At 50.0% G+C, this 129,142-nt stretch overlaps 3 protein-coding genes across 3 annotated transcripts in view; 1 reads left to right on the forward strand and 2 right to left on the reverse strand.

Moving 5' to 3' along the window:
• Window positions 1-28,591: 28,591 nt before the first annotated feature.
• Window positions 28,592-62,132, forward strand: NEURL1B (neuralized E3 ubiquitin protein ligase 1B). Its single transcript, XM_079319997.1, has 5 exons — window positions 28,592-28,717; window positions 53,292-53,852; window positions 56,455-57,162; window positions 58,046-58,171; window positions 58,828-62,132. Exons 1-5 carry the CDS (start codon window positions 28,687-28,689, stop codon window positions 59,070-59,072), a joined length of 1,671 nt encoding a protein of 556 aa, XP_079176123.1. The 5' UTR covers window positions 28,592-28,686; the 3' UTR covers window positions 59,073-62,132.
• A 905-nt stretch (window positions 62,133-63,037) lies between these two features.
• Window positions 63,038-119,892, reverse strand: SH3PXD2B (SH3 and PX domains 2B). The gene is given in 14 exon segments (XM_079319991.1): window positions 63,038-67,247; window positions 67,961-68,086; window positions 68,248-68,297; window positions 69,802-70,028; window positions 71,784-71,901; window positions 73,603-73,707; window positions 74,952-75,086; window positions 81,872-81,897; window positions 89,200-89,291; window positions 92,848-92,924; window positions 99,629-99,704; window positions 111,058-111,081; window positions 111,083-111,139; window positions 119,723-119,892. Coding segments are annotated over 14 exon segments (2,619 nt in total). The 5' UTR covers window positions 119,795-119,892; the 3' UTR covers window positions 63,038-65,813.
• A 6,128-nt stretch (window positions 119,893-126,020) lies between these two features.
• The window catches only part of STK10 (serine/threonine kinase 10), a 71,575-nt gene continuing 68,453 nt past the window's right edge, over window positions 126,021-129,142 (reverse strand). The window contains 8 exon segments of the mRNA XM_079319899.1: window positions 126,021-126,780; window positions 126,888-126,984; window positions 126,986-126,999; window positions 127,230-127,236; window positions 127,238-127,353; window positions 128,866-128,969; window positions 128,972-129,017; window positions 129,019-129,083. Coding sequence (XP_079176025.1) covers window positions 126,640-126,780; window positions 126,888-126,984; window positions 126,986-126,999; window positions 127,230-127,236; window positions 127,238-127,353; window positions 128,866-128,969; window positions 128,972-129,017; window positions 129,019-129,083 — 590 coding nt within the window. The 3' untranslated portion in view covers window positions 126,021-126,639.

The following is a 129,142-nucleotide window of genomic DNA, read 5'->3' on the forward strand; positions in this document are numbered from 1 at the left end:
CAAATGTGACTAATGCTAAAAATAATTCTGGGGTTGCTATAGAAACTTGCAGGGTTGCTGCGTGTGAACCTGGAGAGAATTGTACCCTCCTCAGAACATTGTTTTTTCCCTTCCAGGACCAGCACAGCCTTGCTGGGTTGCCACAGATTTTTTTATTTTTGTTGTGCCAGAGGATGGGAGGTTATTATTTTACCCCATCCATCCACTTCTATTCCTTCCAGCTCATTCCAATGTGGATTTTTGAGTCCATGTGTGCATCCCATCTCCTGCTCCTCCACCTCCTCAACCCTCTGCCAGGTTTTCCCTGCTTTCCATCTGTGGTGGAGGAAAAGGATCTGTTGGGAGCTTCCTTCAGGTCTGGAGATGAAATTGCTTTTGTATTCATTAATTTCCTAACTGTGCCATCCCCACCTTCCCATCCCTCCCAGCTTTGGTAGCTCCTGTGGAGAAATCTGAATTTTCCAAGGATTTTAGAAAAAAAACCCAACCAAACAAACAAGCAGGGGATCAGTTCATGTTTTTTCAGGCTGGAATGACAAATGCTGGAAACTTGGAGTCAGTTTGGAAAAGGAGCTGGGATGAGCCCAGTGGCTGAATGACCACAGCCCCTGAAGGACAGTCTGGCTCCTACCCAAATTATCCTCCAAGGCAGAAAAGAGTTTTCCCCCAGTGCTGCCATGGCTTTTTCTCAGCTTCATTGAATGGCTGGGAATTTGGGAAAGAGCAATGATCTTCTGTCTCTGCTCCAGATTTACAGCTTGGCTCAAATATTTCAGTCCTTGGGGTCAAATTCAGTGTCTCATTGCAGTGACCTGGGGATGATGCAGAGGAAAGCAGACAAAGAAATTTTATTTCCCAGAAGAAAAAAAATAATCTTCTTTTAAAATCCTCTTCAAGTTTGTTGCTTTGAAAGCCTCCTTCTTACTTTAGGAATTTTAGAAGGATTTTAGGATTTTTTTACCTCACACCTGAGGGTTTGCATCCCTCTAATATTGATGCAAGTCTAGTCCTGGAGGTGATTTACAGCAGCAGAGGGTCTGGAGACCTCTCAGTGCTACCTCTGCTCAAAAGCAGCTGTTCCCTGGCTACATCCACACCATTTCTCCATAAACCAAGCTTTTAGAACTGGTTCATACTGGAGAAATCATTTCAGCCCTTGCCTCTCTGATGCTGGAGAGGCAAAAAGGCCCTGCTCTCTGCCAGCCTAGCAAGGGCTGCTTTTTCTGCATTATTTTTCAGCTCTTCCACCATCACCCAGACTTGAGAGGGTGCCAGAGAAGGGTTAAGAATAGAAAGACAGATGAGGCAAGCTTCTGGGAACTTCCCCTTCCACTGAGGCACAGGAACATGTGTTATTCCCTGCCCCTTTGGCAAGCAGGGCCAGCATGACTCTCCCCACCTACACTCATTTGCCAGCTGGTCTTTCTTTCTTTCTGTCTGGCTCTCAGCATCTCAGAGCTGGTTGAACCTGCCCTGCAGCCTCTCCACAAAGAAATTCTCCTCCTGGCTGGCTGCCACCCCCTTCCCCACCTTCCTGAGGGGACAGGGTCCTTCCCATCCCAAGGACAAATCCCACAGGGACAGGTTGTGTCCTGTCCCATCTCCTGTCAGGTCATCCAAAGCTCCCTTTTTGTTTAAAATTTGGCAGCCCAGAGTTTTTGCAGTCAGTTTGAACCATCAAATGGTTTGGTTAAATGTCAAGCTGTGATTTGGCTTGTCCAAACATTGTTGAGGCTGGATGGTCTCTTGTTTGGGATGTGGCTGATGAACCAGAATCCAAAGATCTGGCATGTCTTGTGGTTTTTAATGTGACTGTTGGACTTGAGCTTCCTTCTTCTGAAGTGATTGGAAATAGGATCCATGCTTAGGTCAAGCAGGTTTGGATAAAGAAGGAATCAGCACAGACATATGAATTGACCTTTAACTGAATTTCTTGAGAAATCTGAATTAAAAAAGCCCAACAAACAACATTGGCATTTCTTGAAGTTGTTTCCATTTTCATAACCATGTGCAATTTCTGATGTCAGGCTCCTGACAGACACTGTCCTTTGGGAACTCCAGTCTGGCTCAGAGTAGGAGCTAAATCAGAAGGAATTTATTCACAAGATTTATGGCCAGTGGTACTGATGCCAAGGGTTTCATTGCAGGAGTATCCAACATTTCTTTTGGAGGATGCACAGTAATTAACCCACCAAGAGAAGTTGATTAGGGGCTGAAGAGGCAAAGATGTCTCTGAACTCCTTGCCTTGGCTGAAGTTATGATCCCCAGGTCCTGACTTAGTTTTTTAACCTGGACTTTTTCATCTGGGTGTAATATTGGGAACTGGAGTTGTAACTCCAGCTCTGCTTGCTCCTCCTGTGGATTTTTGGAGGAAACCCAAGAGCTGCAGTTCCTTCAAAGCATCTGGGGCAGAGTGTCCTAAAAGTGGGATGGAAAACTCCATGAGAACCAGCTCTCCTGTGGTATCCCAATGTTTGGGATTGTCATCCCATGTAAATATAAATAAGCCCTTCCAGAAATCTTGATTCAAATTCAATTCCAAAAGTGGCTCCAGGCTGATGTTCCTTTGGGACAAATCCTAAAACCCTTCCAGCTTTAGCACTCAGCAGCTCCCAGAGCACCAGCCTTGGGCTCTCCAGTGCAGGTAATGAGTTTGGCAAGGGGGGAATTGCTGCTGTGCCACCCCAGCAGAGTTTCAGAGGGTTTAAAATGAGGAAGGAGAGTTTGGAGCTGCATTTCCAACAGAACTTGGTGCTCTGTCCCTGTTTCACGTGGGTAATTTGTGTGCTCTCCCTGCCTCCCTTTTCCATTGGTGGTTTGGATGTACTCACACTCTATCATGCCTCATCAGCCTCCTTTAATTAGGTGCTAAGATCATCAGGGGAAGAACATTTAGCACATAAGGCAGCTCCAGTACATTTAATGAATAATAACAAATGCGCTTTCTCAATTATTTTTTTTTTTAATTATTATTCTCTTACAAAATAACGTGTTGGTGGCTTAATCAGCACCTGCCTCGTGCTCTGCCCCAGAGCTGGGGGTCCTGAAGGGGCTGAGATCCTACAGGTTGTGGTGCAGGTTTGGGGTAGATTCTCCATGTGCTCCTCTGGGGTTACACCTCTTCTCTGTGGGCATGAAGAGAACCAGGATGGGTTGGAAGGAACCTTTAAAAAATTCTCATTCCAGCCAGGGACACCTTCCACTTGCTCAAAGCCCTCTTCAACCTGGTCTTGGGCACTTCCAGGGGTGGGAACAACTTTGGGCATTCTGTGGCAGGACCTCACCTCCCTCACAGAATTTCTCCCTAATTCTAATCTAACCCTGCTCTGTGTCTTCCCCCTTGTCCTGCCACTCCAGGCTCTGTGAAAAGTCTCTCTCTGTCTTTCATGTGGGTTCCCTTCAGTTCCCATCCCTTGCTGATCACAATTGGGTCCCCCCATATCTTCTCTTCTCCAGATTAAACATTATAAATTCCTTTAGCTTTTCCTTACAGAAGAAATATTCCCTCCCTGTAATTATCTTGGTGGAATCCATCAGATTCATGTCCCTCCTGTGTTGGGGAAAAGGGAATTTCTTTTTACAGAAGAGATTTCTTCTCACAGAGAGGTGTTCCTGTGAGCTGTAGGCAGCTGGATGTGACAGTCCCAAGCCCAGGCTGGGATATCCCAGCTGGATTTTTTGTTTCTCCTGGCATTGGGTTGTTCATTTTGGGCTGCCCTATTTCCACTTGTCTCAATTATCATCCAGAAGAAAAAAAAGGAGCTCAGGAATACTCATCTTCTCCTGCAGAACTCTTTGAGATCTGTGGAAGAAAGCTGTCATATCTTAGGAAGCAGTCACATTAAAGTGGTAATTCTTGGTGTTTAAACAGGATCTGATGACAGATGGGATTAAATGCAAAGCAGCTTGTTATGAGGTTTTAATAACTGTGACAGACCTGGGGAAAGTGGTGTGGGGGGTGTGAGTGATCCAGGGAAGGCAGAAGCACATGATGCAGGATGACAGCTGATGGCATTGCCCAGGAGGGAGGGAGGATTATGCTGCAGAAATGTGTGTGAGTGTTTTGGGGAGAAGGGAAGAGAAAGGGGAAAAAAAAAAAATAACCCAAACAGAGGAAAGCTGCACGTTCCCAGTGCTCTGCTGCTGGTGACAGCACAGCAGTGAGTGCCAGGTGATGGGGCCACTAAATATAGGGGGAGAATATGTCAGTGCTGGGAATTAAGGGAAAAACAGACTCTGCTTTAGTCAGAGCTGGGCATTTGCAGGCTGCAAACCAAGAGGACTGTCTCCTCTGTGTGTGTTAGTCGTGCCCACTCTGTCTTGCAGTGTCTCCCTGAGGGTGAGGCTGTCCCTGGGGCTGGGAATCCTGGTGTGCTGCTCTGGGGAGCAGTGCTGGGGCTGTGCAGTGGGGAGGGCTGTGGAGGGAGCAGTGCCTGGTTTTGCTGAGGAAGGGTCTCCTGGGGGTGCAGGTGCTTTGCTGGTTTGGGAGGATCCTGCCTGTGATATCTGATCAGAGAGAGAGAGATCACAGCACACTTCACAGAATCCCAGAATCCCAGAGGAATTTAGGCTGGAAAAGCCCTCCCAGACCATTGTTCCCATCCCAGAGCATTGAGTGTCCCTCCAGCCCTTCCTTGGACACTCCAGGGATGGGGGTCAAACCTCCCTGGGCAGCTCCATCCCTGAGCTCCCTTTCCATGGGCAAATTCCTGCTGCTGTCCAGCCTGATCTCCCCTGCACAGCCTGAGATAATTTCCTCTTTTCCTGTCAAACTAAATCTCGTGGTGGGGAGCTCAGTGTCATCAGTAACCCTGGTTTGGACCCAGTGCCATTAATAACCACAGAAAAACTCCATGCAGTTTTTTACAGGGCTTGTGCAATTCACAATTTTGCCTCAAATCACAACAGTTTGTGCTTCAAGGAGCTGGGATTGGCCATGGCCCAGCACTGAGATTGAGTCTGTGACTGGGTGTGATTTGATCCCATTAATTTTTTGGCTTTTTGCAGCTGCCTCAAGGTGCAGCCTGCTGCTTGTGCCACCCCAATCTTGAAGCTGGTCTGAGCTAGGGACACCCCAAACCCACCTGAGACTCTTTGCAGGGACTCAGAGTGATGCAGAGCTGCCTCTGCTTTTCATTCTGAGTTCCACCCAAGCATCATCTCCCATTTTTGAGTTTGCATCCTTTCTGTGGGAACATCCCAGGAGCTGCTCCTGGGTGCCAGGAGAAGAGGTGGCTCCTCAGCTGGGTCCCACTTGTGCTCTGCTGCTTCAGGAAAGTTAAAATGGAGATCTGGAGCGGCCCAATTTTAGCAATTCTGGAGTCCTGAGAGCTAGGGAGCTTCAATGACTGAGCACAGCAGGAAGTGAGTTGGCTCCAAGCCTTGAAGGCTGCAGGGATCTGTCCTTACATCTCTGGATTTATCTCTGGGTGTATATATATATATATTTTTATTTTTTTTTTATATGCATAGATCCCTATATCTCTTTTTAGGTCATTTAAGATACTTCCTAGTCTATGGCAATTCCTAAAAAGAAGTTTCACAGCCTTCAGCCTGCTGTTAAGGAGCAGATGATGTTCTGATGATCATTCCCTTTCCCAGCCAGCTTCCTTTCATCTCCTAGATTTCTTTCATGGGGAATTTTTCCCTCTCTCATGCTGTATTCTACTGAAGGCAGCTACATGGAACTGGAGGCTCAGTTGATCTTTTTGCTCATTTCCACCCACAGAAGTCTGTCTTTTTTAACATCCTAAATACCTTGGTAACAAGATCATGGGTCTTGACTTGAAATCAGTCTTTAAAAGATCTTTTTTTTTTTTTTTTTTCTCCCCTTTCCTTTCCCAGATCTGAACACCATCACAGGGGTAAAGGCATCCCACAAAAAATCTGAGAGGGTTTCAGGACCTAGGTTTCCTTTGGTTCCTTTCCTAACATGGAATTTAATTTAAGGTTTCTGAGGAAAACTCTGGTAATTCAAAGCACTGGAGTGGAGGAGAGGACTTTGCTTTTGCTGTCACTGAAAGCACAGTGTAAATCCTGGCATCACCTTCCTTGGATGCTGAAATCACAGAACCATGGAATGGTTTGTGTTGGATGGGCATTAAAAATCATCCAGTCCCACCCCCTGCCAGGGGGGTTTGCACAGATCCATGTCTGGGCAGGTTTTATCCCACTCTGGGCTCTGCTGGAGCCACCTAAGAGCACCTGGTGTGTCCCAAAATTCCAGCTGTGAGCTGGCAGAGCTTTGCCATGCAGTTCAGTGGGGCCAGCACAAGCTCAGTCCTTTGTGCCACTGCAGTCTCCACAGCAACACTCCTGCAGGGAATTAGGGACAAATATGTGTAGAAAAGGGAATTCTTTTGATGGATGAAGGTCTCTCTTATTAGAAAGCAAGTAAAAATAACACACAGAACAATCTGCAAGCTGCTCTCTGGAGCAAGGAATGGATTTTTGGACTCAGCAGAGGGTCTGAAATTGTGTCAGCTTTGCTTGGCTGGGGTGGGAAGGGATGAGCTTTAACCTCCCTCCAACCTAAACTGTTATTTAGGTTGTTAATTCTGTGATTCTGTGAATGTCCAGGGGTTTGTAGGGCTGAAATCTGAGCATCACTCCTCCAGGTGACATTGATATTGATACTGATATTGATACTGACATTGATATTGAAATTTCTAGGGACAAAGCAAAGCAGATTTTTCCCAGTCAGGAGGATGCAAATGCCCTAGTGAAAACTTTGAAGAGGACATCAAAGATCATTTCTACCCCCCAGCCAAGACAGAAACTCCCAAATCCTTAGATATTATTGCAAAGGAAGAGGATGTTGTTGAGATTTAATTGGGGGCCAGCCCAAAGGGATGGCCAGGAGAGTGGCAGGGAGCAGCAAATGTCACAGCAGAGTTTTCCAGCATCACTGATCCCTTTGCCTTTTGTGGGTAATGATGAAGAGAACATTTTTATTTTCATGCTACAGCAGCCACGTGGCTTTGTGCCCACAGACAAAAATTAAATGCCATGTCCTTGCCCAAAGTGCTCTTGTGCTGAGCTGAGCCCTTTTTATTTTATAGACACACATCTGGAGAAAAACAAATTGCACTTAGTTTTTCTTCCTTCTCACAGCAGCAATTGAACTTGAGATGAAATTGGGCCAGTTGCTTGCATTGCCAGGTCTCAGATTCTTCTGTCTCTGCAAATGCTGCCCATGGGGATGTTCCAGCTGGGCAAAACCTGGGAAATATGAGCAGCAGGTTTTGGGAGGGGAGGAGGTCTCCCCATCCTGCCCTTGTGGTGGGTTTGGACCTTGTCAGCTCTGGAACCACAGCAGGTGAGCTCTGGCTGCTGCTGAGAGGATTTTAATTTAACATTCAGATTATAGCCACAGGGAAAATTGAGCAAAATCTGTGTACCCAGGAGTGGGCTCATCCTAAAAACTCCAATATCCTGATGTGAGGGAGGTCTGCAGGGTGTGAAAATAAAGGAGACACCAGGTTCAAAAGCACCTGCAGGGATGCAAACTCACATGCTTGCTTTCAGTGTAGAACATATTTTTATTCAAAATTCCTCATGACATGATGGCTTCAATGTCTGCTTCAGGCAATCCTTTTTTTTCCCCCAGCCTCTGAAGCAATCATGAAAAATTTGCTGCTTTGATTTGAGAGCTGTGCTGTGACAAGGTGGCTGCACACCTGGTGTGGGAGAGTCCCTGCTCCCCATTGCCATTTGTTTGTTTTTTTCCTCCCAAGCACAAAGTTTTGTGCCCATTTAAGGCTGAGGGATTTTGTTTCCTGGTCATTATTTCTCCCAGCATTTATTTTGCCATGCCTGGCATTTCTGTTGGTTTCCTGCTCGTTAAGTTTTACATTTCCTATATCCAAACAGATAAAAGAGTAGGTTTGGATTAGGGATTAGGAAGAAATTGTTCCCTGTGAGGGAGGGGAGGCCCTGGCACTGAGAAATTGTGGCTCCCCCATCCCTGGAAATGTCCAAGGCCAGGTTGGGATAACCTGGGACAATGAAAGGTGTCCCTTCATGGCAGGGGGTGGAACTAAATGATATTTAAGATCCCTTCCAACACAAACCATTCCATGATATTTCCCAACCAGGCACATTTTTCAATACTGGGTGTTTGGGAATTTCCTAACTGTGTGTTTCTTTATTCCTGTGTGTTGGGAACAGCCCCTGCAGTGTGTGTGGGGAGCAGGATCCCAAGCTCTGAGCTCCTCCTGGAGCTTTGGGGCACAGGTGGGTTTTGGGCAGCTGCACATCAATGTTTGCACAAGGACAGCAATTAATTTCATGTCATTAATTGTGCAGCTTGGCCTGGGATTATGGCCCAACCTCAACAACTGTTTGTTAATAGTTAAAAAAGGTTTGACAGATTCTTAACTGGTTAATGAATAACTCAGGGAAGAGAAGGGTTCTTTTCTCAATCACAGATTAGTTTGTTTTATTTTTAATGATGTCCCTTGCATGTGCCTTGTAAAATTTCTCAAGAGCATAGGTGAGTGACAGGCCAGTGGCACTGAAATCTTTTTTCTGTGTTCAGCCAAGGCAACTTCATTTTAGTCTCCTCCATCCTATGAAATATGGATTGAATATGCTGCCATAAATAAAGCTTGAAGAGGCCTGTGCAATTTGGCCTCTTGCAAAATCCAGGATTACAATCCCAGGTGATGTCATCCCAGGTATGAAATCCTTCCAGCCAGCAGAGATCAGGTTATTTTCCTCACAGCATTCCTGAGAACTACTGCCTGTGAATCTGGGATCCTGGTTTTGTTTCTCCATCTGTTGGAGCAGCCCTGGCAGGGTGTGCTCAGTCTCCCATCCCCCTGGATTATTTGGTGAATGTTTCTTTCATCTTAGATCACAGACAGACAAGCATCAGCTCACGAGGTGTCATGTACCAGCTACTGAATTTAGAGCTGCAAGGAGCAGAAAACACAGGCTCTGCTTCTTTAATTAGTTCCTGCATCTGCTTTGTTAGCTGATCAGAAGCCCAAGAGCAGAAGGAGTATTTGGCCCAGGACACTGATAGCCATGCAGTGAGATCATCAACAATCCTTTCCAAAAGGGAAGGTTAAGGAGTCCTCCTTGGAGGTCCCAAAATAGATTTCCTGTTGAAAACCCAGAGAGTTTCACTATTTCAGTATCACAGGACCACTTCTGGCCATTATGTGGAGTTCCTACCCTCTAGCACATGATTTCAGCAGTGCCCAGGCTGAGCCTGAGGCTTCTCTTGCTGTCTCCAGCAGCTCCTGGGCTGCTGATCCTGTCCTGACACATCTCCCAAAGGACAAACCTGATCCAGGCATCCTGAGGTTTTGTTTGTGTTTGTTTGTTGGTCAATGCAAAGCTTTGAGTAACAGGGGAAGGTGAGATCAAAGATTCTTGGGTTAGATTTTAGTTTGGGGTTTGTCAGCAGTGACACATAAAAAATTCTCCTCCTGTGAGCAGGAAAAGCAATGTGAAGCAAAGATTGTGTGGATGGGATTTTTTGTTCTCTACAGGACTAAAACTCAGCAGGAGCTTTTTGCAAGAATCACAGGGAAAAGAGATCTGTCTCAAGCAGGTGAGGGTAGTGCTGTTTTCTGGGAAATACCTGATTCTCTAGAACCAACTGGTGCTGCCCATGTTAATCTGTCTGTAGGACAGGGCTCCATCCACATTTACTGCTCAGAATGAGAGCAGCCAGCCTGCTCAGCTTAGTGTTGGGTTAGGAATAGAATAATTACATGTGTTTAGTTCTCAGTGTGATAAATCAAGACCTGGCATGGTTGCTGGCCTTGTTTTAACCCTAACATCCTGCACAGGCTCCAGTTCAATACTAAGCACCAGTTCCAAGCTGCAGGAGTGTCTCAGGTTAAGAACAGCACTGATGATTTTGGCTGTGTCTCCATCCTGCCCACCACAGGATGTGTTTAGGGCTCTCTTTTCCAAGCACATCCTTTCTGTCTTGAGGCTTTGGGCTGAGCTCTCTTTCCTGGGCTGCAGTGCAGGTGCTGTGGTTTTATCTCAGGGGGTTTTATTTCAAGGGCTGCTGCTGATTTCTGGGAGCACTCAGTTGAGACCCCAATCCAAGCAGGTTCCATGAGCTGTCCTGCACAGATTTGTGTCATAAACTCCCTGCTGGAAGCCCCACATTATTCCTGGCTGGTCTGTGAGCTGGAGCAGAGGTTTTCTCTGCAGCTGGACCAGTTCCTTTCTCTGGTTCCCAGGACTCCCAGGGTCATTTCATTGATTCAGGTAAGAAAAGGAGGAATATAAGCACATTTTGGCAGGGGACAGAGGCTGTGTGATACCACACACCAGCACTGCCCTGAAGGGACAAACTGGAGCAAAGTTAAGCCAGGCCTGGAATGCAGACACTGTGACTGTCAGGCACAGGGATGTGGAGAAATCCTTGGCACATACAAGGAATCCTTGGCTCACTCACACAAGGAAAACTGTCCCAGGTGAGCTCTTTTAACACTCTCCAACTTTTCCTGAACCTGGGAGGAGCAAGTGGAGCTCAGAGCCCCACCTTGTAATTAAAGGCACCAGAGATGAGGAGCATGGAAGACAAAAGCTCCTCATTAGCTGCTGCCTGGGTTAAATTGAGTTTTCCTCCTGGGTGATGGGGATGAGGGGAAGGGACAGAGGGACAGCAGCCACTCTCAGCCCATTAATTCCAGGTGCTTTCCAGTCTGAAGGGCAGGGCAGGCACAAAGCAAATAACCAGATGTCAAACCCTGTGCCCTTTCCTGGGGCTCATCTTCTGCTTTGCACTGCACACAGATATTCTGGCTGGGCTGCTGCTTCTCCCCTTGCCCTTCCCCTGCTGTTCACTTCATTTTTGGACAAGGGGACTATTCTTGGAGACCATCCTAGAAATCCCAAAGCTGGCAGCTGGCCTGGCCCTATCTGCAGTGCTGGTGGCACATCAAAGGAGCCAACATGTGCTCCTGAAGGGTCTGATCCCTGTCCTCACTTTCCAGGCTGCAGCCCCGTGGTCAAAAGTGACTTTAAAAGGAAATATTTGAAAAAAAATAACATCAAGCCTCGATAAATCACATCAGCACATGAATAATATGGATAGAACTAGGGAATTCTAAGGGTGGGATTGGAAACTCTCACAGGCCAGAGTTCTGTCTGTATAAAAATGACAGCTGTGTGTGGTATTTTTTTGGGTTGTTTAGTTTATAATTTTAAGAGTCTTTTTGCTTCACCCACCCCAATTAACATTCCTTTAATAGGGATTTTTTCTTGCCACCAGCCCTTTTAAAGATGAAGAATGAGAGAGATCCAGGGTGGGCTGGGGGAGCTGCAGGCTGTGTCCTGCTCCAGTGTTTGTCACTTTGCACCTGGGGACAGGGGACAGCCTGGCACTCAGAGGACAAATAAATAGGTTAATTTTAAATATTATTATTATTATTACTATTATTATTATTTCTCCCCATCCCAAGCTGTGCAAGGAGTGAAGCAGCAGTGAGTTTTGAGAGCAGTGACTTTTCACTCTCACACTGTCCAGCAGCAGGGCAAGCACACAGTGCAAAACCTCAAAAAAATCAGATTTCCAGCATGGAGCCAGTGAAAATTCAGCTTGGTGTTGAATGGTTCTCATTAACATAATTAACTCTGAGTCAACAAGCTGATTATTTTTGAAGCAGAAATGATTTTACAAAAGTGAAACACTGAGGAAAATCTTTTACACAACATTTCAGACTTTTTCTCCAAAATCTTTGTTATTTTTGAGAAATTAATTTTTTTTCCTTGGAGTTGAGTGTTTGGACAGAAAAATCCACCTCATTCTCATGAATTTTTTTGCAGCACTGTCTCAGTGAGGAGCAGAGGGAACATGACCAACTCCAGCAGCACCACTGAGAAAAAGCAAAGTGCAGGGAGCAACTCTTTGCTTTAGCAAATTCTCTTAAGCCTGGGCTATTGCTGAGGTTTTATTCCACTGCAGGCACTTTAATTCCACACTGACCCCAGGCACAAAATCCACTTGAGTGGAAGAATTCAGTGTGGGCCAGATTTGCTGTTGTTCAGCTTTAATTTCATCCCAGTAGGACTCTGAAGGGGATCCAGAGGCTCTGAGCAGCAGATAATGGGAGTGTGGTGAATTTTTGGGGTGGTGGAACTTGGAGGATGAGCAGTTGGAGTTTGGGACTGGGAAAATCTGCAAAGCAAAGGGTGGGAGCTTTTTGCACATTCTCTTCCTGCAGCTTTTTTGGGGAATGAGGATTTGAGAGTTTTGTCAGGTTCCAGAGAGAGGGGAGCTGTGTTTGGGTCAATCAGGCAGGGAATTCCAGGATCTTTTCCTGTTTTTTCCTGCCCTCCTGCAGCCTCTCTATCACTGGGAACAACTTTTGGGCCAAACCTGGCACTGATGAAGGGGATCACTGCCCCCCACCCATGGCTCCAATGAGCACAGCACAGCTGCAAAACCATAATATTTTCCTCTCCAAAGCAAAAAAAAAAGAAAAAAAAAAGTCCTGAAAACATCTGCAGGTGTGGTGGAAGGGCTGTGCCAGAGCAGAGGGAAGGATTTCTGGATTTTTCCTGGGGGTGTTTGGCAGTGCAGGATGCACTGAGGTGATAATGAGCCCTGAGTCACTTCTCAAACACAGAACTGGCCAAACCAGAGCTCAGGGATGCCTGGGAGAGGCTGACCTGGAGCAGGGGCTGGACAGATTAAAGGAATAAAGCATGGATTTATTAAAAACTCTCCAAATTATTCACCTTGGGCAGTGCAAGAGCCTGGCTGAGGTTACACCCAAGATAAACCCAAGGCAGGAGTTTCACACTTTTATCAGTTTTGGTCCATTCCCATTTTGGGTTCATTGTCCAATCCCAGCTCCAGGCTCTGCAGTCCCACCCTCCCAGATTCTCCCCTCAATTCTCTCTGTTTGCACTTTTTGGGGCTGGACAAGGATTGTTCTGTGTGCCTGAGCTGGGAGGAGAACTTGTGACACTTTCCATGGAGTTCAGAGTTATATCCTAACGCAGTGCAGAGTCTGGAAATATAAAAACTAAAACTTCAGGCATCAAGGGTATCTCAATTACATGTCCTGGCTCACTGGAGGAGGGGAAATGAATGACTTTTTTTCAAGGGAACATCAGTGCCCTCAGATTCTCCCAGGGACACTCCTGGCTGCTGTCAGGGCACAGCCAGAGCCTCTCAGGGCAGCTCTTGGTGTCCTGGCACCAATCCAGCTCAGCAGCAGCATTTCTGGCTGAGCTGTTCTGCTGATGACTTTTCTTGCAGCTTTTCTCAGTTTTCCCTGCAGCAAACCAGTTCTTCCCTCTGCTGAATGAGGTTTTATGGGAATGGGGAGATCCCAGGAGATGCAGTTTGCTGCAATCAGAGGGGTTGGAAGGGTTCTGGGGGGGGAGATGCCCAGTCCCAGGCAGGGTCCCCAGAGCTCAGGGGGCTCTGAGTGACCCAGAACAGCCCAAAGAGCTGCCAGCAGTGTCTGTGCTGTCCCTGCTGCCCCAGTTCTGGCTCCAGCACAGCTCTGAGCAGAGCCCTGTGCACACCCCATTGCTGTTCAGGTCGGGGCACATTCCTGGGAGCAGCTCTTGCCCTTTCTCAGCTCTGCTTGGCTGTGGAGCTTTCCCCAGTGGCTCCCCAGAACAAACCTGTGCTGTGATTAACTGCCCAGGGGGGTTAAAAGGATAAAACAGCAGGGTCTGAGTTTGGACAAGAGGAAAACAGAGGTAAAGGACATGGGGTGGCACCCAGAGCCCTGGCTGGGGACAGTGCACTGGCCAGGGGAGAGACAGGCTGGATATTAGGAGGAAGATTTTTACAGGCAGAATAATGAAATATTGAAATGCTTTGCCTGGGTAGATGATTGTTTTTGAAAAAATACTGGATGTGGCACTTGGTGCCCTGGTTTAGTTGAGGTGTTAGGGTGTGGGTTGAACTTTATGGTCTTGGAGGTTTCTTCCAACCTGATCAGGATCAGGGATCAGGCACAGTTTGGTCTTGCAGGGCTTTTCCAATTAATCCTGTGGCTCCCTGGTGATTCCTCACTCCCCACCAAGAAGGTTTGAGACACCTCTGCTCTTCCTAGGTGAGGGAAAAAAATGTGTGGTTAAAACAGGAAGGATTTGACTTGTGAGGGTTTAAAAAGTTTCCTCCATGAAAAGAGACTCTGGAGTTGAGATTTGCAGCAAGCTGAGAGTTACCCAGCTGTATTTAACACCTGCAGCTCCCAAGGGATCTCCTCTGTTGTCTTTTCTGCCAGTGCCAGGTGGGTTTGGGTGCTTCATTTCCTCCTCTCGATTTAGGTGAGACTGGTTTTTAAACCAGCACATCCCAGCTTGGGCAGAATTCCCAGAGACTTCTGGACAAGCAGCATGTTCATGTCCATTTTAAGCCCATTTGTAAAAGGAGGGTTCTTTTCAATTTCCCCCTCCCTTTCTTTTGATGCCAGTCTCTATTGTTTGAGGAATCTCATGCTAGGAAACTGGGGCTGGGGAAAAGGAAGCTCAAAGACAGAGCAGCCAAACCCTTTGCAGGAATCTGCTCTCTCCTGAAGGTTAAAGCTTGTCATTTTTCTGATTTACTGGAAATGATTGGTGTTTCCTTTGTTCTGCTTTGTGGTGGCTGCTCTGATAAGCCCTGAGGGATACTTGCCTTGGCCAGATCTGGAACGTTTACAGCAAAAAAAAAAAAAAAAAAAGAAAGAAAGTAAACCCATGTCCTGTTTTCCCCTTTTTCTTGTAAATGTTGCTTGTTTCAGTGAAGGACTCAGCACTCTGTATCTGTAATTTTGGGGACTTTAAAAGGCTGCAGACCCTGAAGCACCACCCCAGGCTGCTGTGATGGGAATGTTCTGGATGCACTGTGTGGTCTGACCTTTGGTTTGTGGAGTGTGGCTGCTGACCCAGCTCAGAAATGGAGAGGTTTTGGAGGCTGATGTGAAGTTTGCTGGGAGCCCAGAGCCCTTTCCAGACAGAGTTCAACCCTGAGACCTTCCCAGGACCAGGAGAGAGCTGCAGCTCCAGGCTGAGCAGGACTGTGTGTGGCCCAGAAACACAGAGATGCTGCAGGGCAAACCCCACTGATAAGGGAATAAATATAAGGGAATAAATCCCACTGATAAAGGAATAAATATAAGGGAATAAATCCCACTGATTTTAGGAACAAACATCTCCCAGGCTGGGTGAGGATGGTGAGTGTGAGGGGATTTGTGCCATGTCAAGTGGTGCTGCTGTCACTCAGTGCTCTTCTTTCCTAAGGTGGGGTCCCCTCACACCCTGGGAGCTGCTCTGGGGTAAAACAGCAAACCTGATTATCTGTGCCAGGGTCCCACCTGTGCCAGGGGCTCACCTGTGCCAGGGTCCCACCTGTGCCAGGGTCTCACCTGTGCCAGGGGCTCACCTGTGCCAGTCTCACCTGTGCCAGGGGCTCCTCTGCCTGGGGAAGGCTGATGGTTTTAACCTAAATTTCTTCTGGAGCAGCAGGAGATTTTCCCAGTGCCTTCAGTGGGCTGCAGCCACCTCTGTGCCCCTTCTGTGCCACTTTGTGCCATTCTGTGCCACTCTGCACCACTCTGTGCCACTTTGTGCCATTCTGTGCCACTCTGCGCCACTCTGCACCACTCTGTGCCACTCTGTGCCATTCTGTGCCACCTCTGTGCCACTTCTGTGCCATTCTGTGCCCCTTCTGTGCCACCTCTCTGCCCCTTCTGTGCCACTCTGTGCCATTCTGTGCCACTCTGCACCACTCTGTGCCACTCTGTGCCATTCTGTGCCACTCTGTGCCCCTTCTGTGCCACCTCTGTGCCACTTCTGTGCCATTCTGTGCCCCTTCTGTGCCACCTCTGTGCCCCTTCTGTGCCACCTCTGTGCCCATTCTGTGCCATTCTGTGCCATCTCTGTGCCACTATGTGCCCCTTCTGTGCCACCTCTGTGCCACTCTGTGCCACTCTGTGCCACCTCTGTGCCACTCTGTGCCCCTTCTGTGCCACCTCTGTGCCACTCTGTGCCATTCTGTGCCACTCTGTGCCACCTCTGTGCCACCTCTGTGCCACTCTGCACCACTCTGTGCCCCTTCTGTGCCACTCTGTGCCCCTTCTGAGCCACTCTGTGCCACTCTGCACCACTCTGTGCCACTCTGTGCCACCTCTGTGCCACTCTGTGCCCCTTCTGTGCCACTCTGCAACACTCTGTGCCACTCTGTGCCACTCTGCACCACTCTGTGCCACTCTGTGCCACTCTGTGCCCCTTCTGTGCCACTCTGTGCCACCTCTGTGCCACTTCTGAGCCACTCTGCACCATTCTGTGCCACTCTGTGCCACTCTGTGCCATTCTGTGCCACTCTGTGCCACTCTGTGCCACTCTGTGCCACCTCTGTGCCACTCTGCACCACTTAGAGGCTTTTTCCTTGAGGTTTCTTTTTGTGCTGTGCTCTGAGGACTTTTTGACTGAGCAGCTGGGCTTGGTGCCACCCTCCTGCCATCTCCTGTGCCACCAAACCCCTGCAGGTGCCCCAGAAAGCTGCTCTAGGTGGGTTAGTTTGGGGTTTTTTCAGCTGACACACGTGGTGGGAGCAGCTGGAAGGAGACACCCAGCAGCACTGTTCATAAAAATCCAGATGAAGGATTGAAACACCTGCTGGCAGCAGGAAAAATGTTTGCTGTGGGATGCTAGAAATGACACCCCGTGGTGCCCATGGCTGCTCTGATGCAGAATTTCCTGCTGATTGCCGGATAAAAAGGCAGGTGATGGATGGGCTGGTGGAAGCCAAGAGCAGAGGGAAGGCAGCAGGCTCAGCCCTTGCCAGGCAGTGGAGGTGATGTCTTGCAAATTGTCCTTAATGCCAAGAGGTATCACAAGAATTGTGAGGTGTCTCCTCCTTTGCAATGAGCTATAAAAGATGCTGCTTCCTCTTTTTTATTGGAATAAAACACTTCAGTGATAAGGTGCTCTGCAAGGATGGGGGCTTTCCTTCAGGGTAGAAAGGGGTGGGATGATTTTCAAAAAGAAAATTTCAGTTTCAGAAGGAAGGATTTAAGTTTTGTAACATCCTCATCATCTGAGAGGTCTTTGAGCCCAAACCCAGCCTGGGGGTGTAAGGAATTCAGCATTTCCCCTCTACTGAACAGCTCAGATTTCTGTGGCTCTGTAACCATCCCCAAACCCACTGAGCTGCTGGAGTTGCTGGTTCTCAGCTGCCTCTCCAAAGGAGGAGACAAATCCTCTACCCCCCTCCAAATCACAGAGAAAAAGCATCGAGATTCAGACCTCAACCTTGTATTAGGGAAAAAAACAAAAAAAAAACAAAACAAAAAAAAAAACAAAAAAAAAAAAGAAAAATAACCAATTCAGGTGTAGGAAGATTTTATAACTGCAGAGATTTCCCTGCCCTTGACAGCAGGGTTGGAACAAAAATGATCTTTAAGGTTCCTTCCAGCCCAAGCCATTCCATGATTTATTGGAGTCTCCTTAAAACCACGTTGTGTGACTCAAGGGTTGTTATCTCCAGTCTGAACTGTTGAGTCTCAAGGGGGTGCTTTGAGTTTTTTTTAATAAAAATATCCTGTCTTTATTTAATAGCTGAGATAGAAGGTTCAAGCCAGCATCTCTTGGGAAGATTCTAAAATTGGCAGCTAAAGAAGAAATCCCAGCAGAGTTGAAGAATTACTGATGCTTTATAGAATTACTGATATTTATAGAAGGTGGATGTATGTTTAATTTGGAGACAATTGTGCAGATGTGGCACATGTAGCAATTGTTTTATTTTGCTGATGAGGGTGCACAGGGACAGCAGTGTCATTCCTTGGGACTTTTGTCCCTTCTGCCTCATCCCTGGGGTGGCCTTGCTCAGATCCCACCAGCCTGGGGTCACTCAGGGCTCCACTCCAGCCCTGCAGTGCTTCAGGATCCTGTTACACTGGCTTAGGGTCACTGGTTACACTGGTTTAGGGTCCTGGTTACACTGGCTTAGGGTCACTGGTTACACTGGTTTAGGATCCTGGTTACACTGGTTTAATGTCACTGGTTACACTGGTTTAGGATCCTGGTTACACTGGTTTAATGTCACTGGTTACACTGGTTTAATGTCACTGGTTACACTGGTTTAGGGTCCTGGTTACACTGGTTTAGGGTCACTGGTTACACTGGTTTAGGATCCTGGTTACACTGGCTTAATGTCACTGGTTACACTGGTTTAGGGTCACTGGTTACAGTGGTTTAACGTCACTGGTTACACTGGTTTAGGGTCACTAGTTACAGTGGTTTAAGATCACTGGTTACACTGGTTTAGGGTCACTGGTTACACTGATTTAGGGTCCCTGGTTACACTAATTTATGGTCACTGGGTACACTGGTTTAGGGTCACTGGTTACACTGGTTTAACATCACTGGTTACAGTGATATCAGATCCCTGGTTACACTGATTTAAGGTCCCTGGTAACTCTGGTTTGGGATCCCTGGTTACACTGGTTTGGGATCCCTGGTAACTCTGGTTTGGGATCCCTGGTTACACTGGTTTAGGATCCCTGGTTACTCTGGTTTGGGATCCCTGGTTACAATGATTTCAGATCCCTGGTTACTCTGGTTTGGGATCCCTGGTTACACTGGTTTAGGGTCACTGGTAACTCTGGTTTGGGATCCCTGGTTACACTGGTTTAGGGTCACTGGTTACTCTGGTTTGGGATCCCTGGTTACACGGGTTTAGGGTCACTGGTTACTCTGGTTTAGGATCCCTGGCTACTCTGGTTTGGGATCCCTGGTTACACTGGTTTAGGGTCACTGGTTACTCTGGTTTGGGATCCCTGGTTACAATGATTTCAGATCCCTGGTTACTCTGGTTTGGGATCCCTGGTTACACTGGTTTAGGGTCACTGGTAACTCTGGTTTGGGATCCCTGGTTACACTGGTTTAGGGTCACTGGTTACTCTGGTTTGGGATCCCTGGTTACACGGGTTTAGGGTCACTGGTTACTCTGGTTTAGGATCCCTGGCTACTCTGGTTTGGGATCCCTGGTTACACTGGTTTAGGGTCACTGGTTACTCTGGTTTGGGATCCCTGGTTACACTGCTGCCATCCCAGGGAGCTCCTCCTTACAGCCCCTCTGACAGCTGAACCCTGCTCCCTCCAAAGGATTTTGATTTTTTCCATGATTATAGGTGAGCCCTGGAGTGGGAAAATCCCTGATTTTGGTGCTGGGCTGCAGAGAACCCCAGAGACCAGACCCTGCCCTCGGGTGCCTGTTAAGGGATAATTTGCTTTTTATTACACACAAGCACTTCTCCAAATTCCTGAACCCAACCTTTGGGTCAAAAAATCTAACCTAAACCTCAGACTGCATGGTAGTTTGTTTGTTTTGTTGTTTATATTTTTTAAATTTATTTTTGGGGTGTTTTTTTTTTTTTTGTTTTTGTTTTTGGGTTTTTTGTTTTTTTTTTTTTTGTTTTGTTTTGTTTTTTTGGTTTTGGTTGTTTTCTTTTTTTAATTAAAGCAACTATTCTGATTTTTTTTTTTTAATGGCAAAAAAATCCAACGAATCTCTAGGCTACCTGCTAGAGAAGAAAAACCAGGCACCATATGTAATGTAGCTCTTGCTCTAACTCAAAAATGCCAAACTCTGGGAGAGAATTCGTCCCACCAAACGCCCACTGAGCACATTTTTTAAATCTGGTTTCTCAGCCTTTCAGGAAAAGAGAAGCAAAATCTTCTTGCCTGCTGGAACTGGGCCCCGTTTCATGAAATTAAATGGCTAAGAAGAGGAAAAAAAAAAAATATATCCAAGGCAAAGATACTATTCTCAACAAAGGAAACAGTATATGCAGCATTCCTGCAACATGATGTCTTTCCCTGCAGAGTCTCAGTCAGGAATTGATTGTCTGAGCAGAGAATTGCTGGATTCAGAAAGGCTTAAGGCACATTTCATGAAGTGTTTGTGAAAGGATGAATAGATGGGCATGTGTGTGTATGAATCTGGAAATCAGCAGAGCTGAGGATGGGCTCTGTGTCACTCCCTCAGGGTGGGATGGAGGCAGCAGAGTCTCTCACTGGGTCAGGGTTTGGTCCTCAGCCCTGGAGGGACAATCTGTGCAGAGGGGAGGTGGCACTGAAGTGACACTGCAGCCACAGAGGGGTGGCAGCTCTCCTGCTGCTCCCATGGGCTCTCAGCTGAGGGGAGTCTGGTGAGTCTCTCATTTGGGTTCTCTTTTATCCCAGTTTTTTGTTCCAGGTGATGTGTGGGTTGTGGTTTGAGCTCTGGGGGTGTTTGGTGGCATCACTGCTGTGAGGTGTCACTGTGTCACTCTCCACACTTGCTGCCCTTCTGCTCAGGGATGCTCTGCTGTCTGGGCTGGTTTGGTTGAGATTTGGGTGAATTTTGCCCAAATTTTGGGTGAATTTGAATTTGGGGGGGTTCTGGAGGAGGGACAAACCCCAACCCCTCAGCCAAAACCTGCTTTGTGTCAGCTGGGGCTGTGCCAGGAGGGAATCTCTTCTAGGAAAACCCCCAGAGAAAAGCTGTGAGACCCCCAGGAATCTCTCCAGTGCCCGTGGGAGCAAATGTGAACCCCCAGCCAAGGCTGAGGGACACCCTGAGCATCCCATCCTGAGCACCCTGTGCTTGTTTGGGCTCTCTCCATAAATCCCATGGGTGTCCCACACAAATATCTCAGTGGCTCTGTGTCCCTGGCACACCCCATGTGCACTTTCCCCAGAGGTGACACTCTGGGGACAATCCCTGTGTGGCTCTGGCATGGCAGGTCCAGCTGAGCAGAGCTTTGCTGGGCTGTGCTCTGCCCCTGACCCATGAAAATCTGGGTTTTTTTTGTTTTTCCCATCAGGTTTTCCATGGTTTTGCCCCTCAGGCAGTGGCTTTGTGCCTGGGTAGCTGCCACAGGAGCATGGGCATCCCCTGGGCACGGAGCTTCTCGCTTATAAATTAACTCCAGGTCACCAAGGGTCAGCTCCTTTTTACTCTATTGTGCATGAAAAGCTCAGGAAGGTCAAGCAAGGAGTCAAAGATGTTTTTTTCCTTGATGGTTTTCTGCCTATCCAACAGCCCTGTGCCCTCTCTTAATGCTTCATTCCAAGAGAATAACACCTAAGTGGAGATTGAAGAAGTTGGTCCCATTTTTAGCAGGTGACAGAGGCAGTAAATGCAGGATTTGTCTTGATTTGCTTTTCCCATGAGCTGCTAAAATGTAAAATATTATCAACTGCTGCATTTAAAAGTGGCCTTTCAGTCATTGCCCTGCCTGGGGAAATCAGTAACAGGTGGCAGGGCTGGAGCAGGGGGCACAGGAGCTCCTGTGTTTGTGTTTGTCACTTGTCACCTGCGCCCCCAAAGAGGTCAAACCACTCTGTCTGCCCTTGTGAGAGCTGTCCTGCTGTCCTGGGAAAAGCTGGGCTTTAGGCAGCCCCAGGAAAGGCCTTTTCTCCCAATTCTGACAGATTTGCCTTGGCTGCTTTTCACAGAGCTCAGGAGAAACCCCCTTGCCAGAAAATGTAGGGTTTGGTTTGGTTGGTTTTGATTTTTTTTTTTTATTTCTTCAGCAGAATTTTCTTCTTCCTTCTGGGGAGGATTTCTCAGTCTCCCCAGATTTGTCATGTGCTGTTTGTGTCTCATGAAATGCACATTCCTTGCTTGTGGGAATGCTGCTCCCTGCTAATCCCAGGCTGTGGGAATAGATGTCAGGGATTCAGGGATGGATTTGGGAATGGTGCAAAGGAAGGTGTGTGAGAGGAGTTTCCCCAAGGGTTTTGTTTATTTATTTTATCAATATTTGTCAGAAATTTTGCTTGTTTTCCTGTCCCAATTTGCAAACTTCGAGGTTTCCTGTTAGGAATTCCTGTTCACCATCTGAAAATCCTGATCCCACTTAACTTGGGATTCACATCCAGCACCCAGAATTGGATCCAGTCCTTGCCAAGTTGCACTGGAAAGTCCTTCTGCTTTCCTGCCCTTACTGAAATAATAATTTGCCTTTACACAATGTTCTTAAAAGCTCCTGGGTGAGCATTAGCTGACCCTGCTGCAGACACAGGAGTGTTCCTGCTCTGCAGATGAAGGAAGGAGGGCAGGAGGAGGGCACCAAATTTGTGAAGGTCACACAGCAGAGCAGGAGCAGAGCTCAGATTGCAATTCCCTCCTGCTCCAGGCACTGGCACACAGCACTGAGAGTCCAAATTAAGAGATTATAATGCATAATCCACACTGGTGTGCCAAGAATTCTCTAAATCATATTACACTGCCACATAAAATGATGACTCATTTGGTAACACAGCCCACAGCCAGTTCCTTTATGTTAAAATTACGTGGACAAGACTGGATTTAAAAAGAAAAAGGAGAGCTTGTTGTTGTGTGTAGTGAATGCTGAGTTATAGATGCTTTCATGGATGTTATTTTGGCTGATGCTGAAGGAGCATTTGTGAGCCTGTTTGTTGACAGTGCTGCTGGGGACCAGAGCTGACATTCCACTAACAATAATAGGAACTGCCTCTGTTTGTTTCTAAATTGGAAATTCTTCCTTCCATGGGCCCAGCCCACCCTCTCCACCCCCACAGGAGGAAAGGGCACTTGTCTGGGGCTGGCAAGGGAGCATCTCCCAGCAGGGCTGGAGCTTCTGGGCTGCAGGGATGGAGCTGCCCTGGTCCAGCCTGGCCAGGAGCCCCTCTCCTCCCCACAGCCCTGGCAAGGTGGAGAGAAAGCACTTTGGTTTATCCAGAGTGTGAATAAATGGAATTAGACTGGTTACACGAATAAATGGAGCTAGACTGGTTACAGGAATAAATGGAATTAGCCTGGTTACATTCTTCCCAGGAAAAGATGCTGTCACCAAGTGTCCCCCTTGCTGCCCCTGCTCTCCTTGCTCCTCCCTGCATCATCATCCTCACTGCCACCCTGGCAGCCTCTGCTGCTCTTTGGGGACTGTCATTATCCTTCCCAAAGCCATTTGGGACGTGGCTGCTGTGAGTGACACTGAGCTGTGTTTTGCTGCTCTGTGGTTTCACCATTTCCTCTCTCTGCCTGGGCTTTAATTCCTGCAGCTGAGGAATCTGTGGCAAAATCCCTTTCTGCCAGGAATTGCCCACATGTTCCTCAGCTCAGAGATGGTTTCTTCATCCCCTGCATGTCTGGCACACCAGGGCAGGCTCTCCTTTGGAAGTTTGGCCACAAAATCCATCCATCCCTGCAGGCTTCCCTTCCCTGTCTGCATCACATCCTGTGGGCCAGCTCTGGCCCAGCAACACCCTGCCCTATATCCCAGAAAACATGGTTTAATCTCCCAGTTTGGGGTAAATAAGCCAAATCTGCAGCAGGCACTGAGGGCAAGGATCAGGAAACAGCTTCGTAGTCAAGGCCAGTTCAAGAAACTCTTTGCAAGATTTTCCTACTGTTGTGCTGGAAGCTCCTGCTTCCCTTCATTTCTTAGAGGGGAAAAAAAAAGTCAGAACCAGTTTGTGAGTGTGACCTGTGGAGACCCTGAGCATCCTGTGCTGGGAGCAGGAGAGGGAAGGAATTGCTTTCAGCAGTGGGTGAGGAGGGCTCTGTGTGGAGCTGGAGGATGCTCTGTGCATGCATCCCTCCTAAACAAATACTCTTTAAATGTGTGTGATGGGAATTCAGGGAACAGCTTTTTTTTTAATTTTTTTTTTCTGTTTTTTCCACTCATCTCCAAGTAGGAGAGAGGCTTATTAGTACTCTCCTTCCATAGGCAAGATGCGGAGGCTGGGGAGTTGTGAGACGAGTTACATTTGCTTTTATCAGGCAAATCTGCTCTCTCCTGGACACTCCCTTCAGCCAGGAGGAGGAGGAGGAAAGAAAGCACAAAGTGCTGGCAGGAGCTTTTAGGGGGAATCTCATCAAACCACCCAGCACAGCCACGGAAATGAACTCGTGTCAGGAGGAAGGAATTATTTCATGCTGGATAAGACCTGTTGAAGAAAATATGTTGAATGTCACTGAGGTGCATCAAGAGGAACTGCACTCTCTGGACATGTCCTGGAAGGGCATTTTAGGCTGGGACAGTCACCTCATATCTTTTTTCCAGGGTATTTTCCATCTGCAGCCTCTGAGAATTCCCAGGGAGCTCCTGCTAAGCAGGGAGGGAAAGGGAGATTTCAGAGTGAGCTGTGATGGTTTGGGCAGCCTCAGAGCTCCAGACAGATGGAGCTGGAAGAGAAATGGATGTTCTGAGCATCTCCTCAGATTTAGTCACAGAGAAAGGATAAAAAAAAAAAAGCAGAGCTGTGGGTGCAGGGTGTGAAACAGGAGTGAGAGCTGGCAGTGCCCAGGCTGTGGAGCAGCACTCTGGTTTTTGGGAAAGACAGATCACTCTGGGATCACTCTGGGATCACTCTGGGATCACCCAGGTTTCAGTGGAGCTGTGAACAAAACCAGTTTGAGTGGAGGAGCAGAACTGGTGTTTGCTGGGAGGCAGCTGAGAGAAAGGCTCTGCTGGCCAGGGAAGGTGATCCCAGACTGGGCTGGGATCTGGGATATGGGATCTGGGATCTGGGATATGGGATATGGGATATGGGGTATGGGATCTGGGATTTGGGATATGGGATCTGGGATCTGGGATCTGAGATATGGGATATGGGATCTGGGGTCTGGGATCTGGGATCTGGGATATGGGATATGGGATATGGGGTATGGGATCTGGGATTTGGGATATGGGATCTGGGATCTGGGATATGGAATCTGGGATCTGGGATATGGGATCTGGGATCTGGGATATGGGATATGGGGTATGGGATCTGGGATTTGGGATCTGGGATCTGGGATATGGAATCTGGGATATGGGATCTGGGATATGGGATATGGAATCTGGGATATGGGATATGGGATATGGGATATGGGATATGGGATATGGGATATGGGATATGGGATATGGGATATGGGATATGGGATATGGGATATGGGATATGGGATATGGGATATGGGATATGGGGTATGGGATATGGAATCTGGGATCTGGGATCTGGGATCTGGGATCTGGGATATGGGATATGGGATCTGGGATATGGGATATGGGATATGGAATCTGGGATCTGGGATCTGGGATCTGGGATCTGGGGTCTGGGATCTGGGATCTGGGATATGGGATATGGGATATGGGATATGGGATATGGGATATGGGATATGGGATATGGGATCTGGGATGGGAGGAGGCTCCCCTGGAGGGCAGGAGGGCTCCCTGCCCCACACACACACGGGTTTCTCAGGGTTTTATCTCGCTGTCATTGTTTGCTGCCATCTGTTAGAGGCACGGATGGCAGCTGCTCCCAGTGACACCTCCCAGCTCCCAGCAGCTTTCAGCCCCCAAAACTGGAGCCCCCAGGGATTTACAAAGACAATTCAGCCCATTTTGATACTCTTGGAGCTGGTAACAATCAATGGAAATTTAGCTGTTCCTTGTAAGCTTTTTGCATCTCTGGGAACATCACATTTATACAAATGTGTTTATATCACTGCTAATATTTCCCTCTGTTAAAGGCCTGGCCTGTGTGGGTGCTTACAGGACGGTTTGTGTCAGATCTCTGGCTGAGACAAACTTCAAGTGGAATTCATCATATTTTTGTATTTTTGATTCAGAAAGAAATTTGTCTCTCTTTTCCTTTTTTTTTTTTTTGGTCCATATTTGAAAGGCCTGGGTACACACCCCTGCACAGTGAGATTTAGAGCTGATCACAGTGAGCTGGGAAGCAGCTGTCTGACATCAGTGGGATACAGAAATCCTCCCAAAGATTTTTTTCCTTTGCATAATATTATCATGATCATACTCCACTGCTCCCTCTAAGATGAAGTTATGGGGAACAATAAAAAATGCAGAGGGAGAAGCAATTAAAATATGGGCAGCTAAAAGTGCCCAGTCCTGCAGGATGGAGTCAATTTTGTGGCTCTGCTCCTGAGTTTGCCAATGGCCAGCCTGTGACCTTGTACAAATCTGGGGTTTTGTGGCTTGGTTTCATCCTTTATGAAATAAGGATAATGTCACTCACCTTGTCTGCAAAACTGTTTGAGGTCTAGTGGTAAAAATTGCTAGGAAGGAGCTTAGGTGAGATTACAATTTTATATTTATGGGAGTGCAGGTAGCAGAGCAAATGACAGCAGGTCAGGCTGTCCCCTGCCCAGAGAGGGAAGGGGATTTCTTCAGAGGAGCAGTCGTGTGCCAGGCACACAGAAAAAATTACTGAAGTGTGTTTTGATCAGGAGTTATCAAAACTTGCTGGAGCAGAAAGAATCTTAAAATGCTAATGAGCTTTCATCTGTGGAGCCTTGATTGGGCCAGTTTGTGCTTTTCTCCAGGCTGAGTTTGCAGCGCTGTTCAGTCTCTGCTCAGAGTCCAGTCCTGGCTCTTTTACTCTCTCTTCTACTCTCTCTTTTACTCTCTCTTTCTGGGTAGGGTGAAAATCCTCCTCGCTGCACCATTTCCCAGGAGTGTTGTTTTGCACTGTGAGAAGGTTATTTTACCAAACTCTCGATTTCACCAATGCCAGGAGCGTTGATTGCAGGCAGCCTCCGTGTCCCGAGGATGTGCATTTCCATTTTATTGTCTTCTATTTTTACCTCGTTTTGGGGAGGAGGAAGGGCTGGGACTCCCTTGGGACGGGCAGTCTGTGGGCTGGTGTGGCCGGAGTGTGGCAGGAGGGACAGGGACAGGGACAGGGACAGGGACAGGGAGGTGACACCAGCCCGCACATGGCACACACATGAGCAGCCCCCGGCTGTGCAGAACCGGCTGCTGCTGATGCCGCCGCCGCCTTTTGAAGGCGAATTTAAGCCCTAAAATAACAACTGCCACTCCCTGCCGAGGGAAAGCAGCCGCGATTAGCCAAGCCTCCCTTTCTCCGCTGTCTGGTGACACAAGGACTTTCCCCTCGGTGACATTGCTGCCCTCCCCTTGTCCCCAGGGAGGAGCACTGGGCTCCCGCTGCCCTCCTGCACCGAAGGGAGTGGGAGACATGTGCTAACCTAAGGAGACAGCAGATGGGTGCAGGCGCTTTTAAGAACAGCTGCTGGTGTCTCACTCAATAATCCCATTTTTAACAAATCCGTATGATAGCGAAAAAAATGCTGGAAATTAGGTTTTTCTGTCCTCTCTCATCTCCCGAGCCACACTTGACCTGTTCAACATGATCTAGGGATTAAAGGCTTGTTATTTTAGCTCCTCTGTAATAGATCAGAGGCTGATCTCTCTCAGGCTATTGAGCTACTATTCTTTGGCTCTCCTCCTCTTCCCACTTTTTCTTTTGTGTCCCAGGATACGTGACAGTCCAAGAGACGTGGCTCCTGCTAAGGCACACGGTGGCTTTTCCCCCAAACACCGTGTCATGCCCAAGGTGTTGATTGCAGAACATTTTGTAGCTCTGGGGTTCGCAAATCTCAAGTCTTAGACGCTAATTCTAAACTCTGGGAGCTGCCTCAGGGGAGGAAGGCTCGGCAGCCTCCCTGCTCAGCATCGTCACCCCTGGGGCAGCAGAAGTGTGGCCAGGAGGAGGGAGGGAGCCTTGCTCTTCCCCACCGGGACTCTAAACGTGTTTTTTCTGTCTGAGATCCGAAGGAGGGAAATTGTGGAGCCGATATTGCCGATGCTGAGCAGTCGACTGCGGGCTGAGGTGTCCTTGTCACCGTGCCACCGCCGTGCTCGCAGCGAATCGCGCCTTTGCCGACACAACACTGCTGCTAATCCCCTCGGTTCCCAGGTGGGGAAGCCGTGTCACCGAGATGCAAAGTGGCTTATCCAAGGTCACCCGCAAGGAAACGGCACGGAGAGGCAGAGAGCGCAGGTTTATCGGCTCCGGCGCTCCCAGTGCAGCTGGTGCCCTTCGGGAAGGTGTTGTTCATGGACAGGTGTGGCTGTGCTACGGGACAAAGAGGATTTTTTTTTTTTTTTTTTTTTTTTTTCACCTAAGAGGGAGAGGCAAAAGGTCTGTCGGGGTTTTCTGGGGGATTCAGGCCCGTGTTTGCCGGCTGGCAGCTCCTCCGACAAATGCCAGGGGATGCTCCTTGGAGCTGCACATCCCGGAGAGGAACAGGGACAGGGATGGGGGCAGAGCGGCACATCCCGGACAGGGACAGGGACAGAGAGCAGAACAGCAAATCTCGGAGAAGAACAGGGACAGAGACAGGGATGAGGGCAGCAAATCCCGGACAGGAACAGGGACAGGGATGAGGATGAGAGGAGCAGAGCGGCACATCCCGGACAGGAACAGGGACAGGGATGAGGATGAGAGCGGCACATCATGGAGAGGGGCAGGGAGCAGAACAGCAAATCTCGGAGAGGAAGAGGGACAGGGATGGGAGCAGAGCAGCAAATCCCGAAGAGGAACAGAGATAGGGACAGGTACAGGGATCAGGGATCAGGGATGAGGGCAGCACATCCCGGACAGGAACAGGGACAGGGATGGGAGCAGAGCAGCACATCCTGGAGAGGAACAGGGACAGGGACAGGGACAGGGATCAGGGATCAGGGATCAGGGACAGGGATCAGGGATGAGGGCAGCACATCCCGGAGAGGCACCGGGACAGGGATGAGGGCAGCACATCCCGGACAGGGACCCGAAGAGGAGCAGTGCCAGGGATGGGGGCAGCGCGGCGCAGGCCGGGCGGGGCTCGGCGGGGCGGGGCGGGGGCGGGCGCGGAGCGGCAGCGGGAGGCGGGCGCTGTCCATGGCCCTGCCGAGCTCCGGGCGGCCCCGGGCTCCGCCGCGCCGCCGAGCGAGCGAGCGATGGGCAACACGGTGCACAAGACGCTGGCAGGTACCGGCGGGGCCGCGGGGCTGCGGGCGGGGGGCGCGTCCTGCCCGGGGGATGCTGCGGGCGAGGCTGCCCGGGAGCAGGGTGCCAGCAATCCCGGGAGAAGCGTGCCAGCAATCCCGGGAGAAGCCGAGCGTGCCAGCAATCCCGGGAGAAGCCGAGCGTGTCAGGAATCCCCGCAGGAGCCGGGCGTTTCAGGAATTTTGTCCATGTCGGGGATGCTGAGCGCGGGGCGCGGGTGAAGCGGGGCTGATCCCAGCCCTCGCACCGGCTCCTTGGAAGGGCTCTCTGGTTCGTTTCCCCCTCTCGTTATGTTTATTTTTTTTTTAATGCAACTTTTTTAACGGGGAGGGACCTCGGTTGTTCGGAGTCGCCGGGAGAAAATGCAGTGAGGTCTGAAATGTTCGGCGGGCTGCCCTGGCTTTTAATCTGCCTTTTTAGCCAATTCTGCACTTACAGAGAGATGCACAGATTCTTTTCCTTTGCAAGTTCGTAACTGTGGGGTTTTCTCCCCCCTCGGAGGCTCTGTGCATAATAAAAGCAGTTGGTCTCTATAGAATCAACAGTGTTGAATTACTGAGCCCTTGCCAGGCTGTATCTTCAGCTACTTCGCTTTTCTTCTCTTTTCTGCTCTTGCAGAGTTCCTGCATTGCATCCTTTGTACTTCAGGCTCCCATAAATAAAAAGGGTATTATTAAACTTATTTAAAGAAGCAGGAGGACCTATTGAACACATACACGTCTGCCTGTAATCAGCCAGGGAGCTGAATATAGAAATAAAAAGAGGAATAGATTTGCATTTGGATGTGCCATATATTGTCTTTGCGAAGAGAGGGTGCCTGGGACCTTCAGGGCACAAAAGAAAGCTGCTAAGCTTGTGGTTTAGCTATGAAGCAGTGATTAGATTTCTAGTTGCATCTCCTCTCGTTCTCTGTTACATTTAATTGGGACATTAGCTCTCTCACAGTGAGGAAGTTTTCATTTTTTTCAATACTTCACCAACCGGCAAATAAAGGCATCGTGAGGAGTGCATGACCTTGGAGAAAATTTATTTAGTGGGTTGGCTTTTCAGCAGAAAAACTGCAGGGAGGAAAAAAAAAAAAAACCAAACAAAAAAACCCAGGGAAAAATATCTTTGGGTCAGCAGAGGTTACCTGGGTCAGGCTGGAACTTCCTGAAGAAAAAATATCTGTACCTGCTGGGCTGTGGGATCTTGCTGAGAGCTCTGTTCCAGAAGGCTGGGAGTTGTATCAGCCCTTCTGCCTGGTGCTAGAACAGTCTCTCCTGAGCAGCCTCCACATGCTCAGCCTTCCACACGTGAATTTAAAAAAAGGGATGACATCAGCTGCACCGCAGCTCCGTGATTCAGGCCCTCCTCGCGGTGCTTTCAAAAGGAGTTGCTAAAGAGGAAAAAGTTTGATGGGGGGGAAGAAGGAAAAAAAAAAAAAAATAAAATGAAGGCTTGATTTATGGAGACCTCCCAGCTCTAATATTTGTTCTGGTGGCCTAGAAAATCTCAGCGTGTCCCTCCAGGTGGAGGCTGTCTGGGAGGGTTGCCGGGGATGGTCCATTTGCAAACATTTGTCAAATTGCGCAAGGCTGAGCTATGCAGGACACTTTGCTGAGGGCTGGATGATGCTGCAAACGCGTCTTCTGCCCAAATTCAGCTCGCTTTTTACAAGAGTAATGACGGTCCCAAGGAGCTGTTAACCTGTGGCTGCAGAGGAGCTTTTGGATGTTTGCAATTTGGAAGTTTATAAACGTCTTTTGTCGGGTTGGAGCCCGTTCAGCAATTTTTCATATGAAATTGAATTTGGGATGGATTGTTTGTCTTTCATTATCCAAATGGCACTGCGGAGGGAAGCAGGTTTAGAGCTGTTCTTGGAACAGTCCTTTTGAAAATTAGAAAGTTTTTCCGGAAGACTGAATGGTTGGATGAAGTCCGATTTATAAATGTGAGGGCTGTTTAGAATTACTCCAAGATAACCAGTCAGAATTAAGACTTTCCTTTTCTTGGTCCAAAATGCACCTTTTTCTGCACTAAGGCACTTTCACTGTCATTTTGACAATCAGAGGAATTGCTCTTTATCCCATGGACCGAAGAAACTTCTCAATAAAACCCAAACAACTGAACAGAACATCTCCAAACTGAAATTTGCTTACTTGTGTTAAATTGATTCACTGCAGAATCACTGTGGTCGTTTAGTTCACCATAAATAGCTTAAGGCAGAAAAAGCCTTTTCAATGAAATCAAACGTAGAGGGAAATGTGGAGGGACCTGGCTGCTGGAAAAGCCAAACAAGCAACAATTCAGGTTTTATATAGAAACCTCAATGCTCTTCTCAAACAGCAGAATTCAATTTGAAATCCTATTGAAGACAACTCATTTTCAGACCTGACTTTGCCCAAAATGTGCTTGAACAAACCGTTCTTGTCGCATCTTTAAATCCTTGCCCGGCCTCGCCCGCTCCTCTCCACATTTCCTGGGGTGATACAAGAGCTCTCGGTGCCGGAGGAATCCGTGCCGGGAGCTCGGGAAACTCGTGTTTGCCAAGATGGTTACACACAATGGGCCGGGGCTTTGTCAAATTAACAGCGAGGTTCCGAGCGAAATGAGTAACGAGGCTGCGGCTAACGAGAGGCATTGGAAGGGAGAATTGGAAGGGATGTGTCAGATACGCTTAACAACAGGCCCGAGGTGCTGCTGGATGCGCTTTTATCTGGGTGACAGCCAAGTGACACCCGACACACGCGGATGTGGCTCCGGGATGCTCCGGGCTGCATCTCCAGCTGGCGATTGTCGCTTGGGTGTCGCTGCTTTCCCGGGGTGACCATTGTTGGTTTTCTTGGTGTTTTCCTGGCTCTGCAGGCTGCTGGCTCCGTGGGATTTACGGCTCTGTGCCTGCCGGGCTCCTTGCTTTCCTTTCCTGGGCTTTGCCTTGTTGACACTCCTATGGCCAATAGCAGATTTGCTGTGCTTGATTAGGCAACAGGTCTTTTCTACTTACCTGAGAGGACCAGCACACTCCAGGCAAAACTATTATTTATTTATAGGACGAAAGGGGAGGTGCTTAGAGAGTATCAAGTATGCAGAATGAAATTCTGCAGGGAATCGTTCTGGAATTAGGGTGAGACAGGCACAAACCATCCTGGTGTCATGGATGAACCCCTTTCTCCATGGGGCTCCTTTCTCCAGGCTGGTTGACACACACAAGGCTCAGAAAATGGTTAAAAAACAGCAGCAGGAAGATGCCAGGACCTCAGCAGGGCAGGATTGGGAGTGGAGAGAATTCCTCTGATGCAGGGAAACCCTTCTGAGGAGTTGGGACAGCAGCAGTGTCCCCGTGGTGACAGGGTGAGGCTGGACAGCTGCTGGGACACAGCAGGCACTCACCACCCAAAAACTTTCCAGTTGGGATCCAGTTGTTGGTCCTGACCCAAATAGGGGCATTGGTATTTAACAAAGGAGCCAAATTCCCTTTTTAGAATCTGGCTGGGATCTGATTGCTCTGCTTCTCCCACAGCCTTCCTCACAACTGTGAGGAATACCAAGTATGAGTGGCATTTGTGTCTGGTAAACACGAGGGAGAATGGGGCTTGTTCTGGCAGAAGTGACTTGGTTGCAAGAAATTATTTTGTATTCTCAAGGAAAAGGTTTCTAATCATTAACCCGCTTTCACCAAGGCAGAAATCCCGAGTTTAGACCTTCACCAGGCCTGTGCTCCCATCTGCCAGGAAAAACAGGGATGGTTGGAGGGTCCTGGCAGGAATTCACAGCTTGTGGTTAAAAAAACAACATTTTTTTGTCTTCCTTTTCAAAATACCGATTCAGTTCTGCTCTAAGAAATGAGGGGCAAAGTCCAGGCAGTGGGAAAAGATCTCCCTGCCTTTTTCAGGGGCTAAAATCTCACTTCAAGGAGCACTTCTGTTTAGATTTGTTTTCTGGCCCCTCCTCCTTCAGCTGCTGGTGATGCACTGTGGGAGGAGTTCTTGTTATTGTCAGGAGTTCAGTAAATTGTTTGATTTGGCTCCAGTTTGACTTCAAGAAAACTGCAAGATACCACTTCAGGTTGTTCTGGTTTGAGTAAAAAAGGCACCTGTTCAGACCAGTTTTTGGTTTGGGTTTGGTTCAATGCTGATCACACTGACTGCAGGTGTTAATCCAACCCTATTTCTCCTGTTTTTCTGCGTCTTTTGGGCTGTGAGTTGAGGTTCTGAGAGTCTGATACTGATTTTGACTCCCTGTGTGACTTTTGAGCAAGTGGTTTTATCACAGGATTACTTTGAATGTAAGGAAGGTAGGAAAAACCTGGCTCACATGGGGGTACAAGAGTTAATTAATTATGAAGCATCTCCTGGAGGAAGGTCATAGAACTGAAAAAAAAAAAAAAAAAGATGAATTCACTGCTTTATTCGCAGCCTTCTGCTTTTCCACTCTTCAAAAGGAAACCTGTGAAGCTGCTCAGCCTTCTCTGGGATTTAGATTGTGTACCCAGGACTCTCTTTAGCCACTCTACATGCCCCAAACTGTGCTGCAGCCAACTGGCACGATTCATTCAGCCTTTGGCACCTCAGCTCTCCAGGCTGGAGGCAAAACTGTGCTCCAATCCAGGCAGGCATCACCTCCCAGTGATGCCAGTGTTCAATGGAGCTGTGTCATGCCCCGTGGCCCACGGGCTGTCACACACTCAGCACAGTGCCAAGTGTGTCATTGAAGCCAGAGCTTTCTTTTGCTCTGCACTGCCTAGTGCTGGGCAGGTGCCCTCTCTTTATTTTTTTTTTTTTTAATTTTATTGTTTATACTCCAGGGGGGAATTGCTTTGCTCAGAGATCTAGGCAAACAGCACTTTCCCACCTTTTATTTCTTTGTATTTCTTTGTATTTCTTTGTATTTCTTTGTATTTCTTTGTATTTCTTTGTATTTCTTTGTATCTCTTTGTAATTCTTTGTATTTCTTTGTATCTCTTTCCATTTCTTCCTAGTTCTTCCTGTTTCTTCCTATTTCTTCCTATTTCTTCCTATTTCTTTCTATATCTTCCTATTTCTTTCTATTTCTTCCTAGTTCTTCCTATTTCTTCCTATTTCTTTCTATTTCTTCCTGTTTCTTCCTATTTCTCTCCATTCCTTTCCATTTCCTTTCCGTTTCTTTCCATTTCTTTCCATTTTTTTCTTTCCATTTCTTCGGATAATTGCTGCAGCCAGGAGGACCCGTGTGCCACCACCTCACCCTGCTGCAAACCCCTCTGTCTGTGGAAGAAAAGCCCTCCCTGCAGGCAGAGGAAATCGCTGCTTCCCAGCACGTTGTCATCTGACAACCTATGGAAGCGCTTAAGGATGTTCGAGGCGTTTAATTCCAGGTAGCCGGGTTTGGATGTGTTTATTTGACAGCAGAAGGATGAGTCAGTGCCAGGCTCATGCCGGGTTTCTCTGCCCGTCCTAGTGAGGATCCTCCTCGCACATCACATCCTAATTTCAATTAGGAATGCAAATCAGCACCTCTGTCCTGCCGCGGTTGTGGAGCTGCTTTTTGGGGCAGTCGGTGTCCTGCACACAGGGTTTGCCTTGAAAGGAAACGTTTTCCTCCTCCTCAGCATCCCACTGTTTACAGAGCCTAATCTTGGCAGCTAAATTAGGAGCAGGCTCTCCTAAGGTGGAGCGTGCACGTCACCGTGATGGATGTGGGGGTCGTGAGGGAGAAAGAAGCGAGAAAATGGGCAGAACCAGGCAGGGAGAGAGTCCAGGGCTGCTGAGATTCCCTGGAACAGATCCCACCTGGATGTCTCTGCGGGGAAGGGGTTGTGGTGAATTCCTGGTCATTCTCCTCTTCTCTTCTCTTTCTCTTCTCTTCTTCTTCTCCTTCTTCTCTTCGCTTGCTCTTCTCTTCACTACTTTCCTCTTCTCTTCCTCTTTCTCTTCTCTTCTCTTCTCTTCTCGTCTGTTCTCGTCTCTTCTCTTCTCTTCTCTTCTCTTCTCTTCTCTTCTCTTCTCTTCTCTTCTCTTCTCTTCTCTTCTCTTCTCTTCTCTTCTCTTCTCTTCTCTTCTCTTCTCTTCTCTTCTCTTCTCTTCTCTTCTCTTCATCTTCTCTTCTCTTCTCTTCTTTCTTTTCTTTCTCTTCTCTAGCATTTTCAGTCCCGTGCCCTCCACAGGGCTGACTCACGACCTGCACCTTCCTCAGGAGCTCCTGGGCCACATTTGGGGTTCCCTGGCACCCAAATTCTCCGGAGCATCCAGAGGGCAGAGGGGTGCTCGGCTGCCAAGGGGTGAGGAAGGAGCTGGAGCTGTGGGGAAGTGACTCCGTGTCACATCTGGGGGAGTTTCTCTGCAGCAGCTGGAGGAAGTTTTGCTGCAGGAGGATTTCCATACTTTGTTCTGTCCTCTCATTCAGGCAGCTTCTCCACCCTTGTCCTCAGTGTCACTGATCTGCTGTGTCCTGGAGGCGACAAACACTGGTTTTTTGGTGGTTTTTTTGGTGTTTTTTTGGTGTTTTTTTGGTTTGTTTTGGTGTTTTTTTGGTGCCCTTAGTGAGGTTCTGCCACTTCTCCACATCCTCCCCATCCCACCTTTTTCCCCAGAGGCATCGGCAGGGCCAGGCCCTTCCCAAGGCTCCCTTAGATAAGATCTGTGCCTAGGGGAAGACTTTTTTGGGACTTTTTTTTTGATGGGTAGGAGACACTGTTTACTCTGTGTTGCTCCCTATCTTGATGGTGGCTGTGTTTGTTTTCCCTGTGTATGATAAAAAGAATGAATCACTGGCAATGAAAGCTTTATTTCAGTTACCTGTGCCAGCTTTTCCCTTCAGACCTGGATGCCCTGTTGTCTCAATTACTGAGTGTGGAACAGGAATTCCTGGTGTCTGAGCAGTCAAAGTGGGGTTTGGGGAGGAGGGAGGGAGGGAGGAGAAAGTGATTTCTTGCTTGTTAATTTGTTTTCCCCTCTGTGTCCAGGGAGATCTCTTTTGCTTTGTGTAAGCAGGGCTTGCTTTCCACCCAGGAGTTTTTTGGTTTTTTTTTCTCCCTGGGTTCTTTCAGACCTCTGGCAATGGAGCAGCTCAGAAATCTCTTGCTAAAAGGATCTGACCCCAATCCTTCCCCTTTTCCAGCAAAACCACGTCTTTTTATCCTTTCTGCACCCTTCTGCTGCAAGGAAACCAAATCAGAAGATAAAAAATGATTTCTGGCTTCAATTGCACAGGAAGATTCCTTACAGACAAAACCAACCAACTGCACTTCAAAGCTTTCCAAGTGCAGCTGGGAAATCACATTTAGGATTTTTTAAGAGCTGCTGATGCTTTGAGGGGAGAAAGATGGATGGAGTTGTGTTTGTAGGGTTGTTGGCTGGATGGTTGCATGTAACAGGTTTCATTTTTGAAGTTTGCTGGTTTTACTGTGGATTTTTACATAACAATGATAATTCTGTACTTTAGAAATTCTCCTATTTTAACCATTTTCCTGTGATTGCACTCCTGATAGGATAATGAGTAATGGTTATGTGGGAGAAATAAATAGACTCATAAAAGTAAAGCTCTGATTTTTGTTGTGTGTGTTTGATAACACAGGGAAAACACTCAGTCAAGAAAAAAATTTCCTTGAGCAAAAAAGTTTTCCATCAGGTTTCCAAATGCCAGGGAAATAAAGAATTTTGATTTTTGCCCTTCTCCATAACTCAAACATTAAATCCTCCAGGTCCTGCCTGGAGAAGGCAAAGATAAAAGATAGAATATCCCATTTGGCAGCACGAATGAAATAATTTCATTCAGGTTTATCTTGCTGTGCTCAGAGATAACTGGCTCTGTGGCTGCAGCTTTCCTGAGCCCCTTATCTCCTGTGGTCTCATCAGGACACTGGCTCTGCTCAGCTCCATGTCTTCTGGAATTTATGGAGTGCAGTTCAAAAGTTATCTCCTCAGCTTGAAAGCATAATTCCTAATGAGGGAAAAATTGCTTTTCTTGGGGTCTTAAACTTGACATGGTTGGATGGAGCTTTTTTTTTTTTTTTTTTTTTTTTTTTTTTTTTTTTTTTTTTTTTTTTTTTGTGGGAACACAAAATTCTGCTCAAGATTTTCCTGGTGTAGTTAAATTCTGTTAGGAGGAGCAGCTGCAGTGAATTTTGGGGAGAAGAGAGGAGCAGGAATTTTGAGCATGTGCTCTCCAGAATGCAGCCAGGCAGGTTAACACTGATGCAAGTGGTGGAATACAATAAATAAGAACAGTTTTATCAGTGGAGATATTCAAGAACAAGTTGTTTTTATTTGTTATCCATCAGCTAGCAATGGAAATGAGGAATAAATTTATGAGGAATGATTAGAACTGGGCTAAAAAGAACTGGCAAAAAGCTTGTGACCTCTTTAGGGGCTGTTCTGTGGGAGTCCTTTCCTCAGGACACCAGCAAAAACTTGATTAATTTGTCCTGTGAACCCAAAGAGTTTCCAAGAATGAAAACAGAAATAATTTTCCAGGTTGCTTGTAGAGATAAAGATCATCCTCCCCTCGCAGGTGTTTGAGAATTCCAGGTATTTTGGTGGCTCTCTCCTGGAAGGAAGGTGTTCAAACAGCAATTCCCGGGTGATTTGGCAGCTCAGGCTCAAGCCGCCGTCCAAGGCAGAGGGTGGGGAGGGCAGGAGCGTCTCAAGGCTCGATTTCAAGGAAATCCGAATCGGGTGAAGTTTGTATAAAGCGCCCGGAGCAGCGGTTTGTGCCGGGGATCGGTGCTACCCAGGGATTTTGGGAGGGATGGGAACAGACACTCACAGCACCACCAACAACCCAAACGCTGTTCAGCCTCCAAAATCAACCTCCCGAGCGCAGGTGTGGCTCAGAGTGCCTCGGGCATCATTCCAGGGTGCTCTGCCCATCCTTGTGCGGGGCTGGGAGCCTCCGATGGACTCGGGAAAACTCCCAAATTTCTCCCTGCTTGGACTCAATCACGTTAGGAGATCTTCTCCAGCCTAAACTCTGCCTCGTGCCTTCAGGCTTTATGTAAAACCCATCAGATCCATGGAATTGTGCAGGAAGACGGATTTTTAAATTTTTTTTTAATTTTTTTTTTTCCCCCATGGAATAAAGAATTGCCTTCTTCCAAATGAGCTTAGCAAGCTGTTGACGTCACCAGGGTCTGCTCCCAAAAATGTGACAACCATGGATGTGCTGGCCCTGGATCCCCAAAAGGATGCAGCTCACCTGCAGGGCTCAGCCATTCCCTCTGTTTGTTTTGCCAGAGCACAGTCATTAAGAGATGAATTTATATTAAAGGCTTCCAAGAAATGCCTCTGCAACCCCAATGTTTATGTAAGAGAGACCGAGAAATTCATAATTTATTGAATTTGTGTGTGTTCTGCTTGGGATTATTCATTGGAGGAACATACTAAGTGATTTTTTTTGTATCCTAGTAACCAACTGCAGTTGCTTTTCCATGAATAATCTTTATAGTTTAACTTGACCAGTCAAATCTAGAAAGGAAAATTCAAATTAAATGTATCAAGGCTCACACAGCTTTTGCAGGTGAGAGAACACATCTTTTTCTCCCTCATTTAACCACATAATGATCAGACTGACAGATGCTGTCTGGAGATTTTCCCAAGCACAACAATAGTGGAAGTTTGATTCCTTAGGAACTAAGCTTCAAAGCTTGATTTGTTTAATATTCATAATTAATCAATTGGTTGAAATAGTCCTTTTCTCCCTCAATCTGATGGTTCCCAGGGCAGATTTTTAATGGCAATTGAAGATTATTTCCCTTTTGTAGGGATCCCAGCATGGGGGGTCTCCCATCAGCTCGTGAGGACACTCTGATGGTTAATTGATCAAACTATTTGTAAATATTTTGTACTTATTATTTATTTCTCCCAGCTGGAGTTTATCACTTAATAAGAACGTGCTCATATTTTTCTTCTTCAAAATTTATTTTGATTCAAAAGGAGCCTCTTTTCAAAGTCCTATTTCGAGGGGTTGTGTTGCTTCCAAAAAATGCCTCTTCCTCTTAGAAATAATAATAAAAAGCTACTTTGAGAAGCAAAACAAAATTAAGAATTTCCTTCCCAGCTCCCTGGGCGAGCTCCTTGTCTCTCCCACCCTCGTGGAGAACTCAGCTGACCATCTCCAAAGCAGAGGGACATTCCTCCCTGAGAGGTCAACACCACTTCTCATTTCAAACCAAACCCTTCTCAAAGCACCTTTTTGGATTCATTCCTATTCAGCCAATGTTTACAGCCCTGGAAATTCACTGCACTCCTGTAAATACCAAAGGCTGGAGGAGGAATCCTCTCCAAACCAGCCTTGGAGCACTTGCTCAGATTTTCCTTTGAGGGTTTTCCCCCTGTTCCTCTGGGGTTTGGCCATATTTTCCCCTCCCTGCTTTGCTCCTCCTTGCCTTGGACACCTGGAGCACTCCTGCTTTCCTGCTCTGCAGAGGAGAATGGTGGCTAGGGCAGTGCTGAGGAGCTTTCTGTGCTCATATTCCTGAATTTCCCCTTCTTCCTATTCTCATATTCCTGATTTTCTCCTTTCTGTGCTCATATTCCTGATTTTCTCCTTCATATTCTCATATTCCTGCATTTCCCCTTCCTGCGCCCATTCCTGTATTTCTCTATTCTCATATTCCTGAATTTCTCCTTTCTGTGCTCATATTCCTGCATTTCCCCTTCTTCCTATTCTCATATTCCTGATTTTCTCCTTTCTGTGCTCATATTCCTGATTTTCTCCTTCATATTCTCATATTCCTGCATTTCCCCTTCCTGCGCCCATTCCTGTATTTCTCTATTCTCATATTCCTGAATTTCTCCTTTCTGTGCTCATATTCCTGAATTTCCCCTTCTTCCTATTCTCATATTCCTGATTTTCTCCTTTCTGTGCTCATATTCCTGATTTTCTCCTTCATATTCTCATATTCCTGCATTTCCCCTTCCTGCGCCCATTCCTGTATTTCTCTATTCTCATATTCCTGAATTTCTCCTTTCTGTGCTCATATTCCTGCATTTCCCCTTCTTCCAATTCTCATATTCCTGCATTTCTCCTTTCTGTGCTCATATTCCTGATTTTCTCCTTCCTATTCTCATATTCCTGAATTTCCCCTTCCTATTCTCATATTCCTGTATTTCTCTATTCTCATATTCCTGCATTTCTTCTTTCTGTGCTCGTATTTCAGCATTTCCCCTTTCTCATATTCCTGCATTTCTCCTTTCTGTGCTCATATTCTTGTATTTTCCCTTTTCTTTCCTCATATTCCTGCATTTCCCCTTGCTTTTCCACCGTCAGTGATTCTGGGATTCTTTGCTGGTTTTCCTGCAGCTCTGACAATTCTGATTTGGCATTTCAAGATGCTCCATGAGCAGTGAAACCCAGAATATTCAGTGTCTGATGGATTTGGGACCAGGGAAATCCCTGGTGTGGCTGTGCTGTGGTAACTCCAGGATTCCTGTGCATTTGGAATTCCTTTTCCAGCTCAGAATCCCCCAAAAAATTCAAATGGGAGCCTGTGGGTGCCCTGAATTTTGAAGAACTGGAGGGACAGTGTGGAGTTGTGTTTTATTGTGGCCAGAACCACAGAGGCTCTGAGCTGTCAACACATAATTGTGTGTTTTGTGTTTGGCAATAAAATTTTTTTTCTATCAAAAAAGAGAACAAGAAGAACAGCCTGAAGAGGAACAAATTCTTTCTCTCCTCACAGCTTTTCAGATGTGATTTATAGGTGTGTTTTTCCAAGTCAGTCCAAACAAGGCCAGTGAAGGGCTCTGAATTAGTTTGATTCTGTTAATTGAGACAAGAACCATCTGGGTGGAAATGGGAGGGTTTGGGCAGCTGCTTTTGTTGTTTCATGTGGGATTTCTAATATTCCCAATTGCACAGTTACCAAGGAGTGCTGTTGGACTGTGCACTGGTGTTTAGAGGTGGAAATGATCAATTAAAAAACAACAACAAAAAAAAATTCCAAAATACAGCTATAAAAATAACAACCACCTGCAGCTCTGCAGTGAATTTTTGGAAGGTATTGACCAAAGGAGTTCTGCTGAATAACAATTCAAGCTCCATGTTAAAAAGATGAGAAATCAGGGTGGAAATTTGGGTTTGGTACTGCCTGGACCAACAGCCATTACAATGCTATTTGCTCTATAATTCACACCTTTACCTCAATGATTCTTTCCTCTGGGGCAGGGAACAAAAAAAAAAAAAAATATTTTGGTCATTTTCTGGCTCTTCACCAATGCAAGGAATTGTGTCTCATCTCCAGAATGTTTTTGGTTCACCTGCCTCTATCATATTTTGGCTGTGATAGCACAAAGAAAGAGTAAAGGGAGGAAAATGTTGATGTTGATTTAGGTGTGCTGGGTTCAAACCCCCCTGGAATTAAGGTTGAGACAGAGGCTTAAAAATAAACTTCTGTTGCTCAAATCCTTCTTGTGTTGAAATAATTGGAGACAGTTGAGATGAAGGAAGGGGCTGAGGTCATGGTGTGTCCAGTAATGGTATGACTGTAATTGTTTTTTGATTTTTTTTTTGTTTGGACAGTTTAATGTCTTGAAGTGGGTCTTGTTTCCTCTTATTAATTCCTGCAAATATCACGGAAAAGGATCTCAGGGCTGAGCCATGCAGCAGCCAAGTGTTGCACAACCACCTGCCTCTAGATTGCCTTCACAGCTTAGCAGAGAAATCTGCATTTTTAAAGATCTCAGCTAAGGAAAAGAAGGATGCATCTTTTTTTAGTGGGATGTTTTCCTGTGTTTCTGGACCAGAATGGTACTCTTTTTTTTTTTTTTTCTTTGCTTATTTCTTTTCCCCTTTAATTTTTTTTTTTTTTCCCCTGAAGTATTTAGAAAAAAAGCCACAGCTTGTTTGTCCAAGTATTTACTAAAAGAGCCAACAAAATATGTGATGTTGTTGTACAGGTTGGACTGTACATGAGTTGAGTGAGGTCATCAGCTCTTTGGATCATTTGGAAAGAGACTTTGGCCAGCATTTAATTTATTTGAAATCTCCCTGCTGGGACAGTGCTGGCTTGAGACACCAGCCCACCAGTATAACCCCATGAGAGCTCCCAGTGCCACCAGTGCCACCAGTGCCACTGTTCCTCCAGGGAAACCAGCCTGGCACAGGAGCAGAGCTGTGCTGTGCCCCTGATTTAATTATAACCAGTTATTACCATTGCTTTGCCCTGTTTTGGATTCTTTACATATTGTTTTGGAAAAGCTTAGTGCAATGGCAGCCTTTGTATATATAAAATATAGGATGATTGAAGAGCTGGCCACTGCTTTATTTAGCTTCCTCAGCCATGTGTTCCTCCCCAAGCATTTTCCCCTCCTGCTGCCAGATCTCTGTTTAAATTGTGTGTAAATAGAAAAGGAGCTGTGGACACAGTTAAAAAATGCTGGGAGTGGGGTTTACTGGGAGGAACACCTTCCTAGGGACCTTTCCCCCTTTTTTTTTCCTGGGGTTTTTGGCTCTCTTAGGGCAGATCTAAAGCCCTGTTAAATCTGATGGCTCTCTGGTTATCCATCTCTGTTTGGACTGGAGTAGCTCCACTTGTTTTTTTCTTTTTGACTGAATTGGAGTGTAGAGAAGTTGCGATTAGGAGGAGAAAAAAAAAAAAGAACCTTTAGACCTTGTGAAGAGAGATAAAGACAAAAGAGGCTCTTGTAAAAGTGAGGAAGCAAAGGAAAATAGCAGGTTTGTTCCTTTTATCTTGAGGATTTTTTGGGAAAAGTTGGAGGTGGAATTGATGGCCAGAATCCCCTTCCTGCACCTGCAGCATCACTCCAAGTGCTGATCTCACCCTTTACAGAATCCCAGAATGGTTGGAAGAGACAAAGATCATCTCATTCCACCCCCTGCCATGGCAGGAACACCTTCACTAGCCCAGGGCAGCTTTTCCTCCCCCCTGGCCCTGGAGCTGGTGGATCCCTGTGCTCAGGGGAAGTTTTCTGCTGTTTGCAGTGAGTGTGGAAATCACTCCTGGCTCACCTGCCCCACCTGAGTGACCCTGACAGCCCAGCTCATGTCCTGCCTTGCTCCAAACGTGCTCTGGGGAGGTGGGAAAGGCTGGCATTGTGTACAGCCCAAATCCAGAGGGGTGGGGATAAGGCAAACACAACTTTTTGGGGCTTTTCAGAGAACAATGCATGGAAAAGTGAAGCTCAATTGCCACTATCACTTGTCAAATCTTCTTTTTTTTTTAATTTTCCCTGTGTCACAAGCTGCTCTCGTGGTGTAGTGCCTGTCTGTAGGGGATGGGTGGGTTTCCTGCATCGGGGAGATGACAAAATGATTTTCCTCTTTGTGTTCCTGGATGGGCTGTGGGGAGGATGTGCCAGCTCCCAGCTCTTTCCATGAGTGCTGCATTGAAACCAAGGCAGGGAATGGAGCTGCAGCCCCAGGACACTAAAAGGGAATTCATGCCATCTTTCAATCCCATTAAAAGCCATTACCATTGGAATGACATGGTCACTATTTATAAATCCCCCGTGCAGATGACTTGGTGCAGCTGGCCTGGAGAAAAGCTCAATGGAAACAGGGAGTTTATTTGCATTAATGGTCCTGCTCTGGCAGCAGGAGGAGGCTGAGGGCATGGATCCTTTCAGTGCCAGTGATTAGGGCAGGAACAAGTTCTTGGAACTCCTCAACAAATCCTGATTGGAAAACACCAGAGTGATGCTTGTGAACCAATGTGCTGCTCTGAAAACCTGAGCTGTTTGTCCTCTCTGTGGGGCAGAAGTTGTCTTGGAAGTGAGAAATGAATGGGGAGGAATTGGGGGCAAGGAGAGCAAGCCAAATTTTTTAATCTTTGAGGAAAACTCTGTAATCTTTGCTGTGCAGAGGAATCTGGCACAGGTTTGTGGGATTGCTCTTAGGCTGGGTTTGTAGCCTCACCTTGGACCCTATTTCTGTAGGAATTTAGTAAATCCAAGCAGAGAACCACGAGGGTTTTGTTCACATCTCTGCTCTTCTCTTCCCATCTTGGGTGTCCAGCTGTGTTCATTCCTCCCAGACCAATCTTCCCAGTTGCATATTTTAATGCTCTCTCTGCTTTCTGGTGCACGTTGCCTGTCTCTAGAAAATCAACCAAAACAATAAATCACAGAAATAAGTATTTTAATCCCCAACTGACAATCACTTGAGGATTTAGATTCGGAAAATATTCAGCCTTCCAAGCTAGTGATGATCATTTCCAACCTAGCATTCCTCAGAAACCATTTGTGGAATTGCTTTCAAAGCCTTCTCGCTGCTTTTGGTCACCTCCCAAAAACTCTGTGATGGACTCTGAGAAATGAAGTGAGCTGAGCAGACCTCTGCTCTCCTCCAGCCAAGCTTCACTTTCTAAAGAAGGCAACAATTTTGCAGGACCATAATAGATCAAGTCAGGGGCAGGGGTTTGCTTTGCTGCTGTAGGAACTGGAGTGTTGCACATGCAGCTGATTAGTGAGAGCACAGCCCCAAAACCCCTCAGAGCTGCAGTGGCCAGGCTGGCTGATCATTTCTGACAAGATGGTTTTATCTTTAGCCAGTAGCCAAAGGTTCTGATGAGTTTTGCTTGCTGATTTTCGGATCCCTGGGTGCTCCCTGGCTTTGGGAGCCACAGGAGCCAGGAGCTGGTGTTGCAGCTCAGAGGAGCTGTGCCATTCCCAGGGCTCCTCATCCATCATGCAGCTGCTTTCATCACTTGTACTGAAGGACTTGAGCAGGATTATGGCATGAACCCTGCCTTTCCTCCATCCCTGTCTCTCATTAACCAGCTCCAAGAATTTGTTACTCGACTTGCAGACTCATTGACCCAGATTCCCTAATAATACATGGAAGAGGAGATTTTTTTTTTTTTTTTTTTTTCAGTGCTTAATCGCTGGCTTCTGTGTATACTTAGTGCTATTTATATGCAGGAGGACTAAAAGCCTGTAATAAAGATGGGGCCAACTTTGCAGCAAAATTCCTGTGTGCCCAGAGTGAGAGGCACAACAGCAGAGAGGCAGAGGTGAGTGTGGGTGGATGTTCCCATCCTTGCAGACCCAACAGGAGATTTTATTTTTTTTTGGGAGCAATCCCTGCTTTTACAGCCTGATCCACCAATATTGGTTTAGCTCAGGACTCCCCACTTTGCTCTGAGCATCTCCATCCAAGTCATACACTGGCTTTCTTTGTAATTGATTATTTGAAATATTTGATTGCTTCTATCACCAACAGCAAAGCCAAGCAGAAGGTCTGGGAGAATATTCCTGCCTGGCTCTCCTCAGCCTCTGGGGCTCTTCTAGGTCATGGAGGATTTGCCATCAGCATTTCCCATCCTCAGAGCAGAGTTTGTGTCGTGGCTTATTTTCTGTCCTGAGCCAGCTGGTGGTTCCTGGGAGAGACACAGCAGAGTTTCAGCTGCACTCCCCATCTTTTGGTTGCTGCCATGGGCACATGTTGGGATAACCAGGAGAGTTAAGGCTTGGCCTTGGCTTTCCTTTCAGGCCACTGTTCTTTTATGGGATGTGGCTGAGCTTTGGTGTGAGCTCCTCACTGCAAGGAAAGGGTTGGAGTAGAAAGGAGCAGCAACTGAAAGTTGAAAGGAGCAGGAGCTCTTGTCCTGAGGATATGGTGGGAGACTGGAGGTGGAGCAGTGGGAGATGGGATGTGGAACAACCTTGAAGTTACTGCAGGGTCCTGCTGGAGTTTCCTTTGCTGATTCGAGAAAAAGGGTCAGAACTAAAGGATTTTGCCTAATGCTGTTGGCAAATACCTCTCTGTTTTCATGGAGGAACACCTAGAAGTCCAGAATAAATATGTCATTAGCCCCTGCCTGTAAAAAAAAATGGATTTTAGCATTTTTTTTAATAACCCATCAAATATTTGATTTCAAGTATTAGAGTGTTTTCTTGTGGAGAGAGGCACAACTTGATTGTGTGAGCTAAAGTCAATCCCTGCTCTCTGCCAGGGATTTTTCTGAACTGTTCTGCAATGAGAAATGATCTATGTCCATGAGATATTTGCATTGAGAGTTACCTCAGTGCCACAACACAGCTTCTTTTAATGAAAAAGTGACTTTTGTCTGTGTTTTCTCCTTCCCTCCTTCACGAGCGCTTCTTCAAAAATTTCACATTTCCTGCAATTCATCACAGGCTCTTCAGTGTCCCCTCAACACCTCAATTTCTGTGTCACTCTCTTGCAAATGAACCTTTTCTGAATTCCCTGGAAGTTTGTCTCAGGTTAGAAGACCAGGCAAGGAGATGTTACCTCAGAACAGACTGGTGGAAACCATAGGAATTTACACAGGGGCGTTTATTAATTGAATTTTCCAGTGTTTGAGCCAGCAGGACATTCAGAAATGATACAGATTTTTTTATTTTTGTTAGATTTGGTAGCCCAACTTTCCAAATTCTCACCATTGAGCGTGGAATTGGCCACCCCAATGCTTCCCACAGAGCTCCCTGACACATTTTCTGTATTAAAAAAAAAAGAAATGTCTAGACAGCACACTAAATTTATATGTGAGCAGATCTATATCTCTTGTCCTCAGAAGATAAGATGGTGTTGGTGCAGAATCCTGTTTTGTGTTCTGGGGATATTTGGTGTCTCAGGAACAGCCTCCCCTGCTCTTCCAGCCTCCCAGTGGCTCCAGCAGTGGTGCCCTGGTTTGGAGGACAGGTGTCTGCCAATAAAGGCAGAAACTTCTCTTTGAAATGGAGAACGTAAACCCCCTCCCTCCTAATTATTATACTTTTGAAATTAAAGGGCTCTCAGGCAAAGATATGGGAATTAGGAATAACAATTCTTTACTAGGTAAATTAAAATAGAAATTCAGGATTACAAAGAGCTATCCCAAACCCTGCCAGAGTCAGAATCCAAGCTGACACCCGTCAGTCAGTCAGGGTGGTGGCACAGTCCCATTCCATGGTGCTGCATCCTCCTGCAGGGGCAGATGTGGCTCAGCTGGAGCAGTGCTCCTGGAGAAGGTGCAGTTTCCTCTGAAGCTCCAGGGATGATGTGGAAGGGTGTGGTTTTCCTCTGGAATCCAGTGGAAAGAAGATGCCTTGGTGTCCAAAATGTCAGTTTTTATGTGGGTAGGAAAGGCTTGGCTCCTCCCCTGGCTGGAGCATCTCCCAGTGGGATGATGGAATTTTATCAGTCATGCACTGGGACTCAGTGGCCATGAACAGGAGATATGTCCTGGAGGGAGGATGGAAAGATAAAGATGATTGCCCCAGCTGATTTAAAGATTGCCCATTAGCAGATAATGTGTGCCAGGAGATCAGGGTCAGTGCCACACCCAGTTTTAAACAATGGCCCATTAACAGCAGATACCTCTCTCAGTGATGAGAGTCACTGCCACACCCAGTTTTTAACAATGGCCCATTAACAGGTGATACCTCCTTGATGAAGGATGGGTCATGGGAAAGATAAAGATGATTGCCCAGCTGGTTTAAAGATAATGTGTGCCAGGAGATCAGGGTCACTGCCCCACCCAGCTGCAGCAGATGGGGACAAAATTCACATTGCTGGCCACATCCTGTATTGAAACCCAGCACAAGTGGTGACGTTGTGGGATAAGGAATTTGAGGATGTGCTTTGACTGGAGCACACTGGGATTCACTGGGGTTGGGATTTTTCACCAGCTCCTGAACTCATCCTTCTCATCATCACCTGCTGGGGTTTCCCTGCCACAAAGCAAAATGCACCTGTCCCATGTGCAGACACTTTGTTCAGCGCCCAGCAGCAGCCAGGGGAGTGTCTGCTGGGATAGGGAGAGGCTCAAGGGCTGCAGATAAAGATAACCTGGGTGTGCTTGGTGGAGTCCCTTTCACTGGGCACGAGGCTGCAGAGATGGATTTCAGGATGAATTTCAGGATGGATTTCAGGCTGCACGCTGCTGCCTCTCCCCTGAGCTTTTCAGACTCTCCTCTGAACCTTCCAGTCTCCCTTCTGAACCTTTTAGCTTTTTTCCTGAATTTTTCATCCCCTTTCTGAACCTTTCAGCCTTTCTCTGAATCTTTCAGCCTCTCCTCTGAATTTTTCAGCCCTTTTCTGAATCTTTCAGTCTTTCTCTGAACCTTTGCACCTTCCTCTGAACCTTTGCACCTTTCAGCTTCTCTCTGAACCTTTCAGCCTATTTCTGAATCTTTCATCCTTTTTCTGAACCTTTCAGCCTTTCTCTGACCAAGGGCAGATGCTTTCCCCCAGCATGGGCTGTGTCAGCTACGAGCTGAGGATTATTTTCCCTCTCTGTCTCCACTGCACAGCCCTGTTTGTCACCAAACTGCCCCTTTTTGATCCTCTGGGGCTTTTGTCACGGATTTACTGGGGGAAAAGCCCTCAGGAAAAGGCTGTGGGGGCCCAGGGGATGTGTTTGGTGCAGACCATGGTGACGCATGAGGATGGCAGCGCTCTCCTCCTCCTCCTCCTGTCAGGCTGCTCTCGCTGTAGCTCTGCTCTCCTTCAACATTATTCCATTCTCCCCCATTTTAGGGGTTTTATTCCTGCCTGGCTTGTCAGGGCAAGTGAAGACAGGATCCATCTGGCTGGAGGTCACTCCCCAGCTGAGCAGCCTCCTCCATCCCACGCCCCTGGGGGAGCAGCAGCCTCAGACAGGGCTCTGGAGCTGAATTTTGTCTGCTGCTGTCAGTGGGATTACAGTGCCACAGCAAAGCCAAGGCTGGGAACAAATGGGTGAAAAAAAAAATGTTTATTTTTAGAACTGGAACCATGATAAATATGTGGAATTTGGCCAGGGTCTGCCTGCTGTACCTTTTTGAAATGCAAAGTGCATGTCTGTTAAAATACCTCTCCAAAGGTCAGCATAACCTCTGGAATGAGTGTGCTGCCCTTTTGGAAAGCAGGTGAAGCTTCAGATGAGAGCACGAGCCCCCATAACCCAAATCTGCCTCGGTGTCATCTGACATCACAAGGATGAGGATGGAAATGCTGCCTTGCCAAAAGGGTTCATCCTTCCTTCACCAGCCTCAGAGCATCCCTCACCCTTCAGTTCAGCTTTTCCTTCCATTTTCCTGCCTTTTATCTTTCTTGTGTGTTTGAGGGATGTGCTGTGAGTGTCACATTTGAAACAGGTGAGAGTGGGGATGAAAAATGGAAAACTGTAGAATAAAATGAGGGATGGAACCTCAGTGGGTTTGTGCTCCCCTGTGATGATGCAGCCAAGTTGTCAGGGCTGAGGGGCTGAAGGGTTTGAGAACCTGCATTTTCCAATCCTGTGAGGTGGAGGAATGGTGTTACTCTCATTTAGACAGAGAAGAGAGGCAGGAAGAGAAGAAATGTCTTCCTAAATGTTGTAGGAATCTCACAGCCCTTCACTGCCTGCCAGGCATCCTGGGCAGGCACTTGTGCCACGAGCTTGGCTGTGTCATCCACTTTTGAGGTGGGAATTAGGAAAGCACAGCCTTCATCCCATTTTTTGGGAGGGATTTGTGAATAATGCACAGCCTGCATCCCATTTTTTGGGAGGGAATTTGGAATAATGCACAGCCTTCATCCCATTTTTTTGGGTGGGAATTTGGAATGCACAGCCTTCATCTCACCTTTGGGGTAGAAATTGGGAATGCACAGCCAGGAGAGGAAAGGTTTTGGAGCAATCACAGAGGGACCAAATCGAGACCCAAACTGTGGAAGCTGAGCTGCAAATTAGGGCAATTCAAAGGCACAATTGAAAGGCACAAACATCCTGTTGAGTTTTCTGTCCCTGTCAGCACCTAATGAGTAAAGCACATGCCCCAGCTCAGCCCCGGGTGTGTTTCAGTGGGAAAACTCTGCCTGGGGTTATGGCAGGTTTTATTCCACAGGCAGGTGTTCACACGGAGGGGAGGAACAGCATTATAAATAAATTATCCATTCATTTCCATCGGGAGCTTTTCCTATTGTTTAGTCACAATATGTTTTCCTGTTTTTTGTTGGTTTTCTTTTAAAAGAAAACAAAACAAAAAGCGCCAGACTCCGAGTCCCCTTCTGGCAGGGTGGACCCAAAGCTGTGTTTGGAGTGGATGCCAGTGTCTTTGTTGTCCTGTCACTGTGCTGGTGGCACTGGCACTGCCACCTCTGTGCTTTCTGAGACAAGAACCTGCCCTGGGTTCAGTGCCAGGGGCATCTCATTCCTCACAGGAGCCTTTTCTCCATCAGGGGGCTGTGGGAGGAAGGCTGGTTCTTGGTAAGGAGGGGATTTTGGGGATAGGAGAGAGGAGAACAGAATGTGTCTTCCCTCTGCCAGTGTGGGGACATTGAGGCCATGGCACTGGGGATAACAGGGGTGTGTTTTTAACCATTTTAGAATCAAAAAGCAGCTCAGTGGGTTATAAAATGGGGATTTCTCTGCTTGGGGAGGCTTGCTGAGCCAGGCAGGGTGTGAGGTGTCAATGAGCCCAGCCAGTCCTGCAGGAGCCCCTTGGGATCCATCCCAGCTCTGCTGGACCCAGGTCCCACCTGGACAGCACAAAGGCTGTGAGAATCCCCATGGAAAAAGGGGTGCAGTGTGGGGAGGCAGGGCCAGGAGGGGCTTCACCCTGTGCTGGCTCCTGGCTCAGAGCCCTCAGTGCTGGCTCCTTCTGCAGCTGCAGCATTTCCAGCAGCTCTGACAGGCTCACACACAGAGCAGCACCCACATGAGCCACGGGTGGGCTGTGCTGGAGCAGCCATTTCTGCATTCCAGCTCTTCAGCAGGCAAGAAGGAGATTTCTCCTGGAAACCCACCAAGAAATGCCCCTTCCTGAGGAGTCCCTGTGCTGGGTGGGAGGTTGAACACCTGGGGAGGATTTTCCCTTGCAGCCCTGGTGTGGAACTGGCACTCTCCCCTCGCTGGCTGACAACAAGGATGTATTAATTTCCACTGGTGTTTGACAGGATTAACCACTGCACAGCGACTGTCACGTGCAGGACAAACCAAGACACACAACACCTTTGATTGGTATTTATATCTGGCTACAAACAGGAGCTTTTTGCCTTCAGAGCCCTTTGACTCCTGTCACAGATGCCTGATTTGAAGGGCTAATCCTGTGCTGTAACTCTCTTCTCTTTGCTTAGTTCAGGTTCCAGCCTCTCCCTGCCCTGTCTGCTCTGGTTTTACTTCCAAAAAAACTCTGCCACACACTGCAGCCCTCCTGCCAACTCACCCAGCTGAGCTCCCAGCATCTTCTGGTGGGTTTTTTCCAACAGGAAAAGGACAGAAAATCCTTCCCTTAAGCCTGGGGTTACACACAGGGAGGAAGCAGCTTGAAGGAAGGGCCTGGCAGGCGGCTGCTAAAGCTTCAAACGTGGCAAGAGAGTTCAGAGTGAATGTGAGCATGTGATGGGGTTTTATATTTAACAGGATGGCTTTGGGCATCCAGGATGCATTCTGGTTTTGCTTTAAAAATCTACAAAGCCAGGTGCAGAGACAGGAGGAGAGGTGGAGTGGGTGGGGAATGGGGAGACTAAATTCCCTGGAGCACCACAGTGTGGTGGGAGCCCAGGACCTGGAGCAAGTCCCCATGTGCTCAGGGATGTGCAAAAGACATTGTCTGCACCTCAAGGAGCTTCTAACTGAGGTTTGAGATCCAAAGTTGAGCTTTTTTTCATTTCTGCTTCATACCTGTGTGATTGTTTCACTTTAGGCCCCAAATCTGTTTTTCTTGAAGTCGGTCTCAGAATTGCTATTGCCTTTAAATGCTGCAAGATCTCACCCATCAATTCTCCTTCTCCCATCTGTAAAATGAGGATGGCAGGATTTCTGTGCCATCTGCAGTGCTGTGAAGCTGAAAACAATCATCATTTATAAAGTGCTTTGAGCTCAAATGGGAGGTTCTGGGTAAAGGCAAGGCTGTGCAGGATGAAATGTTCCTGAATGTGCCAGTTACATCTGATATCTGAGCCAGGGGCTGGGTTGAAAGTTTAGGAAGAACAGCCTGGTGTTGCAGAGGTGCTCCAGCTGCTGAATGTCTTGGATTATTTGTGTTGGCCAAAAGTTCCTGTTCCTCATTACAAAATGAGGGCACAGAGGAGCTGGTGGCTGCACGTCCCACAAAAACCTCCTAAAACCCCTGCTCACCTCGAGCACCTGTGGTTTTTAACAGCCACAATCCCCAGAGCTCCTGTCTCTGGCCACCATGGGAGCCAACAGCACGTGCACTGGAGGAGGAAACTCAGCTGTGGAGCTTTTCTGAGGGCAATAGGAAACATCTGATGGGAACAAAGGATGTTCCTTCCTATCCAGCTTTGCAGGGAAGCTGCCCAACCTTTACTTGATGTGTTTTTGCAGAAAGCTGGGACAGCAAAGATCAGGTTGTGGCTAAGCACGCTGGTTTAAGGTGAAACATTTCAGGTCTTTGCACAGTGGTGTAAATCACACCCAGCTGAGCCAAGACCTGTATCAGGCCAAGCTCTCCTTGTGACCACTTTGTAAAGGGTTAGCTGCACCACCTAATTAGTGGCTTGTCTTCATTTAGTTCTGCCTTCACTCAGAGTCAGGATAAAGCACGAGTGAGATGAATCTCTTGTTTGGACTCAGTTGTTTATTAAATCTTATCTAAAGTACAGAGAGTTCTGCAACACTTCCAGCTACCAGCTAAAAGCAAGCAAAATTTAGGTGAATCTAGCTAGTTACAAAGTCTTTTAAAGCTAAACAGTCCAATAAAGAACTAACAACTGTATTATTTATACTTTTCACCCAATAACCAAAGACCTGTGACCCGCAGTGTAACACTAACTACCCAAACAAAAATTACTACCTGAAAATCATGAAAAAGAAGGAACAAAAAAGGGAGACAGCACCCAAACCCCTCCATCTTGTCCCATTTATTTTACTATATTCTAAAAACCCCAAATTCCAAACCCTTCACCATGTGCCACCACACAGTTCTATTCAACTACACACCCATGATTTTAACTCCATCACTCAAATTGGGAATCCTTCTCCAAGGCCTCAAGTCCAAAGCAGTGTTTTCCTGGGGTCAGTGTCAGACAGCACAGAAAGCTCTAAACTCCCAGGTTTCAGGGTTCCAACACTGCTGGCAGATGCTGTGGTTGAGATGAGGAGTTAGGGCATGGGCTTGATGATTGTCCTGATATAAAGATGTGTCCAAAAGTCTGTATTCTATCACCATATGTTAAATCAAGGTGGGCAGTGATTCTTATCTCTGTGGGAGATATCTCCTGTTAATGGGCCATCTGTTAAAAAACCAGATGGGGCAATGTTCTTTATCTTTTCCACAACCCATCTCCCACCAGGAGATATCTCCTGTTAATGGGCCATTAAGTCCCAGTGCATGACTGATAAAATTACATCATCCCACTGGGAGGTGCTCCAACCAGGGGGAGGAGCCAAATTTTTTCTACTTAGATAAAAAACTGAGGTTTGGAGCACCAAGGCAGCCCTTACTCACTGGTTTCCAGAGAAGAGCTACCAGAGCTTTCTACATGATCACTACTTCAACAAGACCACTTCATCTGGATTGCTGCCACCACCCTGACTAGCGGGGTGTCAGGTTGCATTCTCCATCAGTGGTTTTCTTTTTTACCATTGCATGTAATTTTTTTTTTTTTCTGCTATCAAATTGCGTTTCTGACTTGGAGTCTCTCGCTGTCTTTGCTTCCAAACCACTCCAACGATTCTGACCATCTCCCAACCTTTCCCTTCCTCCCGCAGACACGAGCCACCAGACCCGCTCGGTGCCCAGCCGCCCCTACTACAGCTTGCCCCACCACAGCCATGAGAGACGCTCGGTGCTGGCGCTGGCGGAGCCGCCGCGCTTCCACTCGCAGGCCAAGGGCAAGAACGTGCGGCTGGACGCGCACTCGCGCCGCGCCACGCGCAGGAACAGCTTCTGCAACGGCGTCACCTTCACCAACCGGCCCATCCACCTGTACGAGAAGGTGCGCCTCAAGCTGGTGGCCGTGCACCACGGCTGGAGCGGCGCCCTGCGCTTCGGCTTCACCATCCACGACCCCTCGCAGATGAGCTCCGAGGAGATACCAAAGTACGCCTGCCCCGACCTCGTCACCCGCCCCGGCTACTGGGCCAAGGCTCTGCCCGAGAGGTTTGCGGTCAGGGACAATATTTTGGCCTTCTGGGTGGACCGGCACGGCAGAGTTTTCTACAGTATTAATGATGAGGAGCCCATCTTGTTTCACTGTGGTATTAAAGTTTCCGGGCCGCTTTGGGCCCTCATAGATGTCTATGGAATTACCCACGAAGTGCAAATCCTAGGTAAGTGTGGTTTTGGGCATGTGGGCTGCTCTTCTGATCCTCTAGGAAAAGATAATCTGTGTGATTATTGCTATGGGACACTTTAGAAAATTAATTTGCTGTTGGTTTGGTACCTTTAGTTAATAATTATTCTTCTGCCAGCAGTAGGGATGCAGAAAGCAATATATTCCAGAGGTGGCAGTGATGGAAATTCCTAAGGCTGCACATTATGGGAAGGAATAAATGGAAATCTTTACTTGTTACTCAGCTTTCTCTGAGCTGGATGTGCTGCTTTGGCATAGAAGGACACGGAGCAAGAGTACTGAGGAGACAAAAAGGGCCAGTTGTGACCATCTATTCTTTCCCAGCTACCAGTTACTGCCAGTCCATTGGAAAACCACCAATAATTTTCCAAAAGCTTCCTGGAGCCCTTCCCCAGCCGCTCTCTCTGCTCTTGGCTGTGGTCCCACCCAGGCTGGCAGTTTGAGAGGTTGTGTTGGCATTGTGACCCTTCCCTGGCACAGGGGCATCACTCACACCCCTGGAATCCAGGCTGATTCACAGCCTCATCCTTAGGGAGGGCTGCAAGAGGGGATGAATCTGCTCCCATTAGCAAGCCCAGCTGATGGCCATGAAATGATTTTCCTTTCATGGCTTTTACAGCATTAAAATTTCTAATGAATTCAGCGTTAGACGGAGCGTTTGAACAGGGCTACACCACAGGGAACACTTTTAAAATCCAAGAGAGCTGCCCTTTGCTGGAGGCTCCTTGGAGCTGATGGAGTTTTAACAGCCACAAACAGCTGTACCTGCCCGAGGGGATGGTGCTGCCAGCCTGGCATGGAGCTGGCACCAGGGATAAGCTGTGGAATGGCGAGTCCAGAGGGCAGCAGCTCCATCACACATCCTGCTGAACAGAGCCAATTATTTTACAGGCGAGAATGCCACACATAAACAACGCTTTTCCCTGTCTGCTGTGCCTCAGATGTGTAATTAAACCTCAGCAGCAGCTTGTCCTGTAATTGCAGTTGCGACACACTCCAGCCTCTGGTGCTCGTCACAGAGGAGAAGGAATGTTTGCTGGATTGGCCAAGGCAGCTGCTTCACCAGAGCTCTCCTTTCTCCTCATTAAATTGGAGTTTGAAAAATAAAATGCAGCTTCTTTCTGCTCCAGTCCTGCAGCATCCAAGAGTTCCCAGGCTGAGAGCACCTGTACTCCGATGGGAGATTTTTTTATTGCAATACCAAACCCCACAAACTGTCCCAGGAGTCAGGGCCATGCTCAGCCATCTGGGGCACCAGGGGACACAAACTTCTTGCTTGTCTTTGCCTCGTCCTCCCAAAATGTTGTGAGTTGAGAAAATTGTGAAACACAGCTCCAGTTCTCAGGCATCAAATGCTTCTTTCAGCATCATGAATCACAGAATGGTTTGGGCTGGAAGGGATCTTAGAGATCATCTCATTCCACCCCCGTGCCATGGGCAGGGACACCTTCCACTATCCCAGGCTGTCCCAAGCTCTGTCCAAACTGGCCTTGGACACTTCCAGGATGGGACATCCATCATAAATTTTGGATGTGTCTGACTCCTCTGTGGGAGCTTTTCTTGCCACACAAGCCGTGCTGGCTGAGGAGGAGCTGCTCCAGCCATCAGCCCACCCCAGTGACCTCTCCTGCCTGGGCCTCTGAGTGAGGCAGGTTCTGCTTTGTTGGTGGGTGCATTTGGGTGTTTTCCTTCTTTCCCAAAAGCCTGGAGATTCTCTCCCCCAAGAAGCAGGCAGATGCTGGGCTGCTTCACCCCTCTCCCTTTCTGGGAAGGAGTCATTCACACAGACTCAAATTCCATGTGCTTTGACTTTTGTCAGTGCATTAAACCTTCCAGGGTGAAGTGTCCAGGCTGCCCCAGGCAGAGCTGGAGGTAGAAGGAGAACACTCCAAACTTTTCCACACCTTTACATCACCCCCAAGTCTGGCATGGCTAAAGTGGAAACCTGGGAAATTAATTAAGGATCAACATCCTGACTTTCCCTTTGCTGTGAAAAGGGAAAACAACCTTTTGCTGTGAAAGCTTTCTAACACCTGCAGGAAGCAGCTTTTGTGACGAGCTCTCCATTCAAAACCTCTGCAGGGCTGTGAACAGCCCAGAGTTATGAGGTTTGAAATGACCTCTCTTGGCCACACCTGTGCCTGGACACAGGTGTAAGGCAATGACAAGGAGTGTGGAAAGAATATCCATTCATCCTTGAGTTCCTTCACCCATCATTTGTGGATATGTGTTGCCCAAGCGCTTGGGACAACAAAATGTTGAGACTTTTTTTATATAGCGTAACCTCAGAGCTATCAGATCCTTCTCCTCAGAAAGCTGTAGGACTATGCTGGTTTGCAGCTTTTCCCAGTTCCTCAGTGCAGGGAAATCCCAGATCACACAGATTCTTTGGAACACTTGTTTTTCCTTGGCTGGTGCCAAGATGCAGCCGCTCCTCTGCCTGCTCCACGCGTGACTCCGCACCAGGAGCTGCTCATTAGTGGCTGATTTTCCCTTTTGGAGCCTGCAGGCTGCAATAATAACTGCAAGCACCAAAGCAGGCAGTTTTCTCCTGACTAACCCTCAGCTTTGTCTCACAGACAGCATGTTTGCAGAGACCATGAGCACTGCCCGGCTCAGCACCGCCCGCCTCAGCACCTGCCTTCCCCAGAGCAACCACGACTCGGCCAACTTCAACAACAACGAGCTGGAGAACAACCAGGTGGTGGCCAAAATTGCAAACCTAAACCTGAGCCGGGTGCCAGGACTTGGGAGTGACAACCACATCATCCCCTGCTGCCCCAGCCGGCGGCAGCACGCCCAGGGAGTGCCGGCGTTCCTGGACACCGACCTGCGCTTCCACCCCACGCGCGGCCCCGACGTCACCTTTTCCCAGGACAGGATGGTGGCCTGCACCAACTGGCAGGAGAGCAATAGGACTTTGGTGTTCTCTGACCGGCCTTTGCACATCGGGGAGAGCCTCTTTGTGGAAGTGGGACACCTGGGGCTGCCCTACTACGGGGCGCTGTCGTTCGGCATCACCTCGTGTGATCCGAGCACTTTGCGGACAAACGAGCTCCCGGCGGATCCGGATTTTCTCCTGGACCGTAAGGAGTACTGGGTGGTTTATCGGGCGTTCCCTGTGCTCAACAGTGGTGACATCCTCAGCTTCATGGTCCTGCCCAACGGGGAGGTGCACCACGGGGTCAACGGCGCCAGCCGGGGCATGCTCATGTGCGTGGACACCTCCCAGTCCCTCTGGGTGTTTTTTACCATCCACGGCGTGATCAACCAGCTCAAAATCCTGGGTAAGTGCAGCCAACGGAACACCTGGCTTGGGGAGGTTTCCTGGGTCAGAGCTCTGGGTTTGCACTCAGTGTTCACTGATGTGAGGGTGCAGGTCCTTGTGTTTGCAAACAAGAGGGACAAAACATGGTGCCCGTCACAGAGATGTGTGCAGCCTCTGGGATTCCCCCAGGAAAGGATGAGACTTAAAACAAGCAGCAGGCAGGGATGGCTGGGAGATGCTGTTTTGCAGTGGGTTTGTTTTTCTAAGAGATTCTTTATAAACAAGAATGGTTGTGTGGAGCAGCTGTTTTTCTGTGGGTTTGATTTTAGAAGGGATTCTTTATAAACTCCCTATTCCAGCCAACAGGTATTAAACTCCTGCCTTGGTAAGGATGGTGATATTTGTGAGCACAGCTCTGTTTAAGCACGGACAGTAATTGCTCCTGAAGCACAGCCACAGCACGGGGGGCAGCTGGCACTTCTGATCCATTGCTGGTGACCAGCTCCAGCCTTCCTGCTTTCCTCCATTAAGGATTCCATCAGAAAAGCAGATGTTAATGACTTTGTAAAGCAGATTTTCTTCATCCAAAGCAAGGGCCTTTCCCAGCTGCCAGTGAGACAGCTGGAGCCCACCACTGCTGGGGAGAGAGGGGAAATGGAAAGGCAAATATTGGATAACCAATAACCAATCCAGTGCTTGCTCCACTGAAGCTGAACAGGCATCATACAAAGGCATAACGAGTGCAGACCCTGGGGTCACATCCAGAATGTTGCCCTGTGTGGTCACCAAGGGGCAGCATTGGCTCTGTGCAGCCCTTGTGCAGGGGGTGGGAGCAGCTCAGCAGGCTTTGGCCAGGGTTTGGGGTGTCCCTGTGTGCACTCAGCTCTCTGCTGTGTTCCCAGGCACGGTGCAGTCCAGCCCAGGGACGGTGTCTCCCTCAGGATCCCCTGGTGGCTCCCAGTATGACAGTGACTCGGACGTGGCCTTCAGCGTCAACAGGTCCTCATCAGCCTCCGAGTCCTCGCTGGGTAAGGACAGCCACCAGCTCCTGGGGCAGCAGAAGGAATGGGGAGAAAACACAGTGCTGGGAAAGTTTTCATGGCCTGAAGAAGGGCTGTGCATTGGTTGTGGCCAGCAGAAGCAGGGCAGGGACTGTCCCCTGTGCTGGCACTGCTGAGGCTGCACCTCAAAGCTTGTGTCCAGTTTGTGACATGAAAGATGTCGAGGGGATGGAGTGTGTCCAGGGAAGGGTTTGGAGCACCAGGAGGGGCTGAGGGAGCTGGGAAAGGGGCTCAGCCTGGAGAAAAGGAGGCTCAGGGGGAATTTCTGGCTCTGCACAACTCCCTGACAAGAGGGGACAGCCAGGGGGGTTGGGCTGTTCTCCATGGAACAGGGACAGGATAGGAGGAAGCAGCATCTAGTTACACCAGGAGTAGTTTAATTTGAATATAAGGAATAATCTCTTTATGAAAAGGGTGATCAGGTACTAAACAAGCCTTCCAGGGAAGTGGTGGAATCACCATCCTTACAAACATTCAAAAAACGTGTGGATGTGGCGCCTACCCCATGTGTAGAAAAGGGATTACAAGCTCTGCTGCAGGCTGGAACAAACTGGGATTCATTCAGCCAAAGAACCAGGCGTTTGCCCCATCCCCTGTGACTAAACAACCTCCCTCTTTTGCAGTGACTGCCCCCAGCTCCCCTCTGAGCCCCCCCATCTCTCCCGTCTTCTCCCCCCCGGAGCCGTCGAGCAGCAAGAACGGGGAGTGCACCGTGTGCTTCGACAGCGAGGTGGACACGGTCATCTACACCTGCGGACACATGTGCCTCTGCAACACCTGTGGTCTTAAGCTGAAGAAGCAGCTCAATGCCTGCTGCCCCATCTGCAGAAGGGTCATCAAGGATGTGATTAAAATCTACCGGCCCTAGGGGCCGTGGGGGCGCGGGGAGGGGGATCGCCGCTCGCAACGCTCGCCTTTCCGTCCCTGCTTATGGGTTATCGTGCTGGTCAGTCGTTATCAAGTGGCTCGTTATCTGTGTTTCCTTATTTGACTGGTAGGGCACAATTCAGGGAGCAAAGCTGAGGATTGTGCTGGTCAGGCTGAGCCAGGAGCTGAGCCAGCTGCAAGTGAGAAATTTCCCCGTGCTGAAGCTCCTTTTTTCCCTCCTCCCGCAGTGGGGGAGGCTCGGCTCGGCGTGGGGAGGTTGCCCACCCTAAAACCCGACAGCTCTGGGCTGCTGCTGCCAGGGGATTGTGCTGTGGTGGAGCAAAACTGGGATGAGGCCCAGCAGGAGAGTTCAGAGTGGACAGAAGTGATCTGGAAATGTCATGTAAGGAGAACTAGCTCAGGCCAAATAGTGGCACTGCCAGGTTGTCACTTATTGGGGTTCTGTCCTCATGGACAGGCTCATGGGGACATGGAGGAGCTGCTCTGGGTTAGATAAAGCAGATTTTTCTTTCTGTGGCAGCACAGGGACTCCTGCCCATGGAGGCTGAGAGCCATGGGGCTGCCCTGGGGTAGCAGTGAGGAGCCCAGGCAGCCCCTGCAGGGCTGGAGCTGTAGGGGCAGCTCAGGCACTGCCCTGCTGCCTTCTGAAGCCATAACCTGCAGCCTGTGCAGCACGGGGCTGTTTGGCAGGGCACTGCAATCCTGCCTTGGTGATGGGGTTTGTCACCTCCAGGCACAGCCCCTGCTCTTTGCTCTGCCCTCCTGGCAGGTGGCACAGCTGTGTCACCTCATCCTGACTGTCACCTGTGCCAGATCGTCCCTGCAGCCGCTTCCATGGCAGGGCTCAGCCTTCCTCCTGCCCCACCACGGGGGTTTTTTGGAGGCTCTGGTGAGAAATTCATTTCTGACCCAGTTCCATCAGGCTCACCTTTATTTCTGGGGACTGGATGTGCTGATTTCACCTGTTCTTTCTCCAGCCTTTGCAGGTTTCCCAGCACGCTGGGTCTCAGCTGTAGATAAGACCTTGTTGAGAAAAACAGGGACTCTCTCACTTGGCTTTACTTAGGGGGAAAGAAAAAGGCTCTGAGGCTGAATTAAAAGGTAAATGGGTTTGAGGTGTAATGCCAGCTACAGGCAGCACCTGATTGTGCAGCTGGTGTGAGGAGCTCAGCATCCTCCTCCCTGCTGCTCTCCAGACTCCGTCCTCTGCCCATTACACAGCCCCTGTCCTGTCCCTCAGCCCGAGCCTGACCAATTTCCAGCTGCTCCAGGCTCATAAAGAGGGCAAAAAATAGATGGAAATGGGAGGATGAGAGGAGCTGTCACTGCAGCTTGGTGACCATGTGCCACCAAGTGTGTGAGAACAGCTTTTCAGAAAGAAAAATTACCAATTACCACATTGGAGTCTGGAAAAAGGGAAAAAATGGAATAATAACTCCTGTACATTTCAGGGCTGTGGGCACAGAGGGAGCCCAGGGATGTCTGGCTGTTCCCTCTCTCCTCCAAGGCTGTGCTGCTGCCCAGGTGGTTTGGGGACAGCCCTGTGCCACTGGGGAGGGCACAGCCAGGGAGCAGCTCACCCTCCTCCCACAGCAGGCTGTGCTCACACCCAGAAACCTTCTGTGTTTCCCTTGGAGAGCTGATGAACATTTTCACTGAGTGCATCAATGAGAGGCTGCTGTGGAGCCAGAGCCCTTTTTGGTACCACTGGCTGATGCCACCACCCTCAGCAGAGCCACTGCACCTTTCCCTGCCACCTTTCCCCAAAGGAGGAGCCAGGGCACATTCCCTGCACCTGGAGCTTTTCTGCTGCCTCCCCCCTCCCCACCCCAGGCTCTGCATTGCCCATGGGGCACATCCAGCTCCAGCTGTGGGCACTGGGCACAGCACCAAGGGTGCCAGGGGTGTGTCAGCACCACTGCCAGCCCTGGCAAGCCTTTCCACAGGGAGGAATTCAAGGAAAACTGTTGGAATTCCCAGCCTGGAATTTGACAGATGCCCTTTGCCTCCATCAGCAGGGTGGGTGAAACCTGGGTGGGTTTTTTTTTTGGGGTTTTTTTTTGGTGTAGCTCTGTTTTGTATTTTTAAGCCAGCAAGGAGAAACACCAAATCCACCCCAGGAGCTGTTCAGGACACATTGAAGAGGCTGAATTTTTGCTGTAGCAGCCAAAACCAGTTTGCAAGAAGGGGCAGCACCCAGTGAGGCCAGCAAAGGAAATGAGTGGGATGGGACAGCAGTGGACTTGTGGCCCTGCCTATCCAAGAGCAACAGCAATTTTCCAAAATAGGCCTCAAAAAAAAAAAAAAAAATTAAAAAAATATATTTCCAGGAAAAGGTAGCCTCTTACAGATTTCATTGTTATTATTCGTATTGCTATTTTTTTTAAACAGTCCAATGATCTATGATTTGTACAGAAGATCTGTTTGTGCCTTATAAGGGTGTCTGTGCACTTTTTATCCTTTTTAAAGCAACTTTTAAAAAGAAAAAAAAAATATTGGTGGGGGGGGGAAGAAAACCAACACAGATCAATGGTAGTTTTATAGAATTTTGTGTTCACTGAGAATCCTGCTTTATATATATATATATATATATATATATAGACACACATATATATATATATATATATGTGTGTGAGTGAAAAATATTTCCATGGACTTTCCCCTCCTCTCCTCTTTAACCTTTGTTTGAAAATTTAAGAGAAAAAAGGAAGAAAGAGATGGGTGTGGGTGGGGGGAACTCTTTTCCCTCTCCCCCTTTCCCAGGCAGTCCCTCTCTTGCCATTCCCTTTATGACTCAATCCTGTGACCTGTATTATCTTGTTGAAGCTGAAGCAGATTTTGGACCTCTGTATTAGGCTTTTCAAGGAAAATTTTGGGGGGCCTGGGGAGGGAGGGCATCGCACGAGGGAGGGAGCTGCACTCTACATGTCAGTGCTCTGTAGTGTTCAGTGCTGTGTGTTTTCCTTTGGTCCATTTACCTGTTTTCCATGAATATAATTTGACTTGTTTATGAAACAAATAAACCTTTGGCTTGTACAGAGTGCTCTGGAGTGTTTCAAAGAGTCTGAGCTGTGAGAGGGGAACAGCTTTGATTTGCAAAGTGAGGTGAGATTGATCCAGAGGGGCAAAATAAAATAATAATAATAATAAAAAAGACACTTTACAAACCTTTGCTGAGCTTTGCTTTGCTCCTGGAAGTCACTGCCCAGTGGTTGCTCTCTCCTTCCATGGCTGGGAGGCTTTGCTGGCTCATTTAGCCCTGCAAATCCCTGGAAATTTGGGGAACAAGGGTGGATTTCAGGGCTACAGAGGTGAAAGGGTTTGGTGACCCTCACAAAGAGCCCCAAATTTCTTATCCAATCTCAGGCAAGGCAGCTCCAGCCTGGCCCCCTCCTGTGCCCTGCTGGGTGATGCAGACACAGCAGGAAGGCAGATCTTCATTCTCAATTTATTTTTAATTTTTTTTTTCCTTTTCTCTTTTTTCCTTTTCCTGTTTTCTTCCCCTTTTCCTTTTTCCTTTTCCCCATCCCTTTTAACTTTCTTCCTTCCTTTTCCCCTTTTCCTTTTTCCTTCATGTAGAGTGGAAAAATTAATTCACAATTCTGCCCTGCCAGAGCTGGGTGTTCACACAAACCCCTCACTCACCCTGGATGCTGAAGGAGCCTGATAATTTCTGCCAAAATGCCTTTTTGGACAATTTGCTGCCTCACTTCATCCCCAAGCTGATCCCTGTCCACCCAGAACCCCCAAAGCCCCTCAGGACTGGCAATGCCTCCTCCCTCTCTTCCCCCAAAATCACCAAACTCTGCTGGTTTAAACTTCCACACTCCACTGCCTCATTTATTGGGATATAAAGTTTGGGCACCAAGGAGGACACAGGGAGCTGCCAGAATCCCCATGAGCCTCCCTGCCAGGATGGATGGACAGACAGACCCCAAACCAGCCCTGGACACCCCAAAATTTCACCAGCCATACACACAGGTTCACCAGGGTGCTTGAAACCAGTCAAGCAGTTTCTTTTTATTTCAAAAAAAAAAAAAAAAAAGAAAACAAAAGAGGAAAAAAAAATAAAAACACAATCCCAAACCCCAGCAAATAATAATAATAATAATAATAAAAAATTCCATCCCTTAAAGGTGAGGGTATAGACAGGGCATGGACACAGCTACATCTACCTTTGCTCCCCCCACCCACCCCTAGTAATGGAGATTTATACATTTATATTCCATAATACACACACACGTGGACAAAGAGATGGGCTTTGGGAGCCTGGCAGGAGCTGATGCCCACCCAGGATGTGCCCAGCCCTGCCTGTCCCCAAATCCTGGGCCCCAAGCCACAGCAGTGCCCCCCTTGCCACAGCCTCAGGGCTGCTCTGGGAGGCTGGGCTGTGGCTGCTGGGGGGCTACCCCCGAATTTGGGGTGTTTTTGGCCACCCTCCTCCTCCTCAGGAGGTAGCAGGGAGGTGCAGGGAAGAGAGGCAGCCTGGCTTGGGGCACAAACCAGATGGGGACAAAGCCCTGCCAGCCCAGGGGCTCCTGGCATTGTCCCCACGGGAGTTTGGCCACCCAAGGCCCCTTGGCAAACAGGAGAAAGGGTAAGGCTGAGGTGTGGGCACCTCCTGAGGGTGATCCCAGCAGGAAACTCCCTCTTGGAAGCTCTTTGGGAAGAAGGGAGTGATCCTGTCAAATACAGAAATACAGTACTTGTGTCAGGAAAATGGAGCACCACCAGTTCCAAGGCTCAGGCTGGGAGGGGAGAGGGAGCAGCCCTCGTTGAGAGGCCACACAAAGAGCAGGGCACAGAGGGCTCTGAGACACAGCTGAGATGAAAAGGACATCAGCAAAGCACAGCAAGGACACACAGCCCTGTGTCCAGAGCAGGGATCCAGCCCCAGCCCCTTCCCACACACCTGGGGAGCAGCTCTGGCTTCACTCACCCTGTCCCCATCCTCCCCAAAGCAGGAGGGATTGATTGGAGCTGCCTTAACCCACCCTGCAGCTCTCTGGGAGCACATCAACACCTCCCTTGTGCCAGCAAGGAGCTCTGGTATTGCACTGGGTTGCAAATTGGGTGCTTTTTGCCAGCTCAGGTGAGTCAGCCTCATCAGGGGCTGATGTGCCACCAGAGAAAACACAGGTGGGAGGAGAGGAATCAGCCACACACCAGGGTGCCTGAATTCCCATGGCTAAAAATGAATTTTGAGGCTTCTGGATATGAGGATGGTCAGGGTTTTTTTGTCAGATCAAACTGCCCCAGAATGATTCTGGCCAGAGGCAGAACAGTTTGCTTCTGAGAGCAGATTTCCACATTCCCAGGGTGGAAAATATGGGAGAGAAGGAAGTGAGCATCTGGGGGAGTGGAGAACACTCCTTCAATTCAGCCAGCCTCAAATGAGAGGGAAAACTGTCATTATTTTCAGCAGCAAAACAATGTGGCTGCATTGCTCACATTTGTAATTAGACCAGAAAGGGCAACAGGGCTTGGTCAACACCAAACCTGACCCTGCCTTGGCATGGAGGCTGGACTGGATGATCTCCAGAGTTCCCTTCCAGCACAAAGAATTCTGTGAAACCCACAGACATCCAGGTTTAAAGCTCTTCTGGAGAGAAACGTGGCCCTGAAGCTGCAAATAGCCAAGGACAGAAAGGAAGAAAGCAGCACTGGGGAACAACAGCTCATCCTCCTGCTGGGATAAGCAGCACTGAGGGCAAGGCAGGAATGTCAGCATGGAAAAAAACCCAGACTCTGCTTGCCCAGAAGCCCCTCCAAACCAGCCTGGCCCCCAGGGGGGACTGCAAGGACAGGCAGGTGGGGTGACAAAGACAGCAGGCAGCCCTGAGCACCAGACACAGCTCAGAACTGGTGGTGACGAGGAGCTGAACTCCCCCATTCTGGATTGCACTTGGTAAGATCAGCACCGAGGGAAGGACCCAGCTCCTGGGCCCTGGGGAGGGTGATCCCCTCCCAGCCCAACAGGAGGGCAGTCTGTGTGGGGAGGAGGGCAAAGCATCCCTTTTCCAGGGGTTTTGGGGTCCTTCTGGTCCCTCTGTGCCTTGCATAGAATTCCTCAGCTCCAGCAGAACCCCTCTGATGTTTGGTTGCAGTACTGCAGGGGGAAGCTGAGAGCTGTCCTGGACCAGCACAGGCAGGAGCTGCTGAATGAGGGTGGATTTTCCCCTAATTTTTTTTCCACCAGGAGGATGTTGAAGTTAACACTTGTCATCGTAGAGCAGGGAAGGACTAAGGGATGATCCCTGTGCAGGCACAGCCCTTAACCAAAAACAGAGCTGCAGGAAGCTGTTCTCAGCAATCACTCCTCCTTTTTACCACATTCCCTGTGGCTCTGCTACACCCCTGGACTAAGCAACTCTGCCCTGAGCTTCAGGGAAAGGCAAATCCTTCTGTGATTTCCTTCACTGGTACCACTCCACCTGCTTGCTGCTGGATTTCTCTCCAATTCACCACAGAGGTGGCAAAATGTCCCTGGAGGTCCCAAAGACAGAGAAGCACAAGTCCTTCAGGGGATGTGAGGAGGAGGATGGGTGGGGGCACAGGGGTGGGGAGGGGAGGCTGAGCTGCTTCCTCCAGCTGAGGCATGGCATCTCAATTATTACCTCTTCTTTTAAAGCCAGCCTTCCAGAAAGCTATAAATTAATCTGCTCATTAAATACTGAGGTGGGAGACCAGGGAGCCTCCAGCTGTGCAGGCTGGGGAGCAGCTAGGGCTTTTTCCTCAGGTAGTTGGAAGGGATCCAGCCCTCCCAGCACGCCCCCCCAGCCAGCACCTTGCAGAACCACCAGCCACTGCTGTTCTTCTCACGAACTTCAAACAAAGTCCCTTCTCTGAAGCTGTTGGTCTCCTCATCACCTTCAAAATCCGCCACTGCCACGTAGAGAGCTTCCCTGGAGATGTCCTGGCTGGAGATGGCTGAGGGTCTCTCCAGGGGTTTGGAGATGACCTTTGGGTTCATGCTGCTCCTGGCTTTGGCTTCGTCTTGCAGGGAGGCAGAGAGGAAGGGTTTGGCTTTGGGAGGGACCAGCATGGGCCTGCCTGGCACTGTGGGGGCTCGGGGGTCAAGGGGGGCTCGGGGCTCAGGGGGGACAGAGGCAGCAGCCCCCAGCTTTTTGGGAGGGGGTGGCCTGCGAGGTGGCACCACAGGGCGCTGCAGGGGGGGGTCCCTGGCACAGGGGGGGCTCGCTGGCCCCAAGGGGGATTTGGGCAGAGCCTCTTTGGGGGCACTGTCCAGCCTGGGCAGGGCTTTGCCCTCCATGGCCGGAAACCTGGCGCAGGGCTCCGGGGAGAGCGTGGCGCTGCCAAAGGAGCTCTCTGCAGGGCACTCCTGCTCCAAGGGCTTCTCTGGGCCCTTGGCAGGTCTCAGCTTGCTCCTCAGGCTGCAAATGTCCAGCTTGTCATCGCCCGGGGGCGGCTCCGGCCGGGGGGAGGCGGCGGGTTTAGGCCTGATCTGAGGCCTCGACTTCAAGAACAAGTTCTGGGTGATGGGCTCAGCTTTGTCCTCCACAGGCTCAGCTTTGGGCTTGGCTGGCTTGACAATGGGCCGGAGGTTTGGCTTCTTCACCTCCTTGGCCGACACCTTGTGGCCACATTCCAGCCCCATCTCGTTTTTCAGCTGGAAGAGTTTGCCCTTCTCCGCTTTGAGCTCCGGCCTCCTGCTGTCCTTGGGGGCTGCCGACTGCTTGGGTGGGATCATGGGCAAAATCACGCCTGGGGGCTTGGGGGGAGCTCTCTGCCTCTCCAGCAGCTCTCCTTCTGATTTAATGATGGACTCCTTCCTGGGGGGAAGGCTGGGCTTCTCCTCCGTGTCGCGCTCGGGGATCTCCTCGTAGCCCCCGGCGAAGGACAGGTCCCCGCTGTCAGCAGCCTCCTTGCCCTTCCAGTCCTTGCCCCACCTGCCAGCACAGTCTGTGCCATTGGCAGGAGCCTCTGGCAGGGGTCTGCAGGGCCCTGTCCCCTCCTGGCTGCCCTCGGGGTCCCCCAGCCGCAGCTGCGCCATCTCGGCGCCCAGGGGCGCCAGGAAATTGGGCCTGGAGGCGTTGCTGGTTTTCTTGTACTTGTCAATGAAGGTGGCAGGGGCCCAGCCTTCCTTCTCCTCGATCTGGATGTACCACCAGCCACTCAGGTTCTTCTCAATCACCTGCCAGGGGAGGAAAGGAGAGCTCAGCTGCTCTGCACTCCAACGATGGCAAGGGTGACACACCAAAAGCCATGGAACCCCAGCAGTGGCTTCCCAAGGGGAGGGACACCTGTCCTGGCTGCCAGGGAAGGAAAAGCTGCTGAGCTGTCCCTGTCCCTCCTGGAGCAGGGTGCTGGCTGCTGGAGGTGGCCACAGCGTGGCACTGTTGGAGCAGGGAACAGCAGCATCCCTGGTGATCCCACACTGCCCAACCTCCCAAGCTCCAGCAGCAGGGGACAGGCTCAGTGGGGCAGCCCTGGAGGAAAAATCCTCCTAGAGAGGCAGAAATCACATCCACACACACAGAAAGCAAAATCCCATCTGCAGGAGAGGTTCTGCCAGCAAAGAGGGTGTGCCAGGAATTTTGGAAGGGCTTTTAACTTTACACCTGGCCTAAGAGGAAAAGCTCCCATCCCTAACCCCATTTGTGGTGTGGGTTTGTTTTCCATTTGCTCCAACAGAGCACTCACACCTGGGGGCCACCAAGAATGGTGTGGGGCCAAAGTCTGGGGCTCCTACAGGTTTTTATCCCACTCTCAGGGTCTGGAATGTTCACAGAGACAAAACCATGCCTGGTTTGCACCCAGAGCAGATCTCCTGGTCTGGAACAGGTCCCAGGCAGTGGGAGCACTGCCCTGAAGTGAAGGTGTGTGAAGGGAAGGTGAGAGCCTCACCTCTACTTTCATTCCAGCCTGGAAGCTGATGCCATCAGGGATGGTGGTCTGGAAGTCAGCAATGGTGTAATATTCCTCTTCCACTTGAGGGGGGACAGGAGGCTTAGGCAGGTTCAAACCACGAGGCTGTGGCAGGAAAACAGAAAACCCATCAGTGTGTTTGTCCAGCAGGTGTGACACCACATCCAGGCACAGGGACAAGATCCCAAGCAGTGACCAGAGCTCCCTGCACTGCTCCCCTCCCTCCCCCCTGCCCCTGCTGCCCTCCCACAGCAGCTGGCACTTACTATGGTGAGGTCTCGGCGAGGAGGTGGCCTCTGCCTCATCTTTGGAGACTCTGTGGAGGAAGAATTCCAGATGCTGTTGAGTTTCTGGCTTTTGAGCACATGTTCATGAAAGACAAGTGAGAGACAAAACAGAAAGGCAAGGACTAAACCTGTCCCAGGGGAAAGGAACCTGAAGGAGGAACCCATCAGCTCAGAATCCTGATCCCATCAGCCCAGAACCCACCAGCTCATCAGAATCCTGATCCCATCAGCCCAGAATCCTGATCCCATCAGCCCAGAACCCACCAGCTCATCAGAATCCTGATCCCATCAGCCCAGAATCCTGATCCCATCAGCCCAGAACCCACCAGCTCATCAGAATCCTCATCCCATCAGCTCAGAATCCTGAGTGCCAGAGGTCACCCAGGTCTCAAGGGTGCTCCAGCTTTCAGGTTCTCCTGGGAAATGCAGCTCAATTGACCACATTAAATTACTTTTGCATTGCAGGACTGACCCAGAGGACCTGGCCAGCAGAGGGGTTAAGATCACAGAATCCCAGAATCGTGGAATTGCCTGGGATTGAAGGAACCTCAAAGCCCATCCCATTTCACCCACCTTCCACTGTCCCAGGTTGCTCCAAGCCCTGTCCAACCTGGCCTTGGGCACTGCCAGGGATTCAGGGGCAGCCACAGCTTCTCTGGGCACCCTCATAGGGAAGAATTTCTTCCCAATATCCCATCTGAACCTGCTCTCTGTCAGTTTGAAGCTATATTGGAGCCCACCTAAGGTTGTGTTTGGAGCCCACCTGAAGCTGTGTTTGGAGCAGACCTGTGGCTGTGTCTGGAGCACACCTGAAGCTGTGTTTAGAGCCCACCTGAAGCTGTATCTGGAGCCCACCTGAGGCTGTGTTTAGTCCCCACCTGAGGCTGTATTTGAAGCCCACCTGAGTCTGTATTTGCAGCCCACCTGAGCCTGTATCTGGAGCCCACCTGAGCCTGTATTTGCAGCCCACCTGAAGCTGTATTTGAAGCCCACCTGAGCCTGTATCTGCAGCCCACCTGAAGCTGTATCTGGAGCCCACCTGAGTCTCTTTGCAGCCCACCTGAGTCTGTGTTTGAAGCCCACCTGAGCCTGTTTTGAAGCCCACCTGAAGCTGTATCTGCAGCCCACCTGAAGCTGTATTTGAAGCCCACCTGAAGCTGTATCTGGAGCCCACCTGAGTCTCTTTGCAGCCCACCTGAGTCTGTGTTTGAAGCCCACCTGAGCCTGTTTTGAAGCCCACCTGAGTCTGTATTTGCAGCCCACCTGAAGCTGTATCTGCAGCCCACCTGAAGCTGTATCTGCAGCCCACCTGAAGCTGTATTTGCAGCCCACCTGAAGCTGTATCTGCAGCCCACCTGAGTCTGTATTTGCAGCCCACCTGAAGCTGTATTTGCAGCCCACCTGAGTCTGTATCTGCAGCCCACCTGAAGCTGTATCTGCAGCCCACCTGAAGCTGTATTTGAAGCCCACCTGAAGCTGTATCTGCAGCCCACCTGAGTCTCTTTGCAGCCCCCAGCCCTGCCCAGCACTTACTGCGGCGGCTGTCGGCGCTGGCCAGGGCTCTGCTCTCCAGCCTCCCGTCCCTCTGGGCCCCCAGCCCGTCCTTGTCCCTGCTGGCCACCACCTGCTGCCTGGAGACACCATCCAGCTCCAGGGCACTCGAGTGAGCTGAGGAGCCTGAGCCCAGCTTTGGTGGGAGCACATCCCCATTGCCCTTCCTGAGGTAGGAGGCAGGGGCCCAGCCCTCCTGGCCCTGGTACCTGTGGGGGCAATGTTGGATCTGTTATTATGCTATTATATACATCTGTTATTATGCTATTGTATACATCTGTTATCATGATATTATATGGATCTGTTATTATTATATTATCTAGATCTGTTATTGTGATCATATATACATTATATACATAGCAATAATGGGATGGAGGTGAAGGTTTGGCAGTCCCAGAACTTTTATTCTATCAGTGTCACCAGCCTCATTTTACAGAGTGACTCAGGAGATGGTGAAAGCCCTCACTGTGACAACAGCAGCCAAAATTCTCTTTGTTATAAAATTTTTTAAAAGGTTTCTAAGCCAGTTAAAAGCTTACAGGCATTTGCTTAAGCCAATTATTAAAGCTGCATGTACATCTTGCTCTGATCATGCTTGCATGTAAAAACAATGGATAAAGGGTCATTATTAAACTTTTCTACATTATTACTCATTTCTACTGTTTTAACATTTTCCTAAGGCCTATCTCTGCACAGCTCACGGACTTATTACTTCTTGTCTTCAGCATTCTTGCTTTCTTGCATTCTGAGGTTTGCTTTCCCACAGCTTTGTGAGAGTTTTCTATCTTTTCCATTTCCCACAGGACAGCAGTGTCAGCACAGAGCCATGGCAGGGATGTGAGCCCAGAGCTCAGCACACACCTTGGCTGCAGGCACTGCCAGCTCTGGCAACAGGAGCTTGCCAGGCTCTCCAGGACACCAGGAGAGCTCCTTTGTGATTAATGTCCCACAGAAGCTGGCCCCAGCCAGGGCCAGGGGCTGGGGGTGCCAGTTTGCACCTCTGCAATGGCACCAGCTCAGGAATGGAGAGCTCTGGCAGGGAAAGCAGAGGGAAAAACCAGAGGGCTGCTGCTGGGATTGATGTACCTGGTCTTTGGAGAGAGCACAAACCATCTCCCTGCTGGCAGCCTGGATCCCTTCCCTGCTCTAAACCTGTTCAGGAGAGAAAGCAGCCCTGACTGAAAAACCACATCCACAGTGCCCCTGCCATGGCAGAGACTCTCCCTGCTGGCTGGGCTGCATTCACCTCACTCATGGCACCAAGCCCTGAGCCTGGAATTGCCTTCTGAGCTCCTGGGGCAGCTCTCCTGTGCCTCAAACATCCCTGGGTGTGTTTGTGGGGCTGTGCTGCTGCCAGGAGCACGGGTTCAGTGGAAGGTTAAGAAAATTGCAGTGTGTGCTCCCAGCCTGAGGAGAAGAGAGAAGAGAAGGAGAAGAGAAGGAGAAGAGAAGGAGAAGAGAAGGAGAAGAGAAGGAGAAGAGAAGGAGAAGAGAAGGAGAAGAGAAGGAGAAGAGAAGGAGAAGAGAAGGAGAAGAGAAGGAGAAGAGAAGGAGAAGAGAAGGAGAAGAGAAGGAGAAGAGAAGGAGAAGAGAAGGAGAAGAGAAGGAGAAGAGAAGGAGAAGAGAAGGAGAAGAGAAGAAGAGAAGGAGAAGAGAAGGAGAAGAGAAGGAGAAGAGAAGGAGAAGAGAAGGAGAAGAGAAGGAGAAGAGAAGGAGAAGAGAAGGAGAAGAGAAGGAGAAGAGAAGGAGAAGAAGAGCTTCCAGCAGAAAACAACCCTCAGCTCAGGATGGCCTTTGGCTCTGGAGGGCACAGCACAGGGAATCAGGGAATCAGGGCATCTCAAAGATTTTCAACCAAAGCTGTATGAACATCAAATCTGTGAGGATGGAGAGAAATAATTCCTGCTACCCAAGCTCACAGACTTGCCTTGGGGCTGGACACCCCACAGTGCCTGGGCCAGTACCTGATTTTCCACCAGCCCTCCAGGTTCTTCTGGATCACCACCACCACAGCACCTTTGTCCAGGTTCATTTCATCCTGGTCCCTTGCAGTGTAGGGGTAAATAACTGTGTACTTCTCCTCTGGTGGAAAGAAAGAGCAGTTTCAGGGAGGAGCTGCTTGATGGAAACCTGGCCTCAGCTGAAAACATGGCTGTGAAGTGCTTTATGCAAATGATAATTACACAAATGGTATTTTAGGTGCAAACACACAGAGATACACGACCATTCAAAGGGAAATGACAGTGAAATTAATTTGGAAATGTAAACTTTGGAGAGCTACTCTGGCCCAAGAAGTTCTCAAAAACAGTTTCTCCTCTCCCTTTGGACTAAAGACTTTTCACAACTCATCCCAGCAGCTCTTCCATGCATCCATTTCAGCTCAAATTTCATTCTTAGGGTCTTAAAATAGGAACTGTCCTCTGTAAGGGGAGAGAAATCCCACAGGCATGAGGGAGCAGCCCCATGCACACAGAGGTGCCCTCAAACTGCTCCAGAGCAGCAGAGCTGCAGGAACTTCACCATTTAACCCCCAGGACATGGGTCAGAGCCATGGGGGGAGCCTGGAGAAGAGCCTGGTGTCCTGTCCACCACAGCAAGGGATGGCAAGCAGGGATGGGGATGTTCTTCCCTTCAGGAGGAAGGGGAACCATCCTAAAAGCCATGCAGACATGTCAGACAAATAGGTCCATCCATCCTCCCCTCTCCCTCAGCCTCCTCTCTGGAAGAAACACAGGGAAATAATTGCCCACAAGTGCCACAACAGGGTGAAGGCATCTGGGGAAAAATCTGCCTCCAAAATCCCTCTGGACATCCCTATAAACCCATCATGAGGGTTTCCTGGATTTGCCTTCTGGCAGTGGCTCTGATTTCCCCCTTCTTGCAGAGGAAACCAAGCAGAGAAAATGTCCCATCACATCCAGCAAGAGCTTCTCCTCCTGACCCCACCAACCCCAGGGCTCATGGTCAGGCCAGGAATTAAGGCAGAATTCTGCAGGAACTGCAGTTTCTGAGCCCAAACCCAAAGAGGAGAAGGAGCAGCTGAGAGAGGAGAGGCTGAGGAGCAGTGGGGGGCACATGCACAGCAAACCAACATGCAGACAAGGCTCCACAAAGCCTCTGTGGGCTCCACCTCGACCCCATCCACTGGTGTACAAGTCCCCAAGGGTCCGGCGGCGGCCGAGGTGCCTGGGCAGGGACCAGTACCTCCATGGCACTGGGAGCAGCAGGGGAGCAGGAGAAGGACAAGAGAGGACGTGAGCAGGTGGCACTGCAGCTCCAGCAGCAGCACAGAGACTCAGGCTGAGCCCCCCTGCACCTCCAGCTGCCCACTGGAGGGGCTGAGCCCTGCTCTGGGCACCCAGAGGCACTGGGGAGGATGTGTTATACAGCAGGGACACTTTGCTCCAAGGACAGGCTGGGACATCACTGTTCCCTCACTGGGGGCTCTTTGTTCTGCATGTGTTGAGGTCACATGCATTGTCCAAGGACCTGGGCTGTGCTGCTGCTCCATCCAGGGCAGGTAAAAACCTCCCTGGGCCAAGAGGAGGCACTGGGGTGAGGATTCCTTGGAGGTGGCACCTCTGTGGAGGAGCAGAAAGGTCAGTGGACACCCCAGCAGCTGCAGCACTGGGCAGGCACGACCATTCCTGGGGTTTCAACCCTTTCCCCAGGTTTTGCTCTTGGGTTTTCCCTCCCCCAGGCTCGTGCCCTGCCCCATCCAGGGAGGGTGATGCAGTGCTCCAGCAGAGGAAGCTGGGGCAGATGCCTCCAGCAGCTTCTTACCTTCATCAGGCTGCATGGAGAACTCATCCTGGACTCCATCCTGGGCCTCCAGGCAGGTTGCTGGCACCCAGCCTTGCTCCTCCAACGTGCTCACAAACCACCAGCCTGAGGAGAAAAAGGCAGGAGCCTCAGCCAAGGGCTCACACCAGCCAAAACCTCCCTCCAAACCTGCCTGGGGGGCTGTGACCCATTTCTTGTATCCCCACAGAAAGCTGGGGTGACCCCAAAGCAACAGAGCCAAGCACAGGAGAACAGCTGAGTGACATCTAAAAATACAATTCCCTCCCTGGGAAAACCAGGAGAGGCTCTGAGAGCTGAATGGCTCCAACCACTGCATTTGCTTTTGGTTTTTGCTGCCCCTTCATGGTTCATTTTCCCTCAGTGTGGGTCAGCAAGCCTGGGCTAATTAGCAGAGATGAATACCCCGTGTGTGAATCGATGGCTGAGCCCTGCTGCTTTACATTTGTGCAAACAGCAAAACTGAAAAGCTATGAGCAAATGCAGGATTTAAAACATCAGCTCTCCCAGTGGAAGCCCAGGCAGCTCCAGAGAGGCCACAAGCAATTCTGGGCCCCCCTGTGTGCCCAATCAAAACCAACCCTCGCTGCTCGTTATTAAAAGCACAATTTGTGTCTTTAGGGGGGGAAATAAAGACTGAGTATTACCCTCAGAACCCCCCCAGAGAGTCATTTCCAAAGACAACTAGATTGTCAGGGAGGGAATCAGCTACCTACATGGGAGGGAAAAGCAGGGCTGACCTTTGATAAATAAATGATTTTCCACAGTTTTGGAGCTGGCTGTGCTAATCGCTTCATTTGCTTCAGGGTTGCTTTTATTTCTCTCGTCCTCAAACAGAGCTGCTGGTGCAACTGATCCTCTGGGGAGCAGCTCTCCAAAATGTTAACATCTATTTTCATGGCTTGACTCCCCCCTACAAGCATCTTCTGTAAGCCTCAGGGAATCAATTCTCCCCAAGCTCCAGGGTCCACAGCATGGCTCAGTCCCTTTGCAGAGGTTAAGAGCGAGTTTAAGTTTTGAAGCAAGCAAAGAGCTCAGCTGCTGCCCACAGGAATTGTGAATGCACCAAGGGGAGTTCATGGCCACGAGAGTGTCCCTGTCTGTCACTAAATCCAGTGGTAGAGGACAGTGATTTGTGCTCAGGACACATGAGACTTTCAGCAGAGACTGATGAATGGACGGGGGGAAATTCATCCACACTGAGAGAGCAAAGGTGCTTCCTCCACATCCCACCTGAGCTCAGCACACCTGGGGGGGCTGACTGGCTTTAAGGCAAACACTGACAGCCCAGCACTGCTCCAAAAGCCTGTGCAGAGCCCAGCTGCCTGTACCTGATTCGTTCTTCTCAATGATCTCCACCACCTGGCCCACGCACAGGCTGATCTCCGAGCTCTCCTGCTTCTGGTAGTCGGCCACCACGACATACTGCTCCAGCACCAGGGGCTCTGCCGAGGCACAGTCAGCTCCTGCACGGGGGGGGGGACAAGAACCGACCCCTGTGCCACCTCAGCACCACCCCCAGGGCATGGCCAGGGCGTGACAGGGGAGATGGGGCAGAGCGAGGGGGAGAGAGAATCCAAAGCCAGGGGAGATGGGGATGGCCAGGGGAGAGGGGACAGCCAGGGGAGATGATGGGGACAGCCAGGGGAGATGATGGGGACAGCCAGGGGAGATGATGGGGACAGCCAGGGGAGACCTGCTGCACAGCCAGGGGAGATGGGGACAGCCAGGGGAGATGATGGGGACAGACAGGGGAGAGGGAACAGCCAGGGGAGATGGGGACAGCCAGGGGAGATGGGGACAGCCAGAGGAGATGGGACAGCCAGGGGAGATGGGGACAGCCAGGGGAGATGATGGGGACAGCCAGGGGAGATGATGGGGACAGCCAGGGGAGATGGGGACAGCCAGGGGAGATGATGGGGACAGCCAGGGGAGGCCTGCTGCACAGCCAGGGGAGATGGGACAGCCAGGGGAGAGGGAACAGCCAGGTAGGACCTGCTGCACACCAGATCCATCCAAACAACCTCCACCAGCCGCCACCTCTCAGCAGCCTGGAGCTGCCTGGGGTTTTGGGGACTCTGAGCAACACACAGAGCCCGGGATGGGCTCTGCTGGGCTGATGGGGGTGTTGTAGGGCAGGGCAGCATCCCCTGCCCTCACTGTGCCCTGCTGTGCTCAGCCCTCTGCTCCCTACCCAGCTCCTCCAGTTTCCGGGCAAAAAAAAGAGAAAAAAATATCCCGAGGAGGAGCAAAGGGGGCAGAACAGAGCGGGAACGGAGCGCTGGTGTGGCCGGGAAGAGGAGAGGGGGAGCTGCGGGAAACCGGGAGCTGCGGGAAACCGGGAGCTGCGGGAAACCGGGAACGGAGCTGGAGCGGCAGCAGGGGGCACTGCGGGATAAGGCGGGGTCAGCATGGGATAAACACGGGATAACCACGGGATAACCATGGGATAACTATGGGAGAACCACGGGATAACCATGGGAGAACCACGGAATAAATACAGGATAACCGTGGGATAACCACGGGATAACTATGGGATAACCATGGGATAACCATGGGATAAATACAGGATAACCATGGGATAACTATGGGAGAACCACGGAATAAATACAGGGTAACCGTGGGATAACCACAGGATAATCACGGGATAACTATGGGATAACCATGGGATAACCATGAGATAACCATGGGATAACCATGGGATAACTATGAGATAACCATGGGATAACTATGGGAGAATCATGGGATAACTATGAGATAAATATGGGATAACTATGGGATAACCATGGGATAACCAAGGGATAACCAAGGGATAACCATGGGAGAACCATGGGAGAACCATGGGACAACTATGGAATAACCATGGGATAACTATGAGATAACCAAGGGATAACCATGGGATAACTACAGGATAACTGAGAGAACTCCAGGATCACCTGACTGTGGTTATTTGAGGTCAAAGGGATTATTTGAGGTCACTGGAGACTCTGATCAGGGTTACCTGAGGTCACTGGAGTCTTTTGAAATTGATCCAGGGGCTACTGGAAGTCATTAAAGTATTTTTTAAATTGATCTTTTAAATTGATCTCTCATGCCCTGGAGATTTGGAACTTCTCAGCTGGCAGGAAAGGATGAGAGACCTTGGCTAGCAGTAGCCACAGATCCTCTACAAGGATTACTGGGCTAATATGAACTAACTTATTCTCTTATTTACTTGCCACACCTGGTGCAGAGACCTCACAGACATGGAAAAAAATCAGGAGGGAGTTCCAAATTTCCAAATGTTTCACAGGTTGTTCAAAACTAAAAGACTAAAGGGTTTGTAAAGACAAACTGAGAGATAAGAGGAGGGAGTGAGAGGGAAAATCTGTGCTGATATCTTTCCAAACAATTTGGTGGGTGATAACCTTTGAGAGGGGTCTCAATGTCTCTGCTGATTTTGAGCAGCAGGTTTGTTGTAAATCCCAGAGAATTTGGCTCCTGATACAGCCAAGGGATGCACAAGGCTGAACTCCTGAATTTTGGGGTAAAATGTCAAATTTAAGGTGGGTTGCACCTCCCTGGTACCTCAGCAATGGGGGAAGGAAAGAAGCACCTTGTGACTGGGGGTTTAAAAAGGAAGCTGCACCCTCAAAAACCTCAAGAGGGAAAAATCCATGGGCATGTGCCACAGTGGAATCTCTCCCTTTATTTAAATAAAGTTCCACTGCCTCCTTTTTGGACATAAACCTCTGGTGTTTGTGGATTCATTTTCCTGACATCAGGATTCCCAGGATGTTCTGCTGCCTCCTGGAGAAGTTCTGTTCACAACAGGTCACAACTGGTTCTGAGAATGCCAGACCACAGCCAAGATTTAAATGAAGCGTGTGGCTGCAGGACAGTGTTATTTAAAGGAAAAGCAGGAAATTGTCAGTGCCCACCTGCTATAAACAGCACTCTGCAGAGCCCCAGGTGAGCTGGCCAAATCCAGAGGATTTATTCCTGCTCATGGAAGATTCCCCCACACCAAAACCCCAAGGTGGGGCAGCAGAGTTAAAAATAACTCTCCAAAGTGAATGGTGGGTGCTGGCACTATCTGTTCTAGCAGCTCAATTAAAGGTTTGTGCTTAAAGCTCTGAGGATCTAGCCAGCCCCTGAGAGAAGAATAACAACTGTAGGAAGAGGTAAGTCTCTCCTTTGTGCCTCCCTGGCTGTAATTACAGCTGTGCCTCTGAGGATATTTGTAGTTTCAGCAGCCAATTCTGGATCCTCCAATGTACCCATTAAACCAGCAAGGGAAGTGGTAAACTGAGCTTGGAGGAAGAGGTGGGTGTCAATTTTGGGAGCATCTTCACCTGGTCTAATCATCCTCAACCACAAAAACACACCCTGGAGTGAGGAACAGTGTCCTGAGCACACATCCAGGAGCACATATACAGCACCCTAAGAAATTATCCAACACCTTGAACATATATCCAGCACCCTAAGAAAATATCCAACACCCTGAACATATATCCAGCACCCTAAGAAAATATCCAGCACACTGAGCACAGCCAGACTTGGGATCCTCAAAACAGCTGTAAGCTATTTTTCCCTGTAAAGCTGCCCAGGGAGATGGGAGAGCACCAAAGCTCTGCAGCTGGGGAGGGGAGGAGGAATTTGTCCCACAGGAGAAGAGGTTTGCAGACTGCCCAGGCAGGAGCACAGTCTGTGCATCCTCAGCTGTGACAGTGACACAAATGTGGCCAGGAAAGGGGAATCCATGGAGTGCAGGGAGCACTGGGGCCCTTGGGCTGGGCTTGCACAAGTGATGCTCAGCCTGGATGCAGGAGAGACACTCAGCACTTCCCAGGGCAGAGGCCTGGCTCTCAGCCAGCCCAAAAATCCCTGCAGGTTTTGTTTGGTCTTTCACCCAAGGGCTGAGATGTACAACCAGCAGGAAAGGAAATCTCACAGGTATGGGGCTGCTTGTGATGTTTCCAGCCTTTCCAGCTTCTGGCTTTGTGAAAAAAGTAAGGAGCTTCTGACAGGACTTTGGTGTTCCCAGAGGAAACAAAGAGCTCAGCACTGAATTACGGACACAGGTATTTGGGTTTGAAGCCTTTCTGCACAAAAATGTCATTCTTTGGGTAAAGTCCCTTCCTCCTCTGCCTGTGTGGGTCAGAGCCAGAGCTCTCAGCCCCTCTTCTTCCAGACCTGAGGAGTTTGGGCTGATCAGCACTGCAAGGGACACCCTCCTGCTGCTCTCATTGCTCAGTGAAACAGGCACTGAAAAATCTGCTGAATTCTTTGCAAACCCTCTCATCCCTCCAGGGACTCTTCCAGAATCTGGAAAACAATCACATGGAAATACCATCCACCAGTGGAGTTTCAGAGCTCCCCTGTGGCTGCTGTGTTGTCAGTGCCTCTCCTCAGAGCAAACACTGCACTTGGGGATCTCTGTGCCATTGCAGGGACATCCCACAGCCCAGCAACAGGGACGTGGGCACACAAGAAAGCAGCTAAAAACCAAACTGGCAAAGGGGCATTTGAGGTCTCTGCAGCCTCCTTGGGCAGCTCCACCCAAATAGAAACTCTGGAGGCAGTTTCAGGCTGGCTTGCACGAACCCATGGCTCTCCATCTGTGCAACTGTGAGAGGCTGAGAGAACAGAAATGCTCAGAACAGTCTCAGGGACTGATGGGATGACTACTTTTAGACGTGCCTAAATCAGTGGCCAAGGCAGAGCCCCAAAGTCTGGGGAATAATCCACCCCCTGCAAGCTGTGCAGAGCCCACACTCAGCCCCAGCCAGGTGGGATTACAAATGCTGGGAAAGCAAGCTAAGCAAAGAAAGCTTTTTTTTGTTTTATTTTATTTCCAGTGCTCACACACACCGAGCCCTCCTCAAAGCTCCAAATGTCATCTGGGTCTCGTGGCCACCACAGGAGCAGCACTTTACCCCACTCTGCATCCCAGTGTTTGCTCAAATCCCACTGCCAAACCCAGCCTGCTGCTGCCAGCACCTCAGAGCTCCTTCCAACTCTAGTCAAGAGCAGTTCACCCCCTCTCTGGGTGCAATTGGGAAATGGCTTTTTGGAAAATCCTCGTGATTTTTGTTTGTTAGCAGCTGTTGCATGACCCCTCTGTGGGGACAGCCTGGATTGAAGGAGTATTTTTATTTTTGTGCCTTGCTGCACATCTGCTGCCTCCAAGCAGGACTCAAAGAACCACCAGGGATTTCCTCAAGGTATACAAGGAGTTGGGGTGACAGCAGCTGAACCAAATTATTTTTCTGCTGCCAGGAAATGCAAGACAGTGAGAGGAATCTCTGAACATGCCTGGCAGGAGGCATCAGCCCTGAGCAGTGTTACTGAGAACAAACACCTTGCCCTGGTGGCTGCTGCCAGGGCAGAACAGCACATCCTGCCCTGCCAGAGCAGCCTCTGCCTTGGATGTTATCCAAACTCTTCCTTCTCAATGGAGAACTCCTGCTTCTCCAACAGGCAGAGCCCTTAAATTGAATTTTGCCCTGACTGAACTGAGTTATGCAGTTTTTTTCCTCTTCTTCTCAAGCCTAGAGAGGCCATAGCACCCAAGGCAGAGCAGCTCTAACAGGCAGGGTCCTTAAATGGCATTTTGCCTTCACTTTTTTTTGGCTCATGAGTGTTTTAAAATCATCCCAATGTCCTGCATGCACAGAGACTGAGCAGAAAATGCTGAGCAAAGTTTGAAACCAGCCTGGTAAAACCCTGTGAGTCCCAGAGGAGAGCACTCAGCCCATGAGAACAGACCAAAACCAGGAGCCACCACCACCACCAGAGCTTCCCACCTGCACCCAGCCAGCAGAGCAGAAGCACTGGGACAGCACCAGCTCCTGCAGCTCCTCTGGAATCAGTGAGAGCCTCCTGTGCCTCTCCTCTCTCCTGCAGGAGGAATCCACTCACTCACAATGAGTTTGCTCACACAGGTGATGGCAGTGCCAGTTCTCTGGCCAAAATCCTCTCCACCACTGATTTCAACAGAATTTCCAAAGCTCAGACCTTCCTCCCAAAGAATCTCAGCATTTTTATACCTTCTGCAGCTTCAGCAGCTGAAAGATGCCTCCTTAACCCACAGATCCAAGGCTCTTCCACTCCTCTCTGCTCTTTTTGGGAAGCTCAAATAACCCCAAACCACACCAACAAGGGGGTGTTTCAGAGATTCCCCTCTCCTGAGCAGCACAGACCCAAGCAGGAGAGCATCCTGCTGCACTGGGGCACTGCCAGCCCCACAGTGCCCCCCAGGCATCCCCACCCTGCAGACCTCTTGGGAAGGATGGATCAGGAAAACCTTATAAATATAAATATGATTGCCTAGCAAAAGATTTTGAGAATATGGAAAGCATAAGTGAGATTGAAATGCAAATCATCTTTGAGATACCAAACCTGAGTTACTGAATAACCAGAAGACAATAGGATGGTTGGCCAAAAGCAATCCCCTCTTGATAGAACAATGGTCCAAAGGTCAGAGAAGACCCTGCTGGCTTGGCAGAAGGGTCCAGAGAGTCATTTTTAGGGTTTAAAGTATAACACATGATGGTAATGTAATGATTCTTACAGGCTGTGTGTAAATGCTGTAGGATTTGTATCCTGGATTAGACTGGTTAGTGGAAATTAGAATATTCAGCATAGAAGAAGAGTTACTGTGTTGTAAATGGGAAAATCACTCTCTTACTTTGCTCTCTTACTACCCCCCACTCTCTTTTTGCCCTTTTCACCCACATCCTATGCAATAAACCACAAGTTTCAAGACCAGAATAGAGAGATCTCTCTGTCTGTCACGACTGTCCTGACCCCTGTCCCATCACCCAGCCCCTGCTCAGCAGGAGCTGGGGCACCAAGCCCTGTGCCACCAGCCACCAGGGAAAGCCAAGGGGGTGTGACAGCTTCTGGCAAGGGTGACAAGCTGGTGACAAGCTTCTCACCTCCCCAAGCTGAGCAGGTGACCCAGAGAAAGGCAGAGCAGGCAGGAGCAGCTGTTAGTACCTCTGTGCAGGAAAGAGGCCATTCTCTGGATAATCCCTGATGGGGAACAAAAGGACATTGAGGCAGGGATGGGGTGGGCTGGGGAGTGCAGGGCACTGCTGAGAGCCCCCCAGAGCTCAGGGGGTTGGGGATGGGGGCTGCAGTGAGCTCCCAGGGGATGCAGGGGGTCACTGGGATGGGGAGCAGAGCAGGGGCTGGTTTGGGGCTGGGGCCTCAGCTCGGGGTGGAGGAGGAGCTGTGGATCAGCAAAGAGGAAATGAGTCCTTACCAGACCTCTTCTTTCCAATGGGCTCCCTGGAAAAGAGAAGAAGAGTGTCAGCAGAGTGAGGGGACAATTGGGGTGGTGGCTGAGTGACAAACCCAGCCAGGCTCTGCTGGGGCCTCTGACCTCCCTCACCCATCCAGGTGGGCATCATCCACCCTGCAAACAGCCCCTGCCCCCCTCCTTTCACTCAGAAATTTGATGTTTTGTTCTTCCCTGGGTGGGTTTGGGTGCTGGCCTGGCCTTGCAACTCCCACAGAGCACCTCAGGCACTCATCCATGGAAGCAGCAATAAAAAAACCCAATAAAATGCAGCCCAGATGGAGTGGAAACAAACAGGACATTGTTACAGAAACTGAAGCCTGTGGAGTTCACAGAGCAGACTGGGCAGAGACCAACAGAGGAATCTGTGGGATAGAGCATCCCAAAGATTTCTCAACAGAGAAATTGCAGAGCTGAATCTGAGTTAATTAATAAACCCCATTAAAACCCCCCCAGTTCAGAGGTAGAACAGGGAAGGGAAATCAGCAGGTGGGAATGGCACCCTCCTGCTGATGGCAGCAACTGCTGTTTTTCCCTTTTTCCCTTTCCTTCTGCTAAACCCATCACTGTAACTCATCCCCTGCTTCCTCCCTCTGCTCTGAGTGAGGGGGCAAGGCAGGAGCTGCAATTTCACTTTGCTGCTGGGATGTTCCTGGCAGGGACACAAAGAGCTGCAAGAGCAGCAGCCCCAGCACCTCAGAGGGGACAGGAGCTCAGACAAGACAGGAAACAGCAACAAAAGCAAAAAACCCTCAGCAGCATCTCCTCCTCTGGAGCTCCCTGGGAACTCGTGGCTCCAGCAGAAGAAGGAAAAACCACTCTGCCTTCCACTGTAAATCTCATTGAACTCCACCCCTCCCACAGTTGCAAGGCACAGCTGTGACAGGGGGACACAAAAAAGCCCCACAGAGGTGCTAAAAGCCAGGAATGCTCCTCCAGCTGCTGCCCAGAACTCTGAAGGGTTGCTGAATGACTGAGCCTCACTCAAAGCTCTGAGCCCACTCCAGTTTCACTGTGTGCTTCAAGAACCTCAGAATCCCCTGAAAGGAAACTTAACAAGGAGAACTCAGCACATTCAATAATCCCCCATGCCATGTTCATTTTTTTTTTTTAAGAAATCAGATTTCTCCAGCATCTTCTCTAGGCAGCATCCCTGTGGATCCAGGGATGGGAAGGGCTGAGATGGGGAGCACAGGGGGTCAGCAAAGTGAGCAGAATGGGAGGTAAAATAAAAACCAAACACAAAGAGGTTGCTTTGCTAAACTGCTAAACTACTCACTGCAGGATGCTGGGGACACTGAGATTCTTCATGGACTTACAGGGTCATAATTCAGGCAAGAAATGTTAATTAAAAGTCATTAATTATAAACCCAGGTCTAAAGAAGAGCTGCTACAAGCTGGATTGAGTTTTCAAACTCTTTCCTAAGGTACATTTGGTGACTGCAGGGCCCAGAGCTGCACGGAAGTGGCCCTGAGGTTGTCACACAGAAAAAGCCACCTTTACAGGAAAAAAGTGTCCCCAAATGTGGCTTTGGGCCACATTTTGTGGCCAACTTGTGGAATAGGTGAAGGACTGGAGCACCAACACAAGGGAACAACTGCAGCTGCTGCAAACCCACGCAGGAGCCACATCAAAAGGGATGTGAGGTCAGCATTCCGAGAAAACATCTCCCTCACATAAAAAAAAACCAAAAAAAACCCCAAAAAAAAAACCCCAAAAAACCCTCTCTTGTAAAAAAAAATATCCTGGTAATGCCACCAAAATAGCTGTCAGGAGAGGGTTCATCTCCTAAGCATGCAGCCAGCCTTGAGAGGTTTGCAAAATTTATGGAGGAGAGGAATGGGGTACAAGAGAGCCCTTGTTTGGGAGATGTTTAGGAAATGCTCCAGCAGCACTGAAAGGAAACCCTGTCCCCACAGCCCAGGGCCACTGCAGAGCTGGCCAAGCTCAGAATCTGCCCTGGAGCTGAGGAAAGCCAGTGCTCTGCCCAGGGAGCTGGCACAAAGCAGCACTCTGCAGAAATTTGGGATTTCTGTCTGCTGCCAGCCAGGAAAGGCAGATCTCAGCAGAAAGGGAGGAGCAGGCTGGTCAATGTGCACATGGGCAATGAGGAGAAATGCAAAATAAACTTTGTCACAAGCTGGGATCTGCGTGGAGAGCAGGACAGGACCCCAGAGCTGGCAGAACCCTGATCCAAACCAACACCACCAACTCAGGGCTCACAGCAGCAGCTCCTGCAGTGGCTTCCTGCAGCCAGAGCAGGCACAAAGTGCAAAAAAATCATGAGTGGCTTACACAGGATGGGCTGCTCAGCTCCCCCAAAAATCCCAGTGGAAGGTGCTTTTAATTTAAATTTAATTTAATGAGAAGGGGTTTCTCATTTCTCATCCCCAGCCTCTGGGAACAGCACACAGCCCCTTCCTCACCACATCCCACTGTGGGAAATATATAAAAACCTACTTGGTCATATTAATAACTTGGTGATAATTAATAATTGTTGTTGTAGACTGTGTTAGAGATAGAAATGAGGTGAGATTCACTCTTGTTCATGTAGTGAAAGAAGATTTTGGGTTATTTTCACACCCTAATTTATAGGGTTTTACAAAAGAATTGTGTCTATTTCTAATTGGTCATAACTAGTTAATCTGTTTAATTAGCCAGCACATTAGAGGTGCCTATGTGCAAATGTCTCTTTTAAGAAATTGTATTTTTTTCTTTAACTATTGAGGAGAGTTTTCTCAGGTGTAACTGTTACAGTCTCAGGATTCCTCCTGATGACAAGCTGTTTTCTGCTGTTTCAGGATTTTTTTCTAGAAAAAGTTGCTGATTTTCTCCTGGGTATTTATTAGGCCAGCTATTAGCTTAGCTGACTAACAAGGCTTGAATTTACAAGGCTTTTCTTTTATAAGGTATTTACCTATATGTAACAATTAATATCAATAATTATTAATAACTATTAGGGCCTTGTTTCTCCAGAGTTAACCTGGGCTCCCTCACATCCCAAGCTGAAATCCAGCTGAATCCTTTGACTCAGCAGTGGCTCAGTGCCCAGCCCTTCAGACTGCCCCAGTTTATTCCAGCACCTCTGCTGTGGTTAAAAGCAGCTCAGAGCTGCACCAGGCTGGGAGGAGCTCACAGAGCTCCCACCTCAGCATCCTGTGCTGCTCAGAGATGTGGGGAGCAGGAATCTGATGGTTTCTCTTCTTTGAAGCTGCAGGGCTCCCATCCAACACTGAGGAGAAAAATCCCACATCCCCCAGACTGCTGACTTTCCAGAGATTTTTTTTTTTTTTTTTCCACAACCATTTCTCCTTCTCCCCTCACTGCTCTTCACAAATTCCTCTGGATCCAGTTTCCCTCTGACCCACACTGGGCAGCCCCATGAGCTGGAAGCAGGGGAGGAATTCCAGTCCAGAGTTTGCTGGACAAGAATCCACATCACAAAAGGCACCAGTGGAAACTCTGCCAGCTCCCTCTGCTCCCCTGGGGACTGGTCTCTGTCTCTGCACAGGGAAGTTTGGGATGAGGAAAGAGGGGATGGAGGGAGGGCTTCACCTCCCTCTTCCATCCAGCCCTGGCTGTGACACCCTGCCCAGCTGGGAGCATGGTGGAAGGAAGAGGAATAAAGTCAGAATTGGAGCATTTTCCTCTCCTTGAGACAGGCTGGGGCTTAAACCAGAGCTCCACAAACTGTAGCTAAACCAGAATTCCATAAAGTGAAGTTAAACCAGAATTCCACAAACTGCAGTTAAACCAGAATTCCATAAACTTCAGTTAAACCAGATTTTCAAGGATTATAGTTAAACCAGAATTCCAAGGGCTGCAATTAAACTAGAATTCCGCAAACTTCATTAAACCAGAATTCCAAGGATTATAGTTAAACCAGAATTCCATGATCTGCAGTTAAACCAGAATTCCACAAACTTCATTAAACCAGAATTCCAAGGATTATAGTTAAACCAGAATTCCATGATCTGCAGTTAAACCAGAATTCCCCAAACTTCATTAAACCAGAATTCCATGATCTGCAGTTAAACCAGAATTCCATGAACTGCAGTTAAACCAGAATTCCAAGGGCTGCAGTTAAAGCAGCCCCACCTGCACCTGGACAGAACAAGCACAGGGTGGGTCCAACAGCACCCACGGGCACGTCCCCATCACTGCCACCCTCATGGGCAGGGGTGGCCAGAGGGGACAGTGGCTGACCAGTCCTGTTCTCCCTCCTTCAGCCACCCAGCAGAAAAAAATCTCTTTTCCTTTATTTTTTTTTTTTTTTTTTGGGGGGGGGGGGGGGGTGTCTGGTTTTTTTTGTTTGTTCGGGGTGTTTTTTTGCTCTTTTTTTGCTTTTGTTTTTTTGTGGTTTTTGTTTTTGTTTTGTTGGGGTTTTTTTGTTTGGTTTTTTTTTTGTGTGGTTTTGATTTTTTTTTCCCTTTCCCCCACTCCACTCATGGACTGGCTCCCTCTCAAGCTCCTGAGCACAGTATTTATCTGCTGGATGAAGGATGACATCCTGCCAAAGCCCAGACACGCCAGCACGTCTGACCCAGCCCCTCTGTCTGTCACAGCTCCCATCTGGTTATTGCTGAGCTGGCAGCACGCCAGCCTCAGGAATGGGCTCCCAGCCCCTCCAGGGGAGACAGTCAAGGACTTTCATTCATTAGCATTTTGAATTGTAGCTAATAAATACCCCTCTGGCATTGGGAATGGGGTGGGGGACACGGTGGGGATGTCCTTGAGATGCTGGGGTGAGGGACAAGGGGCACCCACTGAGTCCCTCTGTGGGCTGGAGGATTTTGGAGAGGAGGAAAGAGGGAAGCAGCTCATTCTCCATGGAGAGGAAAAGGGGAGCAACACATTGTCCATGGAGAGGAAAAGGGAGCAGCACATTGTCCATGGAGAGGAGAAAGGAGCAGCACATTGTCCATGGAGAGGAAAAGGGGAGCAGCACATTGTCCATGGAGAGGAGAAAAGGAGCAGCACATTGTCCATGGAGAGGAGAAAAGGAGCAGCACATTGTCCATGGAGAGGAGAAAGGAGCAGCACATTGTCCATGGAGAGGAAAAGGGAGCAGCACATTGTCCATGGAGAGGGACAGGCAGGAGAAGCAGCACATTGTCCATGGAGAGGAAAAGGGGAGCAGCACATTGTCCATGGAGAAGAAAAGGAGCAGCACATTGTCCATGGAGAGGGACAGGCAGGAGAAGCAGCACAACCCCACTGGATTCAGCATCACCCACTCACCCCCCCAGCCCTGCAATAGCCAAAACTCACCAACACACAGAATTCTGCACCAGGACCCTGTGGATTGTCCCACCACAAAAACATGTCTGCAGGCAGCCCCTGTGTCTGAGAGCCAAAGCAGGGAGGTGACAGGGCACTGTCACTGATGGCTGGGAGCTGCAGCTCCCAGGGCTGCCCCACTCAGCACCCAAAGGTCTCCCCACCCCTGCCCACCCTGTCTCGCCTCTGGCTCAGCCTAAAACACAAAATAAAGGAGGAGAGTGGGTGTGAGACTGAAGCTGCCCTTCCACCCCCATGGCCAAAGCTCCCTCAGCTGCAGGCTGACTCCTGCGGGGCTCAAAGATGCTGCACAGGCAGTGCCCCACATCCCAAAACAGCCCCATCCCATGACACACCCCTCTCTGATGTCCCTGCAAGATCATCTTGCCCTGGTGTCCCTTGCTTGCCCCTGAGCTGAGCCTTCCTTGAAGGATGACCCTCCCTAAAGGATAACCTGCCCCAAAGGATGACCCTCCCTAAAGGATAACCTGCCCCAAAGGATGACCTTCCCTAAAGGATAACCTGCCCCAAAGGATGACCCTCCCTAAAGGATAACCTACCTCAAAGGATGACCCTCCCTAAAGGATAACCTGCCCCAAAGGATGACATTCCCTAAAGGATAACCTGCCCCAAAGGATGACCATCCCTGAATGATAACCTGCCCCAAAGGATGACATTCCCTAAAGGATAACCTGCCCCAAATGATGATATTCCCTAAAGGATAACCTGCCCCAAAGGATGACATTCCCTAAAGGATAACCTGCCCCAAAGGATGACCCTCCCTAAAGGATAACCTGCCCCAAAGGATGACATTCCCTAAAGGATAACCTGCCCCAAAGGATGATATTCCATGAAGGATAACCTGCCCCAAAGGATGACCCTCCCTGAGGGATGACCCAGGTTAAGTGGTGAGCAGTTGCTGGGCAGGACAGAGAGAGCATCAGTGACAGCAAGCAATTAGTTAATGGGCTCTCAGAGCAGTCTCACCAGTGACCATGAGCTGCAGGAGAAATGGTGAAATGATGACAAATGAGGAAAGCAGGGATGGGGGAAGGGGGAATTAAGAGAGAGAACGAAAATAATCAAAATCCCAGGGAGAACATGCAGTCCACCCAAGCACCACACTGAGCTGGAGACCTGACAGGCTCAGGAGAAAAAAACAAAATCCCTTTATCTACCTCCACACCCTTCCAATAGAGAATGGTGTCAAATCAATTTATTGCCTTTCCCCTCACAATCAATCAGCCTCCTGCAGGGCTCAGGCTGTGCTGAGCTGTGTCCCAGCAGCAGGGACAGGCAGAGCAGGGCACGAGGAGGCTGCTCAGATTTATGATGCTCGTGACTAGCAGGAGATGGAGGCTCCTGGCCAGAGCAGCTCACAGTCACAAGACTTGGAACCACAGAGTTGTGTAAGGCAGGCAAGATTCCCTGCAAACCCTCCTGGGCCTGTGTGGGGAGGTTCTGGAGGGTTGGTATGGAGGGGGGGAAACCCCTTTGCAAGGAGGCAGAGGTTGTTTAGATGTGTGAAGTGAGGATTGTCAGGCTGAGCTGTTCTGAGATTGGTATTTGCAAGTAGAAATGGGCTCAGGAAGAGACCAGCACTCTGTGGGCTCCCAGAGAAATGTTTCCACTTCCCCCCTGGAGGAAGAGGTGCCCACCCTGAGCTGCTCAGCCTGTCCATGGAAATCTCCAAATCCCAGATTGTGACTCACAAGGGAATTGCTGATGGACACCAGAGACACGGATACCAGCAAGTCCAAGGCAGTTTGTGCCTCACACCATCCCAGTTTGTGCCTCACATCATCCCAGTTTGTGCCTCACATCATCCCAGTTTGTGCCTCACACCATCCCAGTTTGTGCCTCACACCATCCCAGTTTGTGCCTCATCATCATCCCAGTTCCCCTCCCACCATCCCATTTTCTCTCCCACCATCCCAGTTCCCCTCCCACCATCCCAGTTCCCCTCCCACCCCCCAGCCTGTCCCCCAGCAGTGCTCCCCTCCCCACTCACTCCTTGGGGGGGGTCAGGTCATCCGGCCGTGTCTCGAAGAACTGCAGCACCTCCTCACACTGGGAGATGTAGGGAGGCAGCTGGATCAGAGCCTGGGGAGCAAACAGAGACACCATGGGAACCCCCAAACTGTGCAAGGAGCCAGGGGGGACCCCTGGGAGAGCAGGGACTGGGACAGGAGTGGCACCCAAAGGGGAGAACAGCAAACCCTCCAGCCACCAGCCATCACTGAGGGATAAGCAGAGACTGCCCAGGCCCAGCTCAGCCAGCCCCAGCCTTTTGGGCAGATGCTGTGTCAGAGCTGAGAGCCTCAGGGCTGTCCCTGCACCATCCCAGCTCAGTTCCCAGTTTGGAACATCCCTGGGATGGGCAGTTCACACCTGGCAGACTCCCAGTGCCATCTCAGTACATCCTACAAAGGCTGCCCTGGGCCATGGGGAGAGCAGCAGGGGAGGGGAAAGCTCAGGCACGGGGCTGGGAGGCTGCTGGGGAATGGCAGGAGATGCAAAATCCCCTCTGCTTCCTTCCCTTCCAGGGATCTGCTGTAAAAAAACTCCAGCACTGGGATGCAGGGTGAGAGTGCCTGGAAAAAGGGAGCATTAAAATCAGGCAGCAGAGCCTCAGCCTGGCCTGGAGCAGATTTATTACAGTTTTCTGTACAGTTCCCCCTCCCCTCTGTCTGCTGGCCCAGCAGCCTCGTGACAGCAGCGTGAGCAAAGCAAACTCCCCCTCATCTCCCTCCTGGGGACAAACCACAGCTGCAGGGCCTTGGGTGACCACAGAGATCAGATGTGGCTCCTCACTGCCCCCAGAGCCCTCCCAGCCCTGCTGCCAGCACAGCAGACTGTCAGACCACTAATGATGGGCCAGGACAGGAGACAGACACAAAACCTCTCCCTCCACACTCTTGGGCTGTTCAAATATCAGGTTTTGCAAGGATTCCATTCCCATGTGGTACCATTCCCCAGCTCCAGCATCCCATGATCTCAGTGATTCCTCCCTGCCAAAATCTGGGGTTTTGTGGCCTGGAGAAGGCTCTGTGCCCTCTGAGAGCAGGGGAAGATCCCAGAGAACACCCTGTGCTGGAAGGAGGGGGAACAAGGCTCACAGCTCCTTTCCCAGGGTGTTTTGAAGCAATCCCACCCTGCTGTCCTGCTGGCCACCAGCAGCAGTGGCACAACCAGCCTGCTGTGGGTCCCAGCCCTGGCCCTGCCACCCAAAGCTGTGGCCATCAGGACAGAGTTTTGGCCCTTGGTGTTGGAGCCACAGCAAAGTCACCTTTCCACCCTGCTGCCTGCAGAAAGAGAGGAGAAAGGACCAGACAGAGGATCCTTGCTGGATTAAAAATGCATTTTGCAGGCAGTGAGAAAGGATTATTCTCCAGCAGAAGTGTTTGCAGTGGGCCACCCAGTCTCTTTGGGGTAGAGCATCACCACCCCCCCTTAAAAATCCCCAAAACCCCTAAGGCAGGAGGAAGGCAGATCCCACACCACGAGAAAGACCAACAGATGTGGAACACAAAGAGAATAAACTGGAGAGATGGGAAGACATTTCAGGCCCCTGCTCCCTCTCCTTGCCAATGGCTGCTTGAATTCTCATTTAGCAACTCACTGCTTTTACCAGTTGCCCTGATTCCTTCACTGCTTTTCCTGCTCTTTATTTTAAATTGCCACGTTTTTCAGGAGCTGTGAATTCCCCTCCTTGCTCCTCTTCCCTGCTTCCTCCCCAAATCTCACCCATCCCCTTTGCAGCAGAGAGGATGAAGACACCCAACATCCCTCAGAGGAGATGCCAACAAAGCAGAAACTCCCTCCCACAGCTCTGTCCTGCTCATTCCTTGATTTTCCCTCTGTGCAGCCCCTGGTCAGCCCAGCTCAGCTGCTTTCTGGGTAACAGCAGCAGCTCAAGGCCAGGCAGGCAGAGCTGGGAATTGCTGGTGATGCATTAGCAGAGGAGGAGAGCACAGCTCCCTGAGTGCCTCATATAACATCAGCCATTATGTTCCAGTTGTTAAGTCAAATGGCTTCATTATATTTTATGCCACTAATGGCATCTCTGTGGAAGGGGCAGCTGCAGCATTTTTATCACTGAGGGACGTTTTTCTTGCCCAAAATTGAATTTATGGCCGTGCCTGTCTGTGTGACACAGTTCAGTGGTGCTGGAGAAAGGGGCCAAGCACCAGCAGTTCCCTCAGAGCACACCTTGTACCACACCTCCATCACTCTGCCCTCATCTGCAGTGACTCTCATCTGCAGAGCTGCCAAGATGCATTTCCTAATTCATCTCCATCCCTGGAGTTGTTATTCCAGCCATGGTTTGGCTGGGGCCCAAATCCCACAGCACCTCCCTCACTAAGGGATGCATATTCTACCATTTCCCCATCTTCTCCCATGGATTTTACAGCCTGTGCAGGTATTTCCAAGAACTGGAAATCAATTTCCATTCAGACTGGATTTTTGGTACCAGCCCTACCATGGCTGCTGCAAGTGCTAATGCACCTCTTTGACAAAGCCAGATGTGACAAACTTGATTTGTGTGAAAATAATTTATCCTGGACTTCAGTAATTTGTTTAAAATATATATATATAAATCTGCCCTAAAATCAAAATTTCCCTTACACTTCAGCCCAGTTTTAAATCCTTCAAGAATATGTAGCAAATTGATAGCAGGGGCTAAGACAGACTCACAAGAACCCACGAGGAGAGAAAAGCTAAAGCACTTTGGGTGGGTTTGAACTAAAACATACATGGATAATAGGGGCTGAGCCACACTCACATTAAACACAAGGAGAGAAAAACTAATCCATGAGTGGATTTGAACCTAAAAAAAAAGGGGTTTGATAGCAGGGACTGAGCCACACTCACATGAACCCATGAGGAGAGAAAAGCTAAACCATGGGTGGGTTTGAATAAAAAAAGGGATTGATAGCATGGGATAACCCACACTCACATGAACCCATGAGGAAAGAAAAGCTAAAGACTTTGGGTGGGATTGAACCAAAAATAGGGACTGATAGCAGGGGCTGAGCCACACTCACATGAACCCACCAGGAGAGAAAAGCTAAAGCACTTTGGGTGGGTTTGAATAAAAAAATGGATTGATAGTAGGAGATGACCCACACTCACATGAACCCACAAGGAGAGAAAAGTTAAACTACTTTGGGTGGATTTGAACTAAAAAATACATTGATAATAGAGGCTGAGCCACACTCATATTAAACACAAGGAGAGAAAAACTAATCCATGAGTGGATTTGAACCTAAAAAATTGGGGATTGATAGCAGGGGCTGAGCCACACTCACATGAACCCATGAGGAGAGAAAAACTAAACCACTTTGGGTGGGTTTGAATAAAAAAATGGATTGATAGTAGGAGATGACCCAGACTCACATGAACCCACAAGGAGAGAAAAGCTAAACCATGGATGGGTTTGAATCAAAAAATGGATTGATAGCAGGGGCTGAGCCAGACTCACATGAACCCAGGATGGGAGAAAAGCTGAAGCGCTTTGGATGGGTTTGAACCAAGAAAGGGATTGATGGGGCTGAGCCAGGCTGGGCTGCTCTCAGCAGGCACCCAGGGGTGCTGGCAGCCCCTGGGGGGGCTGAGCAGGCTGGGGTGGCCCTGCAGGGCGGGCAGCCCCCCTCACCTTGCAGTACTCGTCGATGGGGATCAGGCGCTTGACGGCCACGTCGCGGATGTGGCTGCGGCGGAACAGGATCTTCCCTGGAACACAGAGCAGCATGAATTCCTCCAGAGGCAGGAGAAAGCAGCTTCATCCAAGAAACAGCCACACTTTGATAGACTACACAGAGCTGAGGATAGCAATGGCACTGGGGAAAGGGAGGTGGCACCTCTCGTACACTGGCTCTCACCGAGCAGCACGTTGGCACCTGCTGGCTTTGCTGTTAATTCTTTCTCTCCTCTTTGCTTTGAGTGACTTGAGAAAACTCAGGTTTCTTTTTACCCCAGCTATCACAGTATCCACAGCACAATACCCAAAAAAAAGCCCATTGCCTCACACAGATGAAATACCTGGTCAGAATCAGGCACAGGTGAAGGTGATAAGGACATTTCAGGAGAGAGAAGAGGAAACTCAGCAAAATGCATCCCCTGGTCTGTCACCAGTGTGACGATGGTTAGGAGCATCTTCCTGGTCTGTCACCAGTGTGACAATGGTGAGGAGCATCCCCCTGGTCTGTCCTCAGTGTGACAATGGTGAGGAGCATCCCCTGGTGTCCCACCAGTGTGACAATGATCAGGAACATCCCCTGGTCTCTCAGCAGTGTGACATCCCCATCAAAGCACATGCCTGACCCCTCTCTGTTTGCTGTGTGCAGGTCTGGGGTGGATAAAGCCCCTGGAAAGGCAGCTCATGCCTTGTGCCATTGCCCAGGTGTCCAGGTCTGCTGTGGGCAGCAGCCAAGCCAGAGGGTTTTTCCCTGAGCAGCTCCTGGAAGCCACAGTGTTGAGACTGCAGCTCTGAGTCAGACCTATAGAATTTTCCTTCCTGTCTGGGGTTTATTTTTGTTCTCCATTAATGGGATCCTCTCACCACTCCTTTCCTCCCCTCTGGCTTATGGTACAGGCCTCTTTCCTTTGAAGCCTAATGACTCCTAAATGCTTCAAGCTGCTCTCTCAGAGCACAGCTTCTCTGGTTTAACGAGACAAAAGCCATTAGCAGGCAGTGAAACAGATCCCTGATCAAAGGGCTGGGACGTGGCAGGATTTCTGACCACTTCCCACAGCTCCAGGAACCGGCACTGCTCTGCAACACAATCACCTGGAAAATCATGCTTTGGGGGGTGGGTGGTGATGAAGTTCCCTCGAGTCTCTCTTGGCATCTTTTTTGTGCCTGCTTGGGTTTGCAATCCCATCCCTGAAGCCAAGGAAAGCAACAACCCCTTCATTTATCAAAGGGGTCACCATGGGGCAACCCAGAAGCCAAAATCCCCTCAGTCTATCCTTGCAAACCTCATGAGAGCAGGGAAAAAGCACCTGGAGACTCACACCATGGCTGTGGGTCTTCTCAGGAGCCCTGGGCTTGCTGAAGCCAGGGGCTGGATGCTATTAAGAACAGGATTATGACAATTTTAAATCCAGGGCTGAGTCATTGATGAGAATTTTAGATGCAGGGCTGGGTGATTTATCCCAATTTGAAATTCAGGGCTGGGTCACCCCCTGTGCCTGTCCCTGCCTTGGCCAGGAGCTGCATCACGGGTGACTCGTGCAAGCTGCCAGAGCATTTTTGAAACAGAGATGAACTCAAGCTGAGCCAACCTCAGCTTGCAAAGAGCAAGAACCTTCTGCAGCAGCCAAATCTCCCTCCAAGGCTCAGTTAATGCTTTGGAAGAGGAGCACATGTGAATCCACTCAGAGCAGCCCCATCCTTGCCCTGCAGTGTCAGGGATGGGGTCAGGCCAGCTCAGCCCAGGGTTGCTCCTCATTTCTGGGCTGGGACACTGATGGGACAGTGCAATCCTTCTAAAGCTGTGCCAAAAAGAACCAAATCTGGCAGCTTGGTGATGGAGTAAAAACAAAATCCCCCTCTATTCATATTTTTTTTCTGTTTTGAGGGTGAATAACCTGGGAACAGCACCCAGGCTGGAGCTCCACTCCTTGCCCTGAGCAATTCTTTTCCATCAGACAAGAGAATGATCCAGTTTTCCCTTTGCATCAGCAATCCCAGTGTGTTTGCTGCTGAGGATTCTGTCTGAATGATGATTGCTGAAAAGATGAATGGATCACACCAGCTCTGCTGGCAGTGGTGAGGAGTGGCTGCTTTGGTTCCAGCTCTGCCAAAATGAAATCACTGATGGGTGGGTAGGTTACAAATGGCTGGAATAATGAGCTCTGGGTGTGGGAATATTGAAATGTTTAACAAACATATGCTAGTGAGTAATAATAAAAAGAATACAGTTTGGGGGAATAAATTCATCACAAGTGATCTTAAATTAGCCCAAGCATGGAGCATATGAACCAGCAGGAAATCCAGCTCCTCTCTCCATTTGCTCTAGATTTTTCAACAAGGAAGTTTATTTTCTAACAAAAAGCTGACTTTAATCAAAATGCCTAATTAACATAATTGCAGCCCCTTCAGTGCTGCCAAATCCAGCAATAGAAACCCTTGACTTGACAGGCAGGAGAGAGCAGGAAACCACTTTTCTCCTGGGAGGGAAAGTTGGCAACTTGCAGGGTCAGGGAGATGCAGAATCCCAGATTGCCTGGGCAGGTTTTCCTTGGCCCAGACCTCACTCTGGGAGAGAGCACATGAACAATCTGCAGCTCCTGGAGGAACCTCATCCCCATCCCCTGATGCTTTTTTGGCTCCTTCCAGAATTTGTAGAGATCCTGGAAGTGTCCAAGGCCAGGTTGGAGCAGCCTGGGATAGTAGGAGGTGTCCCTGCCATGGCTCTGTGATTCCAAACTCCATTTTTGCCCTCCCAGCACTGCTCCTGCCTCAGGATGAGGAACACCAAGGACATGAGCAGGGAGCAGCAGCTCTGCTGATAATGGGGATTTCCATCAGCTGCAAAGGTCAGTGCTGCTGCAGGCTCCATTTGCCCAGCTCCTCTCTCTTGTCACAATCCCAGGGCTCAGAAATAATTAGATTTTCTTATTTACATAGATAATGTCATGCATGAGCAATCAGAACAGTGAGGCTCCATCCCTGCTGGCAGCAGGAATTCCCTGCAGCAGGAATTTTTGTCCTTTCCACAAACAAAGCTAAGAGAGGACTGAACATTTATCACCCAGGAATGTGTGCAACAAGTTGATTTTGGAAAAAGAGAGCTGAGATAAGGCACTAACACACAATGGCTGCCCTGCTCTGCAAACCCACGCTCCAGGATGTGCTGCCTGCTTCTTTTTTTTTTTTTTTTTTTAATTTTAAAAACCTGTTAATCCCTACAAAGGAAAAGAGAAGCTCTGCTGAAGGTTTTCTGTCTGGCCACGAAAATTCCTCTGGTGCCAGAAAGGATCTGTTCTCCCAGGAGTGGAAGAACCAAACTCCTCTGTGGGTAATTAAAGTTGATTTGATTGACCCACAGCAAGAAATTGATGGAGCAGCTCCCAAAATGGGGCTGGAAAAAAACCTAAAAATGCAGCCTGGCCCTCACTGGGACTGAAAAGGGTCAGGAAATGTTGGGGGAAAGGCTGATAAGGAATTTGTGTCTCCAGCAGTGTGAGACAGAGCAGGCAGGACACAGGAGGGGTTAATCTCTCCAAACAAACAAAAACAGGGATACAGGGCTCTGAAAAATGTTCCCTCCTGTGGGAATTCTCCAGGCAGAGCTGGAGTTGTACTGGGAGCAAGAATCTGAAAAAAAAAGGGGGGAAAAAAAAAAAAAAAGGCAGAGGGACCTCAAACAACAAAACTGGAGCCACAGGCTGGATGTCCAGACCCCCAAACACATCCCTGGATATTCCAGCTGTGATCCAGGGCAGGAATTCCAGCAGTGGAAAAGCAGCTGTGCCTCCTGCTTCACCCTGAAGGACTCCCCCCCTCTGCCCCCACCCCACAGCCAAGGAAAGAATTCACTTCTCTGCACCTTTCAAATCACATCCAGATTTTCCCTGGCACGGGTTCCAAAGTCTCTGCAGAAAAAAAAGGCAGCCCTGAATGTACAGATAATTAATCCCAGCCCCTGGAGCAGCCAGCTATTGCTGGGATGGGGGATCAGGAATGGGAGATGGGGTTTGCAGGAGTCCCACTCTTAGATCTGCTCTGTGCAGGGGTTCAGGATGGGCTGGGACTGCCCTCCCAACTGCTGCAGCAGAGATTTATTAGAGCAGAAAATAACAATTAGGACCCTTTCCCCATCTCCAGCTCAAAGGAAGATGCAACTGGACTAGGCAGAGTCAGGCACCATAGCTGGAAAATGGATGAGTTTTCCTCCACAGTTTTGTGGGGAGCTAAAGCAGCTGGGAGAAAAAAAAAACCCAAATTTTTGGGTGGGAAGCAGGTTGGTGGGCTGGGAAGGGAGCAGAAAGGATTGATTAATTCTGCTTTTAAAAACAACCTCCCCAAACCCCCTTTTCTCCTTCTTGTGACTTCACTCCTGTCCACAGCTAAATCTTCCTAAAAAGCAATTTTACAGCCAGAGTGAGCTCAGCCTCAGGCAACCCCTCCTTGCTGAGGCTCACGTTTCCAGCAAGGCAGGAAAACTGGCCAGGATCTGCTCCAGGCCACTGGGGCTGCACAGAGCTTGGAAAGCTCCACGTTCCTTAGAAAAAAAAGAAGGCAAAAAAAGGCTAAAAAAGCTGTTTCCTGAAGGATCTGGCACAGCCCAGCTGAGCTCATTTGTTTTCTCAGCTCCTTTCTGGGGTCTCATCCCAGCCAGGGAGGGTGGGGATTCCAGCTGGGCACCAGCAGGAATTTGTTCTGCTCCTCTCCAGCTGCTCCAGAGCAGTGCCAGGGGCACAGCTGGTGCCAGGCACGGGCTGGGTGCTGCCCCAGCTGCTCCAAAAAGCTCTGCCAGGGGCTCCAGGCCAGCTCAGAGAGCTTCAAACTCCCCCTGTGTGGCAGCAGAGCTTTTCAGGCACAGAGCAGGAGCCCTGCCAGGAAAATCCAAACCCCAGCAACACTCTGAACGTGGTGCCAACAGCCAGAGAGGGACAAACCTTGGCCCCAAACTCTGCTCTGCAGGACCCAGCTCTGAATTTTCAAGAGCTGAGTGGGCTGAAGGACCTGCACCTACAAAAGCCCTTTCTGAGAGCATCAAAGAGCTGTTTCAAGAGGCCACAGGCTGCAGAAATTTCCCATAAAAAGTCAAATCCTCAAGGGCAGCACTCACAAAATGAGGCAAGCAGAGTTGCTGGGGCTGGGTGTTGTGATGGGGGGTAATCCTGGAACTCTTTCCCATTCCAGGAAAGAAAAACCTGACTGACAAAACCCTTCCCAGGTTGTGGTGGTGACCCTGAGCTTGGGACACTCCAGGGTTTGCTAAGGTTGCATTTTTGGGAAGTGCAGTGGCCACCAAGGCTGATGCTGCTCTCTGCAAGGGGTTCCCAGAAAGCAGAGCACTGCAGGAAACCACTGCAGCCAAATCTCCCCTGCTCTAATGAAATTCAGATGCTCAGAATGGGATTGGGAACAAACTCCAGTGTTCCCAGAAGCTGGGCACAATCAAAACCCCAGCAAGTCTAGGGAGACAGAACCAGGAAAAATTTTTTTTTCTGTTTTTGTTTTTTTTGTTTTTTTAGGAAAACAGTCCCAGGCTGCCTGACTGAGCTCACCTGGATGAGAGACACAAGGCTGGGCTTCAGCTGTAACAAAACCTGGTGTCATCCCAAACTGGGAAGGCAAAAGCTGCTCCAGGAAGGACTCAGGCTCCAGCACAGCCAGCAAATATTAAAAGAACCAGGTGAAATTTTCTTTCCCTTTCAGAAGCAGAATTTGCTGAACATCACTGGGGAAGCTCTGGCTCACTGAGCTGCTCCAGCAGCCTGGAGAGCAGAGGCACCAACCCCAAAAACTCAATTTCCCCAAAGCCCAGGGCTCCTGCAGCTCTCCCAGCCTTCATTTCCCAGCAATTTCCACCCCCTTTTTTCCACAGTGGAAATCCCAGGGACTTGTTTCTGAGAGAAGGGAAACTATTCCAACACCAAGGAGAAACAAACATTGGTGAGTGGGAGCAGCAGAGCTCCCACCAGGCTTCCCTTCCAAAAATAGCAGCTTTTGGTGGGAATTGTCTGCAAGTGCAGCACAGCCAAAGCACAAATCCAGTTTTTCCAAGTGATGCCCTTTGCCAGTTTGGCTTCCATCACTGGTACAGCAAAGTTTCCTGCTGTAAATCAGGTGAGCTTTGCTTTTGCTGATGTTACAATGCCAGGACAAGCCAGAATCACAAACCCAGACCAGATTCTTTTGCTCAGAAAGGGGTGGAAATTATTATATTATTTTTTTTCACAGCACAAAGGGCTGCACTAAACAGACCTGACAGCCACTGGCAGTGATTATGGTGCTGTAACATTCCTAAATATCCTCATTAACTACTCAAAGACAACTCTGAGGTCCAAGAGAAGCTGATTATTTTCCCAAGGCATCTCAGGGCTCTTTTTTCCACCACCAGCAATCCCCACCTCACAAAGTGCCATCAGTTCTTTGGGCATGGAGCCACTGGTGTTGGATTTGTCACAGCACAGAAATCCTGGTTTTGAGCAGCCACCCCCAAACACCACGAGCTGAACTGAAATTTTGGGGAGCCTCACACACACCCAGTGCTGTCTGTGAGGGGTTCTTGGTCTCCATAATTCAGAATTTAACCCTCACTGGGAGCACTGCTAACAAACCCAGAGGTTTTAAAGGTTTGAAACTCGCTGTAACTCAGCAGATAAAAGGTAAAATACGTGTGTGCTCCCACAGAGACTGGGGAAAAGCTCCTGCCCTGCCAAAACCAGCAGGGATTTTGCTGAGCCCTCTCTCCTACCTGGCAGAAATGGGATGATCCTTTGCTTGGGGTCCTTCTGGCCTCCTTCCATGGGGAACTTGTCCAGCATCTGCATCTGGAAAAAAATGCAAGAGAGGTGAGGGAAGGCAGGGATTCAATGCAGGACACAAGGTCACCCTGCCCTGGAGAGGAAACAGAGGATGCTCAGAAATACCCAAACATTCCCTCCTTTGGAAGGGAGGGGGATGCAAACTGTCCCTTGGTTTCCCAAGGGCAGGGATCTCAAGGGTCTGCCAGGATTTCTGCCCAGGGTATTGAAATGGTCTCTGCTGGATAATTCATAATAATTCAGCATTTATGGAAGCTCTGGAGTGTCCTGAGCACATGCTCAGTCTAATCAGTCTGCAGCCCTGCACATGCAGTAGCTGCACCTTTTTTTTTCCTTGGATTTCAAACACTGGGATGCAGATCCAGGAGCACAGATCCAGCCTGGGGCTGGGGGCTCCTCCAGAGCACCACACACACACACAAAGCACAAAACAGAGAAAAATCAGCTGCAGAGCAGAGACAAGGAGCAGGCAGCTGCAGGGCTCCAGGTTTTGGGGTTCCCTGCTGATTCTGCAGGATGGGGATGCAGCACAGGCTGTCACACTGCTCTGGAAAGCCAAGGAAAGCCAAGGAAAGCCAAGGAAAGCCAAGGAAAGCAGCCCCAGCTCTGGAAAAGGGAAAAAGTGCAGCACCCCCACAAACCCTGGGGGAGGGACACAGGACAGCAGAAGGAGAAGAAGGTCTGCAGCTTCCAGTGCCAGATTTTGGTGGATCACCCTTCCCCAGCCATGCTCCACAAACCCTCCCTGCAGCTCCAAACACAACTCACATCCCATTCCCAGAAGGGGCAGCCAAAATCCCAGGGAGATGGGCAGACAGGGCAGGAGACAGACAGACACAAAATCCCAGGGAGAGACAGACAGACACAAAACAGGGGAGAGCACAGAGGGGCCAAGTTCTGCTCTCAGCCAGCCCAGGCAGAAAAATGAAGAAAAAAACCAAAAACCACCCCAGCAACAATTAATCTATTGTTCCTCCCCTTCCAAGATTATTTTTAAGCATTTGTGACAGAGAAGGAAAAATAAAAAGTTTGGAGTGGATGGATTTGAAGGATTTTGGGGTATTTTATGGGGTGGGAAGCTGCTGTATCTCACTTTTTACTGAGCCCTTTGCAGCAGGGAGAGCTTCCCACACCAGCACAGGGCACATCTACCCACATTTATCTCCACCACCAACTTCTCTTATCAGTTACTGCTCCCCTTACCCAGGAATGGAGTGAAGCAGAGTGTGAGAACTCCTTGTCCCCATCCTGAGCTGTGGATTCAACAGGAAAACACAGGAAAAATAAACCCCCAGGGCTGGGATTGCAAAAGCAGCTTTGTACCAACAGCCCTCACACTGGCAGAGAGCTGCTTCAGCAACAGCAAACTCCTGAGATAATACCCTAATTAGAGCAATTAAGAGTGCTGCAGGGGATCCTAGGGAGAGGGGAATGGCCCTGCTCAGCAGGATTGCTGGCATGAAGAAGGTTTTGCCCAGAATGAAGCTGGAGGTGCAGTGCTGAGGGTTTTACCATGCAGACAGGGTGAGCCCAGAGATCTGGGGAGGGACCAGGTGTCACCTCCCAGCTGGAGAAATCACTGCCAAAAACCACAGCCTCAAGTGCCAGCAGGTCAGGAGGTGTGCTGTGCCTTGCTCTGATTTCCACAATGCAGGGGAAGGGATTTTTTCTCCTTTTCAAGAGGATTTGTTGCATGAGACAGGAAAAATGGGCAGGAATTGATGGTCAGAAGTTTCACCTGAACTCAGGGATGAATTTTCCTGAGCAGACAGCACAGAGGGGATGGAGTCTCCTCCTCTGGATATTCCAGATATTCTGTGCCCTGGGATGGAGCAGGGAGGTGACACCAGTGACCCTCTGAGTCCCTTCCAGCAGACAGGCCAGTTATCCAGAGCTCAGCCAGATTTTGACACCACTCAAAGGGAAAAGGGGAAAAAAGGAGTTGAACAAAAGGCTCCACAGTCTGGCACAGTCACAAGGGACTCTTTGTGGGAAGAGCAGCAGGGAGGGCTGGAGGAGCACAGACAGCAGCATGGAGAGAGATGAACCATCACCCCACACTGCCCAGCTCCCCACAGCCTGTCCCTGTGATCCCAGGGTCCAAACTGGGCTCACAGTGTCCAGACTGGGCTCACCAGTGGCCAAACTGGGGCTCACCAGGGTCCAAATTGGGCTCACAGTGTCCAAACTGGGCTCACCAGTGGCCAAACTGGGCTCACCAGTGGCCAAACTGGGCTCACCATGGTCCTGGCTGGGCTCACCAGGGTCCAAACTCGGCTCACCAGGGTCCAAACTGGGCTCACCAGTGGCCAAACTGGGCTCACAGTGGCCAAACTGGGCTCACCATGGTCCTGGCTGGGCTCACCAGTGGCCAAACTGGGCTCACCATGGTCCTGGCTGGGCTCACCAGGGTCCAAACTGGGCTCACAGTGTCCAAACTGGGCTCACCATGGTCCTGGCTGGGCTCACCAGTGGCCAAACTGGGCAGATCAGAGCTGGGATCAGCTCTCTGGGAGCTCTGGGGAGGACAGGAGCCCTCTGGAAGCAGCTCCTGGAGTTCAGCCTCCTACAAGATCCTACAAGAGGCCCCTTCCCTCCATCCTCAAGGGCTGCTGAACAACCAGGGGGTGAAAAACCCCCAGGGGACAGAAGGATTGACAGGGAGCAGGCTCAGATCCCAAATGTGGGGTGTCCAGGGGTGCCACAGCACATCCCATGGCCAAGGGGTGACCCAGCTGAGCAGTGTGAGCAGTTCCAGGGCATTTCAGGCAATTCCCACCTCCCCAGCAGCAGGAAATGGCATCACACTGGCTGGGTTGTGAAAAACTCATGGAAAACTTGAAGCATTGCTCAGCAATTGACAGAAAAAAGAAATAACTGAGGTTGGAGGGGATTTAAAAAAAAGAAAAAAGGGGCCACACAACTTGTCAGCAGCTGCCAGTGCAGGAGAAGTTTCCTGTGGTTTCACAGGAAGGATCAGGCACACAGTGGTGCCTGGCAAGGGGGTTGGGCAGGACACACCAGGGTCACCCCAAAAAGGACTGGGACAAACCCAGGGAGCTGGGGGGGCTCTGGGGATGTGGCAGCTTCACATCTGCAGGTCTGGGCTGAGTAAAACTGAGTCCAAAACCAACTGGGCAAAAAGGTTCCACTGCCCAGGGCAGGAGATCCCTGAGTGCTCCAGAATCCCAGACTGGTTTGGGGGGGAAGGGACCCCAAAAATCAACCAGTTCCACCCCTCCCTCTGCTCCAGCCTGGCCTTGGGCACTGCCAGAGCTCCAGGGGCAGCCACAGCTGCTCTGGGCACCCTGTGCCACCCTCCCAGGGAACAAATCCTTCCCAAAATCCCATCCAAAGCTGCTCCCTGCCAGTCTGAAACCATTCCAATGGTGTCAAACCCTGAAGTCACTCCATTTCCCACTTAATTTCTGATAATTGCAGCCTGTGTTTGGCACTGGGGTCCCATGAATGAACCCCCAAAGCAGCATAATCCAGCTGTGGGGATGACCCCAGTGACAGAGCAGCAACATCTGGGGCTGTGTCCCACAGGATGCACCCCTGCAAACAGCCCTGGAGCCAAAATCCACACAGCCACCACCAGAGCCATGGCTGGGGATGTCACAGCCAGCAGGAAACCTGCACAGATGGGTCATCCAAAACACCCCCAAAAAAATCACACTTCTTGCAAACCATCTATTTCCCTTCTGTCCCCTTCTTTTCCATCTATTTCCTTTTTTTTTTCCCACTTATTTCCCCTCCTATTCCCTTTCTTTCCCATCTATTTCCTTTTTTTCCCACTTATTTCCCCTCCTGTTCCCCTTTTCCCCATCTATTTCCATTTTCTTTCCCATTTATTTTCCTTTTTTTCCCACTTATTTCCCCTCCTATTCCCCTTTTCCCCACCTATTTTCCATTTTCCCCACTTATTTCTCCTCCTGTTCCCCTTTCTCCCATCTATTTCCCTTTTTTCCCACTTATTTCCCCTTCTTTTCCATCTATTTCCCTTCGGTCCCCTTTTTCCCATCTATTTTCCTTTTTTCCCACTTATTTCCCCTTCTATTCCCCTTTCTCCCATCTATTTTCCTTTTTTTTTTTCCCCACTTATTTCCCCTTCTTTCCCATCTATTTCCCTTCTATCCTCTTCTTTCCCATCTCTTTCCCTTTTCTTCCCCACTTATTTCCCCTTCTGTCCCCCTTTTCCCACCTATTTTCCTTTTCTCCCCCACTTATTTCCCCTTCTGTCCCCTTTTTCCCATCTATTTTCCTTTTTTTTCCCACTTATTTCCCCTTCTTTCCCATCTATTTCTCCATCTGTTCCCCTCCAAGTGTCACCTCACCCCAAGGACACAAAAAGAGAAATTCTGGGGATCCTCTGGCCAAATTCACTGCCTGCTAAAAACCCAGCAGCTGCTGGCAGGTGAAAAGCTGCCACCCCTCAAATGGAAACCTCAGAGCTCCTGGGAACCTTCCAAGGAGACTTTTTTTTTATTTCCTGGAGGTGGGAGGAGAACTGGGAAATGCTGATTTGCCAAGAAGAAAGATCAGCAGGTGAGGATTCATTACAATTAAGGTTTCAATGTGAACTGCTGAAATTAAAAGGCTTTTTTTTTTTTTTTTTTTAATGTTTTAAGTGACTCATCAAGGAGAAAGCTTTTCTTAAGAATATTAATAGTGAAGAAAAAAAAAAACCCAAGAGAACATTTTACACAGGCTGAATTGAGTTTCTTTTCTCAAATTTAAACACCAACTCTCCTCTTTTGAGGAGCTTCCCAGCTGGTTCAGCTCTTTAGGGGGCTGAGCACAGAAACTTCTTTAGGGTAGTGAAAAATTATGGGATTGCAAAGTTCTGTTGACTGAGATGGGCTGAGATTTTGGATCCCCTGGCAGTTTCCACAGCCCTGGGCAGCAGAGATCCTCACACAGGGAGGGAGAACCACGATTTAATTTCCTACAAATCATTTCCTCCATTTCCCAGCCATATCATTCCCTAAAAAAATACCCAAATCAAACAGGCAGCTGCACTCTGCAAGGCTGAACACCTCACATCAAGGATGCTCTGCAGTGCCCAGGGCAAGAGGGAAGCTGAAGCACCTGAACTGAGCCTTCAGCACAAAGATCTCACCTCCATCCACCTCCTTCCTGCCTCTCCAGGAATTCCAAACTGTTTTTCTGCCAATTTGGGGCAGGGGATCAGCCCCAGAAGGGTCTCAAATCCTCTTTTTAACACCCAAACTCCTCACTGAAGGAGGTGTTCCTCAAAATGAGAGCCTGATGCCACCCCTGGAAGGGATGAGAAAGGGGGATCAGGAGTGTGGGGAAACTCCTCCAGCTCCATCACCTTCCCCTGCAGTAAGAGCCCAGCTCTTATTTCTGTCTCCAGTCCCCATCCCCTCCCTGCTGCCCAGGGTGGGTGCTCAGAGCAGCCTGTGCTGCTCCAGGAGGATTTAACAATAGAAACAGCTCCTGGCCATTCCACTAAAAATCCCCCACTCTGAGACAGAGCTCTCCTTCACACTGATTTACTGCTCTCTGTCCTCAGCTTCTCCCCAGGCAGCATCAATCAGCCTGAAACTGGTTCATTTTGGATCCAGGGCTGCTGCCACACGATATAAATTGCAGGTTTTCCACCAGCAAAGTGGCTGTGTTGGATTGATTAAAAGCACAGAGAGGTTGGGTCTCATTCAGCCCAGACCCACCAAACCTCCCCAAACCCCTGGGGCACAGGCAGGCACCTCCCCAGGGACAGAGCCAGGGCAGGGGGGCAGGAAGGAAGGAGGAGCTGAATTTCCAGAGCTTTTGCAATAATAAATAGCTGGGGAGTGGAAGGGCATCAGCTCATGCCTGGCTCAGGGAGAGAGGGAGCAGGAAAACCTTTAACCATTGCATTATCCAAAATATCCACACTTGGTCAGCAGCTCAGCTCTAGAAGTTCCTGATCCTAACCTGGAATAAACCATGGAGTGCTGATTCCAGATTGGAATAAACCATGGAATAAACCATGGAGTGCTGATCCCAACCTGGAATAAACCATGGAGTGCTGATCCCAGCCTGGAATAAACCATGGAGTGCTGATCCCAGATTGGAATAAACCATGGAATAAACCATGGAGTGCTGATCCCAGCCTGGAATAAACCATGGAGTGCTGATCCCAGATTGGAATAAACCATGGAATAAACCATGGAGTGCTGATCCCAACCTGGAATAAACCATGGAGTGCTGATCCCAGATTGGAATAAACCATGGAGTGCTGATCCCAGCCTGGAATAAACCATGGAGTGCTGATCCCAGCCTGGAATAAACCATGGAGTGCTGATTCCAGACTGGAATAAACCATGGAATAAACCATGGAGTGCTGATCCCAGATTGGAATAAACCATGGAGAGCTGATCCCAGCCTGAAATAAACCATGGAGTGCTGATCCCAGCCTGGAATAAACCATGGAGTGCTGATCCCAGCCTGGAATAAACCATGGAGTGCTGATCCCAGATTGGAATAAACCATGGAGTGCTGATTCCAGACTGGAATAAACCATGGAATAAACCATGGAGTGCTGATCCCAACCTGGAATAAACCATGGAGGGCTGATCCCAGCCTGAAATAAACCATGGAGTGCTGATCCCAGCCTGGAATAAACCATGGAGTGCTGATCCCAACCTGGAATAAACCATGGAGTGCTGATCCCAGCCTGGAATAAACCATGGAGTGCTGATCCCAGATTGGAATAAACCATGGAGTGCTGATCCCAGATTGGAATAAACCATGGAGAGCTGTGCCTAGTCTAGAATAAACCATGGAGAGCTGCTCCTAACCTGGAATAAACCAACAGCCATGGGGTGCTATTCCCAGGTTGGAATAACCATGAATTGCTGCTCCCAGCCTGGAATAAGCCATAGGCTGCTGTTCCCAGCACAGCTGGACACAGTTTCAGTGCAGGAACTGGAGGTGATGTCCCTGCAGAGTCACTGCCAGCCCTGCTGCCTGTCCTGGCTCATCCAGGGGATCCAGCTGCTGTTTGCCAGGGCAGGCACAGCTCCAGCCCCTGAGCTGCCCCTGGCACGCTGGGGAATGCACCAGCTGCTGCTGCCAAAGGCTGAATGCTATAAAAGGGAGACATTTGGAGAGAGAAACCATGCAGGAGCCAACTTTTAACTGGGCTGAAGTGCATGGGCTGTGCATGTTCTTTGGGAGGGAGAGAGCAGGAGAGTGATGAAGGTCTTTGATGCCCTGCTGGAAAAACACTGTATTTTCAGAAACAAACAGAAAAGTCCTTATTTAATGGAAACTGTTCTCCTCTGGAGTTCCAGGGTGGGAATTCACCATTCCTACACTTGTGCATGTGGTGTTTGAGCTCGTGGCTCTTGCACAGGACCCTGCTGCAGGATGCTGTGGGTTTTTCCCTGTCCTCAGTCACTCAGGGCCTGCCCTTCCTGATCCAACTCCCTGAGAGCAATTTTTATTTTTGCTGATTTATTTTTGTGGGAGGGTGAAACCACAAAGTTCATTGCACACACAACTGCTCAGAATTTTGCTGAACTCTATAAACCCTGGAGAAAAAAAAAAAAATCCCCAAAGTGTTGAAATAAGATTCCTGTTACGAAATAACTACAGAGAGAGCCCTGTTTACCATCCCTGGACACACAAAATCATGCAGCTCCTGCCTGGCTGAGCTGCCTCAGGGCTTGGCATGCCCAGAGCAGGCAGGAACCAGGAGAGGAGAGAATCCAGGCTGCCATTCCCACCTGCAGGAGCCCCTGTGCTGCTGAGAGAACATTGCTCAGCTGTTCTCTGCTCTCCAGATCAAGAGGATTAAGATAACACTCACTTCACCTTGGAAAACTCCTGCCAGGAGCCTGAGTTAAATAATGGAGGAGGAGGAGGAGGGAAAAAAGTGGAGGAGGAAGGGAAGGAGACAGAGGAAGGCAAGCTCTGAGCTCACAGTAATGGAAGCCAGAGGCTCATTTTAACTTTTCAAGCCTGAAACAAGCTGATGGGAACAATCCCTCTTTGTGTGCCAGCTGCAGCCTTCAGAGCCCATTAAATGTGGTGGATTATTTAAAACCTCTGTGATTCCCTGACAGAGTCTCTCCTCTCCCTGTGTGCTCACTGCAGGTGAGGAACCCCCTCCAGAAGGGCAGACTCTGCTCCACATGGACATGCAGGCACAGACCACTGCCTGCTGCCAATTTTCTCATGGAAGTAGGCACCACTTCAACAGACTATTTATTTTCTGGTGTTCCACACAAAGCTGTTGGCCCCAGGGCTGCAGGAGTCTCTCCAAGATGACACAGCTCCAGGTGGGTCAAAGCTGAGAGTTTCCAGCAAAGAACCTGGAGGAGTTGTTAAACATATGGAAAAACAAGAGAACTGGGAAACACCCTGGATGCACAGACAGACAGGAATGGGAGGCACAGCCAGAGCCAATTCTAATGTTGCTTCAAATTCTGTTTTTTTCTGTCCCTGAATTGTGCAGTGAGCACATTTTTTGCTCCAACCCTGGCCTCAAAATGAAATCTCTGTGCAGAAAAGCAACCACAGCACATCACCCTCTGCTGCAGCCCCAGCTGGGACAAGGAATGAAGGAAAAGTTTTTAACTGCAAGGGGAAAAGCCTTGGGGAAACCTGTCCCAAACATGCAGGAGGGCTGGACTCTGCTCCAGGGAACAGCCTCAGGCTCAGGGTGGAGAGCAGCAGGAATTTCCCCATGGAAAAGGAGCTCAGGGAGGGTTGGATCCCCATCCCTGGAGTGTCCAAGCAATTCCTGGAGGTGGCACTGAGTGTTCTGGGCTGGGACAGGATCAGGCACAGCTTGCTCTGATCCTGGAGCTCCTTCCCAACCTCAAGGATTCTGTGGAATCAGACTGCAGGCTTCACTGCTGGCTCAGTTTGTGTTTGGAGTGTCCTTCCTGCCTGCCTGGGGAGGGGAGGACACTTTGCCCCTGGCTCTGCTGTTTTCCCCATATTTCCTTGGCCCTGCTCCTGAAATAATTGTTTACCCACAATGGAAGGTGACAGATGATTCAGCTGTGGAATATCAGGAGAAACTCCCCAGCCACTCACAGTGAATTTCAGCATCTCCTCAGCCCCACCAAGCTCCTCTCTCCCACTGCATCCAGAAGATTCCAGGTTCCTGCCAAGGAGGGGGCACCAAGCTTCACTCAAAGCTTGAAAAGAACAAACCCTGCTCAGCCTCTGACAGGAGCATGGAGAGTGCAGCCAGAGCCACTGGAACACTGATATTAAATGAACAAATATCTGACCCAAACATGCATGTGCTGGGATTGCTCAAGGCTGGGAGGATGGATGAACCTGGATGGATTTCCCTGGATAACATGAAGGACAGATTCTTGACACAGAGATCACCTGCAACTCAAATTTCCAATTCTTCCTCCAGCACATCAAAAAAAAAAAATCATCAGAACTGGACCTAGGAAAATATTTTCCCCTCTTGCTGTTTGCAGAAGCAGCTGAACCATTTCAGTCCCACATTTATTTTTTGGGGGGGCTGTATGGAATTTTTCTTTTCTTTTTCTTTTTTAATAACCAGAGCATGAATAATTTCCAGCATGGAAAATTTCTGCCTGAAGAGCTAAAATTGGCATAGAATCATCCAAGAGTCACACAAGAAAGGCCTCCAGCAATGGCAACAGTCACTGCTACCAATCCTACCTAGAGCATTTTTTTCCACTGTGCTCACAGGATCTGTTTCACTCCTCTCCTCTCAATCCAATTTCCACTGTCCTGCAGCACAAGTTTAAAATCAGGACACCAGGAAGCATGAGTGATAAGGGGGAAGGAAGGGGAAAACCACAGCTCCTGTCATTCTTTCAACAGAGCCAGAAAGGAGTGATTGTTGTAATTTTTTTTTTTTTTTTAAAGAAAAAGCTGCAGGGAACAGTGGAGGGGGGGAGATGTTTGCTTAAAACTTTCCCTCCTCCACCATGACATCTATCTATATGGAATAATAAATTATCTCTGCTTCTAAAGGTGTTTTTTGCAGAGTGTCTGGCTCCTGTGATGATGTTTCCCACCTCAGGAACATGCACAGCTCCAGCCAGGATGGAGGGGAGGCAGGACAGCCACAACTCCCCTCATTCCTTCCCCAGCCCAGACAAACAGCACAGCTGGAAACACCAAAAAAACCACCCAAACCAGCCCAAACCTGACCCCCCTTGCAGCAGGAGTGCAGAGAGCTTGCCACCACCTTGGAGCACCATGAAGATGAGATGCTGCAGAGAAGGAAACTCCAGCTCCATTTCCTTCCAGCCCTGGCTGCTGCCCAACAGCTGCTCCTTGTTTATTTACTTTCATATTTCCTTGGTTACACAAGCAGCTGCTCCCAGTTTAACCCCTGCACTGCCTGGGCCCCCCTCCCTGGGGCTGGGGACAGGAGAGCAGCATCTGAGCAGTGCCAGGGCAGGCTGGGCTGCAGCAGGGTGTCTGTCCTGCATGCACAGGCTCCCTCCTCCCCTCTGAACAGCCCAGTGCTGCTCAGCCCCTCTGCAGGGTTTGGGGGCAGAGGGTGCCCAGTTCCTGCCCTGGTGTCACAAACAGTCCCTCTGGCAGCTGCTGCCAGCCCAGAGATCCCTCTGTGCATTTTCTTTTCTCCTCTGCACTCTGTTCCAGCAGCTCAGTTTGGGTTTTGGCTCACAAAGCCCAGCCAGACCCCTTGGCTCATCTCCACCAAGAGGAGGTGGAAAACACCCTTTGCTGCTCACCCAGCAGGGTTTGGGTTTTCTGCAGCCCAGCCTGTCCCAATTGCCTTTCCAGCCTCCTCCCTCTCTCTTCCATCTTCCCCCTGGCTCCCTCCTGCACCAGGAGAGAATTAAATCACAATCATGGAATGGCTGGTTGGAAGGGACCTTCAAATCATTTAGTTCCAACACCCTGCTATGGGCAGGGACATCTTTTACCACACCAGTTTGCCCAGAGCTCCATCCACTCTTCTTGAACACTTGCACGGATCCAGGGCAGCCACAGCTTCTCTGGGCACCCTGTGCCAGGGCCTGGAATTCTTTCCTGATATCTGATCTCAACCCACTTTCTGTGTCTAAAAACCAAAGCTCAGGCACCACTGTCACTTCATGCTTTTGCAAAAGTCTCTTTCCATCATTCCTGTTGCTTCCCTTCGGCACCAAAGCAGCTGCTGCCCTCTGGGCTGGCAGGGCAGTGGGGAAGTTACTCCAGGGATTCAATTGTTTTCCAGTGGCAGCCCTGGTTTGCAGTGACAGGCAGCTGGGAAAGCCAGGAATGGAATTTGACTTAACTCCAACAAAACCTCCCCCAGAGCAAACAATCAACCCCCCAGCACTGCAGAGATAACAGAAGCCAGAGCTCAGGTTAGCTCAGGCAGGATTCCCACCTGCAGGTCGAAGAACTTGCTGTAACCGCCGGTAAATGACCTCAGTGGCTCCATTGGACCAGGTGACCTTGATGATATAAACCTGGGGGGAAACAGAGGCAGGAATCACAGATGGGAACCCAAAACATCCCCATCACAACCCAAAAAAGCTGCCAGGGCAGCCCCCACAACCAGGGGAACACTTCAGATCACTTCAGCATCACCACAGCCTGAACTGTTGAGCCCCAGTGCTTCACCAAATGTTTATTTGCAGTGCTGGACTGAGCTCTGTGGGCCTGAAAGGGGCACACGTGGAATGTGAAGTGACACCTCTGTGTAAAAACACAGCACTAATCCCCCCGACACAGAAGTTAACAACTAAACCCCATTCACAGCTGCAGCACCAATTGGATGTTGAGATCCAAGGGCAGCACCTGCACCAGCCTGGCCCCTGGAAAAGGGACTGCAACAGCTCAAGTCTGAAAATCCACCTGTTGGGTTTCTAACACTTGCTGGGGTGGAATCAGCATCCTGATCCTTAAAATGCCACAACACTCAACCCCAGCCATTGCAGATTATTCACAGACCCCCTGACCAGGCTTTAACTGGTGATGAATGCAAAACAAAACACCAAACCCAGCCCATTTCATCATTAATTCTGTGAAGGACAATAAGAAAATCACAGAATGAAGCAATTCCTGATCTGATGTCCTCCCTTGTTTTTCACAGAAAGCAGAGATAACCCTTGATGAGGTGCCAGTGGAACACCCAAGTGATACATCTCAAATTGGCAACAGATTGACTGAAAGAACCAAGGGTATTTTTTTTTTATTTTCTCCTGACTCAAGTCCTTATTTCCACCAAAAATTCAAGTACCAATTCCTTGAAGGCCCTGCCAGAATTTCTGCCAGTAAAATCAAGCATGAAGGATCAAGCCTCTTACAAGCTGATGTTTTGGTATTTAAAACAGAATCCCTCAGGAGTTTCACAGGGTTTTTCCCACTGAAATGCCCATTTTTTCCACATTCTGGAACGTGACCAACATCCCAAAGCAGCATCCAAACTCAAACCCAGGATAGAACAACACTCAGTTATTTGAGTTTATCAAACCTACTCAAATCCTAGCCCTGAAAATCCACCTGAGATCTCACGGTGAATCTGACTCTGCTGCTCGAGCCTGAGCCACAAAGGTGAGGACACTCCTGAGGGGTGACAAACTCTTCCCACTGGAACCACTCCCAAATTCAGACAGGAAAACGAGGCAGCAGAGGGATCAAGTTTATGGCTAAAATAACCTCTCTATGTTCAAACCAGTAATTCAAACTCCACTTTTGTTGATTTTGGTTGGAAGGGAACTTAAAGTGTCCCATGGGCAGGGCACTTTCCACTGTCCCAGGTGAGCAAACACTTGGCCTTGGGCACCTCCAAGGAAAAATCCCCTCCCAAAATACCACCCAACCTGCTCTCTCAATCTGCAGCCATCCCCTGCTCTGCTTCCACTCACAAACTCTTATTTTGAGATGAGGATCTGCACTTTCTCTGCATTAACACAAGGGACAGATGAATCCTCCAAGCCAACATCTGCTCCAGCTGTGGGGCTGTGCTCCCAGGGCACATCCCTCCAGCCAACCAGGTTAACCTGATGCTAAAACAGCTTCAAACTCCTTCACCACTCTCCCCAGGACTCGCTGCTGGGGGCTGGAAGCTCGCTGATCTCCCAGTTTTCTGCACATCCCAGCTCTGGCTCGGGGTTATAATCACTGCTGGCTGCCTGCCTGGGCAGAGGCCTTCCACTGGGGCAGCAGCAGCGCCAACTTCTCCTCATTGTTTATTCCTATCCTGCATTTATTTGGAGTCACAGCTTATTAGAACTGGATTTTAATCAGGATTGGACATAGTCCAGCCCAAGTAATTCTGAGCTGTTGAGGGTATAAGGCAGAGTTTGGGGGCACAGCACAGCCTGTGTGCTCCGCAGCTGAGGGGAGCAGTGCTGCACTCAGAGATGAGCTCAGGGCTGTTTCTGCTGACATGCAGCATCTCCCAGGGCTCAGCAGAGAGTTTTGCACATCCCTTTCCAAGAGCAGGAGGGTCTCCAGGGGGAGCTCCTCAACGCTGCTCTGGAAAGGGAGAGAGATGGGAAACCCACAGGAATTGGGGATCTGTAAAACCTGGGGAAAGCCAGTTTCCTCCTCTCCTTGTGGATTTTCCCCACCACACCAATGGTCTGAACCATCCCGAGCTTGGTCTCTCCCAGTGTGGGGCTGAAAACCTTTGGAAGGGAACTGCAGAAATGCAAACAGCACCTGGCCAAGCAAAGCAGAGCTGCCAGAGAGGGCTCAGGGACTCGTGACAGCAGAAGCAGAGGCAGATCCAGGACATCCCTCCTGGGCAGGATGAGAGCCCCTGGAGCTGCAGGAGCTCAGACACATCCAGACCCGGGAGTTCACGGGGGACATGAGGGGGGAGAAGCCAGAAGACAATCTGAAAAGGGCAGCCAGAGAATTTTGAAATTTTTTTTTTCCTTTCTTTCCCTCTTGAAGCAATGAAGCAGCAAGCCCTGGGAGCAGTCAGAGCCCCCAGGGCTGCTGGAATATCCCTGTGCTGCACACAGCAGAGGCTCCCACCTGCTCCAGAGGCACCAGAGCCATTCCCAAATCCAGGTTTGGCCCTTCTCAAAAAGGAACAAAAGTCCCACAGAACAGCACAGGCAGAGAGAGGAGCTGATTCAAACTGCTGACTCGAGGCAAGGAAATTAAGAACATACGGAAAAAAAAAAAAAGAAAAAAAAAAAACCAAAATAACAGAACCAGTTTCCCGTTCTTAAACACGAGGTTGTGTGACCTCACAGAAGAATCACTTTGGACTCCTTGCATAAACACACCAGCACCAGCTGGGAAGCAGCCTGGGCTGCTAAAATGTGAGCAGGAAAAAGGCAGAGGGAAGGTGAGGAAAACCTAGAGCTGCAGTTGGGGTTTTTTTCCTCCTACAGGAGTTTAACAAAGTTTTTCATGGAGATTTGCACGACATGCTGGCTGTGGGGGACACAAAAATCCCACTGGAAAGGATGTGCAGAGGGAACTCTGCCTGGCAGCAAGCCCATCCCAAGCTGAGCAGCATCCAGCCATCCCAAAATCAGCTATCCTGGCACTGCACAGCCTCCCCTGGGTGCCTCTGAACCATCCCAGAGCTCCTCCACACTGACTGGGCAGGGTGGAGAAACCCTGGGCACTGGGAAAGGCACCTCCAGAGCAGTGCAGGGACAGCAGGGAGGGTCCCCAGCCCCAGCTCAGCTCTTCCAGACAAAACAGCCTCCAGAGCTCCTTCCAAAGCCTTGGAGCCTGTGTGGTCTCGGGTCCACAATAAACCTCTCTGTGGAAAACTCCACATATTTAAAGCATCTTTCAGCAGCAAAGAGGAAAAGCATCAGTCACAAGCATCAGACTTTTGATTCACCCACGCTGGCCTGACCCTGAGAGGAGGGGAGAGAACCCTCCCTGTGTCCACCACAGCAGAAACCCAAAGGGCAGAGAACCCAAGGAGCTGAGGCAACCCAGCCAAGGCAGAGTGGGTTTAATAGAGAAGGGAGTGGGGAAATTGTAAGAGGAAAAGAACAAAAAAAAAAAAAAAAAAAGAATAAGAAAAAGAGGGAGGTGGCTGGAAACAAAGAAAGTTCTTGGCACCAAGCTGCTGTCTTGGCCCCTCTCCACCAGCCCTGGCTGCTGCAGGGCTGGGAGGGAGGGGGGGCTCCTGTGCCATGGGATGGCAAAGCTGGAGCAGGAGAGGGGGAGCCAAGCCCCTCACAGCTTGTGTGACCCCCTCCCTCCTGCTCTGGAGCTGGGGGAGGCTCCTGCTGGCACAGAGCGATTGCCAGCAGCAGCTGCAGGGGGCACCAGGGATGGCAGAGAGAGGCAGAGACACACAGGCAGGGCTGCAGGGAGCTGGACACTGGGCAGGAGAATCCTCAGCACTGCAGAGCAGCAGCTCCAGCTCATCCCTCTGAGCTCAGGCTCAGCACTGCTGGGATGCCAAGGGCACCCACACAGGGCTGGACACCCCAGCCTGCTCACACCCTCAGCCACCAGCACTGGCCCCAGTCACAGGAAGGTCACACTTATGGATTCTCCTGGTTCCTATTTCCCACTGACACACTACAGGGCTGGAAGACAGAGACACCCTCCAGAGCAAAGCTGGGGGGATGAAGGTCACAGAGCTGGGGCAGGCAGAGGGCAGGGGAGAGGCAGAGCTGCAGCTCAGTGCTGGGACCATCAGTGCTGGAACCATCATCACTGCTGGAACCATCCCTGATGGAACCACCATCCCTGATGGAACCACCATCCCTGCTGGAACCATCCCTGATGGAACCACCATCCCTGCTGGAACCATCCCTGCTGGAACCACCATCACTGCTGGAACCACCATCACTGCTGGAACCATCCCTGATGGAACCACCATCCCTGATGGAACCACCATCCCTGCTGGAACCATCCCTGATGGAACCATCACTGCTGGAACCACCATCACTGCTGGAACCACCACTGATGGAACCACCATCCCTGCTGGAACCATCCCTGATGGAACCATCACTGCTGGAACCACCATCACTGCTGGAACCACCACTGATGGAACCACCATCCCTGCTGGAACCATCCCTGATGGAACCACCATCACTGCTGGAACCATCATTGTTGGAACCATCCCTGCCCCCAGCATCAGCCCCCCACTCACAGCTCCAGCCCCAGCAGCCAAGGGCCAGGCAGGATTTGGCCCTTCCACATTCCAGCTTTTCAACAGCCTTGAGAAACGTGGCTGGGCAGGAAAAGCAAAGCAGAGTTTGAGTTTGAGTGCTGGTTTTCATCCACCAAGCTAAGAGTGCTCTAATGAACCCTAACTCTGCTGACAAGGAGAGGAGGAAAGACTGGTGAGTGTGGGGAGCAGAGCAAGGATAAGGCAAAAAATTCCTAAAAACTGCCTGCCTGTTGGGACAGCATCATGCAGCTGACAGGAAATGGGATGAGACAAGGCACAACCACAGGATACAGCAGCAAAACCCCACTGAGGATGCTGATAAAGGCCTCAAACCTTCAGAGGCCACCAGGAGTCCACAGTGCAGCTTGCCCTGGCTCGCTGTCACTCCCAGCCTGGTGATGTGAGGACAGCACAGAGCACAGATCTCACTCCCATGCCAACCTCCTCCTTCCTCACCAGCCCACAGGACATTCCAAGGGCATGGTCACCCTGCCCAGGGGTGCAGCACAGGGACAAGTCATCCCCTGACACCCTCCTGAAGCCAAACAACCACAGTGATTCACCAGGGTAGAAATAACACTGAAAATCCACAGGGATAACTCAGCTGTACGAGGTGGCACCACAACACACAGTCCATGGGGCATTTCCTCTGAAATACCCTCAGCTCTAGAAATTAAAAACACTAAAGAGCCACTGAAGCTGTAGATTGGCAGCTCTGTCCTCCTGTCATCCAAAAAATTCCATAATCAGCTCCAGATAAGCAGTGGGGCTGGGCTACAGGAGAATGAAACCTCAAATGGCCTCACCAGGACAAGAACAGAGGGGACACCCACACCAAGCCACCACAAATTCCACATCAAAATATATAAACCTTCACTTTTTGAACAAGGTTTAAAAACTTGTTCTAAAAGACTTGTAGATCTCATTAGCCAGATTCCACCACACACTGTTAATTAATTACTTTCACAACCCAACTGCCACAAATGAGATCTTCACCTTGTTTAAAGTTCTGCCATCTTGTTCACTGGGCTTACAAAATAAAGTGTGCTGCACACTTTGTTTAAATTTCCCTTTTTCATGGATATTTCCATTTCCATGGAGGCTGGGAATGGAAGTCTTGTGAAAAGATAATCCAGCTTTTCCAAAATTTAACCCACCCAAACATGCTGTTGAATGGATATATAAGATTTGGATGGTGCTCCAGAACAACTGTTTAAACCTATATAACTATGGAAATGTTCCTGCTAGGCAGAAATAGAGATGGGATTCAATGGCATTGCTATTAACACATAGAAAACACACACTGCAGCTGTAACAAAATGAAACATCTTGAAACTTGCCCAAAAGAAAGAAAACTAAATCTGGATTTAGGGCTTCTACTCGAGAAAAACAACACAATACTATAAAAGGTCCTGCATGAAGTCCTTTAAAGGAAAATCCAGTCTGTTTCAACTATGCTTTGTTTTGGGTCTTTCTGAAAAACATTCATTTATCAGACTTGGCCAGACCAGAAAAATGACAGTCTGCTGCTCTGTCTCTCACAATGATTATTTTTAAACTTTACTCTTGGGCTTTTCCCTCTCAGATTTGCAGGATGGCCCTGGAGCCCTCGCTGGCAGCTGAGCTGTGATCACTTCACAGAGGATTTTGTGGGAAATGGCACTGAAAATGTCACCTGAGCCACTGCAGGACTTTGACTGGGACAAGGGGCTGCCAGGAGCCAGAGCATCCTGCACAAGGATCATCCCTCAATGCCCCTGCCAGGTAATGCCCATGGAAAAAAAAAGCTTAAAAACACAAGTGGAGTTGAGAGCAGAACCCTAACACTCAGCTCAGCACCTGTACCAGCCACCCAAACCCTGCCCAGCACCTTGCTGGGTCCTTGCCCTGCAGTTTGGGGGAATATTGTGCCTCCTGCTTCACAGCAGAGCTGCAAAACAAACAATTTTTTGTCTCAGGCAATGCAATTTTTGTTGTATCAATTACCAGGTGAAAAGCAACCCCAGCAGCCTGAACAGAGCCAGCCCCCCATCACTGCAGGTGTAACAAGGACTTTTGGAAACACTGATCTCACTTTGCTGGAAAAGTGGAATTCATAACTTGAGGAGCAACACAATCACAGCTTTGTCCAGCACAGAGAAGCCTCTGGCTGGTGCAGAGGAGGCAGAGCAGGGCAAGGCACCACAGAGGAACAGGAGGAAAAGCCAGGCTGGTCCTGCAGCCTCCCCAGGGACAGGAGTGCTGCCCCAGGGATGGAGCAGAGCACATCTGTGTGATGGGACAAGGCACAGGGCAAAGGGTTTACACGGATTCCTGCTGTGCCAGCAGCCACAAATAATTCAGCCATGATTTGCTGCCTCTCCCTCTCTTCGCAGGAGGAAGGGAAAAAAAAAAAAAAAAAAAAAAAAAAAAAAAAGGTTTGGTTTCATATAATTAACTGGCTTTGTGGATCTGCCTGGTTCTATTGATTCCTCCCATTGACTCCAGCGCTGCCTGCGAGCTGCCGGCCCCTCCCTGGGCTCAGCGAGCCACGCTGGCTCCTGCAGCTGGATTTGGGTCCAGGACAAGCCCAGGGCAAGGCTGGAGCAGAGGGATCGGCGGAGGAGCTGCACAGCTGTCACCCAGCCCTCTGCCAGCGCTCCCGGAGCTCCTGCTCCGCTGTCCCCACCCTCTGCCCCCGCCACCCAGCTCGCACAAAACAGCGCTGTCCCAGTTTTGCAGCCTCACTGGGATTATTTGTGCCGTGCCCGGCTCCCGCCCGGCTCTCCGCGGCGAAGCGGGTCGGGGGCGCGGGTCTGCGGGGCACAGAGGGGCTGGAGGGGGAGCAGAGCAGCCCCCACAGCCCATCCCAGCCCATCACAGCCCATCCCAGCCATCCCAGCCCGGCCTCGCTGCGGGAACCCGGCGGGGAAAGCGCGGATCAGCCAAGACAAACACAGCGCCCGGAGCTCCGCGCTCTGCGCCGCTCCCGAGATGGACACGGCACGGAATGGGCACATCTGGGCTCAGCCATGGCTTGGGAAAGCTCCGGGAAAGGCAGCCGGAAGGAGGGGTGATCAAGGGGTGGGTGCAGCAGCCACGCCACATCCCCGATGCAAGGGGAGACCCCTCTGCCCTACCCCTCCTGGCGCTGGCTTGCCCCCAGCTTTCCTCCAATTGTTGCTCAATGCCACAAACCAGCCGAGGGGACCTGGAGAAGCCCTTGATCTCCCAAGAGCTCTGAAACCTTGGCTGTGCTGACAGCTGATCCCAGCCAGAGCAAACAGCACATCTGCACAACCCCGATGTGCCCAGAGCAGTGTGTCACTGGGTCACCCTGGCACAACGGGAGGGAGGAAAATTTCGGTCTTTGTTTTATGGCTGTTGCCAGGGTTCACCCCGCAAGCTCTCCGCGGGTGCCTGGAAACACACCGAAGGGGAAATTAAAAAAAAAAAAAAAAAGAAAAAAAGAAAAAAAAGAAAAAAAGAAAAAAAAGAAAACCACTTTCAAAAATAGACAAGCCCACAACAGTTTGGAAGATGCCGCGGAGCACGCAGGATGCAGAGGACACGAGGGATCCTTCCTAGGGACCGAGCACTATGCAGGGAGCAGAAAGCAGGAGCAGGGTGGTCCCTCTGCCCCGGGACTCCGCAACCAACAGGTCCCACGGCCCCGGTGCCAAAGCTGCAGAAGCGGGGACGCTTCACCGGGGAGCGCAGCCCCCGCCCGCATCCCTCGGGCATCCCTCGGGCATCCCCCGGCCGCGGGCATCCCCGGAGCATCCCCACGCATGGGCACGGTGGGACCCCTCGGGACACCCCTGAGCGGCACCCCGGCAGCGCTGCCGCCCTGCTTCTCTCTCTCCTCCTCCTCCTCCGTCCTCCCTTCCCGGAGCTCCGCGCGGAGCGGGGCCGGCAGCGCCCGGCCTTTGTTCGCCCAGGGCCGGGCTCGGGCACTCACATAGTGCTTGTTGGGGATGCGCCGCTTCTGCACGTCCAGCACCTTCACCTCGGCGATGCTCCGCCTGGGCATCGCCGCTGCCGAGCCCCTCGGGGAGCGGGGACGCTCTGGCGCTCGGCCGCCGGGACCGGAGGCTGCGGCGCTGGCCGAACCTCCCCGCGCCGCCCGCTCCGGGGGCGGGAGGCGGCCCCGGCCCGGCCCGGCCTATCCCGGGCCGGAGGGACGGACCCCAGCGCCGCTGGCTTAAAGGGGCGGCCGGCCCGAGCTTCCCTCCATGCGCCCCAACCTACCCCGGTGCGCCCTCAACCTACTCCGGTGCGCCGTAAGGCTGCCTCGGTGCGCCCCGAGTCTTTCCCCTGGTGCGCTCCGAACCCCTCTCCCGGTGCGCCTCAAGCTCCTCCCGGTGCGCCCCGAACTCCCCCAGTTCGCCCCGAATGTCTCCAGGTGCGCCCCAAGTCTCTCTCCCCAGGTGCGCCCCGATCCCCTCTCCCAGTGCGCCTTAAGCCTGCCTCGGTGCGCCCCGAGTCTCTCTCCCGGTGCGCCCCGTTCCTGCCCCGGTGCGCCCCGATCCCCTCCCGCTGTGCCCCCCTTACCTGTGCGTGCGCTCTCTCACCCCGTGCGCGTTCTGCTCCCCGGGATGGATGGTTCTTGTCCCATCCCCGCCGGCATCCGCATCCATCCCTAAAGGAGGCAGAAACGAGCAGGGAAAGGTTCGTCCTGCTCAGGGCAGCCGCATACCTGCGTGAGAGACTTTGTTTGCACGGGCGTGTAGTGACAGGAGGAGGGGAATGGCTCCAAACGGAGAGCAGGCTAAGATTAGATAGCAGGAAGGAATTCACCGTGAATTCACTGTGCTCTGGCACAGGTTATCCAGGGAAGTTCCATCCCTAGAGGTGTCCAAGGCCAGGCTGGGATAATTAATGAAGGTGTCCCTGCCCATGGAATGGGACGATCTTTAATGTCCCTTCCAACCTGGACCAGCCCGTGATTGTGTCCCTGTGAGCCAGGAGCAGAGCCAGTGCACCCAGCCGTGCCCACAGAGGGGCCAGGGCACTGCCCAGGCTCCTCTCTGCACCAGCACTACCCCGTGCCCTCCTTCCCCCAGCAGCTCAACACGTGCCATAACCACAGCTCTCTCCCCCGTTGGGCTTTTAATTACATTATAAAGTTACTCAAGGCTTACACTGGCAGGTCATTAGTTTTCATACGAATTTAATTTAATCATAAACAACTCATCTCACTCCTTAGCGGCTCCTTAAATGTGGCTCTTTTTAATACTATTAACTTTGCTCCAGCCACCCCAGAGGATTAATGGAGGTGCAGGCAGCTTGCCAGTGATTTATTGCCCCTCCCCAAGGGCTCATCTTCATCCTCCTCCCCCCATCAAAGCCCCAGAGCACAGTGCCCTTGCAGGGGTGGCTGCAGAAGGGTTGCTGGGCTGTCTGAAGGGGACATCAGGGGCACTGGGGAGCTCCCTGGTGCCTGCTGGGGTTACTGTCACCCCCAGGTCACACACAGCCATCACTCCTCAGGCAGATGTGTTTTGAAGGCAGGAGGATGTGGAGATGAGCTGGGGAATCCTCCCTACCTTCTGTCATTGTGACACCCATGTGGGATGCTGGAAGTGCTCATGGAGAGCCTGGGATGGCACCTACATCTGGAACAGCAGCTCCTGATGTTGTATGGAGTGTCCAGGCTGGAGAAGAGGAAGTTTAAAAGTTTGAGAGATGCACAAATCCTCCAGAGGATGGTGAGGAAAACACCCAAAGCAGCTGGTAAAAGAGGGAGTGTACACTGAGATGTGGAGCAAGGGAGAAAGCTGACGGGGAGAGGAATGAAACAATTCCTGGTCTTTACACTCTGAAAAGAAGAATTAAGGTAGAGAAGCACTTCAGCATCAGCACTGCCTCCCCCCTGACCTGCTGAAGGGATTCCATCACTCCTGGGCCCTGCAGCACCCAGGAACCAGCAGGGCCTGGGGACAATCACAGGCTGCAAAATGGCTCCTGTGGTTAATTAACAAGTCTAATGAGGGCAGTGATCTTTGCATGCTGGCCAGATCACCTCCCCGGGGAGAAATGGCTGTGGAGAGGCAGAGCCTGCCTGGGGCTCTGCTCTGTCTTGGTCATTCATCAAGGAATCTGGCAAGGATTTGTCAGGGAGCCCAGATCAGGGTTTGGGAGTCCTGGCAGAGATGTGGCAGCAGCAAATCCCACAAAAAGCTTGGGTGGTGCAGGTGAGGTGGGGGGAGTTTCAGGATCAACATTCATCCCCTGCTGCCCTAACCAGCAGGGCAGCTTCATGAAGCCAAATAAAATAAAATAACTGTGATAAAACAACTACACAGGAGAGGTCAGGACCTACTCAAGTCAGGCTTGTGCACTCTCCCTTGTGTCTGCCAGGATCAGCTGAGCAATTTAAAACAAGAGGGCAAATGACTTCTGAGGAACCATCAAGCTCAGATGGGTTTCTGCAGGGCTGTGGGTGGATTCCAGCTGTTTGGGCACAGCTGGGCAGCCCCTGAGCTCTGCCTGGTGTCAGGGAGGAGTGGAATGAGGTGCCCCAGCAGCAGCCCTGGCTGCAGAGGGAACACTGTGTGCACTCATCCTGCCATGGAGAGCCCACTGCTGCTGCTCACTCTGCAGATTCAGAATTGGGAGATTGTGCCAGGGGACTGAATGTCCTCCCTGTGCACAGAACAAATGCATCCATCTTCCCTGAGCCACCTCACAAAAATCACTCTAAAGTGATGCTCCTACCCCCAGAGAGGACAAATCCCTGCAGCCTGAGATTCCCCATTCCACCAGGGCTGGATCTCTCTGATTCTCAGCTGGCAGCAGGAATGATTTCCCACTGCTGTGACCCCTGAATTGTGGAGTTTTAGGGTTTAGGTGCCACTCATCCTGCCCAGGGAGGACAGAACCCACACATGGGATGCTCAGCCCTCAAATGGGGGAGCCCTGGGAAGCTCCTGAGGACAACAAAAATACTGAAACCCCAAAGAGAAGCAGAGAATGCTGGAAGGGGTGCCAAGAGAGTGCCAAACCCAGGGGAAAAAAAAACCCCAAAAAAACCAGAGAGCCCTTCAGGAGCTCCAGTGTGTTGCCATCTAGTGAGGGAGAAGAAGAGCAGCAAACATCCAGATCCTGCCAGCCTGGAAATCAGATCCAGAGCATCCAGGTGGGACTGTTCCCAAAATCCAGAGGTAGAACAGCAAACATCCAGCCCCTGCCAGCCTGGAAATCAGACCCAGAGTGCCCAGGTGGGATTGTGTCCCCAAAATCCAGCCCCATCCCAGGCAGGAGAGGGGCACCAACAAACTCTTCAGAGGGTGCAGATGACAAGAGAGATCAGAGCCATGGGAGGAAAGCACTCAGGCAAAAACCCTCAAAACCTCTACATGCCTGCCTGCTTTTCTTCCCCCAGGGAATTCCCTCATCAAGCATCTGCAAAAGCCCTTGGGCAGCCCAGAGGAGTTTGGAGCCCAGATGTGACAGGACCTAAACCTCAGGGAATGCTGCAGCTGATGTAGCACCAGGAAACTCCTCAGGGCTGTCAGCTCTGGTTTTTAAAAAGAAAAAAATATTTTTACTGTCGCTCTGTTTTCAGTGCAGGACAGAATGGTAGTTAACAGTTATTTCTGGAATATGCAGTTCTTATAAATATGTTAAATCCTCGTGGTTGAAGCTCCCCTCAGGCACTGCCAAGGACAAGCAGATGAAGTAAATATTCCCAGGAGATCTCCTGCATCCCTGGGATGCACTGAGTGAGACCAGTGTGTCCCAGGAGACAGTGCAGTCCTGCTGTACATAAAAAATGATTAATATGTGTGCTCAGCTACTCCATTCCATACTGTCAGGAACCCTCAGGCTTTGCTCATCCTTCTCTCCCTGCTCTTTTAAAACCTCACACTCCCAATTCCATCTCCTTTCCAGCACCTCAGCTGAACTCACATCCTGCACTTTTACCTGGGGTGGACACTGCCAGCAGTGCCAGTTTCCTGCATGAAGTCCAAGGTTAAATTGGCAGCTTATGGCAAAAACCTTCCAAAATTGAGGGGTAAACCACAGCAGCTCTGTGGGCTGGTGTTCCAGGTGCCCTAATTTAATGTGATGTATCCTTGAGAGAATTCAATGAAAGCAGCAGGTGAGGAGTTCTGAGCAGAGAACAAACATTGGGTTCGTGGTGGGAACTTTCTGAGCAGCTCAGGGGTGAGGCAGAAATTTCCCCCTGCACCCACAGGGCAAACATGATTTTTTTTCCTCATCTTGAGCATGGGAAGAGACAGGGAGGCACCCTTAGGTCCTTGTGCCCCAAAACACGGGGACTGAGGCTCTGAGATCGCTGTTACAGCAATTAAAAAGGGCGCAGGATGTCTGCTCTGCTCTCAGGGTGCAATACTCACTGCTTCACCAAGCAGGGTCAGCACTGCTCCATCTGAGCCCATGAAATCACCCAGGGAATGCTCTGCTTCTGCTCCACCCCAGCTCCAGCTGGGTGCCAAGGATGTCCCTGCCCTGAGCAGCAGGAGAGGCTCCAGCTCCCTCTTAAACAACTGCAGGCTCAGCCTGGCAAAGTGCAAATGTCAGAATATTTTCTAAGCCAGTAAAACCCAGGGCAGAAGCAAAGCTGAGCTCACAGCTGGCAGCCAGGCACAAAATCAGACCCATGCCCAGGTTTTCTCAGTTTGTTACTTTATTAGAGAAGGTTTTATATCATGCTGGTGGCCCCACTGAGGGTATTTTACAAAATATTTTAAAAAACCTTTTTATTCGAAGCCACATTTTTAAAAATCGTGTTCCATCCTCCCCCTCTGAAAAGCAAGCTGGGTTTAATTGTGGTTCCTTCTGAACAGGGAACAACAAAAAATCCTCTTTTGGAAGGAGGGCAAATGATAACCAGGCTGTAAACATGACAATCAGATGCTGTGCCCCCTTCTAGGTGAGGGGCATGGTACTGGAGCCTGGCACACCCAGGAGAGAACACAATCACAAAAATGAGTGGACAGAGCCATTCCTACCTCCTTAGCAGGGCTGTGGTGTCCCTGGAATCCTGCTGGACTGAGGAAGGGATCACTGATCACCACAGGGGCACTGCAGCAGCTTTGGGAGCCCCAGGAATGGTTTTTGATGTGCAGAGAGGGATGGTGCCCCTGGGCTGGGGCAGAAGGCAGCAGTGCCCCTCAGCTGAGGGAGGTGACAGTGCTGTGACAGTGTGCAGGACAGGGACAGGCTCTGTCCTGTGGCACAGAACAGCCCCAGCCTGAACCAGAACCTGAACCACTGGGGCTGCTGTGACATTCCCAGCCTGATTCCAAGTCTCCAGTCTGCCCCTTGTCCCTTTTGGGAGCATCCCTTTGCATTGATTAACCTGCCATCAGCTCCCAGCTGGTGTTTTCACAGCTGAAAGGCACAATCCCAGCTCCTGGAGAGGGGGCAGGAACCCTCCTGTGCTGATTAACAGAGACATCACTGCTGTGAAATCAGAGGTAACCTGCAATGGCCCAAAGAGACAGAATCTTGCTAGCTTGCAGGAAGCTTATAATATGGATTAGGAGCTCTAAAAGGGTAGAAATGCACTCCCCAGACAGAGTTAAAGACCTGGGGGCTGCCTCCTTCAGCCCAGTACCTCAAAGTGAGGCACATCAATACCACCTTTCCCTGAAATGCCAGTAAATCACAGAGGGGACTTGAAATAACAACTTTTTTCTGATATTTTTTGAAGCAGAATATTTTTTTCTTGCTAAACAAAACAGGTCTAAACCAAACAATGTTGTCCAGAGAAAATGTAAGTGCTGCTTTACACCTTTGGGGTGTGTAAGAAGAAGGTGCTGCCAGAGAGGTCCCTGAGCCCTCCCCAGCTCTGTGCTCCAGTCCCACCAGCCAAGGGCAGGGACAGAAAGGACAGAGGACCTGCTCTGCCTCTCTGCCCACACCTCCCAGCCAGCAGGACCACCCAAAAGCTGTGGCACATCACAAGGAGGTGAGACATGAGTGGAGAAGAAGCTGTGAGCACAGAGCCCCCTGTGCATCTCCTCCTTGTTCCACTGCTGCTCTGCTCCTCCCAAAGGATGCTCTGCAGCCACAACCCACTGCCTGGCCCTCATGGCCCCACACAGAAAGGATTTCAAATCCTGCCTCAAACACCTGGGAGATCTTCACACCCTTCACCCCCACTCATCCCAAAGGCACATGGCAGTGACAGACACTTCACTGTGTCCCTGCAGGACTCAGCACTGTCCCCAACCTCCCCCTCTGCACCTGCACTTCCACGTCCTCGAGCCCAAATCCTGCAGCTGGGCATTCAACCAGCCCAAACCCAGCCTGACAGCAGTGTTAGCTCAGTGCCAGAGGGGCTGTGGGGCCAGGGGCACAGCAAAGGGAGAGCAGAAACATCTCTGGGAGGACATCCAGCCCCTTTCTGCACAGTCTGTGTGGGGAGGAGGAGGACAGAAAAAACCCAATTTCTGCCTCTCTGTGGCAAAAATGGACCACAGTGGAGAGGAATAAGTCTAAGGCCAAGTGAGTTTAAGACAATGCCAAAGCTGATGAGCCCCAGGCCAGTCCTTCCAAAGGACAGGACAGGGTGCAGAGGGAGGTGACAGCTCTGCCCTGAGGACTGCTTCTCCTGCTCAGAGTGCTCACTGCTCCAGCCCGAGCTGACAACCCAGAGAGCACCAGGCTTACCCAGGGAGCCCCAGCCAACAGTGCAAGTACAATCCAGACAGGGTCCTGCCCCAATTCCCAGCCTGAGCTCCTGGGAAAGCCCCCCAAGTTCCAGCCAGCACCCCTCAGCTGTCCCGCAGGGTGGGCACAGGACAGGAGGGTGCTGTGGTGACAAGGGCTGCTGAGAGGCTCTTCCAATCCAAGTTGGCCCCTGCAGCCCAGGAGGAATGGCCAGCAGCAGCCTGGCAGGCGTTACAAGCTCTCTGAGGAGCTGAAGGGGACAAATTTGGCAGGCTTGGCTGGGGACACTGGCACCTGCCCATCGGCCTCCTCGCTCAGCTTGAAGAACATCTCCTGCTCACGCTTCTTCTGGTTCAGCTCATCCTCCAGGGCCTTGGCAAAGAGAACAACACAAGGCTGTTCTGAGGAGGTTCTGGAGCTGTGGGCACTGTCCCCTGCAGCAGCCAGCAGCACACCCTGCTCACAGCCAGCACCCTCACCTTCTTCCGTGGCCTCAGCTTGTCCCGCCACTCCTTCATGTGCTGGTTGTGGTTCTCATCCAGGGATTTCAGCTTCTGGGTTTCGTGCTCAATCACAGTGACACTTCTCATTCTAAAAACATCAACCCAACACAACAGCCATGAAGCAGCTGGCTGTACATCCAGTGGTCAAACAGGATTTGCCTTGGGCAGAGACATTCAGAGCTCTGAGCTGCACGTTCAGGCACAGCAACAAAAACCTCCCAAGGCAAGAGCAGGGGGACATCAGCTCCTGGCAGCTCTCTGCAGCCACTGCAGAGACTGAAGCTGCCCAGGCAGCTCTGGGAAGCAAGCCATGAGTACCTGGAGGCTGGAGCTCGCTGGTGTTGCTCTCACACTGTGCCTGCATGTCCTTCATCTGTGACTCGTGCTTCTGCTGCTGCTGCAGCCTCTCTGCCTTCTGCCTCTTCTCCTCCTGCAGAGCAAACTGGCACAGACAAAGCAGGTGTAGGCAGCACTGAGACACCCCCAGCTTCCATCAGGACCAGGAAAGGAGAAAAGCCCTGAAGATGCTTCCCAAGCAAGTCAGGATGGAGACAGCACCAAAAACCACACAATGGCATAAACCAGAGAATTCACAGAATTCACCAAGTTGGAAGAAACCTTCAAAATCATTGAGTCAAACCCATCCCTAACTCCTCAACTAGACCATGGCACCCAAGCTTTTTTAAACACATCCAGGGATGGTGACTCCACCACCCCCCTGGGCAGAAAATTCCAGTACTTTATCACTCTTTCCATGAAAAACTTTTTCCTAATATCCAACCTAATTTTCCTTCGATGCAGCTTGAGGCTGTGCCAGTGCTGCCTGGAGAAAGAGACCAACCCACCTGAGCCCAGGGAGTTGTAGAGAGTGATCAGGTCACCCCTGAGCCTCCTTTTCCCCAGTGCTGAGTCCAGGGACTGTCAGAGCCAGAGGGCTGTGAACCACGATTAAACCCATCTTGCTTTTCAGAGGGGGAAGGGACACAATTTTTAAAAATGTGGCTTTGAATAAAAACTTTTTTTTAATGGTACTTCTTTTCCTCTTCTTCTTCATGCCTCCCATGTTGAATGCCAAGTTGGCATTCTTGGATTGGACTGAGACAGAATTGGACAGTGTAATAAATATCACATACTAGATATTTACAATTATTTTCCAACACACTACAATTGTGTTACACTGTACAACTTTGTCCCCATCCAATCCAAGGATGCCCAAGTGGCACTCCAACACATGGCATGAAGAAAAAGAAGGAAGAGGCTTACCACACCCAAATCCTCCATCCCAGATCCAAACCCATTAATAAACATTCCTAAAAGTTCACTTTTCTATCTTCTACCAGTCTGATTGATACTCTACTTGCTTCTATGACTTGTAATTCTTCCTGCAATATTGGCAAATTTCTCCAGGAACCCAAATCCAGCCTCCAGCACCCCTGGGCATCATTCCAGGGTATCTAAAGGCATGCAGGGAAGGCAGAAGAGCACTGTAGACTCCCACAGGGTGTCTAAAGGCACACAGGGAAGGCAGAAGAGCACTGTAGACTCCCATAGAGTGTCTAAAGGCACACAGGGAAGCCAGAAGAACACTGTAGACTCCCATAGAGTGTCTAAAGGCACACAGGGAAGCCAGAAGAACACTGTAGACTCCCATAGAGTGTCTAAAGGCACACAGGGAAGGCAGAAGAACACTGTAGACTCCCATAGAGTGTCTAAAGGCACACAGGGAAGCCAGAAGAACACTGTAGACTCCCATAGAGTGTCTAAAGGCACACAGGGAAGGCAGAAGAGCACTGTAGACTCCCACAGTGCTGTCAGCTAGAGAAAGAATTCCTTAGATAAACACGGAAACCGCTGAAAAACCGTTCAGCATTTTCTTCAGCGCCAGGGCTGGGAAGAACACCTTAAAAACCACCTGGGGGACTGAGGACAGCAGAGCCCAGAGGCAGTGACACACAGTGACCCACGCGTGTGCTGGTGCCTGACCTGTTTTGATCTTGTCCCTGTGCTCGGCGGTGCTGCCGCTGGAGTGGATGTGGAGGCTCTTCTTGTACATGGCCAGCGCGTCTTGCCCTCGCTCTGCTGGATCTTGGGCAGCCGCGCCCGCTCCCTGCTGCTGCCTGGCCCTCAGCTGCTCCAGCTGCGCTGGTTGTAGCGCTGCATCTGCTCCCTTTCCTGCAGGAACAGGGGTTTAGAGGGTAGGGATGGTGTGGTTTACACCCCTGGCGTCATTG

This window comes from Erithacus rubecula (assembly GCF_903797595.1).
Source record: "Erithacus rubecula genome assembly, chromosome: 16".
Classification (NCBI taxonomy): Eukaryota; Metazoa; Chordata; class Aves; order Passeriformes; family Muscicapidae; genus Erithacus; species Erithacus rubecula.

What these genes read in the sequence shown, in the direction of transcription:
- NEURL1B (XM_079319997.1), top strand. Translation starts at nt 28,687, where the DNA reads ATGGGCAACACGGTGCACAAGACGCTGGCAG. An exon ending in GGTGCACAAGACGCTGGCAG is followed by an intron (nt 28,718 to 53,291) that starts GTACCGGCGGGG and finishes TTCCTCCCGCAG; the next exon opens with ACACGAGCCACCAGACCCGC. An exon ending in CCACGAAGTGCAAATCCTAG is followed by an intron (nt 53,853 to 56,454) that starts GTAAGTGTGGTT and finishes TTTGTCTCACAG; the next exon opens with ACAGCATGTTTGCAGAGACC.